The 142,256-nt window shown below is 34.3% G+C and overlaps 13 protein-coding genes, 1 long non-coding RNA gene and 1 pseudogene across 16 annotated transcripts; 8 read left to right on the forward strand and 7 right to left on the reverse strand.

Moving 5' to 3' along the window:
* The first annotated feature begins 1,459 nt into the window (after nt 1–1,459).
* Nucleotides 1,460–7,245, forward strand: LOC124844924 (zinc knuckle (CCHC-type) family protein). The gene is made up of 8 exons (XM_047321941.2): nt 1,460–1,706; nt 1,813–1,868; nt 3,090–3,252; nt 3,756–3,844; nt 4,932–5,064; nt 5,559–5,651; nt 6,509–6,611; nt 6,704–7,245. Exons 1-8 carry the CDS (start codon nt 1,539–1,541, stop codon nt 7,153–7,155), a joined length of 1,257 nt encoding a protein of 418 aa, XP_047177897.1. The 5' UTR covers nt 1,460–1,538; the 3' UTR covers nt 7,156–7,245.
* Nucleotides 7,246–11,885: 4,640 nt separating this feature from the next.
* Nucleotides 11,886–14,607, reverse strand: LOC124844929 (AP2-like ethylene-responsive transcription factor PLT2). The gene is made up of 8 exons (XM_047321947.2): nt 14,381–14,607; nt 13,962–14,044; nt 13,822–13,830; nt 13,637–13,725; nt 13,484–13,557; nt 13,344–13,394; nt 13,179–13,255; nt 11,886–12,534 (listed from the first exon to the last, which is right to left on the reverse strand). The coding sequence occupies exons 1-8, from the start codon at nt 14,605–14,607 to the stop codon at nt 11,930–11,932; spliced, it is 1,215 nt and encodes a 404-aa protein (XP_047177903.1). The 3' UTR covers nt 11,886–11,929.
* A 6,717-nt stretch (nt 14,608–21,324) lies between these two features.
* Nucleotides 21,325–22,190, forward strand: LOC148206165 (uncharacterized). The gene is made up of 2 exons (XM_088106964.1): nt 21,325–21,902; nt 21,989–22,190. The coding sequence occupies exons 1-2, from the start codon at nt 21,325–21,327 to the stop codon at nt 22,188–22,190; spliced, it is 780 nt and encodes a 259-aa protein (XP_087963090.1).
* Nucleotides 22,191–27,603: 5,413 nt separating this feature from the next.
* Nucleotides 27,604–29,419, reverse strand: LOC124844925 (pectate lyase-like). The gene is made up of 2 exons (XM_047321943.2): nt 29,080–29,419; nt 27,604–28,971 (listed from the first exon to the last, which is right to left on the reverse strand). Exons 1-2 carry the CDS (start codon nt 29,298–29,300, stop codon nt 27,846–27,848), a joined length of 1,347 nt encoding a protein of 448 aa, XP_047177899.1. The 5' UTR covers nt 29,301–29,419; the 3' UTR covers nt 27,604–27,845.
* Nucleotides 29,420–38,440: 9,021 nt separating this feature from the next.
* Nucleotides 38,441–57,514, reverse strand: AMY3 (alpha-amylase-like 3). The gene is made up of 13 exons (XM_047320193.2): nt 57,045–57,514; nt 56,487–56,617; nt 56,276–56,330; nt 56,061–56,183; nt 55,790–55,910; nt 54,561–54,916; nt 53,187–53,878; nt 52,703–52,892; nt 50,564–50,670; nt 40,771–41,020; nt 40,252–40,374; nt 39,807–39,974; nt 38,441–38,996 (listed from the first exon to the last, which is right to left on the reverse strand). The coding sequence occupies exons 1-13, from the start codon at nt 57,345–57,347 to the stop codon at nt 38,838–38,840; spliced, it is 2,778 nt and encodes a 925-aa protein (XP_047176149.2). The 5' UTR covers nt 57,348–57,514; the 3' UTR covers nt 38,441–38,837.
* Nucleotides 57,515–65,317: 7,803 nt separating this feature from the next.
* Nucleotides 65,318–67,548, forward strand: LOC124843446 (mitochondrial outer membrane protein porin of 36 kDa-like). Its single transcript, XM_047320194.2, has 6 exons — nt 65,318–65,472; nt 65,600–65,667; nt 65,999–66,109; nt 66,427–66,513; nt 66,660–66,868; nt 66,974–67,548. Exons 1-6 carry the CDS (start codon nt 65,424–65,426, stop codon nt 67,278–67,280), a joined length of 831 nt encoding a protein of 276 aa, XP_047176150.2. The 5' UTR covers nt 65,318–65,423; the 3' UTR covers nt 67,281–67,548.
* An 894-nt stretch (nt 67,549–68,442) lies between these two features.
* LOC124843447 (hypersensitive-induced response protein 1-like) lies at nt 68,443–70,882 on the reverse strand. Its single transcript, XM_047320196.2, has 6 exons — nt 70,736–70,882; nt 70,257–70,463; nt 69,579–69,699; nt 69,404–69,495; nt 69,219–69,315; nt 68,443–69,046 (listed from the first exon to the last, which is right to left on the reverse strand). The coding sequence occupies exons 2-6, from the start codon at nt 70,443–70,445 to the stop codon at nt 68,685–68,687; spliced, it is 861 nt and encodes a 286-aa protein (XP_047176152.1). The 5' UTR covers nt 70,446–70,463; nt 70,736–70,882; the 3' UTR covers nt 68,443–68,684.
* A 3,888-nt stretch (nt 70,883–74,770) lies between these two features.
* LOC124843448 (Mediator complex, subunit Med10) lies at nt 74,771–78,646 on the forward strand. 3 transcript variants are annotated; one of them, XM_047320197.2, is made up of 6 exons: nt 74,771–74,928; nt 76,847–77,089; nt 77,190–77,270; nt 77,370–77,472; nt 77,587–77,676; nt 78,382–78,646. In XM_047320197.2, the coding sequence occupies exons 2-6, from the start codon at nt 76,857–76,859 to the stop codon at nt 78,451–78,453; spliced, it is 579 nt and encodes a 192-aa protein (XP_047176153.1). In that variant the 5' UTR covers nt 74,771–74,928; nt 76,847–76,856; the 3' UTR covers nt 78,454–78,646. The 3 variants fall into 3 exon arrangements, with proteins under 3 accessions (XP_047176153.1, XP_087960246.1, XP_087960247.1); XM_088104120.1 differs by having other exon boundaries at nt 74,777–74,928; nt 76,945–77,089; XM_088104121.1 differs by having other exon boundaries at nt 74,778–74,928; nt 76,954–77,089.
* Nucleotides 78,647–87,719: 9,073 nt separating this feature from the next.
* LOC148206166 (uncharacterized) lies at nt 87,720–88,507 on the forward strand. The gene is made up of 3 exons (XR_015786611.1): nt 87,720–87,945; nt 88,161–88,238; nt 88,471–88,507. It is a non-coding gene; the product is annotated as an uncharacterized LOC148206166 (long non-coding RNA).
* Nucleotides 88,508–92,545: 4,038 nt separating this feature from the next.
* On the reverse strand, nt 92,546–100,342 carry LOC124821155 (heat-inducible transcription repressor). Its single transcript, XM_047293012.2, has 10 exons — nt 99,732–100,342; nt 99,081–99,158; nt 98,415–98,971; nt 96,840–97,472; nt 96,534–96,688; nt 94,452–94,663; nt 94,216–94,349; nt 93,753–94,084; nt 93,566–93,669; nt 92,546–93,062 (listed from the first exon to the last, which is right to left on the reverse strand). Exons 1-10 carry the CDS (start codon nt 100,039–100,041, stop codon nt 92,992–92,994), a joined length of 2,586 nt encoding a protein of 861 aa, XP_047148968.2. The 5' UTR covers nt 100,042–100,342; the 3' UTR covers nt 92,546–92,991.
* Nucleotides 100,343–109,835: 9,493 nt separating this feature from the next.
* LOC148206167 (uncharacterized) lies at nt 109,836–112,797 on the forward strand. The gene is made up of 7 exons (XM_088106972.1): nt 109,836–110,133; nt 110,191–110,679; nt 110,743–110,807; nt 110,891–111,520; nt 111,605–111,828; nt 111,928–112,185; nt 112,284–112,797. The coding sequence occupies exons 1-7, from the start codon at nt 109,836–109,838 to the stop codon at nt 112,795–112,797; spliced, it is 2,478 nt and encodes an 825-aa protein (XP_087963098.1).
* Nucleotides 112,798–113,755: 958 nt separating this feature from the next.
* LOC148206168 (uncharacterized) lies at nt 113,756–114,298 on the reverse strand. Its single transcript, XM_088116637.1, has 2 exons — nt 114,086–114,298; nt 113,756–114,018 (listed from the first exon to the last, which is right to left on the reverse strand). Exons 1-2 carry the CDS (start codon nt 114,296–114,298, stop codon nt 113,758–113,760), a joined length of 474 nt encoding a protein of 157 aa, XP_087972763.1. The 3' UTR covers nt 113,756–113,757.
* A 3,076-nt stretch (nt 114,299–117,374) lies between these two features.
* Nucleotides 117,375–118,115, forward strand: LOC148206169 (uncharacterized). Its single transcript, XM_088114750.1, has 2 exons — nt 117,375–117,766; nt 117,843–118,115. Exons 1-2 carry the CDS (start codon nt 117,575–117,577, stop codon nt 118,113–118,115), a joined length of 465 nt encoding a protein of 154 aa, XP_087970876.1. The 5' UTR covers nt 117,375–117,574.
* Nucleotides 118,116–119,547: 1,432 nt separating this feature from the next.
* LOC148206170 (uncharacterized) lies at nt 119,548–122,579 on the reverse strand. The gene is made up of 5 exons (XM_088106978.1): nt 121,791–122,579; nt 120,597–121,703; nt 120,294–120,517; nt 119,993–120,222; nt 119,548–119,876 (listed from the first exon to the last, which is right to left on the reverse strand). The coding sequence occupies exons 1-5, from the start codon at nt 122,577–122,579 to the stop codon at nt 119,548–119,550; spliced, it is 2,679 nt and encodes an 892-aa protein (XP_087963104.1).
* Nucleotides 122,580–135,591: 13,012 nt separating this feature from the next.
* Nucleotides 135,592–136,347, forward strand: LOC148206171 (uncharacterized; annotated as a pseudogene).
* The last annotated feature ends 5,909 nt before the right edge of the window (nt 136,348–142,256 follow it).

Consider the following 142,256-nt stretch of genomic DNA (forward strand, 5'->3'; position numbering starts at 1 on the left):
ACTTATCATAAAAATATGAAATAATGGAATTTTATAATAATAGTTAAATTTATTCTGTCAGTTAAAAATATAATTAATGTTTCAGATAAAAAAGTCATAGTAAATTATTTAGTATGTTTTTAGTTTTAATTTTAACTGATATAATAAGTCTATCCTAATTTTATGCTTACAAAACTATTAAAATTCTATGCTCTGGTTTATTCTTCTTGTGTTTCAATTTACTATTTAATTTGTGTTTTCATGCTGAGATTAGTGTTCTAATTCATGCTCTAATTAATAAACAAATTATTAACAATTTATTTATCTCCTATGCATTTGCAACTAAGCTTTGAAAATGACTTTAAAACATTAACTAGCATTATGCAGCTTAATGGGAATTACGATGAGTTGGTGCTGATAATAATGTTTTATACTATTACACATATCATAACACAGATTCGACATAATAGGAAATATAATTAATTTTGAGCGACAACAAATTCAATAACAGCATATAAAATAGAATATTCATCTAGTTATTCTTTAGGAAAATCTTTTATGATAATTGTTTAATAGTATAGAAGATAAGTTATAAATAACTTAATGATTTAGAGTTCACAAGGAATATACGTTTAAGATTTTTTTTTCTTATTGTTATGAAGAAAAATAAATGTGATGATGGTTTAACAACTTACGGTTGATATCTTTTTTGTTTGGAATAATGTATCTACTTGTATTACTTTTTGGTTTTGTTGAATAATGTGATTTTTAACCCTTTTATTTTTCTTAGTAAGTTTTATTGACTCTTCGCTTTTGTATTTCTCTTCCCCTTCAATAATATTTCTATAAATATTAAATATTGATTAATAAAAAAGTTTACAGAGCTAACCTAGTTACATTTGCAACTTGTATCTTTATTTTACTTTTAAAAGCAAGAAACTAATAATAAAAAAGTAAACATAATTTATCACCATGAATTTCTAAATTGGTAATAATTTAATGTCTAAAATAATAAAAAATTATGATTTACTTTTTAATGTATAAAAAGTGTGAAAACGATTCAAAGATCAATTTTACACATCATATCAATTTGTCATTAAAAATTATATAAAGTTCAGAACCAAATTGTGATTAAGTTATACACATTCTAAACTAAATAAAAAAATATTCATTTTTTAAAGTCTACAGTGTCATCTGTTACATGCTTAAATTAAAATGATGCTTTATTTAAAAAAAAAACAGAATAATACCCTTTTCTATATAAAAATATATTATCATCATTATATAAAGTTACTCCATTATTAAAATGATGTTTCATGTTTACATTATATGAAAAGGGATTAATAATTATTAATCAGATAATTTGGGAGAATCCAACGAAAGATCACACGGTCTCATATGCGAGTTCCCACTTATCCATCCACCTCACCCTGTCTTTGTAGCCGCACGTTTCAAACGCACAATCGCAAAACACCAATTAACATCATTTCCATAAACACCACAGAGCACACTTCCAATAAGCAAACCAAATCAAACGCACAACCAAACCTTCTTTATTCATGATTTCCAACCAAATCCACGCGTTTCGCTCTGCATTTCGCGTTCTCAGATATCCATGCACAAACTCACCAAACGCGCGTCCTTTGCTTTTGCTTCATCCTAACACACCAACCACCCTTTGTTCTTCACTCACTGACGACTCCTTTTCCACACCAAAACCAAACCAGGCACATTATCTTTTTCTTTTCTTACCTTAAAAAACATAAACAAAACCATTAACTGCCTTTTATTTTAATTATAGTTGGATAATAATATGTTATTGTTCTGTGGCAGTTGGGCTACAATCCTCCAGAGGAACTGTTCGAGCTGGAGGTGGAGCTCAAACCAAGGTCTCAGTTTTTTACTTTACTTTTATTTATTTATTGAAGTATTTTTTTCTCTTGCATTGTCGGAAATCAAAATAAAAGTTTATTACATAACTTGATCGTTAACTTTTTGGGAATTTTTAATTTGGTTCGTAATCTTGAATGCTGTGCTGTCATTATATCATTGATCTTAGACAATTTTTGAATTGATTTTGTGAAGGTTTCAGACAAGAAGACAAATAATAATCTGTGACATTTTCACTAAATCCAGGGAACCCAGTTAAAGAACAGGGAAGATAAAAGATTCAATTATAATTCTTTTTTAGTCCCTTTGAAAAATATTTTATAGTGATGGATTTTATATATAGGAGTTTTCATTGGGCAAGGTTATATATGTATGTGATATCATTATATAAGACATTTGATATCATTTTTAATTAAAACCTTAAGACAATGAGTTTTTAACTCATAATCTTAAGACAATGTGATTGTGGGTTTTTGATCTTATATAGTGTTTAATTTGTCATTTTATACAATGTGGGTCTTTGATTCACATTTGGATTATTCTCAATAGAGAGTAAAAGCAAATGAAACACAAACAAATATTTAGAGGGTCTACAACAAAACAAAAAAGCCCAAAACTGAACAAAATTTTTACAAGACCAAGAATCAGGCAAAGTTTTTTTAGAGATGAAAAACAAAATATGACTATACTTTTAGGAGCCTTTATCTTTTGCTAGCATTGAATTTCTCTTTTATGAGTCAGTTCCTGGATTCTTGCCTGTCTAACTTTTGTTCTTTGCGTGTGTAGTTTCCTTGTAATGCACATATGATGTCTATTAAGGTTTATCTGTTTCTTATGTTCAGTTCACTCAGCATAGAAAATCTTTTGTACTTTTGGTCCTGGGGATTGTGTAAACAAGAGCTAGCTTTAAACAAACAAGGGTATTGAAGTTGTTACTGTTATTTTGTATTAGATTGTACAGGATCACATCAGCCATTATCTTGTACATCTGGAAGTTATTGCCGATGACACTGCTACAATCTGCTATTTCTATCCAATTCTCATCCACCCTTCAAAATGATCTATTTTTGTTCCTGGATTTAGATATTTAAGATGAAAGATTATGCTATGAGATGTAGCTAAGTTTTGAAAATTTGAATGTTGTTATGGTTAATCCACATTTAATATCGTATGAGAAGCTCTAGTGAGTGACCTTCAGCATTATTTTCCTCTTATTTCAGCAAGGGTAAGTCTCATACACCAGAACCAAGGTCCTGGTTTGGTCCAAATGGACAGTATATCAGGGAGCTACCTTGTCCGAGTTGCCGAGCAAGGGGTTATACACCTTGTACAGAGTGTGGAATAGAAAGATCAAGGCCAGACTGTCCAAAATGTTATGGAAAGGTAGCTTCTTTTAGAATTATTGTTGGTTTCTGAGGAAAACACAATTTAAACGTGGTTTTAGGAGAGTTTAATGGCTTGAATCATTTATTCCTTAAATATTCATATTGACTCTGAAAGGTTAGGATCATCAAGTTTCCATATCGTAATTCCATGAAACAACTTGAACTTAAGTCATTTCTGATTTTGAAAGAGAAATTCTTAAGTTGAAATTCACTTGAGGATGAGACACATGAGCTTTTATTTCTCTTCTGTGTACTCACAATGGAAAAATTTAGACATACCTTGAGCCATATAAGTCTGATTTTGCTTATGATGCCATGATGACGAGACACTTATTAAACACACATGTTACTAGGTTAATTTGCATCTTATGTGTTTATAACTTTATTTTCCTAATATTCATAGAAGTTTTGAAACACTAAGATATTGAACATCATATCCGTGCAATGTGCACAATGGCTACTTTGTTTACTTTTTTTCCCATTTGTTCTTCTTGTACTCAGGGTATATTGACTTGCCACCAATGCTCTGGAGATCGTGTTATATGGGAGGAATCAATTGATGAAAAACCATGGGAGAGGGCCCATTCTATGTAATTGTTGAGAAATAAATTTGTCTTTCTTTACTAATCTCATCTTTTGTTAACTCTGACAATGTTGATATGACATTTTTTCATGGTCATATTCAAATTAATATAAATAAGTTTTTTAACACTTATCACTAGCATGGACACAAAGAAAGGAGCTTTGTGTGTACAAATGACTAGTTTTATCAAACACCAGACACTTGTTTGATGTAGCATGCATTTTGCATCCTAATGACACCATGAATTTTTTAGTCACAATATCCTTCTGCATGTCAATGTCCATGCTTAGCTTTAGTTTTCCACCCTCTTCCAAATCATATTGTATGATATAATGGTTCACAAAATACCAAATAGTTAGTTATGTGTAATATTCACATTCAATCTACCAAAAGAAATCAATTATTAGTCCTTAATATGTCGAGCATGAGTATAATCTTCTTGTCTGGATGTTTCTACATTACTTATTATTATGATTTGCTTTCTTTTTTCCCGGTGTGATGTTTTTTTTTCTTGATTTTTCATTTTTAATCTTTTGACCTTCCTTCTCGTAAATAGGAGATTATATCAAAATAGTGTAATCTGGCATTGCTACTCTCCTTCCCTGTACTAGTTCAGAAATTTGATGCTGCATTTTATTGATTATTGATGATAGTGATCTATCAATATAAAATATTATATATTCTTCTGAGTGATAAATATGCTCTTGCAGAAGGAAATTAGTTCAGCTTATATGTTTGGAGCATACTGTATCAGTTTGAGTTGTGGTACTCAGACTAATTTGTGGTTTTTATTTATAACTTTTTTTTTTGTTGCACCTGAGTAGGAAGCTTCTGGTTTTTATTTATGTTGTTTTATTCTTGTCATTGTGTATAACTGACTCAACATCAAATCTATGTGAAATTCTAAGCAGTACGATTTCATGAGATTCCTATGATGGTGGTATATTTTGTAACATAATTGACTAACATAAAAATATAATTTTCTGTCTGTTTATATGCATTTAAATCTTTGAATTATGTAAATATGCTTTGTGTTTGTTTTTGTTTTTTTTTGGTCATACATAAATGTTTCTTTATGGGTTTCACTTTTTCAGTTCCCCACTCAAAGTGAAGGAAGATGATGAAGTTGACAAATTAGACATAAAGCTAGATGTGAAGAAAAAATCCAAGCGTGTTTACCAATCACCACCTCCAGAAGTTGGACTGAAGATTAGTCGTTCATTAAAAGTTAGTTGACTGCTTAACCTTACTTAATATGCTTTGGATACAAATTGTTATTTATGATGCATACGTTTAACGTGAGATGTTGAACCATTAGCTTGTTCCCTTCATTATTTGACATATTTAGTATTACATGCACACTTCAAACACTTACCTACACTCACAAGAGAGAACACATCTATACATAGAATTGAATGACAATAATTTTTGGGTCTTATATAATGAGAGCTAAGTTGATAGGAACATTTCTTATCATGTAGAAGCACCAACCTTCTTCTGGTTAAGAGACTTGAGCATTAACTTGTTCTATATGGACATGTAAGGCTCAAATACATTTAGGAAAGGAAGAAGTTACAATTGTGTAGTGATATAAATTCCATGCACGGTTTTTTCTTTCCTTTTGGTTACTGCTGTAATGATATGATAAATCAAGAAAGAGAATTTGTGGATATTGTTATGGTTGCAAATTTAAATGTATTTGTTTAGTTGAATGATTGCAGAGTCTGAATGCCAAAACTGGTCTGTTTAGCAACCGAATGAAGATTATTCACCAGGATCCCAAGCTTCAGGCACAGCGTGTGGCTGCTATCAAGGTTTTAAATGTTAAGATTTGTATTTCATTTGAAGTCATTTTCTCTTGGTATCAAGGCCTATTCCGATGAGCTTCTCCATAAGCTCCTTCTAGAAGAGAAAAATAAAAGGAAAAAGTGAAATTAACTTCTCCATAGGCTAAAATTAACATGTACACAGGTTAAAAATAAATCTTCAGAATAGTTTATGCATTAGTGAATTTTAGTTTATGGAGAAATTAATCTGAATTTTTCTTCTTATTTTTCTCTCATATAAAGAACTTATGGAGAAATTTGTCCAAGTAAATCCATACTAAATGACTGCTTCCTCATATTAATTTTTGCTGCGCTCTTGTTCAGAAGTTAATAATTGTTTGATGCATTGAAATTTAGGATTCACTTTATCTGATCTACTGGAATATCCCCAAAATAAAATATGGCTTCAATAAGAAATTTTCTGTGCTGTTTATTTTTGTAATATACGTAGTAATCACTCATTTTGATCGACCAACTATATGTGTGAAATCACATTAGTCTTCCATTTATAGGTCATATTAGTCCTCCAAAGATATCTGTAATCAAATATAGATTGGTCCGTAAAATGTTTTCAGAGTAGAACTTCAGACACGAAACTGCTGACCTTAGTCAGCATTGCTTTACGAAGGTTCTTTACTCCTAGCATAGTTAAATTCTCAGATGGTTTTCTAATGCTACCTTCTAATATTCTAAAGTCCTGTCATATACCCTCTGTTTGCATATGTTTTCTGAATTCTGAGTACAGGCACTGGTTGTCTGCATGTAAATTATGCAAGTATTTGAAGCATTAGAATTTTGGCACACTGAAAGTTCTGCACAATGAATATTTGCTTCAATGGATGCAGAAAGCCAAGGGAACTGTTGCAGCAAGGAGACACACTTCCAAAACTATGAAAGCTTTCTTTAGTGATCCAATAAACCGACAGAAAAGGAGCATGGCCATGAAAGGTAATTTTCATACCCCTGCACCTGTGACTTCATTGCTGGTAGACATGGTAGAAATTCATACTCACTTGCTTTCTGACCCTCTTCAAATGCAGGAGTAAAATTCTACTGCCAAAACTGTGGACGTGAAGGGCATAGGAGATACTACTGTCCAGAACTCAAGGATACCTCTATTGATCGGCGATTCACGTGTAGGGTCTGTGGGGAAAAAGGTCACAACAGAAGAACATGCAGAATGATGGTAAGCCATAGCAATGAGAGACTGATAAAACAGCACCAGTGTAGGGTCTGTGGGGAAAAGGGCCACAACAGAAGAACGTGTAGGACGTTAAGGATAAGCCTTAGAAAGGGGAGAGTGATAAAACACCGAAAGTGTAAAGTATGTCACCAATTCGGCCATAACCGCAGAACCTGTCCTGAAGTTGTTCCTAGTAAAAGAAACACGGTCTCTCGAAGGCAATACAAGTGTAGGTTGTGCAAGAAAAAGGGTCATAACAGTAGGACATGTCCAAGTAAGACAGATGTTACTGAACAACCTCAAGATTAATAATCACACAAGCATCTCAAGCTGTCTTGTTGTGGACAATAATCAGAACAGGAAGAACTGTATATATTGTGCTTGCCCTTGTTATCTATCTGCAACAGGACTTTTTGAGTAACGGCAATTAGGCATAACTTTGACAAAAACTAAGCTAGGTGGTTCTAGGATGAGATAAAACAGTAGGACTCATTCACACATTGAAGATGCAGTGCAGGTAATTTTTTAGCTTAACTTTTTGGAGTTTGAAGATACTTAAAATTAAAATTAGAAACGAAAAATGAATTTAAAATTTTTGTTGATGTTATTTTTCATTCATATAAAACTTGTCAAAACTTGTTTTCAACTAATATTAACAAAACTTTTTAGATTGATTTGGTTCAGTTTGTATTCTTTTAATGTTAACAACAATTGTTTAAGTTAATATCAGTTGAGATTATTTTTACGAAGTTATTGGTTGAAATTTTGTTTTTGCTAATGTTTTTCATCGACTTAAAGAAATTCTTCTAGTTGACATTAGTATGAAAAGTTCTAGTTAATGTTGATTGAAACTTTTCCTAGTTAGCATTTGAAAAGTAATCATAACAAAACTATTGATAAAAAATAATATTTGTGCTAATAAGAAAAAAATCATGACAAAAATAAATAAAACAAAACAAATATAGTTCATATTTGCTAAAAAATAATCTTCCCAACATTAGTTGAGAAAACTTCGTCTAATATCGAATGAAAAATAATAGTGGTCTACAACAACAGTAACAAAAATAATATTAATAATTAAAATAAATAAAAATAACTTACTAAAATTAGTAAAAAAAAGTAATGACTCCAATGAAAGAGTAGATATCCCTATAATGTTTTCACATTTGTAAGTGAGTCATATCCAACTAAAATTGAGTTAATAAGAGAATATAAAAAAACACACATAAATTTGAGAATAAATTTTTAAAAAAAATTAAAATTATTTAATTCTTAATAATATAAGTAATATCAAATTATAAGATTTCAATTTCTTTTAAAATTTCTTACTCAACTAACATAGTTTATATAAAATTATTTTAAATTCTTTACATGGATATATATTATTATTATTACTATTATTGTTAAAGTTCTTTTCCTAGATTTTTCTTTTTTAAGTTTTTGAAGTTATTGCTTTTAAAATTCCATATGGCATGTCCCTTTCTTGGAAGAATAAGGAGTTCAGCACATGAAAAGGGTTTCAAAATGGTTTTCGAATATAACTTGTAAAAGACAACCATAAGCTAATAAAAATGTAATAGATGAGGTATTCAAACACTTTAACTACGTACGTTAGTTTGTAAACTGCTCTATCAATCAATAAATTATTACAAGTATTTTAATTACGACTTATATAAGTCGTAGTATTTTAGGTTATTTTAACTAAAGTATTTTAACTAAAGTGAGTATACAAAGTCACTTTAGGTTATACCCTTTTATCTCTTTGAGATAAAAAAACACACCAATATTATTTTCCGTGAAGCCAATTCTAGTTTTCTCAAATATTCTTTAACCACCTACTTATGACTACAACTTATAAGATTACAAGAGAATTTATGAGAAATACTTCATAGAGTGAAGGTTCTATAGAGAAATAACACTCTCTGTTACTTGTATGACGTTTATAAGATCTAACTGCTTAAGTAAATTTGGAATGGATGCATACGCAATATGTTTCATTTAAAATCATTAGTTGGTTGTACATAGAAAACCTTTTATTTATAGGCATCTTGTAAGTGTGCGATTTCATTTGCATGCCAAAGTTATAGGATATATGTTATATCCAACTTGTGTTTTATAGTACCTTTAGTTTTTAACATATTTTCCTTCTAGTGACAATAATACTATTTTAAGCATAAAACTGCAATAGGTCTATTGTGTCAAAACCTGAGAATTTGTGAGTCAACGCTCTAATGGATTCACAAGCTAGTATGATAGATTAAAATATAATCTTCTTCTGGTTATAAAGTTTTGTCTTGTGTTTTATGTCTTCTCTTATACGAGCTTCGCAAAAACATCATTAACATTTAATAATATAGTATAGTCTAAGTTTTTTTAGAAAGACACTTTTCTAAATTTTCTTATTAAACATAGTTTGAAAAAATATATTGTGTAACTAAAAGTGTATATTATTTATTATTAAAACTAACGATGATTTAGACTATATATATGGAGTCTATATTGACGTAGCATAGATGGTCACAATAAGATAGTTAGATCAAATAATCTCATGACTATTGATCATCTAGCTTTAACTATCTATTCTCGAGTACACAATCCTTTTTTCAAGTTTCAAGCTCGGCTGATGCTTTGAGTTTCTTTGAATACTAGAAAAACATATGACTTCTTTTTTATTGGATAAATCCACAATCTCCTAGAGTAATTATTGATAAAAGATACAAAATATTTCCCCCCTAATGATAATAGTGTTGATTCCGATGCATAATAGTTCAATTTTAGTGTGTTTTTTTTTTATAGCCATCTTCAAAAACATTTCATCATACGATGTTTTCTTATTTCATAATTCTCGCAAAAGGGTGAATTAACTTTGTTAAGCCTAATAAGAGATTATGTTTCATAAAGGTTTCCATTTGGTCAAATATCAATATTGTGTATAAATATCATGTTTTACCATATGGTCAAATCTATGATGTCATATCATCATTGTTCTTCAATCCTATATGAATTAATTGTGATTTTCACTAGATTCACTCTCATCCCTTTTAAGATCCCATATTCGATATGGATCTAGCATCGTAGACTGTCTAATTATTCAATGGAAAGTACATTCTTCAAGTCATTCATAAATTGTAATTGTTAAACTGTGTAAACAATATTGTCATATATTTTCAATTTGATAGTATATTTAAGGAAATGTTTCATACATGCTTTATGTCTGTTCTTTCCGCATATACAACAAAGTTGCTAAGATGCAATATAATTTCTGACTCTACCTTAAAAGCTACATCACTAAAAGAAAGTCAAAAGCTTTGAGTAAGAAATCTTTTTTGAAGACGTCTATATAAAATGATTGCATGAAGAGAAGAAAATAACTTTGTTATCAACAAACATATTATTACAATACGCTTACGCTGATCCTTTCTAAGCTCTTTCTCTTAAGACTCATCTTTTAAAAGTTCTTTACAAGTTTTCAGAATATTTTGTATTGACTCAAAATTCTCTCGAAGAGAGTTAAACATTCTATTCTTGTAATCTTTCGAAAACACTTTGTTGTTTTTAGATTTGAAAGTGAATTTAAACATTTGTTAGTTTAATTTTAAGGAGTTAAATGATATAGTCAGGTAGACTAGTGGATACCATAAGTAGTTATACTCGTCTAACTAGTTAGTTAGTTAGTTTGTAAACCAGAAGTGGTGAAACTCATATGTAATCTTCGTAACTAGTGGAACACCTTAAAATAATTTAAGGAAGAATTAGACGGAGTTCAGTTTGGCGCGATCTAGTATAAAAAAAAGTGTGCTTTATTGTTTTTCTTTTTGAAAACTTTCCATTCAATGCTTCTTTATAAACTTAAGTCTAACTATTATGGTATTCTGTAAAATATAATCAAACACTATTTACGAAAAGTTTAAAATACTATTCAAACTTCTTTATAGTGTTTTTCCATGTTTCACTTCTAAAAATTCTTATTTTATATTAGGCTTAATACCCTATTTTGTCCCCAATTTCGCTCGACAATGTCAAATTAGTCCATCTTTTAAAACGTGCGTCAACTACGTCTTTACTTAATAAAATTTATATCAATGAAATCCCTTCCGTTAAATCCGTACAAACGGCGTTAATAGAAGAGAGAGAAAAATAATTAACGTCGTTTGTACGGATTTAACGGAAGGGATTTCATTGATATAAATTTTATTAAGTAAGGATGTAATTGACGTACTTTTTAAAGGATGGACTAATTTGACATTGTCGAGCGAAACTGGGGACAAAATAGGGTATTAAGCCTTTATATTATTTTGTGTTGTTCATGTTTCATTAATCTTATGAGTTAAATTCACGTAAAGTGATAAACATATTTGAGTTTGTTGGTTGTGTCCTAACATTCATTAAAAGATAAATAAATTTAAATACCAAAATTTAAATATCAAATTAGACTCTTATCAATTCTCCAAAAAGAAAGATGACTCGCTAATACAACATTTAAATACCAAAATTTTCGATACAAACAAATTTCGTGAGATGCATTTTTATACTACCACATTTTATATCAAGTAACAAGAATAATTAATTTATTAAGTAACAAAATAATTCCTTTATGATGTGGAAAATCACATTAATGTACAACGCAGCAGAATGATATCTGCAACCAAGTGACTGAGATAGGTACCAGAATAACAAAATATTAACTCTTATCTAACAAAAAAAATGTGAACAAAAGAACAAAACAACTGACAAAAATGGAAGAATAATTTATGATTCTAGTATTTAGAATAATAAATTATCAACTTCATCTGAGTGAAACATCATAAAATGACACATTTTGAAAATAAAGGAAATGTTTAATCTATAATTGCTTAACCAAAGCTCTTAAAGACATAGGTCAGGAACAGCTTAAGAAATAGAGTATGTCACATTCTCTTTCAAAGGCATTACAATAATGTTTATTTGACATTGATGATTTATGAACAGTCAAGGTCGAAGTGCCGGTATGCACATCTTGGCAATTATTTGACTGCCACTAGTATGCTAAGAAGGGAGAGGTTTTAACTCTACTTTTCTTGATAAAAAAAACAAACAAAAGCAATCAATTAGACATGTTGAAAGAACTATTCCATAGGGATTGCACAGTTCCATGATACATAGGCAATGAACTTTCTTCTGGTGACTCCAGGTTTGGTAATCTGTTGATATCAGAAGAGCAAAAGTAAGAGTTACTGGTGTTGTCACTGTAATAAGTCCCTCCATTTCCATCATTTCCTTCTTGTGGGTATTTCAATTCAACTTCTTCACCTTCCTCACTAGAGGAGTTCAGATTTCTCTGCATCAATTCTCTGAACACTGTTGATTTTAGGAGAAGTCCTAATGCTGTTGGGGAAGATGGCTTGTTGCAAGGGCTCAAAGGGTTCATATACTTGGAAAAGTCTTGCTTCTTGGTACTGTCTAATTCAGCTGAGGAGAATGAATGCATGTTAGAGTTGGATACCTCAATGTTCCCTCTTGTTTGCATTGAGTTAGAGGTAGCAAAGGGTTGAGGGTCTGTGCCAGGCTTTTGATCATGTGAAGCAATAGGATGTGTTCCTGGTCTTAGCCATCTGATGTAGGTGCTCAAGTCAAAGTTTGTCACAGCATTTATGCCTCTGTACTCAATTGCTGCAATGTCATATGCACGAGCTGCTTCTTCTTGTGTACCTTCACAGGAACACATGAGCACATGGATGAGGTGACAGCTCTTTATCGATCAAATATTTGGATCAATCAAGGTTTAAAATTGCTGTCACAGTACCAGTTTTATCACAATCTCTGATATTATGAGAACTTACTAACAAATGGGACAAATACAATTATATAACGTCCGCAAACCTTACATTAGAATCGAAATTTGGGTAACCATTTATTAAAACTTTGATATGGATAATGAATCTTCCTAGTTAGCGCATCATCTAAGTTGTAATCTTTTGACCCTTTGTAATAAAAATCTTCGTTAACTAAAAATAAAACAAATTTATAGTATATAAGTAGATCTAAATCTTATTTTTGTAAAATTGAATTAAATTTAAGATTATTTTTTTAAGATTATCAAAGTCATCCAACCTTTATTCTAGTTATATTGTTATACATCTATAGTCTCATCTCCTATCCGTCGTTATCAAATCATTATTGATGTCCAGTCCCTTGTTCAAGATATATATACCTTGGTATGAAGAGGTAGGCTGAGTTGAAAATCTTATTTTGTTTTCCAAAATTCTTCTTATTTTAGACATGGATGAATGGTGAAGTAGCCAAGTGGTGTTCTTTGTGAGAAACATGGGATTATGTTAAGTTTGAAAACTCACTGTAAGTCCCAAGGTATAGGTACTTGTTGCCAAACACTCTCCCAATTCTTGCCTCCCATCTTCCATTGTGATGGTGCCTGTGTTTAGTTTTCATACATAAAACCTTAGCACCATGTATTTTGTTGGACAATAAGGTTTGATTACAAAATTTAGCAAATGTTTCACCTTGCTACTCCTCTATACTTTGATACACCTCTGGAAAAACCACTGCTCCTCCTACAATAAAAACACAAAAACAGGATATAGAGCTTCCCAAAACAAGCCAAAAGATTTAATTGCAGTATTTCTTGAAGAAATGGGAATACCTTCTCAGTGAAGCAAGATATTCTTCTTTGGTTACTGTTTTCATTATCTCAATTTCTTTCTCATAATCAGACACCTGCAAAAATATCAGTATGTGAGAAATTGATATCAGTCAGATACAAAAACTTATGCTTTGTTATGTATGATAAACATACAGGAAAATTTGTGAAAGTTGATGTTCCCCAGTACTTGAGTGCAGCCAAATCATAAGCTCTAGCAGCCGCTTCTTCATCATTATAAGCTCCTGGTTGAAGCATAAATTTACCCAAAAGGTCAGTTTCTCTATGTATCCTTGAATTCAGAGAAAACACTGTTAAAATCATACAGATGACCTACTTACCCAAATACACTGCTCCACATCAAGAAATCAACAAAGCCACATACAAAAACAGAACAACAATGCAATGAGCAATCAAAAATAAATATTAAAAACAACAAATAGCCAACGAAAGTGAAGTGGGGAATGAGTTCAACATCTACCTTGCTTTCCTTTCTTCTTCTGAGTGGGATTCCATGTCCCTTTATCCCATAGATGTGCTTCAAACCTTCCAGTCCACCTGTGTCTGCTCCCCAGAAAGACTATAGTTTTAGCTTGAAATCAGAAAACAATCACTAAAAGAATTGGAAATAGTTAAAAAAACTGAGAATAAGGACCTCTATGATTCTCTTCTCATTTGTTCTATGTTTTAAAAACTACTTTCTAAAACATTTCCACACTACTCAATGATCAATTTTTCATCCAAAATCTACTGTTTCTAAAGTTGTTTCCAAAACAGATATTTTAAAAACCAAAACATAGAAGCACTTGGTGGCAGTACCAAGTTGTTTATGTTCTGCAATAAACTGCTTTTGAAAACAATAAACAAACAAGGTCTGAGATATGTTTACGAAGATCATGCCTGCTAACACCCCTGAACCTTGAACTTCTCTTCACAGTGGTGGCAGTACCAAGTTGTTTATGTTCTTCTAACTTTTCACCTTGTTGTTCATTGCCACCTAACACTGACATAGACGAACCTCTTCGCCTCCTTTTGACACACTTAGCAGCAATAACCTCACTACCATCTATAACAAGCAACCTATGGTTTCTAGGGCTCAGTTCACATTTCACAGGTGCAAGCTCCATTTCACTCTTCTCTTTTCTTTTTCACCAAACAACAATGCTATTACATGGAATGATTCAAGCACTCACTTCTCTGTATATATATATATACTTCAAAAGAAACTTGTCTCATTCTTAACTTGTCATTTTGTTGTTTAAAACTGGATTTTGGAACAAAGACAAAAAAATGTCGATGATAACATTACAATAAAACAAATTCAATTGCTCACAACCCACGAAACCAATAACTTGTAGCTATTTATGAGCATACTCTTATTAAGGTATAAACAAAATTACCCTGTTCATGTAAGACAACGTTTGATTAGTTGATAACCATCTAAAAATGGTGCATTGATTTTATCAAAGCCTACAAGAGTTTATTATGTTATATCTTATCACTTCCATGTGTTACAGAACTGAAACCAAACGAGACTACGTAGGATCGTAGATGGTGAAATTCTTTTGCAAGAATGAGAAAAAAAGAAAATCACTAGAGTAACCATTATATATTTGTTTATGGATTGCACATAATTGGGAATGAACAAAATGGGAAGTGAATACTTGTATAAAATTAATAATTCTAAATAAAATTAATTATACAAAGTTAACTTTGAACTGGTATAATTTTTGTCAAGCTAATAATTAAATTTAGTTTAAATTTTTTTATTTAATGAAAAATTATTTAGAGTTGTTTTAACTCAACCAATTACGAACTAGAATGAATTCTTAATATAAAGTTGTTTTAACTCAAACATAAATGTCTATTTAAAATCTATGAATGAGTATTTTTAATGTAATTCTAGATTATCTAATGTAAATTCAAACACGTCAATATGTAAGAATTCAATAAAGTGATTTGAAATAAGTTGATGATTGGAAATATTTTTTGAAATTTTCTTTTAATTTTTAACTTGTTTCCTTGAAAATTACTTGGTTCAAAAATAAAACTTATACAGAAGTTAATGTACCTTTTAGCTTAATCTTTAGTTTTGCTCTCCATAAGATTACATTAAAGATTAAGATTTTAGGAGAAAAGTAAATATAATGTTACAAAAATGAATAAAGTATTAAGTTATAAGAGAAATGGTTTTGGCATGTTTTGGATAATGAGTTAAAAGAGTGTTTAGTGCAGTTTTTGTTTTTTGGGAAGAGCATGCAGGAGTTGTTCGTGTCGTGATATGATAAAATTTGTCAGTAATGATAGTGGTTTGAGTAAAGGCGTGGCAAATGTCGTCCACTGTGAAATTGTGCAAAAGTTCCGACTAACTTGGTCTCTTACCTAGTACCGGATAAATGACAGAAACAGTTTATTCTCTCTGCGGAGCTTTTCAAGTTGTGATTAATTCCTATGCAAAGCCTTCAAACTATTAATTCCTTTTACTTTGACTCATCCAAAGCTTCACAGTTAACTCTCAAAACATTTCCCACTAAAATTGTTGTGAATTTCTTATCACAATTTATTACAAGCCATTTCATGGATGAAATTTACCAAAATAGTGTACTTTCTTTGTTTTAGAATCACTAATAAGAATATATAGTAATAATTATTACTATATTATCATTTTATTAGGTTTAATTCAGTTTTTATAAATTTTATTACTTTTAAATAAATGTCCTAACTTTTTGTATTTTTTAATAAGTAATTATTGTTTAACTTTGTAGTTATTTGAGATAATCTGATTATTACTTTAGATTGTTATTGATTACATATGTCTTCACGTACGTAATTAAAAACTAATTCGTTCGGTATTCTAATTTTAGAAATCAATTTACAAATTAATTATAACATTTTATTTATAATACTGACTATCTTAGTAATGGTTACATATAGGATAATGATACTTTGATAATATTTTTTTGACAACATTTTAACATCATTTACATGTCATTGTGATCGGTCCAAAATTACTCTACAATCAATAATAATAATCATAAATATCAATATGGACCAATCACAATGAAATTAAAATGTTGTCAAAAAAATGTTGTCAAAGTATCATTATCCTTACATATATTATCTTTATCTTTTTTTTTATTTTTTTTTCTGGTTAATTTGTTATTATTTCTTATTTATATTTTAGGTTTAACTCATATTTATTTTATTATAAATAAAGGATCCAACTTATATATTCATCACAAAAGGAGATTAATCTTATACATAGTTTTTCATTATATTCAATATAGTATCTAGAGTTTGGTTCTTTTGAGGAAAAAACTTTATGTTGTCTTGTTACTACACCCTCTGCTAGCAGCGACAACGTCATCTACCATTACCGGCAGAGTTGTAGTATGTCGCTATCACTACCGGAGTTTCAGTTTTAACCGGGGATCACACAATTTGGACCACCAACGACATCTTTATTGGAGCTTCTATGTGCTCTCAACACCTTTTGAAGTTGTGGATATGATCCATTTTTCGTCATGCTTGGTGGCACGTCTCGTCTTTTCTCAGTTAGCGATTTAGAACATCGAGGTCGCTCTTTTCCCTCTTTGAGGTTCATCGTTTGTGGTCACACATTCAGTCTCTTCTCAGGTAGCTATTCAGAACATCGAGATTGCTCTTTCACCTCTTTTAGGTTCCTTCATGGGATAATCTTTGATTTTTAAGGTTTCTCTCTCCTATTCATCCATGGTGTAGAAATAGATTGGCCAAGTAACCAAGAGGGGCCGAATTGGTTCCCCTTGTAAAAATGTGTCCTTTAAAAATCTTTTCAAAATCTTTTAATCTTTCTTGGAATGCAAGGGATAAAGAATGAATAACAATGCAAGAGTAAAGGGATAGAGAAATTCACACAAAGATATATAAGCCTACATCCAGTCTTCTTTCAATCAACCTGAGATTGAAAGGATTCCACTATATAAATTGAGTTCTACAACAAGACCCCTTTCAATGCACTCTCCTCTCTAACTCCAAATCTACTATAGCAAACAACCTAGAAAGAAAAATCCTCTTTCTGTCAACCCCTTTGAGATACCACACTCAAAGTTCTTCTTCCTGACTAGCAGCAACAGGGAACCACAATCATAAAAGATTGCAAACAATTTTGATCTTCCAATAGAACACCTCATAGTGTAGATTGATCAGACTTTGAAAGTACAACAACTCTTCAAGAATCCTTGATAAGATTTCTTCCAAATGAAATTATTCTTGATTCTTGGAGAACAGACGCTCATGCAATTAAGAACTCAACAAACTTTATCAGATATAAAAGTTATGATTCAAAAAGTTTTTTAATGCAAAGAGCTATGCATCTATTTATAGATATAACAGTATTGACGCAATTTAATCGATTACGTTATTAATGTAATCATTAAAGCAATTAATAGTTCCTTAACAGAATTACGTTTTTCACATTTAACAGATTAAACAATGCATGTAATCGATTAACCAAAACATACATGCCACAGTATTTAAAAGTATGACCGTTGTGGCAATTATGGTTATACTTGAAAACGCTTTTCATATAAAGCACAATTTAACCGATTAAGAAATCAATGTAATCAGTTAAGTCTCAAACTTAAGTAGTTTGAAAACTTTTTCCCTACAAAACACATCAATGCACACAGTAAGCAAGAGTAGGCATAACCACGAGTTTTAATCGATTATACTCATAATGTAATCGGTTAAAACATGTTGTTTTGCCACTATTAAGCATGTACTGATGTTTGATGAATTATAACAGATTATATAAACTGTGTAATCGATTAATTCATACATATATGCAATGTGCAAAGAGTTTTCAACATAAATTCATTTGAAAATAATGAATGCATGTCACTGATAGTTCTGGCACATATACAGATATAAACCATCAACAATTTTGCTATGTGCAAGAAACTATAAAAAATTTTGTTGTCATCATCAAAAACTCATATGTGAGATATGGGTTTAGCTTTCCATATCTCCCCCTATCAACACATGGCTTTTTTCGTTGTTGTCTCTTCTAACCTCCCTTTTTCCACCATTGCGTTTGAACCGTCCATATATGTTTTTTCTCCCATGACAAAGATGATTTTTTGTTAGTTTATTTATAGTCGTGGTGGCTCTTCAACAATGACATCTTTATCCATTGGATGTCAACCATTCATTCCTCAATGACGATTTGCAAGAAGAGATTTACATTGAGCAACTTCCTAGATTTGTTGCTTAGGAGGGGTGTTCTTAGTTGGTATTTCGTCTTTTATGTCATCTTCGCAAATCATTAATAATTTGATGTCACTCAATGCATAAGCAAATATTTTCACTAAGTCTTTGATTATATTAGTAACAAGCTTGGTACATGCGATTTGTATGCACCCGCTTAAAGGTAGTGTTGGATATATTATCTTTATCTTTTATCTTTAGTTACTTTGTTATTATTTCTTATTTGTATTTTGGGCTTAACTTATATTTCTTCTATTATAAATAGAGGACCATATGTGTATATTCAACACAAAGAGAGATTAATCTCATAGATAATTTTTTGCTATATTCAACAGTAACCAATAACTTTTAGTTTCGTAAATTGGTTACTACTATAGTGACTAATTATTTTTTATCACTAAAATTGGTTACCATATAGAGATTTTCTTATAATGTTAAATATATGATTTATGTTTGTCAATATATATTTTTATACTCAACTGAGTTCCTATCTTTTTTAAATGAAATAAAGTTGGTCTTATTTACAAACAACATTAGATTGGTTAATGGAAAAGTCGATTTTTTTTAGCTTTTTTTTCCCTTATTTTCATCTCCTTCTTCTTCTCTAGACATATCGTCGCCTTCATCCCTCCATTTTTTCCCCGTCCAATCATGAGATAGGTCAGAACCTTAACCATCCCATGAAGATTCAACAAACATTGAAGCTCGCCATCAATAAGAAATGGTCATCATCATCCAAGAAAACACCAAAAGATTCAGAACTAATAACCACAACTATAACTCCAAAGTTGAAATGGAAGAAAATCTTCTTTCACATTAAAACCAACTTTAGTATGGTTATTATGACCATATATACTTCAACATACAAATCACAACATTCCAATGATCTGCATATAGGAAATTAAGAATTTGACTCATCACACTTACAGGAGATAAAAAGAATTTGACTCATCAAAATCTAGGAAGTCCATGTGGTAACTTGATAGTAGTTGTTAAAGGCACATGACATGAGATAAAAAGATATTTACAAACTTTTGGAAGAAGGAACAATGTTATGTTACATATGGTGATAACAACAAGGGAAAATTCCTTGGTATAGGAGAGATAGGAAGTGAAGACACCTTGATGATAAAGGATGTACTATTTGCACAAGGATTAAAGCATAATCTACTCAGTATAATCCAACTATGTGACAAAGTTTTCAAGGTAACCTTTGAACCCAATTATTGCACTATCCATGAAAAATATTCTTTTGAAATTGCTTTGAAAGGTATTAGGCATGCAAATATTTATTTAAATGATTTAGGCAATGCATCAAATAAAAACAATTCATGTTTACTAGTAAAAGAAGAAAATTCATGGTTGTGATATAAGGTAGTTGCTCATATTCATATGTAACAATTGAGTAAGCTTATATCTAAAGACTTAGTAATTGGTCTACCAAAACTAAAATTTGTAAAGGACAAATTATGTGTTACATGTCAAAAGGGTAAACAAATTAAATCATCTTTTAATTTGTAAAATAGTTTTTCTAGTGTAAAATCCCTAGAACTCTTGCACATAGATTTATTTGGTTCTTCAAGGATAAAAAGTTTTGAGGGAAATTATTATGCTTTGGTTATAGTTGATGATTATTCAAGATATACATCGACGTTATTTGACGACAACTTTCTTCTATCAATAAGTATAACGACATTGTTTTTGTTTTAACTTGTCTTAAGGCATAATTTGAGAATAAAGAACATTGTAAACATAGATCGAATAGGAAAGATATAATTTTGAAAAGCATAGTACAAAATCATATTTAAAAAATCATAGTTGTCAATTCGTAGAGTGAGTAGCCATTTCAAAGCTTGCTATACTCAAAAGTAGCAAATAGTCTAATACAATGCAAATAATTAAAACTACACATGCATAATAACGCTTTAAAATCATTAGAAAAAATAAACTTCAAAATCTAAAGATTGATTGTAGCAAAAAAGCTGGAAATATACACAAAAAGACCATGAATACTATTAATATTTATGTTTCGTAGTAATTGCTCCTAAGAGCAACATTTAATGTTTTAGGGTTTTTAGTTTTACGTTTTTATGTTTCTGTTATGGGTTGCAACTAACCCATTTTTCTGATTCACTGGAACCCTATATAAACAGGGATTCCAGCATTTTGTTTTATGATGAAGAGAAAAGCATTTGAATCATCAACATATTCATATATTACAGAATACAAGAAACATTCTTTTACTTACCTCCAAGTACAAGCTTTTCTTCTCTTCCTCTTTAATCTTCTCTTGCGTTTCCGTCTGACAACCATTGGAACGAGCTTCGTTGTCACCTCCACTTGTGAATCTCCTTAGAGAGCTTTCGCTCTTTCTTTTCTCTCGTGCATATCCATTCTCAGACTCACCTACCTTTTGACAAAAGAAGCTTATAGGAAAAGTGATATTTTACGTTTCTGGGCTAGAAAATATTGGGCCTCAGCTTTTTTAGTTTGGGCTTATTTTAATATGGTACCAGAGCAGGTCCTGTACCTGTTCTGCCTCTGTTTCCGCTGCATCTATCTTTTATTACTTTGTTAGTGCTTCTGTTCTTGCCATCATGGAAAGCATGGATCAGTCCAACAATCCTTCAAGCCCATTTTATCTCCACCCAGGAGAAAACCCAGGCATTTCTCTTATTTCTCAGATTCTTGATGAATCCAATTACACTTCTTGGAGTAGAAATATGAGAAGAGCTCTTCTCTCCAAGAACAAGCTAAAGTTTATAAATGGAGGGATCAAGAAACCTCAAAGAGAAGATTCCATTTTTTATTCTTGGGAAAGGAGTAACATGATTGTGCTATCTTGGATTATCAAGACTCTTTCACCCCAGATTGCAGAAAGTGTTATATATGTGAAAGATGCTCAAGAATTATGGGAAGAATTAAAGGAAAGATTTTCCAAAGGAGACTATTTTAAATTCTCTGACTTGCTCCAAGAAATTCATTATATTAAGCAAGGAGAAAGGAGCGTGAGTCAGTATTTTACTGACTTGAAGATTCTATGGGAGGAAATGGAATTTCTTAGACCCATCCCACGGTGTAGCTGCAAGATTCCTTGCAGTTGTGATCTTTCTAAGGTCTCTTATAAGTACAGGGAAATGGAACATGTTATCTGCTTTCTAAAGGGCCTGAATGAGTACTACAATACTATGAGAACACAAATTTTGCTAATGGAACCTTTACCCAACATTAACTGTGCCTTTTTTTCTCATAATGCAATAGGAAAGACAGGAGAAACATGGCTCTGGACTCACCAACCAAAATGAAATCAAAGTTCTGGCAAATACCACTGAAAAACAGAGTCATTGGAAGAATGATCAAGGTTGGAAGAGTCATCGACGTGGATTCACACCTCGTGAACAAGGAAGAAGGAAAGGAAGAAATCCTAACTATGGGAAGCAATGTTCCCACTGTCATAAAATGAATCACACAGTAGATGAAAGCTACTCTAAACATGGATATCCACCGTGGTACAAGAAAAGTGACAACAACAACCAAAACAGTATTGGACAGAGTGAATTGGGGTCTGTAAGTGCCTGCACTACTTCTGCTAAAAGATCATAGGCCAACCAGCAAAATAATACTAACATTGTTCAAAGCTCCTTCACCCCAGAACAAATGCAGAAAATACTGCAGATGCTCGAAAAGAGTGATAGCCCTTCTCATACTATCAGTCAAATGCATAAAAACACTGTAGAGGACAGACAAGGTATGTTCTCATGGATTATAGACACAGGGGCCACAGATCATGTGACCCATGACAAAAATTTGTTCATGACATTCAGTAAAATCAAACCCATATCTATTAAATTGCCTAATAACTCCACTGTTACAGCCCATTATGCAGGAACTCTACAATTTTCAAAAGATTTCACAATTTTCAATGTTTTATGCATACCTAATTTTAGTTTCAACCTTATATCTGTTCAAAGTTTAACCAGAGATATAGACTGCACACTAACCTTTTCCTCTAAGATGTGTCAGATCCAGGACAGCTCTACATTGAAGATGATTGGATGTGCTAAGGTGTATAGAGGGCTTTACTACCTACAGGCTGTTGGAAGAGATCTGGCACCTAATTTTGTTTTTTCTTATGAGCATGTAAACATAAATCTATGGTATTATAGGCTGGGCCATCCTGGACATAAAATTGTTGAAAGAATGTGCAAGATTTTCCCTTATATTCAAATTGTTTCTGATAGTGTTTGTGACATCTGCCATTATGCAAAGCAACACATATTACCTTTCCCTAAAACTAATTCTTTGTCAGAAAATTGTTTTGATATTATACATTGTGACATATGGGGTCCTATCTCTATTCCGTCTATACATGGGCATAGATACTTCCTTACTATTGTTGATTATTGCAGTAGACATACCTGGGCTTTTCTTATGCACAACAAGGGTCAAACTAGAGAGCTTCAACAATCCTTTGTCATGAAAATTAAAACCATTAGGACTGACAACGGTCCTGAGTTCAATTGTTCCAACATGTACAATTCTTATGGAATTGAACATCAAACTAGCTGTGTTGAAACTCCACAACAAAATTCTGTTGTGGAGCGCAAACATCAACACATATTGAATGTCACCCGTAGTCTTATTTTTCCATCTAGTATTCCTTATGCTAACTGGTCTTATGCTCTATCCCATGCTATATACCTGATTAATAGACTGCCTTCCCCTGTTATTAATAATAAAACCCCTTATGATGTATTGTATAATGATCCTCCCACTTATCTTAACTTAAAAGTTTTTGGGTGTTTATGTTTTGCTTCTACTTTAGAAAGTAACAGAAATAAATTAGACTCTAGAGCTAGAAAATATATATTTCTAGGATATAAAAGTGGTGTAAAAGGTTACATTGTTCTTGACATCAAGACTAGGGAAATCTCTATTAGCAGAAATGTCATTTTTTATGAAGACATCTTTCCTTACAAGAATGAGCAAGGAAATAGGAATGACTCCAGTAACAGTGAAGGCAACACATCTTTTCTTGATAATTTACCCTTCACCTATGAAGAGGCTTTGGTTGAGGATAGAAGAGGAGACCAAAGACCTGCTGATAACACTGATATCAGTGTTGAGAACACCAATCTCACTGAAGAACAGAGAAACAATCAAAGGAAGTTCAACAGAGTTAAGAGAACCCCTGAATATCTAAAAGACTACATACACCAAGCTGATCAATCCTCATCTACTTCTTTGTGCATCAAAAATAGTATGAAAACTCCTTATCCTATCACTGATTTTTTATCTTATAAGTCTTTATCTAATAGACATCTGAGATACACTCTTGCCATAACTACTAGCAAAGAGCCTAATTCCTATAATGAGGCTAGAAACAACCATGAATGGGTTGATGCTATGCAAAAGGAAATTAAGGCGTTACAAGACAATGGTACTTGGTTTTTGACTCAAATTCCTCCTGGAAAGAAATCCATTGGATGTAGGTGGGTCTACAAAATAAAACACAAAGCTGATGGGAGTGTGGAAAGGTATAAAGCTCGTCTTGTTGCCAAGGGCTATGCCCAACAGGAACGGATAGACTTTTTGGATACTTTCTCTCCGGTTGCTAAACTCACTTCTGTTAGACTATTACTTGCTCTCATTGCCTCAAAGAATTGGTTTCTACATCAACTTGATGTAGATAATGCTTTCTTACATGGGGACCTAAATGAAGATGTCTACATGGATCCTTCACCTGGTTTAAATACTAACACACAGGGACAGGTCTGTAAACTCACTAAATCTCTGTATGGACTGAAACAGACCAACAGACAATGGTTTGACAAACTCTCCACTTTTCTTATTTCTGCAAATTATACTCAATCCAAATCTGATAACTCCTTGTTTATAAAGAAAACCCCCACTGATTTCACAGCTTTATTTGTGTATGTTGATGATATTGTTTTAGCAGAAAATTCTATGAATGAAATCACTGACATAAAGGCTCTCTTACATCACCAATTTCAGATAAAAGACCTTGGGGAACTCAAATATTTTCTGGGTTTTGAGGTTGCTAGATCTAAGAAAGGGATACATCTTTGTCAAAGAAAGTATGCCCTTGATATCCTTAAAGAAGCAGGAATGCTTGGAAGCAAACCATGCGCTACACCTTTTCTTAGTAGCACCAATTTCTTATACAAAACAGAGAATTATATGGATGACCCTAGTGTTTATCGCAGACTAATAGGGAAGCTTTTTTATCTCACTAATACTAGACCTGATTTATGTTTCACTGTTAATCTTTTAAGCCAGTTTATGCAGGAACCTACTAACCATCATTATCAAGCCTTACAACATATCATTAGATATGTCAAGTCCAGCCCTTCTGAAGGACTTTTCTTTGCTACTAATTCTGACATACAGATCAAAGGATTCAGTGACTCGGATTGGGCTACTTGTCTTAACACAAGGAGATCCACTACTGGTTATTGTGTTTTCTTAGGAACCTCTCTAGTCTCATGGAGGCCAAAGAAACAAAGCACTGTTTCAAGGTCCTCTACTGAAGCAGAGTATTGTGCCCTAGCTGCCACTGTCTGTGAAATGCAATGGCTTCACTACCTTCTTGAAGATCTTCAAATTCAACCCATTGCTAATGTCGTTCTCTACTGTGACAACAACTCTACAAGGCATATTGCTCACAATCAAAGCTTTCACGAGCGGACCGAGCATATCGAGTTGGATTGTCACGTGGTACGTGAAAAGATTCAAGCCAAATTTCTACGACTTCTTCCCATTAAATCGGAGGAACAACTTGCCGATGTTTTCACCAAGTTTCCTCACCGCACTCACTTCAAATCCATCATCCCCAAGCTTGGATTAGTGAATATTCACCATCCAGCTTGAAGGGAGGCTATTAATATTTCTGTTTCGTAGTAATTGCTCCTAAGAGCGACATTTAATGTTGTAGGGTTTTTAGTTTTACGTTTTTATGTTTCTGTTATGGGTTGTAACTAACCCATTTTTCTGATTCACTGGAATCCTATATAAACAGGGATTCCAACATTTTGTTTTATGATGAAGAGAAAAGCATTTGAATCATCAGCACATTCATATATTACAGAATACAAGAAACGTTCTTTTACTTACCTCCAAGTACAAGCTTTTCTCCTCTTCCTCTTTAATCTTCTCTTGCGTTTCCGTCTGACAACCATTGGAACGAGCTTCGCTGTCACCTCCGCTTGTGAATCTCCTTAGAGAGCTTTCGCTCTTTCTTTTCTCTCGTGCATATCCATTCTCAGACTCACCTACCTTCTGACAAAAGAAGCTTCTAGGAAAAGTGATATTTTACGTTTCTGGACTAGAGAATATTGGGCCTCAGCTTTTTTAGTTTGGGCTTATTTTAATAAATACAATGCATATTATTTATATTATAGTAAGAGAAATACAAATGATAACAACTTAAAGGCAAACAAACACAACACCACAACTCACAAAAAGCCAAAGTAATCGCATTTTTTACATACAAATAATTGAATCAATTTTTTTCAACATAATCAACAAAGAAGAAACACCCAAAATTCAATAACAGCTTGGGAATGAGGTTCAATGGAAAGAAGAAAAACACAACAAAAAAGAAAAACAAAAAAAATCAATAACCTTCGTCATCTTCAATTAAACCTGTGACTTTTAGTTAGGGATTTCTCTCTTAGGTCCACTTGAAAACGCTGACACATATTTATCGTCTTCTATTAACTTTGATTGCTAATAAGGATTTTTGGTTAGGGCATGAGTTAGGGTTAAGTAGAGCATGATGCGTAGGGGACGATGTTAGGGCACGAGGTTAGGAGTTAACTTGGTTGCGAGTCTAAGCCAATGTAGAGGAGGTGCAAGTGGTGGAGGATAAGGTTTTGACATCATCGATGGATTGATGTTCCTCTATGAGTGGCGGAGAATGAACAGAGAGTGAGTGCGAGAAGAATGAAGATTAGGGTTTTGAGAAAGTTTCTTCTTCTCTTATATGTGAGCTTCTTTTTTTCTTCTTTTTTGAGTGAGTGAGCACAAGACTAAAACTTTTAATAAATAATAGAGGTATTTTTTTAATTAAACATTCTTTATCGATATTACAATAAATAGTGTTTAAATCTAAAAACACTTTCTATTAATCTATCTAAAATTATTTTTTTAAAACATAAAACAAATAGCGTATATCTAATTAAGTGTTGTGTATGTATAATATTTTTATAAAGTTTATTTGATAAAGCGTTATTTGGGATAAAACAAATATAGATAGCGTTATCTAATTAAATACTAGAGGGCAAGTGGTCACCTAATTAATTTATTTAAAGATAAAATAAGAATAAAATAATTAATAATGGAATGAAAATTTAGAACTTCAATTATTTTCAATTTTTTAAAATAGAAAACAATAGTTACTTTGGGATGGGATAGTAGATATGGTTGCACAACAAAACAACAAACCAAAGGGATTGGTTGAAAGATGATATACTGAGTGATTAATGTTATATCTCTCTTGGAACCTAAATAATGGTTCTAATTTAAAAGCTAGCTAATGAGATGAGACATATAATTCCTCTCTGCTTAAAACTTTATGATGATATAAAAAAAAAACAGCTATTATAATATATTATTCACTTGGTTTTTCCTAATTGAATAGTTATATATTGATTTTTCATAATTACTTAAAATATGATTATATTATTATAAAAGTTGTCAATTGATTACATAAAAAAAATACAAAACCATTATTTTCTTTCCTTATTAAATTTTTCTATTTCTGCAATGCCTCTCAAAATTGAAGTTATGTTTGGATGAAAGAAAAATACTCCTGTAAATTTTCAAGCACAGTTGTGATTTCCAGTGGCGCAAATGAAGAAAATATTCCTTTTATAAAATGAAAGGATGTTTAGAATCTCTCAAAGTTAAATACAGGAAAGCACGAAGTAAATGAAAAGAGACAGTATCCAAAGGTAAGTAGGGCAAAAATGAAATGAATAAATTGTGATTTTTCAGCAAAATATATATGGCATAAACGTGTTTATATATATATATATATATATATATATATATACGCAGTGCTTTGTCTGATCAGTAGAAAGAATGGGAAAATGAATTAGCAAGGGAAACCCACTCTGCACTTAAGGCTTCCAGAATAGCGTGTAAGCCTTCCGACGTAACTTCCTGGCTTGGCTTTGATCATGTCTAGCCTTGAGAATGGTCTGTTAACAAGCTCAGGCCCAGATTGCACAAAAAATGCTCCGTTCATGTACTCATCGTTGATTGATCTCCACTGCCATTGTTTCCACACGTTCTCAGGAGAGTATTCTCTCTTTGTGATCTCCTTAGCATATATGTTGTCAGGGCCAATGAATCTGTTACCCTCGCTTATGATCGTGGGGTTCATGCTCCCTCCAATCGCATACATTTCCCAGTGAGTGTAATCGTTGTTGACCACATGGAAGAAACCATGTCTGCATCTGGGCATCCTTTGAATCAATCTCTTCCCAAAGTGGTTGAATGCCAGAGTGATTTGCATGATCTTATCTGCATCGTAGCTGTCGCTGGCACCGAACAGCATCGCCTCGTTGTGGTCTGTGAAATGGCTATTGGAAATCGTAATGGCAGTGGATCCCATGATGGCATCGATAAGTCCATCGTAGCAATTTCTCATGGAAACATGATCGATCCAAATGTTGCTAGAACCAAAGATGGAAATGCCATCTCCATCACTCTGAGTCCTGAGCCCATAATGTGTCTCAGAATCTCTGATCAGCCCACCACCATGAACGGAAATGTCGTAGACCTTAATTCCATGAATGATCACGTTCTTGATGAACTGGATGGTGATGCCAGCACCATTGGAAATGTAGACATCAACGCCTCTTCCATCAATGGTCTTGTTGCTGGTCATGATGAGCTCCTGCTTCAGGTGGATGATCATGTTGCGTTCAAAGATGATCCACAACGGGCCATTACGTGTAACTGCATGGCGGAGAGTTCCTGGCTTTAGGTCAACCATGTTATCGTCTGAAGGGTCTGTTACCACGTAGATCGGACCACCTTTTCCTCCAACGGTGTTTCTTCCAAAGCCCTGAACACAATCTGCAAGCTTCTGCCTGTTGTTGGCCCAGTTGGGGTCACACCTCCAGCACCTGTCAATGGGGTTCGTCGCCATGCATGGCCCCCCGTCACCGTTCTTTCCCTTCAAGCTCCTTCGCGTATCCTTCCCAACTATAAGTCTGTTTTGTCAAAAAAAAAAACACACAACACAATTCAGCAACTGTTACATAAAAATGCATTCTTGTTAAGAAAAAAAATGGAAGGTGTTAAGGTATGAGAAAGCTGACTCGCTGACAGAGGAAGTGAAGTTTCCCGAGACTGAATATGGATCTTCAAAGTATGCTGCTTTATTGTCCTCTGCAGCCTTTTGTGCCCGATCCTTCCAGTATGTATCAAACTCGTTTTCATGGTTCTTCCAATACTGATCATCCTCCAAGGGATTGGCATTCAGGGTAGGGATTAAGACTGCCAAATAAAACAGAACAAAAAAGTTCTTTCCGATTGCCATATTTTTTTTTTTTTTTTTCAATTACGCGGCCAAGGTTTGACTCCTGTGGTGTGGAAGCTAACCTCGGCCACCACAAAAGAAAATAAAGAACCCTTCTTATTTGGAACTGAGTAAAAGTGTTTGATGAAGGTTTCTCATGATATGGAACGTAAAGGAGGGTATTTATATATATATTGAAAACTGCGATTCAAAACCCAAATTAGGGTGTTGTTAGAGATATACAATGCTGAAATAAAGACTGGCCGATTAATAAATTCTTAGGTGTATTTGACTTTCATTTCACTTGCGGCCATGCACAACCCTACTTTTGCACATTCCTATTTTTCATAAAGAGAAAATCAATCATCCATCTTCGTTTGACTCTAAATTGGGCATGGGAAATCAACCTCAATTACACGTTTTATATTAAGCCTATATATTTCAGTAAATTATAATTTTTTTATTTTTTTTAAATAATGTTCGAAATGCATTAACAAATCTTCTTAATTATATCATTTTTATTTTTTTTTATTAAAAAATGGTGTTTAATAAAGAAGTCAGAAATTGTATATTATAGTTAGATTTTCTTTTTATCGAATTAGTTAAGATTTAAGAATACAATTTTGAGCCTGTGTTTAGTGAAAATTGATGGTCACATCATAAAAATTTGTTTTTCACTACTTGTTTTCCTGAGTGCTTTTATAAAATTCTCATTAACTATCACGTTTATATGCACATTTTATCGTTCAAACATTTTATGAATTTTATTTTTTAAATTCTTTTCCAAATATTTTAATAGTAAAAATTTTCACTATTTTGTAAAGTTACCTATTTTTTAAATTTAATGTGGAAAGATGACATGTTATGGAAGAAAATAAAAACATCAAAATAACTTCATTTTGTAAAAACATTACCTTTTTCATATAATTATTTATTTATTTTGATCAACATTATCTCTTTATCAATAAAAAAAATAATCAAACTTCTCAATTTTAAAAAATCAATAATAATTATTTTAAGGTTCACGCAAATCCTTCAAATTTTACAAAGACAGCAGTGTAACTTTTTCTACCTTGAAAGCTCATTGTTAATGTGATAAATTATTAATATGCAATGATTATAAATTCTATTCCGTGTAAATTAAAATGGTTAATATTTGTTTATTAGAGATTTTATTATTAATTATATTGTCGTGTTTTAAAATATTAAGGAATTTGAATGAATATTCTTATTGAGTGTGGTATTAAATTGAATAAAATAAATAAAATTGTGAAATCAAAAAATAATAATAATAATAATAATAATAGCTAAACGACATGTCGCCTTCTTTTGCAAATAATCATTTGGTTAAAAATTTAGCAATAGTATAACTTGTAAAAGTTATAAACTTATTAAAAATAATTCAAAATAAAAAACATATTTAAAAAATATGATTGGTGAAATGATAAAAATTGTAATTAACTTAACTTATTTAACTTCACGTTTTTTCGAAGTATTTATTCTCTAAAAGAATTAAATTACTATACTATTTTATTTAACGTCAAACTTCGATTACAGTTTTTAAAACCAATAGCATTCCAACTTAAATTACACTTTTAAAAACAAATGACATACTCTAATACGCATAAAGTTAACCTTCAACTTTTAAGTAGACACGAAATTTCAAATTGGAAAAATTTATATATACATATTCCAACTTTCCTAAACCCTTCTAATACTTAATAAAAAAAATTAATATTTTTATTTTTCTAATTGATTAATCTAAAATTATTTTATATTTTAAAATAAAAATATTATTTGATTAGTGTTCGATAGATATTAAATAAAAAATGAAGTTTTTATATATCATCACTCTTTCAAATTTGCAATAGTGTATATAAATAAGATTAGTATTTAGCAGTTCGTTGCAAGATATTTATTCTATTAGTGTAATTAATTTGACTTAAAGTATTTATAAAAAAATATAGATCAAGACTATTAGATATGAAAATGGAAGAGATAGACACGCATACATTAAAAGTCAAATATGTTGGAAAAGCTAACAAAATATTATTTTCTGAGGCGTGTAGAGTCACTCTATCCGCGGTGTGTTGCGCAAGTCCAGCAGGATACAACAGGAACTTCTCAGAATGTCTGAGGATCTCAGAACTAGCAAGGAACTCTAAACAGAGTATAAGAATAACCCAGAATAATTTTAGAAGAGAGAAAGAGCTAAAGAAAGAAATTCAGAAAAGAAAAGAATAAGAGAGACTAAATTTTGGTGTGTTTTGGAATGGAGGAGGAGTTCCCTATTTATAGAGCTAGAAAGAATCAAGAAAATAAATGAAATTAAAAAACCATAAATGATTTATTAAAACAAGTTTGCACGTTTGAAAGAAATTGAACGTTGCCACCCAACGTTCCAAACATTAAAGCTCACAATTTAATGTTTTTAAACCACACATTAACTTTTGCAATAATATAATATTAATATATTATAACAATCCCCCACATATTACAAAAGAAGTTGAAAGAAAATAGTCTTTGACTCAAATAGTTCAAACACTAAAAGAGAATAAGAAACTTTTATTCTGGGTATCATAGGATGTAATGCATCAGAGCTGGTATAGCAAGCTATATGAACCAGTCTTAGATTTAGAAACTTAACACACAATGTAGTTGGTATAGCAAGCTATATGAACCAAAGACATATGACGTGTGTTAGAGGTTTATCAATCACAATACACCCCCACAATCCTTGCTGTTATCGTTGTGTTGCGCTTACTAGGCCATGCGCGTGCCCGGTATTCATGAGTGCTTTAGAGATCTCATGCAAGCGGCCCCACTTGACACTCATATAGGTGATTTCATCAAGTGTATACTGCAAATCATACACCACCCATAAGGGATATGAAAATCATTAAAACTTTGTTTAAGACAAAATTCTATCACCGTATAGAATTTTAATGACAAAGTTTAACCTCTCAATAATGCAGTCTCTAGCACTTTCACACACACCATAGGAATGGACATAATTGATTAAAATCAATTTAGTGCTATCAGAACTAACAAGTGACTTGTTTTTACCCATATGAACCTTATTCATGGGATCTCCAATCACAAAGGTTGGGTTACCATCACTTGTTTGTTTGCTAGTGGCTTAAGTCCCATTCCCCTCGATGTTTCTAAGATCATATTTCTTCCCAAGGGTTTTGTCAGAGGATCTGCTAGATTCCGTTCTGACTTCACATAATCAATGGAAATAGTTTCACTCTTTAGCAGCTGCTTCACCAAATTGTGTCTCAATTGAATATGTCTATTCTTTCCATTGTAATTTTTGTTTTTAGCTATAGTTATTGCCGATTGGCAATCACAGTGTATTGACACAGATGGGGTTGGTTTCATTCCTAGTGGAATGTTTGCTAAGAAGTTTTTCAACCACTCAGCCTCACTACCAGCCATCTCAAGAGCGACAAACTCAAATTCCATTGTTGATCTTGCAATAATTGTTTGTTTGGCCGATCTCCATGTAATCGTTCCACCCCCAAGTGTGAATACATAACCACTAGTGGATTTTGTCTCATCTGAATCAGAGATCCAATTAGCATCATTGTACCCTTCTAGTACAGCGGGAAATCCACTATATTCAATGGCATAATCCATTGAACCTCTTAAGTATCTCATAAGCCTAGCAAGTGCATCCCAATGTTCCTGATTTTGACATTGAGTGTACCTACTTAGTCTACCTACTGCATAAGCAATATCAGGTCTAAAAAAACTCATCAAGTGCAGTAAGCTCCCAATTATCTGGGCATATGAGGCTGAGATAATGATTCTCCTCTATTTTTCATTAATTTAGAGTTAGCATCATAAGGGGTACTCACTGGTTTTAAGTCATAAAACCCAAACTTTTTAAGAAGTTTCTCAATGTATTGTTCTTGAGATAGTAATATACTGTCTCCCTTCCTTATGATTCTAATACCTAAAATCACATTGGTTTCACCCATGTATTTCATTTCAAATTTTGATCCTAGAAACAATTTAGTTCAAGCGACAATCTCATTGCATGTACCAAAGATTAACATGTCATCCACATACAAGCATATAATGACACAATCACCATTTTCAGACTTAGAGTACACACATTTATCAGCATCATTAGGTGAAAACCCATCACAAAGCAACACATTATCAAGTTTTTCATGCCATTGTTTTGGTGCTTGTTTCAACCCATATAAGGATTTTAAGAGTTTGCATACTTTCTCCTCTTGACCAGGTACAACACACCCTTCAGGTTGAGTCATATAAATTTCCTCCTCTAAATCACCATTCAAAAAGGCTATTTTAACATCCATCTGATGTATCACTAGTTTATGGATAGCTGCTAGGGCTAACAACACTCGAATAGAGGAAATCCTAGTCACTGGAGCAAAAGTATCAAAGTAATCTATGTTGGGTTTTTGAGTAAAACCTTTTGCTACTAATCTTGCCTTATATTTCTCTATGGATCCATCAGGGTGATACTTTTTCTTAAAGATCCACTTACAACCAATGGGTTTTGCTTCTTTAGGCAAATCTACTAAAGTCCAAGTATTGTTTTTCTGAATTGATTCAATTTCAGTCCTAATGGCCTTGTCCCACTGTTTTGCATCAGGAGCACTAGTAGCTTCTATAAAGCTTATTGGATCATTATCAACAAGATAAGTATAAAAGTCATCTCCAAAGGAAGTTTCCTTTCTCTGCCTTTTTCTTCTTCTCAAATCCTCATTTATGGTATTACTATTATCATTATCATCAACAGGTTGAGACATCTCACTAACCTTTAAGGGAAACACGTGTTCAAAAAATTCAGCATTTTTTGTCTCCATTATAGAATTTCTCTCAAGTATGTTACTTTTAACAACTAGAAACCTATAGCCAGCACTATGTTCAGCATAACCTAAGAACATACAATCAGAGGTTTTAGATCCTATTTTCCTTTTCTTAGGATCAGGTAACATCACCTTAGCTAAGCACCCCCACACCCTTAAATATTTAAGGTTAAGTTGGTAACCTTTCCACAACTCATAAGGAGTTTTACCGGTTTTCTTATGGGGTATTCTATTTTGTAAAAAACATGCAGTAAGCAAGGCTTCTTCCCAAAGGTTATCAGGTGCACCATAACTAACAAGCATAGCATTCATCATTTCCTTAAGGGTTCTATTTTTCCTCTCAGCTACTCCATTAGACTCAGGTGAATATGGTGGGGTCACTTCATGGATTATTCCTTCTTTAACACAATAGTCATTAAAAAGCACATACTCACCACCTCTATCTGATCTAATCCTTTTAATTTTCTTATTCAACTGATTTTCTACTTCTGCCTTATAGGTTAAAAATACATCAAAGGCTTCATCTTTATGTTTGATTAAGTAAACTTTGGTATATCTAGAATAATCATCTATAAAGGTCACAAAATAATTTTTACCTCCTCTAGACATGGTTTGTTTCATATCAGCTAGATCAGTATGAATTAACCCTAATAGCTCAGTTTGGCGTTCTATAGAAAAACATGTTTTCTTTGTTAATTTAGATTCTACACATATATCACATTTTCTACTCTGTTTATCATGCATATTAATCAATCCTAGTCGTAATTTCAAAACATACGAAGAATTCACATGTCCTAATCTAGCATGCCATATATCATACGAGTCAACAATATAAGCAGAAGAACTTGATTCATTAATATTTTCAGAAACATTTAGAATGAAGAGTTCTTGATCACAATATCCCTTCCCCACGAACACATTATTTTTTGTCATGATGATCTTGTCAGACTCAAATGACACTTTAACCCCCACCTTTCCCAATAGTGCTACAGAGATTAAATTAACTCTGATTGATGGCACATGTAGCACATCACTCAAGGCCAGAATCTTTCCAGATGTGAGTTTGAGAAGAACTTTTCCTTTTCCCAGAACAGGAGTGGTCCTGGAATCACCGAGGTAGACGTGTTCTTCTCCATCCCCTACACTAGTGTAAGAGGTAAAAGCACTTCTGTTTGCACAGATATGCCTAGTAGCACCAGAGTCTACTACCCACTTGCTCACATTGGTCATCAGATTCACTTGAGAAACGACCGCAGCAATAATGTCATCTCCTTCGGCTATATTGGCCCTAGGAGGATTGTCGTTTCTCGCTCTACGTCTGCACTGTGGTGCATGATGGCCTGGCTTCCCACATACGATGCAATTTCCTTTCTTTTTAAAGGTGGGTTTAGATTCATGGGGACGAGATTTAAGAAAATTATTTTTCTTTTTGTGATCAGGTTTGTATTCGTACCTTTTTGGAGCAGGTTTTACTTCTACCATATTTGCTTTCGCAGATAAAGCTTTGGCCCTTGTAGTAGCAGACTCCTTCCTGTTGGTATCTTCAATTATTATGTGTGTAATGAGTTCTGGTAGAGACATTTGCTTGTGCCTGTGTTTCAACTGTTGTTTGTAATCTGTCCAGGATGGCGGCAATTTCTCGATCAGAAGTTCTGAAACAAATTCATCCGGTAGTAGAATGTTTTCTGCTTTGATGTGTTCGAGCAACTTGTGGTATTCATTGATTTGAGTTTTTATGTCCTTGTCTTCAATCATTTCCCAACGGTAGTAATTTCCTATGACCAATCTTTGTCTGACGACATCTTCGACAGTGTATTTGAGAATCAACGAGTCCCAAATGTCCTTTGCTTCCTTGTACGAACAATACACATCGAACAAATCATTAGAAAGTGCACTAAGCAGAGTGTGTCCGCATACCTTGTTCGCGTAAGTCCACTCTTCAACTAGTTTTGAGTTTGAAGGAATAGTGGAGTCAGGCTTCGGAGATGAAAGAGCAGCAACAACTCCATACATGTCTAAAAGGGTGGAAACGCGTTCTTGCCAGCGTCGGAAGTTCTGTCCAGAGAAAATCTCGATTTTTGACACGTCCGGAAGCGATTTTGCGAAGACCGTATGGGTTCCGGAAGCAATGGTTTGGCTCTCTGAAGGCATGTTGTTGATGTCAGCCATAAGTCCTTAAGATTGTTGGAAAAGCTGACAAAATATTATTTCCTGAGGCGTGTAGAGTCACTGTCCTTAAGGACTTATCCGCGGTGTGTTGCGCAAGTCCCCCAGGATACAACAGGAACTTCTCAAAATGTTTGAGGATCTCAGAACTAGCAAGGAACTCTAAACAGAGTATAAGAATAACCCAGAATAATTTTAGAAGAGAGAAAGAGCTAAAGAAAGAAATTCAGAAAAGAAAAGAATAAGAGAGACTGAATTTTGATGTGTCTTGGAATGGAGGAGGAGCTCCCTATTTATAGAGCTAGAAAGAATCAAGAAAATAAATGAAATTAAAAAAATCATAAATGATTTAATTAAAACAAATTTGCACGTTTGAAAGAAATTGAACGTTGCCACCCAACGTTCCAAACATTAAAGCTCACAATTTAATATTTTTAAACCACACATTAACTTTTGCAATAATATAATATTAATATATTATAACAAAATATGCATTCAAAATATTACAAAATAATAAATATAAGAGGAGAAAAAGATGAAAATTTTCAATTACTATAGTGAACAAATGAAATCCATAATGTAAAACACTTTATATGAAGAATGGGCATGAACAACATTGCAACCAGGGAAACATAAGGGAATGTGGTACTCTAAGACATGTGTGTTTTTCAAAGAACAAGATGTTGTATCCAACATTTGTTTTTAAATTGTAAGGTGTCTAGCACGACTTGAAACTTATTTCCATCAGTTCTGCATGCTTAGGATGAATAATAATGGAAACATTATCTGAAAAACTATGTGAATGACAATAATGATAAGTATATGGGAACATATAAATAATGTGTTGTTTATGAGTGTCATAATTTATGGAGAGGGAATATTTGGAACGCTAAATTGAAAATCTAGACATGGATTAGAAACAAATCTAAAGAAGCAAACTTCTCATTTTTTTTTACCAGTGCATTTGTCCAATGGCATGCATTATAAGCATACAAAAGTGAAGGGTTGGGTTGATTGCTTGTCAAAGCTTAGGCATGCAATATGAAACTATCTCAGTGAGAAATCACTATACTATTTTTCTATGATATTCCACATATAATTTTACATCATTGTCCACTTCTCAAATTACAAAATCAGTTACATGGTTTACATGGCTACATATGAAGAAATATTGTAAATATATGAGGAACAAATTTTGAATTGGTTGTTGTTGGTCTTTTAAACAATTGTATCATTTGGAACAACACACAAGAAAATAGGATAATAAGCAAGACCAATAGAAATATAAAGAAGAGACAAAGACAATGTTTTAATTTCTAACTCAGTTTTGTGTTTGCTCAGTTTATAAGTACGTTTAATAACTTTGTCTTAGGTTGGCCATTTAGGACTATTTTGAATGAAATACCATCTCTGTCTTTTGTAATATATGGTTTCTTTACACTAATTTTTTATTTATTTAGGTTGATGTCCCCAAGTACATATTCACATTTGTAAATTCTTTTTCTAATAAAAAAACATTATCATTAAAGTCATTATATTTTACTCATGAAATAAAACAATAAATGTGAAAGAAATAGTAAATGATTGTATTAACATCTAGTATCAGTTCATCGTCATTTATGTTTAGGCTGAACTAGTGGACTGAATTAGTGGAAGTTTTTTTTAAAAAAAATACATAGGAATCACATTAAGTAAAACAATATTGAATTATAGCTATAAATACAGAAGCAAAAAACCACCTTTACTTGTGTTCAACTGAGACGCTGAGAAGTTATGGGATTACCCTGTGAATAAAGTCAGGTAAGTCCTTTTAAATTCAAACTACTAACATCGTAATTATATTCTTGTCAAGTTTGCATTGATTGAAAACTTACAATTTAAAACAATGTTAGCCTGATAGAAAAATGATCATATAACTTTCCAAAAAGTAACAAGTTATTACATCATCTTCTGGTCGATATTTTGTAGTATTTAAGAAAATCTGACTAAATAAAAGAAAAACTAAATTCATAAATATAGTTGTAATCTTAGGGCATGTTTGGAAAAAAGATTTTAAAGACAAGGGAAATTAAGGATAAAATTTTCATTTTGAGTAGATATTCCCTAATCCAAGAATTTTGAAATTAAATAAATAAATCGATAAGCTATCATGAAATTATCAACTTATTCATTCATATAAACATTCCCTTTCCTTTTTGTCCAATACATTGCCATCTTGATTCAGGAAGCTGCTCAAAGAATTATGTACCATATATGGCAGTTGCATACATTATTGTCAATAGTAAATATCTAAATATTGTACATTGTGTATAAACAAAGTAATGTATAATATTAAGGCTTTCTGATTCCAGAAGAGTCAGCAGTGGACTGAAATGAACCCTCTGCAATCTTTTCTATATAATATTGCTTCTATACAGCAATTATGGCTTGTCACACCATCATCTATTCTTCTGTCTTTATACTTGCCTCCTAAGAAACATGTACAAAGTGGTGATGATGATTTTCCAAAGGAACATACACTTGAAAGATAAAAAGAGTGATATTACGATGCCTCCCAAATCTTATAGTCCCTTCCCTCCAAAGCTGAGGACCATTTTTGGGATCCACTGGGTGGTTCAAATTGACCAGGTCCAATCTTCATAGCAACTTTTTCATCTATCAAAGCTGCATAAACATCCCTTTCTGCCTTGCAAATTTTAACCTTAAACATAAGAATTATCAAAGCTGCAAAGGTTAGTGTTCCAAAATAATGTCAACGTTTCTACGTTATCTAAAGAAAATATTCAAACTTTTTATTAAGATATAATATGTAAGGATGCTTGTGGGTTCCCGTATCAAACACCAAGAAAAGTAAATGTCACGCTTTTCAAGTTTTAAATCTCAGTAGTAAAGACATTGTTGCAGCGAAAGCTCAGATGCATTCTCAAGGAATGTTGCAAGCAGATATTTTCATTTACTTGTCCAACGTTATTGCAATTGTCATCTATATTACTATGAGTAATTAGTTCATTCTGCTAGCATAAGTTGATAACCAAAACATGTTTTGTGATATAACTCCATCACTGTAAATTAGGAAGTTTAGAAACTTCGGATAGTGAGGATGCTGTGAGAAAGAGGTGTGAAATGAGGATCTGGGCTGCAATAAACTACCTAAAGTGGCCAGCATGAGGGAAAAGTTAGGAGCAAAGCAATGAATTAAAGAAGGGATAGATGGGTAAGTGCTGGAGAGTTATTTTGAAATTAAGGTTTTGAAACAACAACTAACACCATAGAGATTATTGTCATTCTGTATTTTCCTTTTCCGGTTGAAAGAATTATGAATTACGTATTACTTTGCCACATTTTCTGATGCGTTAATTTCAGTGCAGTGGCTGTCAGTACATAATGCAGTGATAGATTTTCAGTTTCTATGACTTTGTTATGGCAAGGAAGAAGTTCCTCGTCATCCACCCCAGAAATTATCCATTTAAACAATTGTATGCAGTACATAATAGAATGTTCTGATACTCACTGTACTCCTGCAGTGGATCTTGTTCCGCTTTCTGATAGAGAGAAGTGTTGATATTTCAGTTTTATATTGAGAAAAAAGATGGTCATAGAATACTGATGGAGTTCCTGGGTGAGTAAGAGTGTAAGCATATCCTTGCATTTCTTTTCCACTGGGAAATCTCCAATGACCCTTCATACAAGAAAATATGAAAGAAAATTTACGATAGTTTATATTTTAGCATAACAAATAAGTATTAAGTATAACCATAATATGAAAGAAACTTTATGATAGTATATATATTCGAAAAGATTCAGAGTGAAATACCTAATTTGAAACGTCCAATCTTACTAATGAAGTCATTCATAATAATAGGTGCGGTCAAAGATAATGAATTATTTCTATCAAAAATTAGCCTTGAAAGAATTTCTAAGAGTATCAGAATATTTTTGAAAGGGGAAGCTCAAACCTGGGTAGAACCAGTATCATGATTTTCTATAAAAGTAACAGCACGAGATGGCCACCATCCAAGAACACCAGGGGGCTTCCCCTTCTGATCTGACAAGCGCCAGTATTCACATCTTTCCAAAGCCTATATGTGCAAGAGAAAAGTATGCTAATTATTCATATTTACCATACAATACATTATAGTCAAGTCATAACATAATTCTCTCCCGTATGAACATCTATTAAATCTCTCCTATGGCAACAAGCAGCTTATTAGCAATGAGATTCGTTCACTAGAAGCAATAATTTAAAACAAAAAAGAAGTCAAAGAAACATAGTAGTTTACTGCCTTCACGAAAAAAAAAAGATTGCAAACAAATTCCAACAAGACAGAAACTAGTAATATTTCAAAACAGATAAATGACTTGGTAAAATTTTCAAGTCCTCCAAGAGCTATGTCCGGTAGATTCAGAAAATCTTACACATGAGATATTTAAAATAAATGAAGCTGAAAGTTGAAACAATCAACTTGAGTGCTTACAGAGTGAAGAATTCCTTTTGTTGTAACATCAAATGCGCCAGCAGTACCACCAGTAGCATTGATCCAGTCAACGATCCTTTGCCTATGTGCATCTTGATTATGATCCATTTCACCATATGTATAACTAAGAGAATCCCAATACTCTCCTACAGCAAAGTATGGCTCACTTGCTTCCAGGTAGTCCTTTACATAACCACCCCAAAATCCTCTGACAAAGTCAAGCCTCCACCCATCATACCCGATTTCTCTCCTGAAAAGTAACAGTGTTAGGTTCCTAATCCTAATTCAAGAACCTAAGGTAAACGCACACTAAACATATCAGAAACTACTGTATAACTCTCGATGTATTATTCACAAGCACGAATACAAGTTCGGGACACAGTTAGAGAGCTTAACCTCCCCCTACAGGATTCGCGCTTCCTGTACAACTCACAAAACAACAGCCCCCTCTCTAATCAATTATTCACTCTCTTATACTACACATCCCGCCTTTCCTAACTGTTATTGCAGTTAGGCTAACTAACTTCTACTTACTTCTCTTTCTCCTCTCATATACACGTAACTTCCTAACATTACCCTCCCCTTCTTCAGCAACCTTGTCCTCAAGGTTGAACTTAAAATCAGGATACTGATCTTGGATAGTCAACACGTCTTCCCACGTAGCTCCTTCGCTGCCACCCTCCTGCCACTGAACCAGGTTCTGTTGTATTTTCTCATTCCCTTGCTGTCGTTGCCTCGTCCCCAACATTCCCACTGGCCAATATGTAGGCCCCTCTGCTTGTAGCTCAGCTGGTAGGTCTTTCTCAACCTTCTTTGGTCCCACCGCTTTCTTGAGTTGACACATGAAAGACTGCATGTATACGTGCATTTTCTGGCATATGTAGTCTGAATGCCACTGGGCCCACCTGCTGTAGCACCTGGAAAGGGCCAAAGTATCGAGCTGCCAGTTTAGGATGTAAACGAACTGGTATAGATGCTTGCTTATGGGGTCTAATTTTAAGATAGACCCAGTCCCCCACTTTAATGTCCACATCTCTTCTCTTCCTATTCGCTTGGTTCACATTAAATCTTGAGCACGACTTAGGTGAAATTTCAGTTGCCTAAAGCCTCGTCTCTTGTCATGAGATCTTGTGCGACTGCCTCTACCACTGACTCCCCCGGCACAAATCTGTTCAACGACGGAGGAGCTCTTCCATAGACCGTTTCAAACGGCGTGCATCTCGCAGCTCCCTGGTAGTTGGTGTTGTACCAGTACTCAGCCCACGGTAACACTGCATGCCAGTTCTTGGGCTGCTCTGAGCAAAAACATCTCAGATATCCCTCCAAAATCCGAATAATTACCTCAGTCTGTCCATCCGTGGCCGGGTGGTAAGCAGTACTCATATTGAGCTGTATCCCCTGCATTCTAAAAAGCTCCCTCCAAAACGTACTCAAGAACAAAGGATCTCGATCACTCACAATTGAGACAGGAACCCCATGTAGCCTGACAACCTCTCGGATAAACACCTCCGCCACCGTTTTAGCCGAATAAGGATGTCTAAGTGCCATAAAGTGTGCGTATTTGCTCAGCCTATCCACCACAACCAATATAGCATCATAACCTTGTGATTTAGGTAGCTTAACAATAAAATCCATGGTGATCTCCTCCCATACTGCTTGCGGTATCGGTAGAGGTTGCAACAACCCTTGGGGGGAAGCTGCCATATACTTGTGCTGCTGACAAATTACGCATCCTGCCACAAAATCGGTGATAGCTTTCTTCATACCCTTCCAATAAAGCGACTGGGCTATCCTTCTATATGTTCTAAATACCCCAGAATGTCCTCCGGTATTCGTTACGTGAAACTCAGCCAAAAGTTTGGGAATCCAGGTCGATGTCTCGGATATTACAAGTCTCCCCTTGTAGTGCAGTCGGTCATTTTCTAGAGTATACGCTGCATGGCAGTCGGGATCCCTTTGAATGTCAGCTATTACCTTTTTTAACGTCTCATCTTCTTCCACCTCCCTTAATACCTCCTGAAAATCCTGCCAGTAGGACCTGGACATCACCCGTAACTCTGGCTCCTCCATTTCTCCTACTTCCTTCCTTGATAAGGCATCAGCCACCGTATTGGAACTCCCCTTCTTATACATGATTTCGAACTCATAGCCCATCAACTTGGCTATCCAGTTTTGTTGGCTGTATGTAGTAATCCTTTGCTCCAACAGATACTTTAAACTGCATTGATCAGTATGCACCACAAACTTCCTCCTAGTAGATAAGGTCTCCAATGTTGGATAGCCAACACCAACGCCATTAACTCTTTTTCGTATACCGATTTGTTCATGGAAGTCTCGGATAGTGCTTTGCTAAAAAATGCAATGGGTTTCTTGCCTTGAGTGAGTACAGCTCCTATTCCCCCTCCTGAAGCATCGCATTCAACGTGGAACTCCTGATTAAAATCAGGCAAAGTTAACACTGGTGCTGTAGTGACCGCCTTCTTCAGTTCTGCCATGGCTTGACTGGCTTGTTCTGACCATAAAAATTTGCCTTTCTTCAACAACTCCGTCAAAGGTTTAGCTATTTTTCCATATCCTCTCACAAATCTCCTGTAATACCCCGTTAAACCCAGGAATCCCCTTAATGCTTTCAGAGTCTTCGGTTCTTTCCATTCTACCACGGCCTTAACTTTGTCCCCATCCATTTCAACTCCTGCTTCTGAAATTTGATGTCCCAAGTACGCTATCTTCTTTTTCCCAAACTCACATTTCTTTTTGTTGGCTATCCAGTCACTTCCTTCTAATACTTCCAACACCAGATTTACATGTCCCAGGTGCTCCTCCCAGCTGGCATTGTAAACTAAAATATCATCGAAGAAGACCAATACAAATTTTCGTAAGTACCTTTGTAACATTTCATTCATCGCATTCTAAATGTCGTTTTGTGTATGTCTTCTTCCCCCATTCTGACCTGGTGATAGCCGCTTTTAAGGTCGATCTTCGAAAAATAAGCAGCCCCTCTCAATTCGTCCAGGAGTTCTTCGATGACAGGGATGGGAAATTTGTTTGGAATAGTCGCTCGGTTTAACGCCCGATAGTGCACGCAAAAGCGCCAGCTTTTGTCTCTCTTCTGTACCAGTATCACCGGACTGGAATACGGACTCGAACTGGGTCGTATTATTCCCGCTTGCAGCATGTCAGCCACTTGCCTCTCGATTTCGCCTTTTAACAGATGTGGGTAACGATAAGGGCGGACGTTCACTGGGTCTTCCCCTTCTTTTAATGGTATCCGGTGCACCAAGTTTCGAGTCGGTGGTAACCCCTGCACTTCTCGAAAAACACGGTAGTGCTTCTGCAGAAGTGTCCCCATCTCTGCCCTCTGTGCTTCTGTCAAATCCACCTCTTCTTCTCGGTCCAGCTCATTCTCCACTCGGCCCAACTCCCAAATAATCAGCCATGACTCAGCATCTATCATTTTCAGCAAAGCGTGTGGCTCCACCAGCTGTCGGGTTAGAGCAGGATCTTCTTGTATCACCACCCTTTTACCCCCGTGCAATACCCCATGGTCATTGCCCTCCAATTTAACACTACTTCACCCAATTTTTCTAACCATTCTACCCCCAATATAGCATCGACTCCGCCTAACTCAAAAAGATGGAACTTCTCTTCAACCTCCGCCTCTCCCAGAACAACGCCGACTCTCTCACAGTAACCCCTCGTTATCTTCCTCTGTCCATCCCCTAGACTTACAGTATACGGGGCCGTTTCTGTAATAGTTAGTTCCAACTCCTCCGCCAACCTTCGATTAATGAAATTGTGGCTGGCCCCGCTATCAATGAGGACCAACACCTCTCGGTCTCCGATCTTCCCCTTCACCTTCATTGTTCGAGGTTGAGTTAAACCCACCGCTGAGCATGCAGATAATTCCATCGGTTTGACTTCTTGGTTGGTTTCATCATCGCCGTCGTCCTCCTCATCTTCCGCCAGCAATAAAACTCTCAAGCTCCCTTCGGCACAACGATGGCCCAGCGCAAAAGGACCCCCACATCGGAAACAACGTCCTTCTTCCCTCCTCTTCAGATATTCGGGGTAAGGTAAGTTGCGCACCGTTCGCGCTCTGTTATCACCCCCTCCAAAGGTACTTCCCCTTACACTACCACTTGTCGTCCCCCCTTCTCGTCTGTTCGCGCCACTGTTCGCCGTCCCCCCTGGTCGATTCACCGACGACCGATCGGCATCTCCTCAAACGACCGCCGACGAAACCCGCGTACTCGTGGTGTTCGGCCTAAAGCCATTCCACACCCCTCCCTGCGCTTTGAACATTGCATCCTCTACGTCCCGCGCAATTCTCACCGCCACCATGAATTCTTGGGGATCTTGGATACGAACCTGTCCCTTAACGTCCTCTCGTAACCCCGCGAGGAAAAACCCCAATACTAACTCTTCCGCCAATCCCTGGGTTTGGCCCAGCAAGATTTCGAAATTTCTGACGTATTCCTCCACTGTCCCCTCCTGCCGTAGCGTCGCCATCTGTTCGAACACGGTTCCTCTGAAACCTCCTCCAAACCGATTCAACAAAGCCAACTTCAACCCAGTCCACGAACGATCTGTTGCCTTATCTTTCCAGACCTTAAACCAATAACTCGCACTACCTTCCATGCTAATGTAGGCAAGTTCCACCTTGTCCTCCTCCGCTACCTTCTGGATGTCGAAGAACCATTCTACCCGATTAATCCAACTGTGTGGCTCCGTTCCCTCAAACGCCGGTAGGTCCACCCGTTTCCGCCAATTCTGTTGGAAGCTACCTTGATCACGTCTCTCTTGATTATCGTTCACTGAATTACTCCTTCCGGCAGACCTTCCATCTTGACTGTTCGCTCCTCCTCCCATGAGCCGCATCATCTGCTGCATGTCCCGTCGTATCGCAGCGGTTTCCGCCTTAATCCCTTCTACCGTAATTTCAAGGGTCTCCAACCTTCCCTCCGTTTTGCTCTCCATCTCCGTCAACCTCTCTCTCAATCCGGCAGGTCAGACCAAATGTTAGGTTCCTAATTCAAGAACCTAAGGTAAACGCACACTAAACATATCAGAAACTACTGTATAACTCTCGTTGTATTATTCACAAGCACGAATACAGGTTTGGGATACAGTTAGAGAGCTTAACCTCCCCCTACAGGATTCACGCTTCCTGTACAACTCACAAAACAACAGCACCCTCTCTAATCAATTATTCACTCTCTTAAACTACACATCCCGCCTTTCCTAACTGTTATTGCAGTTAGGCTAACTAACTTCTACTTACTTCTCTTTCTCCTCTCATATACACGTAACTTCCTAACAAACAGTATTAGAAGAAAAAAAACTACAATTATTGTAATACTTCAAAGCAAAAAAAGATGAGGGAGTGGGGAGGTAAAGAAGTCATTAACAAAGCATCGTAGAAAAATAGTATTTCTTGAAATTTTAGGGAATAGGGATTAAGGTAGAGAGAGAGAGAATAAAACAAACAATGAATCACATTCTCTAACATTTACTAGAAGGATCAAAAAACACAAATTACTTACCCTTGTTTATATTCATATACTAGACTCCTATGTCCAATTAAATTAGATATCAAATCATGAAATACGCATATCACTCTATGAGATCATCTATTATACTTTAAATACTCTTAAATAGAACAATATTACAAAAGGCAAATAATTATGAACGTAGGAAGAAAGGAAAGAATCAACTGAGTGTTTGGATCGCAAGATAAAAAGGCCTGGTTATCAATCCCAACCTAAGTTATGGTACATAGAGGCCTACCTGAAAACCGCTTTAGTGGTTGGCAGGATGGCCATTATATTGAAGATTATAGATACTAGATAAATAATCTATAATCTATAGTATGAACATGTAAATGGTGTAAAAAATATCCAAAATTGAAAATCTTTGCATAATATTTATTATTAATAATAAAAAAGGCATAACATACTTTCACCATTAACTTGAGCTGTAAGATCTAAGTTTTCTTTAGAGATACATTTTAAAATAGATATAGAATAAAGGTTTATAAATGAGTTATCAATATTCATTCTTTATTTCGTTAGAAACTCTACCGCTCTAAAATCTCATCTAAACTCTAGAATTTTGAAGTTTGGAATAATCTGTTTTATAAACAAATTATATCACCGAAGAAATGGCAGCCGGTGGATAAAGATAGACTAATCATAATATTGAACTAGGTAAGTTATTATTTCCTATCATTGGTTCAATACATTTTCTTCTTTTCTTGGGTTTGGAAAGGAAAGGTCATAGTGGTTTGATTAAAGGAAGATGCTGTCAATGTAGGGACTTATGCTTATGGAAGTACAGCCAGGTTTCCAAGAGGCATAAGAAAAAGTTTCTTAGTAAGCACATTATCTTCAGGTAAATAGCATCTATTTAGTATGATATTTATTGAATTGTATATGTTTTGAATGTATTATGTGTCTAATGCAGACCACACACTATATATTTATAACATAACACATAATAAATTATAATAAAAACACCTAATAATTAGAAATCAATTGTCCTAATTTCTTTCTCGGATTATGTAACGCATAATTCTCTAGAAATCTGTGATAGATTATTACATTCTAACACTCCTCCAGAAGCTAGAGCATATATGTCATATGTACCAAGTTTGTTATAAATGATCTGAAGGCCTCTAAGGGACTTGATGAACATAAAACATGTCAGCCAGCTGATTGCTAGAGTTGACAAAAATAAAGTGACTTTTCAATGTGTTTAGTTCTTTCATGGAAAACCGGGTTTGATGTGATGTGAAATGCAGCTTGATTGTTATAAATAAGCTTTGTTTCATGGATGTCTCCTATTTTTAGTTGTAGTAGTAGTTGCCTAAACCACGTAAGTGGACCAAGATAAGTATTTTTCCAGTTGAGCTTTGCAGTGGTAATAGTAGGAGTAATAGATAGAAAGGAAGTCATTCCAATAGGAGAAGCCATTCCGAAAAAGAAAACATGAAAGGAAAATCCTATCTTGAGGGAAAAACCCTAAGTGTAAGTTACGGCCAACGAAACAGAAGGACATGGACAGCAATATGTTCAAGAGGCTTAAGCAAGACAAAAGGTAGCGGCATGGTGTGATTCCGAAGCTAGCCAGAAAACAACAGTGCATGACAGCACGTAAGGTTCTTGAGGCGACAACCACCAGGGATGAGTCACACTTCTTGAGACATACATAACCTTGACTTCGCCAAAGAAGATGCAACGACGGACGGCGGTAGCGAACGGCAAAAGCGAAAGTGCTGATGACAGACAATGAAGATGAAAGGTCTCACTCTTAATACCAAGTTGAAGAACTTGAATTAAGTAAAACAGTGTATTTTTCCTTAATAGATTGTTACAATTTACTACTGTATTTATAGAGTACAAAGGTGCAAAATACAAAAGGTCATGCACCTCCCAAAACCCTAACCTAACAGTTGGGTTCCCATACATAAATAATAATAATAAAGAAACATTACATTTCAACACTCACAAGTGGTTGTTGCCATAGCACGATATTCTAATTTTGCACTAGACCTAGCAACTATATTTTGCTCCTTGCTTCTCCATGAGATAAGGTTTCCTCCGATAAGAACACAGTTCTCAAAAGTGGATGTTCTATCTGATTGTGATCCTGCCTAATCCACATCAAAGTAACAAGTGATCTTAGTAACTATATTTTTTATGTATCAAAGGATACATGTCACAGCATCCCAATGGCTATCACAAGGACCATTTAGAAATTGGCTTACCATACTAACCGCAAAAAGTAATGTCAAGTCTGGTGATAGTGAGATAGTTGAGTCTACCTACCAGGCGACGATATCTTTTCAGATCTTTCAATGTCTCCCCATGACACGGAAGAAGCTTGATATCAAGATCCATAAGAGTATCACAAGGACGACAGTCAACCATGGCAGTTTCAGTAAGAATGTGTAGGACATGCTTACATTGAGTAATGACAATTCCAAAAGCAAATTGAGCAACTTCAATTCCTAAGAAATATTTTAGAGGACCGAGATCTTTAGTATGAAATTGTTATTAAAGGTGCTCTTTGAGTTGTCGAATCCCAGCCTCATCAATACCCATGATGACAATGTCATCAACATAAACAAGGTAAATGCACTTGCCATATAAGGAAAGAAAAGAGAAGACAAAATGATCAACCTCACACCTAGTAATGCCAAGATGTGTCAAGACAGAACTGAAACGACCAAACCAAGCCCGGGCAGATTTCTTCAAACCATAGAGAGACTGTTGAAGCTTACAAATAAGACGAGAATCGCCGGGAGAAAGAAAGCCAAGGGGTTGATCCATATAAAATTTTTGTTATTCACCATGTAGGAATGCATTTTTAATATCTAGTTGATGAAGAGGCCAATGATGAATAGTAGCCATAGCTAGAAAGAGACACCCAAGAGCTATAGTTGCTCATCCTAGTCAATTGTTCACATGGAATCAATAGAACAGTGGTAAAACTAATGGCAAAGGAGGTACTTGAGTGTTAGCTTTCAAAAGCCATGGGAAAAGTACCTGAAATGGGCTAAAAAGGGGGTTGGGGTATAAGGGAGCATGCAGAAGGCCTGGTTAGTTGGGTAGAAGCTCGATCTGCCAATGAGAAGCTTAACCAACAGAGGAGAAGCGCGGTCTTCCAGGGAGAAGCTCAGCCAACAAAGGAGAAGCTCAATCTGTCGGTGAGAAGCTCGGCCAATAGAGGAGAAGCTCGGTCAGCCGAGGAGAAGCTCAATTTTCCAGGGAGAAGCTCGGCCAACAAAGGAGAAGCTCGGTCAATTGGGTGAGACGTATGCGCCAAAAATAGGTGGCGCATGTTGGTGCGTGCGACGGTGGATCGAACCGGTGAATGAAGCGTAGTGGTCACCAAAGGAAGAGGATCTCGATCGCAGTGGTCACCGGAGGAAAAGGACACTCGGTGACAGAGAAAAGGGGCACATAATGGCCGCAGTTACTGTTCACCCAAAAAAAACAAAGAGAAAAAAAAAATAAACCAAGATCGAAACCCTAAACTACTGATACCATATAGAATTGTATAATGTCTGAGTGTATTGTGTGTCTAATGCAAACCACACATTATGTATTTATAGCATAATACATAATCAATTATAATTAAAACACCCAATAATTAGGAATCGATCATCCTAATTCCCAGATTATGCAACGCTTACTTCCCTAGAAATCTGTAACCGCTTATTACATTCTAAAAATATTGTTTAGATGTGTGGATTTTATGGTGATTAAAATGGGATGTAAGCTGAAAAGTGACATTATAAGCATGTGTATAATTGTAAGAATTTTCAAGTATGAGTATAAAAATAACCATACGACATAAACCTTAATTGAAGTTTAGTTGGTATTTTAAAAATTTGTTACACAGTATAATTGTTATAACAAATTTTGAAAATAATGTTAGTGAAATTTGTGTTTGTAGATTAATATTACTATAGTGGTGGACTGCTGCTCAAACAACACCTAAGTGGTGCGTCATCATTGCATGCACCACTTAATGTTGCTCAAGTGCCACCATGGACACTCAAGCAACAGAGCATATTGGTCAAGCTAATTGATTAAGACATTCTGGAGCAGCTTCCAAGAGGAAAGATTATAAAAAGTCTAAAGAAGGTTAGATCTCCAGCATTGCTATTTCAGAAATTTAACTAAGAATGTATCAAGTAACAAACTGGCTGACTATATTCTCATCTGACTAAACATTCTGTGGACATTACATGCAAAAGGCATTGAAAATTAGGATCTAGAATGCAAACCTCAACCACAATAACCATTCTTTAAGATCCTTTCTCACAAATTCCTGCGAGTGATCAATGTTTGGAGCAGCATGAAAATTGTCTCCACTACTCTTGTTGCCCCTCCCCTGCATGGCAGAAAGATTATAATACACATCAGATTCGCTCAGAAAGCTAAATGCTTCATTGTACTACATACTGACAACAAAGGGAACTTTTAAATACGTCACTGTTGTCCAACATTGTTTATAATGAAATACTTGAAATATTAAACGGGTTTCCAAATAAAAAATGTGGCATGCGTGAAGATTAGATTCACGTGATGCGCATGATCATTTGCTTCATATAGTTTAGTCCTTAAACTTATCTATTAACTCCTAAAAAACAAACGATTCTATTTATGCAAGGTACAAAAAGGATCCTGAATGTTTCAATTCAAATCATAGGGTAGAGGAAAGAAAAAGTAATACCATCATAACCAATTCTCCAAAATCTAGGTTACTAAATTGTAATAATCCATTCCATGGTTTCTTGCAAAGTGAACTTTCACTACACCAGAAGTACCAGTTTCATGACTTTACATAAAAGACAATTTCAGTGGCTGCAGACAGAAACATCAAAACTAATAACAATATAGAAATTACTGGAGTTTCGTATTTGTAAGAACACAAATATGAAATAAGCTATTCCCAAAGTGTCTCCTCTCGCAAAATTAATTGGTGTTAATGTCGTAGCAATTTCATAAATGTAAATAAAACAAACCATTTATTTTAGCAAGATCATTCACTCTACAAATGATTGATAATTCTTCTAATCTAGGCTTATGAATATAAAGTTATTTTGTTACCAATTAATGAAATATGCAAACAACCACAAATAATTATGAGATAATCAGAGTAATTTTGAATGAACCATATAATGAATGCTTACATAATTTGATAGGAGTGAGAAGAGTTGGAGAGTTTATGAGAGAAGGAAGAGAGAAATACATAGTTAAGCAACCTAACTGCTTATTACAGTTAGGAAGGGCGGGAATAACGGTTGTATAAATAGTGGAGTGCTTAGTAGGTAAGCACTTTTGGTAGTTTGTTTGTTAACAGGATTAAGCCTGTTGAAGGGGGTTAAGCCCTTGTTTCTGTAAGTGTACAGATAATTCTTTTGTGAATAATATCCAGTTCTGGTTCCATTCTTGTTTTCTTACTGTCCTGAGAGGTGTTTTAGAGGTTCTTGAATAGGTTTCTTAATCAGAAACCTATCATAATTAGAAAAAGAAAAAGAAAATCAATCATTTTCAAATGTACAGCACCATGGGAAATGGTAAACAAAGCACACAATACATCTTCCTTATACATCTTCCTTCCTGAAAGCATGTTATGAGTTTTGATATCAATTATTAATTGTTCTCTGTTAATCTCAATGAGTGAGATTTTATTGAAACTGAACAGATTAAGTTCTGTACATGTATGTGTGTGTGAGAGAGAGAGAGTAGAGACATGTTTAACAAGACTGATTTTATTGAAACAGAACAGATTAAGTTCTGTACATGTATGTATTTATACTACAAGATGTAGAGTATAGCTGTCTAATATGGTCAACTATTGACTATAGTTGACCCTTGACCATAGTATAGTTAACCCCTAACTATTAGATACAAATCAACTATTTAACAGCCCCCCTCAAACTCAAGGTGAAGAGTTATCAACAGAGAAACTCTTGACATTGAGTTTGGCAAGTAGTAAAGCTAACCGAGTGGAGGAAAGGGGTTTAGTTAAAACATCTGCCCATTGATCAAGAGCAGGAATATGACAAATCTTTAGTTGTTTGGCCATGACTTTATCTCTAACAAAATAAAAATCAATCTCCAAATGCTTAGTATGCTTGTGCAAAATTAGATTGTGAGCAATGGCACTCTGATCATCACACAACAGAACAGGAGATGAAATCTGAACATGCAACTCAGAAATTTAACTACCCTATAGTTTGGGGAGAAAGTATGACTGAAAGACATTTATCTACAACCCACAAAAGAAACTAGCTATGTTCTGAGAATATAGAAAAATGTCAAAAATAGATAAGATCTATCCAATTCTTTTAGGATGATATCCAATATTGAGTAAAGAGTAAAGAAAAAATAAATAAATATCCAAAATCCTCGTAAACCTGAAAATGTGGATCATCAGCTACAATTGCACGATCATCCCAGTTGAGACGACCTCCAAATAAGTTCCAAATACCATTCGGATTCTTATAGTGAGCACAGCGGTGATTTAAAACAACATCTCCAAGCACTTTGATTCCAACTTCATGAAAACATTTTACAACATCCTTCAGTTGATCAATAGTTCCATATCTGAAATATTAAAAACATAACTTTTCATGTCAAAGTTCCTTTTCTCAGATATCACACTTATTTTACATCCTGACAGTCTTTTTTCTTTTCATGCAATGCATAAATCAGAGCATAGAATGTTTCCTTCTACTTGAGTCAAGCAGTAAGTATAATATTTGAAGGTGCAGCATACAGCATATGCTTTTGAGGGTAAACAACATGCTTAACAGTGGGCTCTCTGCATAAATATTTAAAGATAACAGCCGTCTAAAACTATGAAACGATTAGCCCTTTAAAAGGATTTTATTCTAGTACCTAGAATTTAAATTATATAAATCCTTTGGCATATATCCTTCAGGAGAAACAGATTCTGTGGGGGGTGGTAACCATATCACAGTAATGCCAAATGATGCCAGTTCTGCAGCTTTCTCTTTAAGCTCCATGTACCATCTTCCAGATTTATGAGATTCCCAATTAAACCCTTGGCATAGTATTTCATACCCTGTGCCTGTTCCGGAGGATATTTGAGGAGGCAATTCAGGAAATATTAGTGTCTTGGATTCGACAGCAGCCTCAGATTCCACAATAGTTTCCTCTGAGAAAGTTGGAACTGAACTTCTGAAGATACTGTAGGCCTCAGCAGCTAGCTTTTCAATTTCTTGAAGAATGGATTCTTGTGCTTCTTTGGATTTTGTCTTTCGGTTCTTCTCAGAGGAAATATCTGTCACCAAATGCCTTATTTCATTGATTATTTCATCGGTAAATGTAGATGCAGATTCCTCTTGACCTGACTCTTCAGTGACTTCCGTCACCTCCCTCTGCACACCCTCAAATTGGTCATCCCTCTTGCCAATAGTTAAGCTACTAGATCTTGGGAGAGGGATATAAAAGTCATCTCCCATGTCATTTATCCAAGTACCGTCATTTAGCTTTAAAACAAAAAGAAATCCAGAAAATTCTTCTCCCAAAGAGTGCTGCAATGAACTTCCCACTCCATTGTCTCTTGACTGCAGAAGATGAGAAGTAAATATATCAAAAGACACAGAATGGCATGCACCTACAATACCGCATTCTGACGGGCATAAACCAAATTTCTAAGTTTTCTAAGAGAAAGAAGAAAAAAGGGGGAAAGGGAATAACTAAAATAAAACTTTAGAATAAAAGGATTATCACATATAACCTTGCATCAGTATTTAGAAGAACTTCAGTAAAATACGAGAATGGGATTGAGGGTAAGATGCACTGGGTTGCAAAAATTATTTAGAAACAAAACTTTGAAGATTAAGTGGATTAAATAGTCAGACAATTACTTATGAGATAAGACAACTTAAAGAAAAGAGCATAGATTTGACTTATGAAAACATCCAACATAACTACATGTAGGACAAGAATACAATATTAATCCTTGAGATATTGACACGACATACAGTCTTAATTTTGGTTGTCCATTAAGAATAGATCACCATTATGAGATTTATTTACTAATTTGTTAAAGTGATGGGAAAATTGGGCTTAAAATCCTATCAAATTACTTTAGTACAGAAACATCTTCCTTGAATATGTGAAAAAAAAAATGGAATAGCATCACCATAGAAGCAATAGTTTGGAAATATATTTCATAACCTAAACAAGTACAAAAGCATTAAAAAAAAAAAAAAAAAAAAAAAAGACAACTAGCCAGAACTATACCTGTAATTTAGTTCTTAATGCTCTGTCCTTAAATGCTATTGTCTCTGGTGGATGAGGGGCAGGTGGAATTTCCCACCACCTCAAATCATCCCTACAAACCCCCCAATGAAGGAGAATATCTCCGGGTATATCTGTTTCTAAATATAAATTATTCTTAGCTGTTTCCGCGCATTTCCTAATGGAGACATTGATAGAGTTATTGACGATAATTTCCTTGGTAATAGGCAGCTCTATATAGAAACCTTCTAGTTGACTATTTTCTACTTGTGTAGTTCGGGATCCAGTGTTGTCATCTTGAACTTTGTCATGCGTTGCATCTGACTTGAGGAGAATATTGGATATCTGCCCCAAGGCCCCTAGGAGAGAAAAAGGCATGAAATGTATCTCAGTTCAAACTTGCCAAAATAGTTGTGTGAAGACACTGCTAAAAGGATTAAAAAATTAAAATGAAAGAAAAAGAGGATCCCCAACACATTATAAGCTCAAATTATGATCATTTCAACATTAAGTAGATAACTGCCTCATTATTGCCAATTTTGTCCTCACAAATATTAGATACAACGTGCCTTTAGGATCTAACCAAGTTTCATTCTTCAGACAAAATATATATATATATATATATATATATATATATATATATGCATACATACATACATACATATATACATACATACATACATATATACATACATACATACATATATACATACATACATACATATATACATACATACATACATATATACATACATACATACATATATACATACATACATACATATATACATACATACATACATATATACATACATACATACATATATACATACATACATACATATATATACATATATATACATATATATACATATATATATATATATATATATATATATATATATATATATTCTTATTTTCCCCTACATTAATGTGGAATGCAAAATTGAAAAACATAGCAAATGGTAAAGATTTTCTATTTTCTTTGGTGCAACATTTTTAATGGCTGTACACTCTATTGTTCATTATATATAACCACCTTAAGAAAAATTTCCTCATTTCTAGAAGTTGAAGGCAACATTACACAAATAGGAACCAGTTGGAACCATGGGCAATAATGTATCATAGAATTATGATTTATATAACACATTTTAAAAGCAATGAACTAGTACCAATTTTAGAAGAGAGAAAAAATAGAAGAAAATAACACAATATATACTATATCAAAATACCTGGCCACAAACTAAAACCTTTTTTGGGTCCAATTATATTAGCATCCTCCTTAAGGTAATTAACCAGAGGAACCTTGAAATCTCTTCCTTTGTGTTGATACCATGCACCAGTTTCCTCATCCTGCAATGCATTAACAAGAGCACCAAAATTGAAAAGAAAGAATTAGTACAGAAAGTAACTAAGGTAGTTCTATAAAAAGGTTCTTTAGGTCAACCACGTATTCAACATTAAGAACTAACATCTCCAACTGCTAGCAGTAAAAATACAAACCTTGAGAACAAAATTAATCGCTGAAATATCAGTGTTGGGTTTAATATCGATCTTGACTTCATGTAAAGCATCTCCTTCCGCAGACGACAATGATTTCAGCATGGGTGTTTCTATTGCATAGTCCTGAAATTTTTGCATCACACTCAGTTTCTGCATGGCAATAATAAACAAGGACCATATGAGAGATCATAAGGGGACATGAAGCCACGGTCTACCTTAATAGGAACAGATCCAGGTGGTATCATATCCCGAGGAGGTTGATCCCATTCACTGCAGAATTAAGGTTACACCATAGTCATATATCTTCACCGAGTCATTAGCATTAAGACTTAGCTCTTACCATGATGCAAAATACAAAGCACAATCACCCCATGTCTCAAAATAAAAATGAAAGCTAATTCAAACACCTTATTTGACATGCCGTACCTTCCAACATCATCCACATGAGAAACTCCCCAATGAAGAATCCATTTCCCTGTTAGATTGCAACCCACTGTAAGCTCCCAATTTCCCAAATCCTTCCCATGATCCAATCTTACATAGATCTTTCCCTCCACCTGCAAATTCCGTTATAATCAATCAACACAAAAATCCCATACATGCCAAACACCACACCACGTCTATTAAATGACAAACGAAAAAGGAAAAGGCCTTTTAAGAACTGGTAATTCTCCTTTTTTTCCTTGCAAATACAAGTAGGAAACTATTTGATACTTTTACAGTATTACCATTCTGTTTGATTGCTCAGAAAACAAGGGGAAAAAATCTCTGACAATCCCAAAAAATTAACATATCAACAAAAATCGAGCTGATCCAAACTTTTCCTGGCGGAACAATAAATGGTACCAAACAAAACTCTAACACCCTTCAACTTCTCCACTAATTTCCTCAGAAAAAATTCACAATTTCTCTTCTGGGTATTCGACAAACTCTCTCTACAAATAAAACACCACTCCAAAAAAAGTGAGAGGACAAAAGAGAGACCAGCTCAGTTCGGTTGATGGGGAACGTCTGGTCGAACAAGACATCAAAAGACTGAAGGGACTCGAGGGTATCAGTGTTTGTAGCAAAAGCCTCAAACTTTGGAGTGTGGAACTTGTGGGGTTTCCAAGAGGCGAAGTTATGGGTACAGTTATTGCTGCTGGAGTTGAAGAGGGTGAGAGTGGAGGAGGAAGTACGAGAGAATAGCTTTGGCTTGGAACTGTGAATGGAGGGTTCTCTTTCTCTGTTGACACAATGATTGAAGCTGAAGAGAGGGTCAAAGGAAAGGGTGGTGGAGATGCTCATGGTAGGGTGGTTCCTTTTGCAAGGAAATGGGAATGAAGAAGAAGCGGTTGCAGAAGGTGATGAATTAAGCAACTTTGTCTGTGTTTGTAAGATTGCACCGAATTGGAGGTGTGGACAGAAATGTTTTTTCGAATTTAAGAATTATTATACAACACTATCTCACGTGTTCTGTGTTCTTTCAATAATTTCCCTCTGGGGATGGGTCAGATCAATTTCTTTTCTTCGTTTCTGAGTAAAGGAAACAAATACACCACCGAAACGAGTTTTAGCGGATATACATTGTTACATTACATACGCATATAACTAATTAAATATAAAAGTGAATTTATTATCTATACTTATACAAATACAAAAACATTATATTCTTTAAATAATCGTTATTCTAAATTAAAATAAGTATACTTTTAATTTTATTTTTCAAATGATTATTAATTTAAAATTTTTATTTATAAATTAAAATTACTATTTTATATTTTTAATAACTTTTTAAAAAATTTAAATAGTTGTTTATAATAATATTTTGTTTAATAATGAAAATTTATACAAATTGTTCTATAATTTAATAATTTTTTGGTAGAATAAAAATATTCATACACATATGTTTCCAATAGTATTAAAAAAAACTTATTTTATTTATTTTATTTTTCTTAGTTGTTTTTTTTTTAATTTAATATTTCATATTTAAAAAATAATATAATTCTTTATATTGTCAAAGCGAGTGAAAAATATTTTTTGTCCTGTTTATAACACACCTGGTTGCTGGTCTTCTTTTCTCCCAAGTTAAAAACTCAATTCCTATGGGTCCATTTTTTTTCAACAATTTCACATTTCTCTATTATCATTTAAGAGTTGCTTTATAATTAAATTTTTTTTTATATTTTTAGTTTTCAATTATCATTTAAGAGTTGCTTTAATTAAATTTTTTTATATTTTTAGTTTTCAATTTTTCATTATTACCTTCACTCATGGTTCATCCTCTATCTAAACAAGGTTTAGGTTTTTACATTATCTTTTAAACTTTCACTTTTTAACACCCATTCAAGTACTAGTTTCAAACTAAACCTATATTTTTTTTTTTCAAGTGTTAAAGATTCCACATTTAATAAGCACCACATTTTATCCTTTACCTTTAAGCTGAGTCTCATTGTCACATGTCTCACCACTTGCTACCTACCTATATATATATATATATATATATATATATATATATATATATATATATATATATATATATATATATATATATATATATATGCTTTAAACAGTGTATTTTGAAATTTCATAAACCTAATTTTAATTTTTTAATAACATGTAATCAAATTGAAAAATGTTAGCAAATATACATTATAATAAAACAATTAAATAATAATAAATTTAATAAAAAAATAATTGATTAAAATTGAAATCATCTTATAAGTTAAAAATTATTGTTATCCAAGATCATTTCTATTATAACTAATTTATAAAAACATTTTAACATATTTATTATTGATTTAGAATCAATAATAAAAAGGAGCTAAAATATTAGTAATTAATATTAAAGAGTAATATTTATTTTAATTTACAAATTAATTATAAATTTTTATCAGTAACAAAAACTATTTTAAATATTAATATTTTTTAATTTATAAAAAAATTAATTTAATTAATATAATAATTAATTATTTTTTAAAATTTAGTTGTCATTTAATAATTATGAGAATTGAGTATTTAAGTTTTAAGAAACTAAATTTTAAATAAAAAATTATAAAAAGGTTTGTTATTTCTGGGTGTTATCTAGAGAGCACGTGAGCATAATTACAACATACACTTGCTTTGCTTCTATTAGTGTAGAAACATACTGCTCTTGACTTAGTTGTTTTGGGCAAAATTAAGAAACATTTTTCTTGTTTTGAAATGAAGAAAGCAAGACTGCCAATTATTATCTGTCACTGTCTCTGTATATCTATAATTCGAGATCCATAAATAAAGATGATAAGTGCTTAGTATGGAATGAAATTTAATATGCTATTTTGCATTGGTATAAATTATGTTACTTCGTTTTAATCTATTTCCTTTGTATAGTATTCTTGTAACTTTGTTATGGTATAAAGTATGTGTGTTTTTAATTTAATTTAGCATATATTAATTATGCAATACATTTTTCCTGGCGTTAACTTCCTATATTGTTTGGTTTGGTTTCTTTAGCTTCTAATTATTGACTAAATTTATAATTTTCGTCCAAATCTAAGTATTTTCCTGTGTAATTATAAGGGATACACATGGTGTCTTGTCATCTCTAGAAGGAATATGTGAAAATTGGCACGTCCACCAATAAACCAGTAAAGAACTTATTATTCAAATGGTTTGAAAAAGAAAAGTTAAGGTTTAATAGCCAATTTGGTCTCTAGTTTGGTTGGAAAATCTTAATTTAGTTCCTTTTTATAAAAATGTTTGAAATTGGTCCTTATTTTTAAATTTTTGAGTCAAAATAATCCCTTCCGTTAAGTATAACCAAACGGAGTTAATGGGTTAATGATGTGGCACTACTTATTCATTACGTGTCAAAAAATGTGCTTACCTGTTAGTTAATTAGGAAATAAATTAGGGAAGAAAGGATTTTATTCAGAAAGGATTTTTTAATTGGGGAAGAAAGGATTTTATTCAGAAATTGGGTTTTTTAATTGAGCAGCCATCTTCTCCCCACTCGCGGCGTCGCACCTCTTTTCTGCCGGCCAAGAGCATCACCGACGACGCCACCTACGTTGGACGCAGCAGGTCGAAACCTTCGTCCCCGCTTTTCGCGCGCGAGAGGAGTCTCGTATATTCCTGCAACGCCAACGACATGAACCAGGATCGCCACCGTCGCGATTCTCCGCCTCGATCCGCTGCATCTCCTCCGGCTGGCTGAGACCCGTGCCGGTTGCAGCAGCCAACCACTCACGCTGACGCCGCCACCAAGAGCACCACCATACTACCCGTCGGACTGTCACCGACGACGTCGCGGTTCAGAACGGAGAAGGAACCAATCTTCTGGGTGAGGGAACTCGCCGCAACAACCTCGACACCGGTAACGCGAATGAACTCACCAATCATCTAATAAGGATCGGTCTCTGTTATCGTTATCGCTGGGGATAGCGGATTTCTTCACTAAAGGGTGCGGATTAGGGTTTGCGTACTAAAAAGGAATTGGGGAAATGGGGAATGAAATCCTAGGTTAAAATTTGATGAAGATGATGGGAGTAGATTCTGCCTCATTTTTTATTAGATTAAGAAAATGAAGCAGATTGAATTTGATTTTTGGGGAGTGTGATGTTTATTGGCTAGTCTTCTCCACTTAATGTTTTTCTTCTCTGGATATTGCTTTGCTTTCTGGGTGCAGGTTAAAGAGATGTTGGTGAATGAAGGTAAGTAAAGATGAAGAGTGTGATGGTTGGTGGCAGCATAAGAAGGGGTATGAAAATGATGATGGTGTTGTGTTGATATGGGTGGCGCAGAGGGGAGAAGAGGATGAAGATAGATTGGAGTTATGGGCCGAGATACAAGAGATATTATTTTTTTTTAGAAAAAAAGAATGAAACAGTTGCAGATTATTTTATTTCCCCAATTAAAAAATCCTTTCTGAATAAAATCCTTTCTTCCCTAATTTATTTCCTAATTAACCAACACGTAAGCACATTTTTTGACACGTAATCAATAAGTAGTGTCACATCATTAACTCATTAACTCTGTTTGGTGATACTTAACGCGGAAGGGACTATTTTGACTTAAAAATTTAAAAATAAGGATCAATTTCAAACATTTTTATAAAGAGGGACTAAATTAAGATTTACCAACCAAACTAGGAACAAAGTCGACTATTAAACCAAAAGTTAAACCTTCATGAGCATTTGTGCTTGTGTTATTTGCTTTTAGATATTCTTAAAAACAGGATACTACAATTATTGTTTCAATACATATACGTAAAGTAACCTTTTATTAAATCAATTGTTTCACGTAAAGCTGATAATAATTGCTTGTTTGAAACATTATCCCTTTTAATACTTGTGATTATCATTTGACACAAGCAAATTTCTAAGAGATAACTATCACAAGCCTTTCCTTTTAATATATGGTGTATTTGTTCAAAGTTTTAGGGAAGAGAAAACAAATCAAACAAAAATAGATTTGTTCTGTCCACAAGATGACTTTATTTAGGTGTAATGTTGGGATAAGGCCTACAGAATGTATTTAATAACAAAAAATTTTATTTTAAGTTTTATAATTAAGAATTGTTGAAAATGTTTGTTAAACATCTTTTATTTAAATTAAATTTTAGGAAAAATATTTAAATATATTTTATTAAATTATAATGTTTGATATTCTATCACAATTGTTTTATATAAAAGTGTATGATTAAATTCAAATGACAAGTTATTTTCACATTACATATCTCTTATATTTTCAAAATATATTTTCATAGCTCAAAATTCTCAAGAATCATTATATTTTATTTATTTTTCATAAATCATTATTTTTTATGATGAAAGTTAAGATTTATGGACGATAAGAATGTAAACATATCTAGAAATATTATATTTATGAGAAGTTGTCAAAGAAAATTGCATTTGATGGCAAAATCAATATGAATAGGATAAAAAAAAAGACAAACAAGAATAAATCAAATGCTTTTTTCCTGTGCTTTACAAATTATCCTAGTCAAAACTATGACTCTAAATCACACAAAGAATTTTGAGATTATTTAGAAGGAGAATATAAAGGAAATAAAAATATTAGAAGCATGAAAGTGTTAAATTTGGATATATGTATGTTTCTGTTTGGATATGTTTTCCTATTTCTTGTTACTATTTTATTCTTGCTTTAGTAAATTTTTAGATATTCAATATTGATGTGTCCTTATTTTTCACAAATGTAACATGTAAAATTAAAAGCGCTAGTTGATTCATTTCTTTTATAGTAATACCTCTTTTGATTACCTTTGTTACCTCTTCTCTTGAGAAAAGTTTTCAATCTTCTTGACAAAAAGATTTAAATTTCCATTGTCATTGATCATAACCACTTCTTCATTTGAATCATCATTCTTTCGAGTGCTTGATTTCAATGCAATGTTCTTTACCTTTTTCTCACAATTCTCTTGTTCATTCAATTTATTCATCTCGATTTCATGCTCTATAAGCTTTCCAAATAGAGAGCCATTGGTCATTGTTTACAAGTCCTTAGATTCAAAGATTGTTGTAACCTTAGGTTGCAACTTTTATCTAGACACTCTAAGACTTTGATGTTAAGCTTTTTTTTGTCAACATCTCCCAAGTCAATGAGATGATTCACAATATGTGTTAACCTCTTTCGAACTTCAGTTATGGTTTCTTTAGGTTGTGTTTTGAACAACTCATTCTCTTGGATCAATGCATGTTTTCTTGCTCTTCTCACATCATTGGTTCCTTTACGTGTGACTTCAAGCGCGTACCACATGTCCTTTGCACAACTACATTGAGATACACTGAAAAACTCATATGAGTTTAATGCAAATGTCAAGATATTTTTGGCAATACAATCATATTGTGCCTTCATTAGAGGTTTCATGACTTATCAACCCCGTTTATTATCAATATGTCAAGGAATGAATGATCCATTCATGACAACACCCTAAATCCCTTGATCAATAGATTCTACAAATATTTTCATACATATTTTCCAAAATTATAAGTTCATACCACGAAACATAGGATGCCTATGAATAAAGGAATTTTCAAGAAAAGAGAGTTTGGTTTCAACCATTTGAAAAATATTTTAAGGATAAAACTGTGTAATTTTAAAGAACCTGCTCTTGATACCAATTGTATGTTGTATTAAAGCTGACAAAATCACGAAAAATATTTCTCGAGGCATATATTTTCATTGTCCTTAAGAACTTATATGTGATGTATTCCGTAAGTCCTCTAGGATACAACCAAAACTTTCCAAAAAATTTGTAGTATCTCAAAAATAAAAAGGATCTCTAAAAAGAGTATAAAATAACCCAAAATATTTTTGAAAAAGGAAAAGAGAAAAGGGATGATACTAAGAAGAAAAAAGAATGAAAGAATATTGATTTTGATGTGATTTTCAAAATGGAGAAAGACCTCTATTTATAGAGCTAGAAACTTGGTCAAAAATAGTTGTTACAAATGAATAATAAAAGATTTAATATCATTATTATAAAAATTCATAATAGATAAAGAAGATGTGGTTAATAGAATAAAAAATACAATAAACAATATCAAATTGAATGAAGATGTGATTTTGCTAAAGAGAAAAAAAATTAGGTTTACAAGCGAGAAAAATGAAAGAAGTTAAGTATTATAATCAAATTTGAAATTTCAAATTCAAATAAACATCGTTAAAACAACGAAGAATGTTATTTTCTTGATATTCTTTATTTAAATTAATTTCTAAAACATCTTTCTAATTTTTAAAAATATATTTTACATAAAAATAAAAATATATTTATTTATTATTTATATTTAAAAATAAAAAAAATATTTTTTAAATATCTGATATTATGCTACATTTTACTATATATTTTCAATTTGTCGTGATATAAAGTTCTCAATATAATTTCAATAAAAATTTAGTTGTGATTTTTTATTTTAAAAATAGTTCAAATTGAATATATATATATATATATATATATATATATATATATATATATATATTATTTTTTTATTTATTTTTTTTACAATTCATAACACAATCTAAATTAAATTATTAACATTATCATAGTTTAACTTCACTTAAGGTTTAAGGTTTACAAAACTCTTAAAATTACAAAGCTCTTAAACTTACAAAGAACAAATCTATATTTCTAAAAGAAAAACTATAAATTCAAGAATGGATACCAGTATCATGTTTTCATGTATTGGTTAACTATAAAAACCGAATAATAATATTATATAAATCTATACAAGTAAACATTGATAATATAATTGTGGAGAACTATAATATTTAGTTATTAAAATGTATTTTATGGTTAAAATGTTTTAGTTTATTAAAGAATAATTTTATTTATATTACCTCCTGTGCTTACACCATCCAATCAATTGTCTTCACCTCCGGTTCATTAATATTTTTTTACATTTTATAAATAATATTTTTTTGTACATTTTAGAAATAATATTTTTAATATGGTTAAAAATTGAGTAAATTTGGAGAAAAAATTATAAATGAAAAAAATGACATTTTTTGAAACGAAATTTTAAAATGTTATTCATTCTTTATTTTTCTATTTTATAATGATTTTTATTGCAATATCATTTTAATTTAAAAATGTTATTAACCTTAATATGCTTTATGTCAATGTTTTAGGAATTACAGTTAATTCAATTCATTCACTGGATAGTTAAAAAAGAAAATAGTTTTAAAAGTGAATTAGAGGTGATGAGTGGGTTGTAAATAAATATAATTCATAATAGGAAGGTGTTGGAATTAATTATCAAGATGAGCTAACGAATTTAATTTTGAGCTTAAATTATCTAAGGAGAATTTGGGACAATTTTATTTATATTCAAGAGGAAATTATTAAATTGAAATTGAATCTTGTGTTTGACTTTAAACTTTATCAATTAAAAATAATAATTAAACCAAAATAGACTTTATTTAATTTATCAGAACATGTTTTTGATAACAATAATCATTAATAAAGTTGATAAATATTGAAATATTTATTTAATAAAAAATATTATCTATTTTTCGAATTTTTATTTTTAAAAAGATATTATTATTCAGTAATAAAACATTTCCTTTTTATGATAAAAGAGTAAAAAATGGTAGAAAGAAAGATGCATGGTTGTTTCTGTAGTTTACACGTAGTACAAGCTGAACAACTCACGAATTGACACCAGAAAAAAGAATCACGAATATGCTCCCAGCTCAACTCTTGTCCCGATTCTCGTGGCAACTCTTCCTCTTCTTCTAAATCAACGCTCACCGTTTCATCTTCCCATCCAACGGTTCTCCTTCATTCTCTCCCTCCCCAATATTAGGGTTTCGTTTTCTTCATCTTCGGACACTTCCCACATTTTCTCCTCTTTTCCCTCCTTCAGTTTTCTCGCAAAAATCATGGTGAAAGGTCCAGGTCTCTACACTGACATCGGCAAGAGAGCTCGAGGTAGCTGGTTTTTCTTTTCAAACCATTCAGTGAATTCAGTTTTCATTTATCTCTCTCTCCCTTTTTCCCCCATTTTCATGCACTAATCTGCTTGAATATCTCACTTATACTGATGATTGCTACTCAGATCTTCTGTTCAAGGATTATCAGAATGACCACAAGTTCACCATCACCACTCACACTTCTACTGGAGTGGTAATAATTGTTTGTCTTTGTGTAGTGATTTTATTGTTTAAACTTGATGGAAAACGTATTGTTTTTGTTTTCGTATATTGGTTACTCTTTAAGTTTCATTGCTTTTTCTACATTTTCATTGGAACCTTGTCTTGTTGGAGTTAGAAGTTTTGCATGTTGTTCTGTCTGATTATTTTGCAATAATTAGCAGTAATTTGAAAATGATTCAAGAAACTAGAGAAGCCTTTTCATTTGAGATTATGTTTTGTTAGCCTGAAATCTGGATTTAATACTCTGTTGTAATAGCTTAGGTCTCGTTGCACTGATTATTTCGCTGGCTTTATGTGTTCAGGAAATTACTTCAACTGGAGTCAGGAAGGGTGAGTTATATTTGGCCGATATCAGCACTAAGCTGAAGAACAAGAACATCACATCTGATATCAAAGTGGACACTAACTCAAGTGTAAGTTGAAATTTATTGGTGAAGTAGATTTGAATTAGAAAACTAGCCATTTCTTTCAGACCAGTTGGATGTAATAAAAAGGTTTTTTAATTGTAGATGGACAATATTTTTGCCTTGTGATTAATAACCGGTTATTCGCTTTATTTATTGTATTATGGGTTTGCAGATTTGTTATTTGCGTAGTTTGTATTACTGTGCTTGATCACTTTACAATTGAATTGACTATTGTACACTCAGAGTGTCATGAAAAAAAAAATCCGATGAGTAGCTGGTTAGAGACATATGATACATTGCTCATCTGACTGAATACTTTTCAGCTACGTACAACCATTACCGTGGATGAACCCGCTCCTGGACTCAAGGCAATTTTTAGCTTTATTTTTCCAGATCAGAAATCTGGCAAGGTAAAAGGCATTTTCCTTTGCTCTATCTTGCGAAGTATTTATGCAATATGGGTTTCTGTTTTCTTAAATTCACTTAATGCAGGCAATAATAATATTTCTAGTTATCCTGGATATTAATATCTGCTGAATTGTCCATGGTTTAACAGGTGGAACTCCAGTACCTGCACGAGTATGCTGGAATCAGCACCAGCATTGGATTGACAGCAAATCCCATTGTTAACTTCTCTGGTGTGGTTGGAAATAATTTGGTCGCTGTGGGGACAGATCTTTCATTTGATACTGCGTCCGGCAACTTTACTAAATACAATGCTGGGCTGAATATTACACATGCTGACCTCATTGCATCTCTAACTCTGTAAGGATCTAATCCCAAGGCCACCAATTTTAGAGAGGGTTATCGATATATTGTTTTCATCTTGAATTGATCTGATGATTCATCTGTTCCTTTTTCTTAATATAGAAATGATAAAGGTGATACCCTCAATGCCTCATATTACCACATTGTAAGCCCGTTGACTAACACTGCCGTTGGCGCGGAGCTTTCACATAACTTTTCCAGCAATGAGAATTCGCTCACCATTGGTACACAACATGCTCTGGACCCGTTAACGCACTTGAAAGCTCGGGTGAACAACTATGGTCTGGCAAGTGCTCTGATTCAGCATGACTGGAATCCAAAAACTCGTTTCTCTCTTGTTGGGGAGGTGGATACTGGGGCCATCGGAAAGAGTGCAAAGGTTGGTCTTGCTGTGGCCTTGAAACCTTAGATTTAGGTTTCACTTGTGGAGGTAATAAGTAATTGTAGGGTTTCGATTTCCCAATGAACCTTTGGTCCTTCATTCTGGAAGCTATATCAATTTCTTGATATATTGGTGGGCTCGAGTGTACAATCAATAAGCACAAACAAAACTTCAATTTGTACTTAACAGATCCACTCGAATTTGATTGATTTGGGGGCACCTTTGCGTAAGTTTTTTCGGCATGGAAGGTGATTAATTTCAATATAATTTGGGGTGTAAATCAAAGGTTTGATTAGATGGCTGGCGCGTGTTTGGTAATATTTAGTTTTCTTGGTTTTATATTTGAAATCATCCAGATTTTTAATGTATCTATTAAGATGCTCATTACACAAAACGACCCGAATGAGTTTTGACAAATAACTTTAATGTCATTTTTACTCGCTTAACTAATTTTTTGAAATATTTTCCTTTTCTTCTAAGATAAATATTTTAATTACCAAATAAAAATTAATTAAAAATTTAAATAAATTAATAAAATAACTTATATATCAAATGATTAAAAGTTAATTTTTAAAGTGCTTGTTAAAAAATTAAAATAAATTTGTTAGTATGTTATTCTTTTTATATTATAATAAATAATATCAAGGTAAGGACTGAACTTAATAAATGGGTCCTTTACAAGTTAGTGCTCACCCGAAACAAAAGAGTTTTGACAAAATAACTTTAATGTCATTTTTACTCAAAGCTTAACCAATTTTTTGAAATATTTTCTTTTTCTTCTAAGATAAAATATTTTAATTACCAAATAGTTCTCTAATTAATATTTCGTTTGTTCTACTCAATTTTTTCTATTTGCTTTCAAAATATCCATTTTTATTCTGCTTGATTCCTTATTTTAGAGGAACTACAAAGAAAAATTAAGACAGTTAAAGGAATTAAGTGGAAAATTGTGATAGGTTGAAAAGACTAAATAATCAAGAAACAAATACTACATTTAACAAACTAATTACTAACGTGGGACTGTTTAGTAAAATAACGAGGGATTAATCTATAATTCTATGAAAACTGTTCAACCATCACCACTTGTCATGGATCTTTTAACGAGTCTGTCTTATTGGAATGATAATTTTTGCTGAAAATATTAACCAGAGATCCCCAAATTGAATCAATAAGAGTCTTCAGTGGGGCATACAAAAGCTCAAGCCATAAGCTAAGCAAGTTTATTTTAGTATCAAAGGGAAAAAGCACAGTACAATGTTCGACTATTCACAACTCAAAAGAAATCATGGATACAGTGGATGTGGAAAGGCTTATTAAAACGTAGAGAACTAGTTCAGACTCAATAGTCATAGACAAAATTAAAATGTATATATGGATAGAGTTTGGAAGAGAGAAGGTTCCTATGGTTCTAGTAATGTGATATTTGTGGCTTCATGACCTAGTCATACTTCCTTGTAGAAGACCATCTCTAAACTGTGAAGCAATATCTCTTACAGCACCTGGTCCGTGTGGAACAAAAACAGAATTGGATTTTGAGGACGCACCAATCTCCTTCAACGTGTCAAAGTATTGGGTCACCAAAACCATGTCCATTACATCCTTAGATGATGTCCCAGGAACATTCTCTGAGAAGGCTAGCACACTGTCCCTCAGACCATCTACTATGGCTTGACGCTGCCGAGCTATTCCAAGCCCTGCTAAATACTTTGATTCTGCCTCTCCTTCAGCCTTTTTAATCTGCAGAATCTTCTCTGCTTCAGCTTTCTCATTTGCAGCCACCCTCATTCTTGCAGCTATTATGGCCAGGGTAAATAAAACTGGTGAATTTGAGAGGACATTGATACTGATGCACTTTTATTCCAAAACTATAAATTTTGTTTAACCTAACCAGGTCAATGGCACTAATTTCCTGTAAATGAATGTTCCTTCTAATTGCATATATACTAAACAAACACATAATCATACCAGCATTTATCTCGTTCATGGCTCTCTTCACACGCTCGTCTGGTTCAATATCCACAATAAGAGTCTGGACTATCTCATATCCGTAAGCAGACATAGCCTTCATATGCATACAGCAAGTTAAAAACCAATGGATGATAACTTCCTTGTCCTCACTCCTTAACATACACACACAAAAAACTAATCACCTTTTCAAGTTCTTCCTCAACAGCTCTTGCAATTTCTTTCTTCTGCTCAAATGAGGCATCCAGATCCATCTTAGGAACACATGCCCGAATGACTGAAAAAGCATAATGGATTTGTCAGTTTTCTGCAATAAACCTAACTTTTATCAAGGAGTTTACTAAGATACAAAACGCGCACCGTCAAAGACATAGGCCTGAATCTGTTCCCTGGTATTGCTAAGCTTGTAAAAAGCATCAACTGCCTTCTCTGCCAGCGGTCGATATTGAATAGACGCAACAACAGTGACGAAAACATTGTCCTGGTATGTAATAAGTTCAGATAAGCAGAGAAAATTATGAAAAAAAAAGTACTTTGTTAAGCTATTCAATTGAGCAAGTATTACATAAGAGTTTCTCATTTATAACTTACTAATAACTTCTACTCAAAATAAGCAAAAGTAATTTATAGGAAGTCACAAAATCAAGAATCTTTAGACTTATACAATCAATTTTTTAAAACACTTACTATGAAAGGAGACAAATTATATGTAGTTTCATGAATATTGTTCTCTAATTGGAATTTTAGTTTGATAACACACATTCATATTTAACAGAATATTTTATTATGAAAATTATTAATGTAGAACATCAAATTTGATTAAAGAACAGTAATAACAAAATCTATAATACAGCTTCTATGTTTTCTCTATTATAAAATTCAACAAACTTACTAGACGTACGATGATGTATGATTAATCGACATTGTAAAAACCCTTTACATCGAAGGTGCATTTCCATTAAATTGGAAGACCAAACACCCCCTAAAGCTAATCAAGTTAATTGTGTTGGCTATACAATCTGGTGATCAAGAAGAAACCTTTGTTTTTGTTTCGCAACAAACATCCAGTTGTTGCAGACGCAAAGAAAGGTAACCAGCTATTTGAGTGCCAAAGAACCAGGGCACACAGTGGAAACCAGGTTCAAGCACATCATCATATTTGCCAAAAACCTCTTTGATAGCTACCGTAGATTGTTCCACTTGAAGACATCCCAGAGCTAGACCCATCTATATTCTTTCGGAACCCTGAAAAACAAATTGTCAAAAAGAAAAAAAAAAGTAACAGAACATGATTGTTATATTATCAAAAGTTTTCACAACAAGCAGAACATGCAAATTGAAGGGTACTAATAGCATGAAAATTTAAAAGGGGAAAGAGTGTAATGGAGTTAGATCTAATCGAAAGAGGAAGAATTCAAAGAAAATAACAATATAGAGAGAATTATAACATAGCATCCATATCCAAATTAGAAGAAAATTAGAACGAAACACCCAAGAAAAGAAGATTTTTTTGTTACCTGAGAGTTAGAGGGAAGGAAAAGGAGTGCCACAAACAGTTTTTTGTGTATGTCTATGTATCAACCCAACATTTGCGGGTTCATGATCCCCTGCTGTTAAGATATGAACAAAAGCACCTTCATTCTTTCTGTTCCCTTTTTTATTTTCAAAGTGAATTTTAAAATATTTTTATTGTATTTAAGTATAACTTTTAAAGTTTAGAGCAAAATTAATTATTTTTTGGTTTAATGTCTCGGTAGGTCCCTATTTTCGGCGTGAATCTCAAATAGGTCCCTTTTCTTTTCGGCGTCTCAATTGGGTCCCCATTTTTGTAAAATTGTAACAATTAGGGGTCTGCCGTCAAATTGGACAAACGGCCGTTTAATTGTTTCTTACGTGTCAGATGGGAATCATGCCACGTGTGATTACTGAAAACACTGTTCATGCCACGTAAGAAACAATTAAACGGCCGTTTGTCCAATTTGACGGCAGACCCTTACAATTTTACAAAAATGGGGACCCAATTGAGACGCCGAAAAGAAAAGGGACCTATTTGAGATTCACGCCGAAAATAGGGACCTACCGAGACATTAAACCTTATTTTTTCTATGGTGGGCAAAACGGACGACGGAATGGTCCTTCTCAATAAAAAAACAAGTAGATCGGATCATGATATTAAACACGTCAATCCGTATTATTGTCATTTTTTTTCTTTTTAAATTTTCACTTATTTTTATTTAGTTTATATTTGCATTTAATATGATGTAGAAATAAATAATAGTAAAATAGAAAGTGTTATAAATATTTCACTGGATCAAGAAAACTTATTATTTTTCTTAATATTTTCAAAAGAACCTTAATGATTTTGGTAGTAAAAAAAAGACAGAAAAAATGCGAGAAAAAAAGAAGGACAAGAATTAAGTGAAAAGATAACTTGTTTGATAAAAATAAAATAAAAATATTTTTTATTCTTATATTATAACAAAAACTAAAAACAAAAAATACATTCAAAAGAGTGTTATATAATTTATTAATGGGTTAAATATGTTTTTAGTCCCTAAACTATTGGTCGTTTTTTGTTTTAGTCCCTCTTTCAAAATAAGGTACAATTTGGTCCTCATTCTTTTCAAAACTTTGGTTTTAGTCCTCTAAAGTAGACTGCCATACGATTTTTTTTTTCAAGTGTTTCTCACCTTTTCTCCCCTTCTCTCTCTTCCTTCCATCTTCCACCCAACTTCATCTTTCACAGCATCCCTGGTTACATCTCTAACGTAACCCAACTTTCTTTCTCATGGAAATGGCAATCCCTTTCTTTGTCTCCTCCATCACCAAAGCAATTTTTTCCCCAATATCATGACACTTAACTTCACAACTCTTCCCTCTCGCAACCTCCACGCATATCCCAACCTCTTCCTCCAACAACTTACAGTTGTAAAACTACTCCGCCGCCGTCGGGCATCCCAGAATAGGCACCGCCTGACTCAGTGATTCCAGCACCGAGTTCCACCCGCAGTGACTCAGAAACACCGAAACTGCAGAATGCCACAAAATCTCCAACTGGGACGCCCAATCGCGAACCACCATTATTAAGCAAATGTTGGCCAGAGCTTATTTTTTCTGCATGATAATGGTGCTTACATAAGCGGTAGAGTTTTAAAATTGTTCCAAATGGAAAGGATAATACAATAAAAATGGTGCTTACACCGGGTCTTTAAATATCGCAATATCTAAATATTCCCTCCTATCTCTGCAAGTTTAAAGCATATCAGCTTTATAAAAATATTATATGTCAGTAGCTGGCCCATCATATTTTGTAAATTCTTTCATAATATAAATTCTTTTATTACATTGTTTTTGTACTCAGTAGCTTGAGTTCATGAACACTTTCTTCCAGCCAGTAAAATTTTGGAGGTTATAATCAAGAAAATTAGTTCTCTATGTCCCAATATCTAGAAATGAAGATACAACATTCTGGGTGGAAGATGGAAGGAAGAGAGAGAAGGGGAGAAAAGGTGAGAAACACTTGAAAAAAAATCGTGTGTCAGTCTACCGTTAGCCACGTTAGCTAATTTTTAACAATGGTAGTTTTAGAGGACTAAAACCAAAGTTTCGAAAAGAATGAGGACCAAATTGTACCTTATTTTGAAAGAGGGACTAAAACAACGACCAATAATTTAGGGACTAAAAACATATTTAACCCTTTTATCAATGGACATATAAAAGGGATTTATTTCTCTCTTATTTCAGTATCATAATAAATATGCATCTTATCTTTATGTGTATTTTTTTACACTTTGGTGTGAAAATTTAGTTTTTCTCATAAGTTTATTTAAATAGCCTTCGTTTTATTTTTTCATATATATCATCCTCTTTTCTATTACCATGTTTCAATCTAATTGTTGAAATATTTTTAAACCTGTATTTTTATTTAACTTTGATGTGAAGTTGAGAGTACAGAATATAGGTTTGCCAGTGGAGTGAGTGGACTTACGCATCTTCCTTTTTTGTTTGATTAAGGTGCATTGAATTGATGCCAAGATATTTTTTTGAAAAGTTTCTAAACTTTTAAAATTAAATAAAATAAGAAGGAATGTAAAGTGAAATAAAATGTATAATTTGTAGTTTTCATTCTTCTGGTATATTTATATTTTTTGCCATTTTAGTTTTTCAATTTTATAAAAAATCATATTTTTAATTTAATCCTTAAATTTGTATATATTTCTAGAGTTTAATAATTAAACTATTTTTTAATGATATACGAATAAAGTATGCTATCCTAGTAAATATAAATGGAATATGTGTTATGTCAGAAAAAATATCTTCCTGTGATATTTAGGAATAAAGTTTCCTATACAAAATTATATTTACTAATTTTTTAAGTGGAAGGACGAATTTTAAGACATTTTAGCATTGGAATGGATTAATTAGTTACATTACATAAATAAAGATATCTATAAATGAGTTATAAATTTTGTTTATATTAGAGTGACTCTCATTATTAGTGTAATTATTTAATAATTTGGAAATGAGAAAGTATAATAGATTATAAGATTTAATTGTGATTTTTCTTTTTACCTTTCAAATTGAGATTTAGTAAATTCCATTGGAAATTGATATAAGAAATATAAATAATATTTTTTTTTATTTTTTGGTGCGAGATCTTTTCAATATTCAAATTAATAAAGATAGGATAATTTTATTTTATGGGAGTAATATGACAAATTATATTTCTAATTGGCTTAAGATGAATATTGATGGTACAATTAGATATTGATGCAAATTTTTATTTATGCTAAATTTATGGGGTCATTTATGTTTTGGAGAATGTTTAGAAGGAGAGTTTTCAAAGACTTATAGTGAAGAGTGATTCTTTTTAAGTGTATCGTAATTTTTTGTTAATGATTTTGATTCATAAAGAACAATATAAGTGGTTTAATAAATTTACCTCACTGGATTTATTTATATTTTTTAAAATAAATATAATTTACCAATACTTTCTGAGATATAATTTTTATTATGGGTTTAGTGTGGTCTCTCCTGTTTTGTATTTTTTTATTTCTTTTTAATAAGTTTTGATGTGATGACAAATGATGGGTGAATTTTAAGATGTTATTATATCTCAATGGTTAAAGTTCACAATAATATATAATATGATCTTATTTAAAATTATGAAACAATAAAAAATAAAATACACATTTAAGGTCTCACTTAATTCATTTAAGAACAAATCTATCATTTTAAACAATTTTTTTTAAAATATAATCTTATACCATAATCAATTTTTTAATTCTTCAAAATAGTAAAATATATTAATTTAACACAATTTGTAACTTTACAATAAATTTATATATTTTAAAAAATCATTTATACAAGTAAACATTTATCACATTTAACCATCAAGTCAAATAAAGTTATTATTTATAATTTAAGATTTATAAAATATACTTTATAATAATTTTTTAAAATAAATATGCTATCCAAAATAAAATAGATAAATAATGAACCGGGTATCATAGAAATAAAAATAAATCTTTAGGCTTTTTTCCACTGCGAATTCAGGGTCAGGCCCATAGGCTTCTTATTATATGAATCTGAATTTAACTTTGGATCTCCGAATTACCATTATCGGAACCAAATCATACACGCCTTAGGCACTTTCAGAGGTAGACCCATCATAGCTTATTCTGCAGCTTTCACACCTTCATCTCTTCAGGTATCATATGTTTTTTCTTCTTCTTTTATGTATGTATATATAATAAAGAGACAAACTCTTCTTTCTTGTTTTCTTGGAGAGGTTTAATTTTCCAAGCTACCTTTCGATGTAACATAGTTACGTAAGTAGGATGTTAAGCATGTCTGTGTTGGAAACTCCAATGGAATGGAAGAATTTGAGTTTTGGCAAAGGGGTATTGTTTTCAAGGCTAAGCGCTAGGATTGAGCGATCTGGGTTTTCAAATTGACCCTGTTGGAGTCTTCCCTAGCCTGTGTTGGAGACACCCCACATGGGTTGGTGGGATAAGATACTTTAAAGCTTCCACCTTGGGATGTTTTTTATCAGAAGTGAATAAGTTGAGAAGAAAAAAGTGAGGCAGTGTATTTGGGTCTCTAGAAAGAACACTCAATGCTTGGTATGGGTAGGCATCATATAGTCACTTCTAAGTTTTAATACTTAACTTTAAACAAAATTGAGATTATTGCATTGCACACCGTTTTGGCCGGTCATTCGTTGAACCAGTGTGATTTGGACTAAAGGGTTTGTGAAATTTTCATCTCATGCAAATTTTAACACTGATTGACTGATTGATTTTAATATATTATTCCAAATTTATAATGTTGGGATTTGTATTTCTTCATGCTTCACTGCACTATCAAGGGCAAGCTGTGAAATAGGATGTAGCAACATTCTCTGGAAATTCTGTAACAAATGCAGAAGGTTACTGTATTATTGTTTTATAAATTAAACCAATTTTGCATCCTCTCGTCATATATGATGAATTTCCATCTTTTGAGTTAAGATCATGTGAATATTTTAATTGTTATATGGCTTCTGCTATTTGGGTAATATATGGTGGATTGTCGGCTATGCAATGTTTATCACCATCAACTAGCACTGGTGCTCACCAAAATCATATTGTTAAATCATCATTTTTTTACAGATAGAACACAAGTATTGTAGATGTATTCATGTCCATATATTCTTGGAATTGCAGCCTGATCTGCTATCATTACCCGCCCCGCCCCCCTATATTTCATAGTTCATATTTTTTATTTACAGTAAGCTCTCAAGGGTGAAGAGGACTTTTAAGTATGTATTTAGTTGTAAAGTCTTCTTCACGTAAGCAAGAATCCATAGATCTCATTTGTACTCTTGTTCATGTTAATCCAACTTATTTCTTTGTGTGCATGTTTCTTATCATTTTGATTTAATTTGAGTTGACATTCTGGGACTAATTCCTATATCTTTGAAAAATTGTTCTTGAATAATTGAATGAAGATTTACATTGTGTCTAGGGTTATCCTATTTATCATGATTATATTGTGTCTAGAGTTACTCTATTTATCAGAATTATATTGTGTCTAAGGTTTATATTGTGTCTAGGGTTACTCTATTTATCATGATTATATTGTGTCTAGGGTTATCCTATTTATCATGATTACATTGTGTATAGGGTTACCCTATTTATCATGATTATATTGTGTCTAGAGTTACCCTAATTATCATGTACTCTCTATCAATTTATTCTTATAAATAGAAGATAGATTATGAGAGGGATCAATTAAGCCCTCTAAAATTATTTTACAGTTTAATTCTCAAGTCCTATGAACTGAATATAACATGTTTTGCTTGAAGATTTAGGATTTTGATATTTTGAAAAGTTTGTGTCTGTTAATTGGAGATTTTATCCAAGATTAAGGTATCATGTCCAACTTTACTACAACATTTTCCTTCAGTTCATGTTGTTGATGATGGTATGATTTGCTAATGGTCTTATTCTTATATTAGAAGAACCTTATGGCATGATTTTAGTTTTTTAAATCTGTGCAGTAACACCATATGATTTACTTTTAAGAAAAATGCTTAATTATTTATTTTGGATCGAAGTTTTTTTTTATAAATATTTTGTTTATAGGAAAATACACATGGATTCATTACAAAGCACAGCTCTGGGGGGAAATGGTGGGAGTGGTGGAAATGGGACATTGATTTCTCAAACTAATGATATGACAGCTTCTGCAGCAGGAGCTGATGATTCTATGCAGAAGCTGAACCAGGTCAGCAATTCAATTCAGAAAACCTTGGGCCTTATTCATCAGCTCTCCCTCACAGTTTCTACCTTCAATGCTGCCTTTCAAATGCCTCTACTCCAGCGCATGTATTTTATTCTGATCCTTTTCCTGTAATGCTTTTTTCTTTCTTTGTTTTGCTTTTGCTTTATGTTCAAAATTGATCATATTTTACTTTAAACATCCCAGTAATGGCCTTGTTGTAGAACTTGACAACATGGTCAAATTGGCAGAGAAATGCAACATTCAGGTTCCCATGGAGGTTGTTAAGTGAGTGATTTACCTTTGTATGTGCTCATATAGTTTTCTTTTGACCTAATATAAGTTATCTTTTTTAATTTTTCTCATGAGTTGAATTTTTGGCTATAGTCTAATTGATGATGGAAAGAATCCAGATGAATTTACCAAAGATGTTATAAACAGCTGTATTGCAAAGAATCAGATCACCAAAGGAAAAACGGATGCCTTAAAGGTCTATTCTTATTCTTTATTTTTGTTACATGTGAATTTCTTTCTTTTTACAGCTTTGTCTCCCTATGTATTTAATAAGCAGCTTTAGTCTGACCTAGCATTTCTGTTTGGACAGAGTTTGCGCAAACATCTTTTAGAGGAATTGGAGCAGAACTTTCCTGATGAGGTTGAAACTTTTAGAGAGAGTCGTGCTGCCGCAGCTGCTGTAAGTATTCCTTATTTGGTTTTGGTTTTTTATTTCATTGAGGAACAGAGATTTAAAATGACATTGCTATGTCATTGGTGTGTTCTAAGTTCATTGTAGGATCTTAGGATATCTTGATTTCTTTATTTTAACTTTACTGCTCTTCTTTCTGTAACTGATAATGGAAATAAACTAGGTTATGTGTTTTATCTTTTCCTTGGCTTTACTAATCTTCTTTCCTTGAATTGCTTTTTGTATTTTAACTTTACTATTATTTTTTTTATGGCTGTTGTTCTACATGCTGGACAAGTTTACTTTTGATGCTCACCTTCTTCAAGTCAAGTATTGTCAAAAATAAAAAATAATACAGTTTGAGAGAGATTTTTTTAGTTTAGGAAGAACTTAATAATACACATTATTTCTGAATGCTTTCTACTCCAAGAAACCAGCTATTATGTTCTTTGACAGTTCTCATCTAATCCTTTTTTGTTCAATTATGATTCTTAAAACTAACCAATCCCACTAAATTTAAAGAATCTTGGGGTTGACTTTGCTGCACATTTTCCACTGTATATTACATGGTTAATTTTATAGGACTATAGTAAATAGAAGCATGAAGAGACTATTTATATTGCTAATTTTTGAAAGTGCTAAGCAGGTTTAGTGAATTCAAGAATTATGTATCTTTGTTTGTTACATAAACCTTGGCCTTATTACATCATGCAGGAGTTGAAACGTCTGGCACAAGCTCAAAGTGCACTGCCAAATGGAGATGTGAGGGTTAAATCAGAGCATTGAGTGATATGTTTCTTGTGCCTTTGCTTGTCTGTAAATGGAACTCAATATTTCTGTTTATTTTCCTATGTTATACGAATGCATTATATAGTGAAGTTCATCTCTGCTTCCCTTTTGTCTGCTCCTTTGTTAAATGTTGTAAATTTGATCACTTTTGCTTACGGTTAGTTAATTGAATATTATTGCTGTCTTTTAACTTGGTGTATAAGTGCTTAAGGTCTATTTTTCACCAAGAAATTAATCAAACTTGTTTTTATCTGTTTGGAAAATACCTGTTAGTAATAATTCTTTCTAGGTCAGATGTGTAAATTTGTGTATTGACTATGTTGTTCATCTTCCTCTTTTCTAAGACCATGTGTTTGATTCTTAGCATGTCATTTTTGCATTCATGTGTCCATGTCTAAACTATATAGGCATGTCAAAATCTCCATTAAAATTATTGAATTTTTTTTAAAAAAAAGTAGAGATTGAGAAACCATTAAACAAAAATATCAATTTTTTTCTATTATGTATCTTAAAATGTATGATACTGATGATTTCTGTGGGAACATATTTCACGAACTGATAAAAAACATGAACTATTCATACCTTCTATATGCTCTAAAAAGACATGTCACAGCATAATAGTTGGTCATATTATAATGATGGACTTGGTGAATTTGTTTTCTGCACAAAATGACCAGTTAGATGATGAAGTATCCAATGTCCTTAAGGATGGAGAGAGACTTTAAAGCTATCAAAATTTTACTCATTAAGGGACGTCCATTTGGATCCCTGGTGTGGCTTTGAGCCAGCATGAGTGGATTTTTTTAGGTCTCTTTAGATCTTCCAATTAAATATTGACTTCCCTACAATTGAAACCAAAGTATTTCTACCAAAGTATTTTTGTGTTGATTTGATTGGATAAACATTCCACTAAGAATGAGTCATATAGTTGATATATCCTAGCTTTTTATGAACCTTAAATATAAATGATAACAAAAACACTATTAGAACAAAAATGAAAAGATAGACCAGAAAAGAAATAAAAAATACCTTTGAGTTAATGAGTTGAGAAATGAATGAATAATGCATAAATTCTTAAGTACTGAAGATAACATTCAAGGACAGAGAGTATTGCATTCTTCTAGTACCCCTCAGGGACTTTTTCAAAATTTAAAATAATTTAATTTAATGTCTAAAGTTGTCTTGTGAAAGTATAAATATTCTTAGTATAGACTTAAACGTAAACATTAAGTGTTTATATAAAAAAAATCTATAATTTTCTCTAAATTGATATCCTAATTTCAAATTCAAACAAAGGAGACTTAAAATTTATCACTAATCCAATTTTTTGTTGCTAATTTCTTCAGAAGGTCCTAATAGCTTTTATATACTTTGATTGTGTGTATTTGATCCTTGTCTTGCAAGTTTGCAAAAGGTTCTAGACCTTTCCTTGAGTGTCAAAATAGTCTTATCATGTTTTTCGTGCCTTGCTTTGTAACATTCTCCTTGATGAAAAATGTCTGTCACAAAAATATAAATTTGATTATATAGGATTAAAATAATTGTAGTTAATATCGTGAGTATTATATAACTCGAATCATGATTCATTTAAAAAAAATTTCTCCGCGATATATATCATTTAATGATTTTTTATATTGTAATTCTAATGAAATGAATATATGTTAAATTGAATGATTATCAATTCAACTCCATTGTTTGTAGTTGGTATATGCTTACGAAACATGTTGATTTAAACACACTATATATTGATAAAGGTATAAAGGATGAAAAACAGAAAGACAAATAAGAAATAAATAAAAAAAAGTATTCTATTAAACTCTCGGAGAAGAGAAACTTTACGGAATAAGTTTTGTGAAAAATAAATACAATAATTGAAGAATAATTGAAGAATTTTACGCTGGATAATTTAGAAGCTCGTGAGTTAGATGCTATGAGCGAAAAATAAGATTAATTAGTCAATATAACTCCTACACAAATAGTAAAACACCTGCATACATTGAACACAAATGTAATAAACACAATACCTATACTCTTTTCTAAGCAGACCCTTTGTATGTTATTTATATATTCTTTTGAATGTCTCAATTGTATTCCCTCCCATGCTCTCTGTTTTGTGCTTACACTTATTGTTTACTATTATATACATATTTGATAGTATATTTTCATGACTCATCTCTATTAACATGAATTGTGTGTATAATTTGAAAGAATTTTGTTACATGTTCTAGTTCTATTCAAACCATGTTCATCTCCATTTCAAATTTCCATTTCCATGTCAAAAATTGATGATGATGTAGCCAAACGGTCAGCACATCACAACGACAACTTTTACAACTATCACTAATAAGAGAAATTTTAAGTATTACACCATGATGCTTTCAGGTATAATAAGGGTATTTCAGTTTCATTTTAATGTATGTATGATTCAACGTGTGTCAATCTACTACTTTATAATCTATTTTCTCTTCATTTTTGCTTTTTACATCCATCTTTTAATTATTAAGGAAAACTTCTTTCACTTTCGTAGTAAATTACTAAACTTACTTCTATTAATATAACTAAAACTATACTTGTAATAATAATTTATACATATAATTTTATAATAAAAATAAATTTACTTTAATATTTTAAATCAATAATTAATAATGATACTAATAATAATAATAATAATAATAATAACAATATAATATTTTAATCAAAATCAATTTTGTTAAGGTTTAATGTCTCCGTAGGTCCCTATTTTGGTCATGAATTTCAAATAGGTCCTCTTCATTTTCGGCGTCTCAATTGAGTCCTTGTTTTTGTAAAATTGAATCAATTACAGGCCTGCCGTTAATTTGGACAAACGCCCGTTACGGTATTGGTTAGGTGGCATGGTTGAGTGCAATAACTAATCAGACGTGGCATTTAAAACGATTTTTGTATTAAATAATTGGTATGCACGTATGATTATTCAGTTTTGGGTAAGGGCATACTAGGAAATTTGAAAAAATTAAAGGCCAAGAGGTTTTAATTGACGAATGCACATGAGATTGGGGAAAGAAATTGAGGGTTTTTAATATTAGGGTTCGCGTGAGAGGCCAAAAATGGGATCCTAAGTTCGATCCAAAAATCAGGTGTATCTTTGTTCGATTCGAAGTGGGAGGGTGCGCGTTCTTTGTTCGATTCGAAGTGGGAGGGTGCGCGTTCTTTGTTGGATTCGAAGTGGAAGGGTGCACGTTCTTTGTTCGATTCGAAGTGGGAGGGTGCGCGTTCTTTGTTCGATTCGAAGTGATGGATAATGAAGTGCAAAAGTCGCATTCTTGTTCATCTTGGACATGCAATGGGTGGCGGAATCAAAACTGTGATGTCGTTTTTCGTGGTGGTGGAGTATCTACCATTGATGGTGTATCACCCCTTTGCCTCTGTGGAGACAAAACAGTGGTAAGAACAGCTAGAACTGCTAAGAACAGAGGGAAGCAATTCTGGAGCTGCCCTAAGTACAAGGTAAGAACGTGTAGAAGTAGGGTTTTGTTTGAGTGGAAAGTGGTTTTAATTTTTATTTTTTTCACAGACTGGACATGAAGGTGGTTGCAATTTCTTCAAATGGTGTTGTGAAGACGGTGATGACAAAAGCTATACGAATGTGAAGTGGGAAGAAAAACATGAGTCTTTGTCAAAGACAAGAGAAATGGGAGGTGGATCGAAGATGATGAGTGATTTGATTAAATCTGTCAACGCTGTGGAGAAATGGATGAAGGTGTTGACAGGATTGGTTATTTTTATTTTTTACTTAATATTATTGTAATTTCAATATGGATCATAAATCCATAATGTAGTAGTGTTGATCGTATTCTTAGGAAGAAATTAGCCGGGTTTTTCGGTTTGTTAGGATGGAACTGTTTATGTATCTGACTAGATGTAGTAGTGTTTATGTATATGACTAGATGTGAAGGAATGAAGTTGTGTTACGGAAGTGATAAACATAATAAATTGAGGTTTTGGTTTAATGTAGGAGGTTTTAAGCCTTTTGAAAATTGTTTAATGTTTATTTTATTCACAACAATGTTACATAATAATTAACGCTCGGTCCGGTCGTCCTACCGTGTGTATCGCTCGTCAAACGAGGTCCCTGTTCCCTAGCGTTCGGTTTAGTCGTCCTCCCTCGTGTACCGCTCGTCCACCTACGTCCGTGCTCAAGACCTTTCGGTGTGGTCGTCCTCCCTTGTCTAGCGCTCGTCCAACTACGTGCGTGCTGAAGAGCGTTCGGTCTGGTCGTCCTCCCTTGTCTAGCGCTTGTCCAACTACGTGCGTGCTGAAGAGCGTTCGGTCTGGTGGTCCTCCCTTGTCTAGCGCTTGTCCAACTACGTCCGTGCTGAGGAGCGTTCGGTCTGGTCGTCTTCCGTTGTCTACCGCTCGTCCAACTACGTCCGTGCTGAAGAGCGTTCGGTCTGGTGGTCCTCCCTTGTCTAGCGCTCGTCCAACTACGTCCGTGTTCAAGACCGTTCGGTCTGGTCGTCCACCCTCGTGCATCGCTCTTCCAACAACCTCCGTGCTGCAGACCATTCGGTCTGGTCGTCCTGTATCGTTGTATATAAGACGTCCAAGAAGGAAATTGTAATATAACCAAAACATTGTAATACATCCAAAACAGTTCCTGGTCATTGACAAAATAGTTCCTGCTCATTGTAATACATCGAAAACATTGTAATACATCCAAAACCATACATAGTTGGTATCATTGTAATACATCCAAAACCATACATAGTTGGCATCATTGTCATTCATTAAATTACATAGCAGTAAAACAATTAACCTTGTTCCTTAGACTATTACATAACCAAAGTTCCTTAAACTTGGCATCATTGTCATTTATACACACATCTATAGTTCAGCTTCCTCATCATTCATACAGACTTCAGATAATTGCGATGATGGCATGATTGGTTCTTGGGTTGCTTTCGGGCAACGACTCCTGTTGTGCCCAACCTCCCTACATATCCCGCATCTCTTCCGCAAACCATAAATGAAAGAAGCAATTTAAATATGATTATTACCTTTTGTTGGTCGGAGACAAAAGTAATTGAAGAACACACTTCTCCACCACCAAGATCATCAATCAAAAGTTCCAAAAACCACATCCATGAATCTTTGTTTTCGACTTCTACCACCGCATATGCAATGGGCAACATTTGATCATTTCCATCCCTCCCAACAGCCGTCAACAGCTCACCACCATACTTCCCTTTCAAAAAGGCTCCATCTAATCCAATTATTGGCCTACAGCAGACAAAACTGTCTTTGCATGCCTTCAGACAACAGTAAAATCTCTTGAAAATTAACTCACCCTCATTATTCTCAACATGGACCTTAACTGTAGATCCTGGATTTCTTTCCAACAACTCATGCGCATAATCATATATCCTCTTATATTGCTCATTAAAGGACCCATCAATTTCATTAGAAGCAATAGCTTTGGCTCTATAAGCCATAGACCTTGATATACCTATGTTCCACTTCCTTTGAACTTTTTCACGAATATCAACACCCTTCATCTTAGGATTTTCCTGAACTGTTTTCACCAACTTTTTGCTCAACCACTTGGCGTCAACTAACTTCAGGTTGAACTCCCTGCTGCATGTATGAATGTCTTTTTTAGTTCTCAGCTGCCATGATTTTACAGCCTCCATATAACCAAAGTATATGGTCCATGGGCATTCTCCTTTTGCACCAAAGCACTTCATCCTCAATCTTCTCTTGTCATTTTTTACAAACTTTATATTCCTCCCATTTTCCAAGGCATACCCTTTTACAGCATCTAAAATATCTTGCTTTTCTGCAAAAAAAGTCCCAACTTCCCATGTAAAGTCTACCATACTTTTTGGCATACAAAAAATACCAAACCTCCCATAACCTTCACTGTCATTAACCTCTTCATCACTATCTGTTGCACTAAGAAATTCCTCAGATTTCCACTCAAAATCTGACAATCCTCTATCGTCATGATCATCACATTCAACACTGACATTATCACGGTCATCATCACTATCATAAAGACTTTCTACTTCTACTTCTACTTCGACATTACAATCTACATCACCATCTATATCACATTCAACACTCACATCTACTAGGCCCTCTAAGCACTCATTAATTCCATGTACATCACCTTCTTCAGTAGATGTACTCCAACTACAAAGATAAACTTCATCCTCCACGACTCCTTCACACACATTCAACTCTTGCTCTTCTTCAACCTCATGCAACTCTTGTACGTGACCATGACCTTCAACCTCTACTTGAACAGCACCACCATCTTCTTCACCCTCGTTCACCTCTTCTAAGTCACCATCAACTACATCATTTACTTCAACACCGTCACCATCTTCTTCACAAACATTCACCTCTTGTAAGTCACCATCACCTTCACCATTTACTTTAACAGAATCACCATCTTCTTCAACCTCTTTTTGTACTGTACCATTACCTTCAACTTCTCCTTCATCATTAGTAATGTCTTCAAGCATATGAATGACTTCGGGATCAGAAACTACATGGACAACGTATAAGTGAACTTCACCATTAAGCCTAGCTAAGTTAGCCATATACATGGCACCTCTGTCATCAATCAATTGTTCCAACCTATTTTCCAACACTAAACCCCCTCCTAAACAGTACCATAAATCTTTAAAATTCTCATATCCTAAACTTTTGACTACACTGACAACCACAAAAAAACTCCATGTGTCAGGGTCAAAGGACAAAGTTGTTGTCTCCCTTTCATACTTTACGGTACTATCATTAATGAACTTTCCTCCATGGTGGAACACACACACAATAGCGTCCTCCATTACGCACAACACAACATAAATATATCTACAGACCTATTATGAAAACATATCACGACAAAAAAAATATATATTAAAACAGGCACAGAGATCAAATAACTTTAAACATACGCACTCAGACAAAGTCAAATAACTTTAAACATACATGGGGGACCACCAAAATGCAATCAAAACCAGAGACCAAACCATACATCAATGGGGGACCACCACCGAATATTGTAGTTTCGATTGAATAAAAACGAATACAATAAAGCACAAACACTTACCTTCCTTTAGATGAACCTCCACTGACCACGTGCTTCAGCTTCTTGCTTCCAACAACAAAAGGACCCACAGACACCGCCCACTGCATGCACTCTGCCGCTTCAGCTCGAACTTACGATCGCGATTTTTGGCCTCTCATGCGAACCCTAATAATAAAAACCCTCAAATTCTTTCCCCAATCTCAGTTGCCCTTTAATTTTTTCAAATTTCCTACTTTGCCCTTACCCAAAACTGAATAAACATACGTGCATACCAATTATTTAATACAATAATCGTTTTAAATGCCACGTCTGCACTCAACCATGCCACCTAACCAATACCGTAATGGGCGTTTGTCCAAATTAACGGCAGGCCTGTAATTGATTCAATTTTACAAAAACAAGGACTCAATTGAGACGCCGAAAATGAAGAGGACCTATTTGAAATTCATGACCAAAATAGGGACCTACGGAGACATTAAACCTTTTGTTAATAACATTCAATTTTAACTTATATTGAACTATTATGAATATTTTAAATTATTATGCTAAAGTTTAAATTTAATAACATACGAATAAAATTTAATTAGTAAGACTAATTGTGAATATTAATATAATTTAATTTGTTAATTTTTTTAAATTCATAAATTATTAGCAACAGTAATATCTATTAGTTAACCAAATATTTGAATAATGCTAACAATATATAATTTATATTTTCTTCCATAATCTTATTAATTAAAAATAAAATGATTTTATTTAATCAATAATTATAATTTTATGTAATTATTTTAAACATACATTTCAAATTAAAATCTGAAAACGTAAAATAAAATTTAAAGACCAGTTTATATTTTGACATTGGGTAGGGAAATTTAGGTTTATTAGAGAGTGGACGTAGGGGATGATAAAGTGTATATAACATTACTTAGTCATGCATTACATTAAAAGGTGCCGTAATTCATTGGTCAAAAACCGAATATGATAACCTTGCTTATTCATTTCAAAATGTACATTCACAACACTCTATCCACTATCCTTGCTTGCTCAACCGTTTACAAATTGGAAAATGATACTCGAACAACCAAATTTGACAACATTTCGACACAGCACACGTGTCAGCGTTTGAGCGGTCCACGTTTTTAATGGAAAAAGCTGCTGCAATCTGAGAATTTCTGATCAAACCTGCTTCAACGCTGACGTGGCGAGGACGGGCACGGGCAGTTTAGGGTGTGCGTTTCAAATTTGAATTTTATTTTCTCACTTCGTAGACAGAGAAGCGGCGCGAACAACCAAAACGACTTGTGTGACCTAGACAGAGAGACGAGAGAGTTGGAGAAAGGAGGGATCACGAGCGACAGAGAGAGACGGAGTCCTTGCCGGAGTGCCGTCGTTCACTGTTGAAGGCCGTGTCGGAGAGATCGAACGTCTCCAGCCCGTTCCGTTTCACGGCGGCACAGGTGCGACGTGGAGCGGTCGACGCGAACACGGCATCGTGTTTCCTCCGTTCCGGCCCAGCGACCTAAGGAGGCGTTGAAGGTGTCGCTTCGTCCCAGGTGATTCCGTCCCTGTCCCGGAGTGCCGCCGGAGTGCCGCGGGAGGTTCGCCGGAGTCTCGTCGAAGTTTGGGCTGTGAGGTGGACCAAAAAGAGGGGTTTTCCGGGTTGTCAGTCCCACCCACACCTTAGGCAATCGTCTCTGTTCCAACCGCCACACGTGGCCTTCACTCAAGGTTGGTTTCTTTTTTGATTTGTCAGTGCAATGAATGTTGAATACATGGATGATGTTGTTTTTGGATTTGATTTGGTTATGTATGAAACGTCTCCCAAGTGGATGTTGTTCTGTTACTCATTTTTATACAAGTTCTTTGGTTAATCTTACATTGTTGCTGTAATTCTGTTCGATTGGTAGTCATGGACCTAGTTGGCCTTGCTGTCAAAAAACTTCAACCCAATAACCCACTTCATTAGGCTTTGGTAGCAGTAATGTTGGTGAACCAAGGGTCCTAGAGAATGTATTTTTATGCGAGACGGATTTGTTAATAAAATGTTAAGAAATTGTTCCCAAATTTTGTTGGATTGGTAATATGTTGTATGTGTATGAGTCCCCTTGTTGGGGCTTTAACTTTAGAGGCTGTAATGATTGGCTTATGGAACTGAATTTTGAGATTTTCTGTTGAATTTATACAGAGCAAAAAGGGTTAGGTTTCCAAAGGGCAAGAAAGTGAAGCCAGGAGATGAAGTTGTGGACAAAGGAAATGTCGAGGAGGGTGAAGTTGACTTAACGAATCCCCAAGTAGCTGCCAAAGCTGCCAAAGAGCGGGCAAATCTAAGAAATCAATCTAGTATTTACTTAACATTGTTCTACTTTTCTTTCAGGTGGAGCATTGCAAAATGATTATGTGTATGATGAATCTTCTGGGTATGGGTCTTCTCTTCCATGTAAATTTTGGGAAATAGTCTGATATACATGACATTATTTATCTTTGTTGTAAATTTCAAAAGCAAAAAAAAATCATTATGGTATTAAGGAGGTGGCAAAAGTTGAGGGTTTGTACCCACTTCTTCTTCTAATGAATTCTGTTACGAAAAAGAGCTATTATAAGCTTGTTCTGACATCAATATTTGATGGTCCAGGTACTATTATAGCAGCAGTTTGGGCTATTATTATGATCCAAATACCGGGCTTTATTGCTCTGCAGCATCAGGACAATGGTACAGCACATTCCTTTATCATCTTTTCGTGTGGTTTGTCAATTTTTATGCTGACATCTTTTAGCCTTTGTTTACAGTAAGTGGTGCCAAACATAGATGTGGATTTGGATGTGTCTTTAGTTGTTTGTTAAAATTTAATCTTGATTTGTGATATTTTTTGTTGGAAACTATATCAAGAGATGTGATATGTGTACGTCAATTTATAGATCTTTGGTGGCATAAAAACATGCAGGGTGATTAGTTGTATAATTAACACCTTTGGCTGAGAGGAGTGATAGGTGTAAATTTTACTTGTTTTTGTTGCTTAAATTGTTGTGCTTTTGAGTAAGTTTTAGTGTTAATTGTCATGAAAAAGTATATAATTGTTGATATAAGTATAATTTTCACTGTTTGAATGTTTTTTATGCTTTTGTTTGTTTATTTCGAAGCAGAATAAGGATTGGGAGCGCATCATTTGGCTGTGGGCATCGAGAAGAGGACGCTCGTCCAGCGCGCAGAGGAGGCTCGTCCAGCGCGCAGAGGACGCTCGTCCAGTGCGCAGAGGACGCTCGTCCTATCCACAAATCAGGATCAAGTGCTTGGGTGTTCCTCAAACCATTTACAGCAGATATGTGGTGTGCTACGACTGTCTCATCTTTTGTGATTGGAATTGTTATATGGATTCTTGAACACCGAGTCAATAGTGACTTTCGTGGTCCTCCTAAGAAGCAAATTGTAATTATGTTAATGTACGCCTTTGTAGCGTCATATGATAACCTTTTACGGCCAGTTTATTGAATTTGGTGCAGCAATAGGTGCCCTAATGTTCATCTTTTGTTTAAGATTCTAAATCCATTTAACGAGTTATTAAGGAAAATTAAATTAATTAAAAGTTGAAAGTTAAAAACAATTGACAAAATTATGAAAACTAAAATCTGAAAGCAGAAAACCGAACGGTTCAAAGCATAGAACGAAAGGTTGAAGTATAAATTGCACGGAAGTAAAAACCGAGCTGTAATAACATTGAGACCGAGCGGTCTCCGAAAACGGATTTGAGCGAACGGTAATTACCGAGCGTCCTAACCGCACGGTTCTTATAACAAGGCCGATCGGTTAAGGCAGTAAATCAGAAATGAGCACAATAAAGCCGAACGGTAAAAGCAGCTTAAACAGTTAATGAAAAGGACGAACGGTATTAGGTGACCGAACGGTATGAAGATAACAGGCAATGGAAAATGATATTGAAAACTAAACCAAACACAAAAACGAACGTTAATGACCGAACGGTACAAGAATATTCATTCATCAAGCTAAAGGTACCAAGACCAGAGCTAAACACCGAACGGTTAAAGCAGCAAGGTAAAGACCGAACGTCCATACTGTGACCGAACGGTAGATGTAAGTATAAATGAAGGAGCCATTCGATCTCTAACAAAGAACGAACGGTCGATAAACAACAAGCACGACCACAGAGACAAGCCGAACGTCACAGAGCAAATAAAAATCAGATGAAAGATGGACGAACGATCTCTAACAGTGACGTTAAAGACCGAACGGTTTGACAGGCAGAAACAGTAAACGTGCAGAATTCAAAACCAGCAGAAACGCAATTGCAGGAACAATAAACTCGCACAATAAAGCTATCAGTACAAACGAACGTAAAAATTAAATTGCAAACAATCAACAACAGTATAAATTAAATGGCAGACACACAACAACACAGATCAGATTTCAGCAGAAATTTAATCGCATCAGTAGAATAAAATTGACAATTCAGTAACAGGAAATTAAATGACATTGTTCATTCAAATTAAAATTCATTACAATCTCACTATGCACCTCACAGCACCTCACGGCACCTCTACTCTCATACAACAATCTCACTACCTTACATTATCTGGAGTTGAAAACTAATCTACTGAACTTGAAGGAGAAAAACCGAGAGCCTCCTCCCAAGCGTAACCTTCTCACTCACGGCCTCTCACTCTTTTAAAGCCAAATTCTCAAGTTTCGTTCTGGTGCTGCCTCGTGCGTTTCCAGCCAGGTTGCCATGCTGTTGTCTCCCATTAGCAACCTTTAATGAATTTCTTCCATCACTCTTTTGCTTCTCTGTCAGATGAAGCCATGTGGGGCCCTCCATTTTGTTTACACTTCTGCATGTTCTGCACACCATCGCTGCCCATGCTGGAATAAACAAGGTCTGTGTCAGCTTTCCACTTCTCTCCCATCTCAACATGTGCATCCAATTCGGCTGGACTTGAAGACGGTGTGTGTTGTCGTTGCTGCTGTTTGATGCAGCTGGACGTGAATGCTTCCAACGTTGCAGCTCCCAAGCTTCTCATGGGCGTGCTGCTTGAACTGCTACACGGATGGGGTGTGAATGAACAGAAAACGGAAACTTAATACATAGTATTCATATTCAAGCACAATGAATTTAATTTAAACTCTCTTTAAGAAATGCCAGATATTTGAACTAGACAGGAGGTGACCAACATGACAGTAATCCCCAAATCAAAATAACACAGAATTCAATGTGTAATAACACTACACCAACACAAAAAATGAAAATACATTACACCAACACAATCAACTAAAACAACAAATTGGAAATCATAACAAACATTGTCAGCATTTGTTAAAACACGACAAAAAATACAACAAAAGTATAATAATCATTTATTAATTCATATAATTCGTGCCACATAAAACATCATTTTCAAACACCCATGCTACAGGAACAGAACTGGTACCTTAGGCAATATAAGTGGGTACCTGGGTGACAGTTTTTGCTCACCACGGCCAACTACGTCCACCACTATGATTTTGGGCTGGCTTGTTTGTTTTCCCTCATTTTATCTACTTCTAAGTAATCTGGGAGCACTCATGTCAACATATTTTCAACATATAATTCGTGCCACATAAAACAACATTTTCAAACACCCATGCTACAGGAACAGAACTGGTACCTTAGGCAATATAAGTGGGTACCTGGGTGACAGTTTTTGCACACCAAGACCACCTACGTCCATCACTCTCATTTTGGGGTGGCTTGTTTGTTTTCCCTCATTTCAGCTACTTCTAAGTAATCTGGGAACAATTTCTTAACATTTTATTAACAAAATCGTCTCCCATAAAAATACATTCTCTAGGACCCTTGGTTCACCAAAATCACTGCTACCAAACCCGAATGAAGTGGGTTATTGGGTTGAAGTTTTTTGACAGCAAGGCCAACTAGGTCCATGACTACCAATCGAACAGAATTACAGCAACAGTGTAATATTAACCACAGAACTTGTATAAAAATGAGTAACAGAACAACACCAAATCCAATCCAAAAACAACATCATCCATGTATTCAACATTCATTCCACTGAAAAATCAAAAAACAAACCAACCTTCAGTGAAGACGACGTGTGGCGGTTGGAACATAGACGGTTGCCTAAGGTGTCGGTGGAACTCACAGTGCGGAAAACCCCTCTTTTTGGTCCACCTCACAGCCCACACTCCGACGAACCTCCCGCGGCACTCCGGTGGCACTCCGGGACAGGGACGGAACCACCTGGGACGAAGCGACACCTTCAACGCCTTCCTAGGTCGCTGGGCCGGAACGGAGGAAACACGATGCCGTGTTCGCGTCGACCGCTCCACGTCGCACCTGTGCCGCCGTGAAACGGAACGGGCTGGAGACGTTCGATCTCTCCGACACGGCCTTCAACAGTGAACGACGGCACTCCGGCAAGGACTCCGTCTCTCTCTGTCGCTCGTGATCCCTCCTTTCTCCAACTCTCTCGTCTCTCTGTCTAGGTCACACAAGTCGTTTTGGTTGTTCGCGCCGCTTCTCTGTCTACGAAGTGAGAAAATAAAATTCAAATTTGAAACGCACACCCTAAACTGCCCGTGCCCGTCCTCGCCACGTCAGCGTTGAAGCAGGTTTGATCAGAAATTCTCAGATTGCAGCAGCTTTTTCCATTAAAAACGTGGACCGCTCAAACGCTGACACGTGTGCTGTGTCGAAATGTTGTCAAATTTGGTTGTTCGAGTATCATTTTCCTTTATTTAATAAATTATAGATTACAGCATACCTTGAAATAAATTACAAGTTAGAAAAAGATTCATTAGCATGGAAGGAACTCTTAGTTATGGTTCACATCCTGAGAGACAAGATTTTTTGTCTATGTCCCGCAACAAAGAGAAAGAAGTGCTAGAGGTTATCCACAAAAAAACATATTTGGTAGTCCAGGAAATAATGTTAAAACATTCCCTATAAATACGCAACGCAATTTCAAAGGCCACTTGACACGATTTAGATGCAATCACATCAAACCATGTGTAATAATTTGTCAAAAATAATATAAAAATAAAAAAATAAAAAAGGTAAAGTCATGAATACAAGGCTTCCAGTGATGATAAACTGAAACGCACTGAATTGCAGCTGCCTACAGCCATGAATGCTTTCAGTCCGAAGAGTCAGAGATAAGTACATCTTCACAAAAAAATCGATCTATCTATAAAGATTACAATCTTCCCCTGAAAGGGGTATGTAACAATCTATTTTAAGCTCGTGGTTTTTACAATACAAAGTGAACCGCTATTTCTGGACAAATTAACACGCTAACTCCATCACAATGCTACGATAACGAAAGGAAGTTACCTTCGTGCCACTGAGAGTATGTTGGAAGAATAATTCTAAATCCAGGCAAACAAATTGTCCATATTTGCTTCCACTGCACTGGATAACATGAATAATGAAATATGCAACCAGCCGGAGTCCATCTTAACTAATCCCCTTGGAAATGCTGGATGTTGCATTTATCTTTAGAGACCGCTCAGGGATGTACGTAACACCTGTTCAGACCATAATGTAAACACGTAAGAACCTGAGCAATATCATAATTTGCATTTTGCATCTCTATTAACACTATATGGAGAACAGGGAAACTTTTTCTCATGAAGAATGAAACAATGCACAAAATCAACCAAACTTCATAACATATACTTGTAGAACATATCTTTGCATCAATAAATACCTAACATGATCATCGAGAAAACCAAGAAATTAATGACTAGTCCCAACCAGAACAAGCAACTTACAAAAAGGACCCAAATGAGCGTCTGGCACAAAAATATCATACCTAGGGGATGCCAAAACAAAATCTTATAAAATGAATGACTAAAATTGTTTGGCCTAAGTTAAAGTTTTTTGTTATGATATTGAGTGGTTCTTCAAAACAATCATGACAGTTAGAGAATTAGCAGACTTTTAGGCAGTTCATCTTCTCATAAATCTAATACATGGTAATTCTTGTTCTGAGTGAAGGATTAAGAAGGGAAAGTCTCGTGATCTGTACCTTTTTCCATGACATCAATTTGCAAAGAGTCAAGTGTAATTATGCCATCTGTCAACGGAAGCAGTTCAAGCTTAATGGTGGCTGTTGACTGAGATGGGATACATCTGAAGTAGCCAATACACGGTTTTATATTAATTAGTGTTAGCTTTAACAAAGTCATAAATAAAAATGAGAGCCGACATATTACCCAAGTGGAACTCTACTGTGCAGCCAAAGATGTGTACAACTTAGGCCAGAACTGGGGATGACATCATCATTCATTGAAACTGACTGAGGTCTGACATCATCTTGTTTGTCGTTTTCTTTTAAAGGAGAAGTAAAGCTCCCCCCCTGAGTGGTACCGACATGTCTTTCAACATTTATCCTTCCTAAAAACTCTGTGAAACCAATAAAAGGACTATTTGGACTAGTGGGTGAACTCAGAGAGACAACTGAAGGGGGTGAAGTGAATGAGGCTGGAGCGAGAACTGTCAACGTTAGATCTTCAGATGTCAAATTCGAAGCTTGAAGAGTTAAAACCTGATAAAAGAGAAACTAGGAAGCTAATCAAACTGTAATTTTAGTAGGATAAATATTCAAAACAAACTAAATACGAGCTCCAAATGCAAGTCCAAACTCAAAGACAGTCAATAGTTAAAACATATATTGACCTGCACAGGAAGTTGAGAATTTCTTTCATATGGTCCAGGAGACTCTCCTGAAATCTCGGATGCAACAGATATTATAATATCCCTTGATGTTCGAGGTCGCCAACTGGTTGCTTGCTTAAAGAATAATCTTGATGCTACGTTAAGCATTAAAACAAGGGGAAAACAACCAATTAACAACTCAGAAAATATTAGATAATAGTAGTACACCAACAAAACGAGAGGGCAAAAAAACTTACTTGTATAATTGCATCGACATGACACCATAATGGCATACTGATTGTCAGTTGACACGATCTTTGTTCTATCAGGACTCTTGGAGGAAAGACTTGATTTTGATTCCGAATTTGGAGATTGCAACTTTGGAAACTGAGAGCCTTCTTCTTGTGTCTTAACATTTTTCCACATAGAAGTTGCAGGTTTAAGGATGAAAGAATGCTCTTCACCTCTCCTATAATCAGAAACTTCTAGTTAGATGGTGATGATCGGAGTTAACTACATAAAGGATATAACAAATTCTGAATTTCTCTAACCATATTTTCTGTTAAGCACCTTCTTTTATTCTTTAACAGTTAATCAGATTGATTTATACTCAACAAGATACAAACTCATATATGTCAGAAGAGGGGAAGCAACGGTAATGAATTGGCAGGATCCAATCGTTTCCTTGTCCAAAAGTTAAAAAAACAGTTCCCCCAAATCTCCACGAGGGAAGGGAACTGTATTCTACGCATAAACATTAAAAGATTTCCCAATATTATCCTCCTCATAGCTCTTTTACTTTCTAACATATTATTTCCATGTCCTCCACTTCACCATTCAGTTGGTCAAATATGAAATAATAAATTCAACTATAGTAGTGGCATACACATTAGTATCAAAATAATAAATAGATATATTGCAGAATTGCTATTACACTTTTTAATAAAATTCAAAGGTCACAGATATGTCACCCTTACTTTCACCATACTGCCAAAAGCAAGATTCTCCTTTCTTTCCAAAGCCAATATGGTACTGAAGAAAATTTAAGGCCTTTTCATCACCATTAACATCAGTGTTCTCAATTGCATATTGAACCCCCACACACAAGTACGGCCTTTTGAAATAACATCTCCCCACGGCCCTGCTCTTTAGCAGGTTGGATTGGGTCACTCAGCACAACCATAGGTAATGTAAATTAATAACCAGGGGCACATTTAGCACGAGTTTCTACAGATTAAGATCTTTTAAATAAAACTCAGGTTACTATGAAATTTTGCATTTCTGCTCTTCAAAAGCAAGATTCTCCTCCCACTCCTAAACCTTCATAGGATTAAGAAAGTTTAAGGCCTTTTCCACATCAATAAGAAACATTCATGATACTAAGGAAAAAGTGGCACGTCTGGCTTCTCTGTATTTTATTAAAAATAAATGAAAATAAAAGGAGCGATAATGTAGTTAAACAATAGTGTGTGGTACATTTAGAAAGTGTAGTTATTGGCAAAGTAGAGCATGAGAGAGTAATTACTAAATAAAAAAATAAGATTTTTTGGGTAACAAATAATCACTGGGGTAATTATAGGGATAAAATAGGATATACAAAATGTGTACACTAAAACATCATATCCCCTTTAAATATAGTTATAGATTATAGATTAAACAACAAAACTGTAAATAATAAAATATCTTAGAGGAATCTAAATGGATATTGTACTCTTTATTTACTGATTATGGACAATTGGATTCAAGGTTTAAACTGAATCCCACAAAAACTGACTTCTAAGGTGAGATTAACACAACATTTTTATATGTTAAATATTTCAGCAATACCAGTAGCTAATGTGAGACTAAATCACAACCCTTGAGGTTGCAATAAGGCAACTTCCAAAGAGGTTGAAACTAAAACTGGCTAGGAATGATGTGATGAAGGTAACTTTCCAACACTGTACCTTACGTCCAAGACTTCCAGCCAAAGCAAGGCAAAAATGAAAGTGGCTGAACAATGGATATAGGAAATATTTTGATTCCATCTTAAGAGTTGTATCTAAGGTATAACTCAATCCTGCAAAATTATTGACTTGCAAAACAAGTTTTCTATTTCTCTTATATATATACTTTATTTTAATCATATTACTAGCTGATGTGGGACTAAACTACCACCATTCCAGATTGCAATTAAGACAATCTGTAAATAGGCTACAACTAGAGGCAATTTAGACGACTTTCACATGCTCATTGATGACTTATGCCACCTGAAATAAAAATATGCAACTGAATCTGGTTGTATACAGCATGTTAACAGATAAGTAACAATACAGAAAAGTAAGAAACTTAAGAAAAACCTGAGGGCTAAATTTGGTAAAGAATGGTCATTTCCAGCTTCAATACACGCAATTGGCAGTGATGATGGTGGTCCACTTTTTGTAGCCTCTTCGAAAACTATTGTTATGGCATCTATAAATATCACAATTTCTGGAACATGTGCAGGAGCAACATTCTGGAGAACAACTTATGAAATGTCAATAAAAACAGAAGCTGAAAATAGTCCATAGTATAAATGCCCCCAAAAAAGAATGAGGGAGTAATATTCAACAAAAATACGGGCAAATATGCCAGATAATTTGATTCAATGACATTATAGTTCAAACCTTTATCCGAACACACAGAAGATCCTCTGAATTGCAGTCAGCTGCAAAGGAATGAATCTCTACAGGTTGTATTATTTCAAATTTCCTTCTCCACCTTCTTCCAGGAGTGTAGATACCTTCTAATCCACAGCAAACTGAAAACCTTTCTCGCTCCAATGAGACACCTCTAAAAGATAAAAGTTCTTCAGCTCCACTTTTTTTCTTCAAAATTTTCTGAGATGAGAATTGATCCCAGTCTTCAATTTCAAAGTTTGGCTTAGAACTAGCTGCTTTTAAAGGAGCTGTTGGTGGAGTTATATTCTGGGGTATTGCTGACATGGACTGACTTCTAAAATGGCCACCAAAGGAAAATAATTGAGAGCCAGATGATGATGAAATAGTGGACCTCTGAGAGGCGCTACTAATTCCTGAACTTGAAGAAAACTGAGGAGATAACGGGTGGGAAGCAGGGGGGAGAGAGTTATCTAAAGGAAGTATCCATTTCAATAGAGCTCCACACGGATCCTGATGTGTGTGAACAGAATTGTCCTGGTTCTCAGAAGACAATATGTTCTCCTGATACTTTTCATATTGGAGAATTTCTATACAAGGGTCTTTAAGAAAGTCAACACCAACATTCACCTGTAAAATAACCTGGATCCTTCCAAACAGGAAAATGGAATCAGATCAGTAAGCTGGGTAAAAGAGAATGGCCAGGCATACTTAAGGAGGATAAATTTTCATAAAGATGAGGTACTATACAGGCAAGGCAAATGCCACTACAATATATCTGAAATTAAACATGCTTAAGTAAAATGAAGATGAGAAACAAAGGTTTTAGCCGGTAGTAGCTAATGAAAGAGTGAAACAATACCTCTACATCACAGAAGATATGTTTCAGAAATCTAAATAATGATGATAATTACACAGATCAATATACTCCGCAACAGCCCAAGTAACTTACACAAGGAAATATTTGTCTCCAAATACCCCATAGAAATAAAAAAAGCAGTTAAGAGAAGAATCATAGCAGATCATTCAACCAATTCAGCACAATACTATCAACATGCAGTAAGATTTTATACACTTTTACTAAATGATTTTTACAAATGATAAGCAATCAAGCACTCAAGAAACCCTCCCCCAAAAGCAAGTTGTTAGGGGGAAGGGGGTGTGGCGGAGAACCAAGTCCCTCTGAAACACTCTGCCAGGCATGCACACTAGATGTGAGACTTAAGCAAACTATAATACCCAAATCCTTATCAACACAAACAAAATAAAATGAATTGGATGGTACCCATAAACTCATAGCTCGACATCGTCCAAATGCGGTAAGATTTAATACATTTTAAAAAATGATGTTACGTGAGTTTACAAACAACATGAACAAATGAATTAGATGCCAAATACATTGTCTTTGTTGCATGCAAGGGAAATGAAAATTGAAGCAATCAAAAGACTATATAAGGCTCAAACCCCAAATTGAACTGAAATGTAGCACTCTTCTGAATGTCAAACTTTATGATCCATAAACAAATTTTAGATAAAAAGAATGAATAATCATATTTATAACCACTGAAATTTTATGACACGTACCACTATATCTCCATTTGGTAGCGCACAACGCTTGACTGAATTTCTTGCCACTCCACTGGAAATAGTTGCATCAAAATTTGCTCTATCAATAACTGCACTAATAGAAGATGCCTTTTTTGCAGTCTCTTTAATATGAAATGATGAGATCCTTTGCCCATTTAGTTCAATGGAGTTGGACTTTTCTGAAGAGCCTCGTTTAGACCAAAGCGGCTCATCAGCCTCAGCAATCCTGGCAAAGAAATGAGAATTCTCAAATTTCTGTAGCAACAATGCAGTTTGTCTTTTGTGAACCTCCATCCTTAAAAGGGATTCACCAGCATAAGCATCCCCCTGGTGATTCGTGTTAACATGTTCCAGGTCTTTCTGCTCTTCTCTAGTAGGGTTCAGTTGCTCTTCTCTAGACACTAAGTCATCTCTGTTTTCAATATTTCCATTTTCTTTGTCATGACTGTGAGACATGCCACTTTTACTCATCACAGCGGCAACTTTAAATGGAGTAATAATCTCCATATCCTGCTTACAAGCAGACAGACATGCTATAATCTGAACTTGTTCACCTGAATTCAAAACATCAATTAGATCCTATCAGCTTCCCATGTCAACTGGCAGACCAAATCAGGCATTTAAACACTCTGATTCATGTACCAAAGAAGTAAAGAATCTTACCCGGAAAGAGAAAGGAACGATCTAGGGAGCGAAAGAACTGCATATCTGACACATGATTCCAATCTTCAGGAAGTTCCTCTATAAAAACAAATTCAAAATCAGACGAACCACATTTCATCACATAAGCAGAACAATCCTACCCATAACATAATCAATTATCATAGACAAAAAAAAAACATGTCCTCCTAACACTTTAAACCGAGTGCTAACAAAAACCATGTTGGGTCGAATTTCACTCATGTCCAAATCTGAGTTGCCACTACGTTAATAACAAAGTGATGATCAATGCAGAAGGAAGTATGTCTAAACAAATATTTTCATAATTTAGTCTAGCTAATGCATAAATGATAAATAACTTTGGATAAGCTAAACGAGGGAATTTCTATAAAAGTCGAAATACAAAGTTGATTTTAACATGTTGGAAAATTCAACACATTTTACTTGTAGTTTTCTTGGTTTAAAAATTTATCCAAACAAGACTTAATCAGTTAAGTTCTACACTACATTCTCCTTGATCTCACTCTTTGAGTAGAACTCAAACACACTCCTTGATCTCACTCTAATTTCCTGTTTCATTAAAATAATGAATCAAACTCTGGCTTAAGTAAGGAAGAAAAAAAGAGGAGTTTGTAGGAGCATTGAAAGACATACTGTAAGGAATAGTGATCCATCCTTCCTCTTCAGAAACATCCAAGTGCTTAGCCAAAACGGAGGCGTCGTTTTTGGAAGTGAAACGGAGAGCACCGTTTTCGCCATCGACCTCTCCGTCGAAGCGGCCGACTTGGAGATAGGGGTCCTCGGCTATGAGACTCTCCAAAGACGACACGCTGTCTGCGCGGGGCTCTGGAGTCGACGGAGTTGGAGTCGGAGTCGGAGTCTTCGTGGGACTTGGGGCTGTGGTGGACGAAGGCTTTTCCCTATCGGAGTAGACGTGCGTGGTGGTACGCATCAGGAAATTCATCGTGTGAGTTTGTCTGGAAATCGGAATCCGAGGGTTTAGGGGTGATTGGTGAATTTGAGAAAGTGAATGAGGGTGGTGGTTGGTTGGTTCAGTGAATCAGTGATGGTAGTGAGAATGGAGTAAGGGAATGAGTGAGTGAAGAAGGAATTGAAGGATCGAAGAAAAGGAGAATTGGTACCTCTGATGAAGGATCCAACAGAGAGAGAGAGAGAGAATTAGAGCTCTCTGAGTAGTGCCAACTGCAATCTCGATCTGTTTCCGTTTCTGTTTATGCTACACTCCTCTTCCACCCTGCCGCAACACAATTTCATTCTTAATAAACCACCCCCTCAAACGCATCGTTTAGATCATGCCATACTCTACCTGTCTAATCCTCCTCACTTGGGGGTAATTACGTCAGATTAGACTTTAATTACGATTTAAGGAAAATTACTGTGTTTTTCTTTTTCTGTTTTTCTTGTTCTTATTGTGATTTTAGTGAGATAGTTTTCTGTTCAAAACTCTATTAATTATTATTTTCCTTGCTAAAGACTTCAGAACTAAGATATTTTCAGAAAATTGAATCCAGTTTCACTCGTATCAATAATATTATAAAAAGTCTTTAATGTCTTTTAATAATTTTAGTCCAACTAAACTAATGAGAAAAAAATGTTTTTTTACTGATTAATCGGTAATTAGTAAAGGAATGACGAAGAAATGCATAGAGGGTAAATTTTTGACATAATGATATGTTTTGTAATTATTCTCCCGCAAAATGAGAAAATGCTTTAGGATTTTGTAGGATCCGAATAATATCTGTAGTTTTAAAAATATTGAAAACATAAATTAAATATAATACTTTTAGTTGCATATCAAACATATTTTTCTAACATATATTTTAATTAAACAAAAGTGAATCAAATAACATCTAACCAATGAGACAAGGTTGTTTGAGCAATGGTAATGTCACTTAAGAAAAACATATATAACTTAGTGAAAAATATACATAGCTTGAGCAGTGTTGAATCTTTTGAAAATATTATGAAGTACCAATAGATATATAAAAATTTTGGATTGTCAAATACATAAAATATACAAAAATTAAAAAATTATTTATAACTAATTTATATATAAATAATTGAGGGATGAAAGCTACCCGCAACTTCTAACCTTCGTCATTGAGCTTGAGTGATAAGATCGTTCCATTAGTTTTGTGGCATATCATTTGATACTCATTTCAATGTTTTAGTAATATCTTGAAGCTAATAGAGTGAAAGCTTAAAGGGAGGAAAGGGAACTAATTTGTCTCTTCCTTTCTTGAGTCTTATCCGACTAACAAAATATTGTGAACTAAGTCTATAAAACTATTAGACCCCTAAAACATATAAGAAAAACTAATTGAGAAAAGTTATTCAAAAGGTAGTAAGAACTTTATTTAGATTTTCTTTTTAGAACTAATGTCACTAGTCCGAGACATTTTCAGGCGAGGCAAAAAGAGGTAACTTTTTTATCTCGGTTCATAATCAAGGCATAAAAGGGTACGATTTTGTCTCGGTTCGAACCTAACCAAAACAGTATGTTATTTGATTTTTTTTATTTTTTTCGCAGGCATTTATGCCTCGATTCAGTATGAACTGAGGCTGTATGGCCGCCTCTACTACCTCGGTTTGAGCTATAACTGAGGTAGTAGGGTCTTTTTTTTATTTTTTTGATACTTCTGCCAGTCTTTACGTCTCGGTTGTGGCTTAAACTGATGCTATAGGGGTTTTCTGTTTCGGTTATGGTCACAACCGAGACATATTCCCCTGTTTTTTTTAAAGAACATGTTTGTTTCTGCAACATTCCCAACTGCAGAAACAGACCTGCATATAATTTCACAGCCAGAACCGTCCAGAAAAATTCAGAAGCATATATTTTGAATAAAAATTATATTAAAACTTAAATACATTCAATGTAATTATAAATCAGCTTCTTAGAAGCATAAATCAATCAAATGTAATCATAAAACAACTTCGAAGCATAAATCAATCTAATGTACAAAGTTAAATTAATAATAATGTACAAAAGCATAAAACAACTAAGAAGCATAAACTTAGAACTTACTGTATCCTAAAATCTACTACATACTATTATATAATTGAATTACATATTTAGTCAATGCTTTCCTCACGAGTTTAAGTGATTTCTCTGGAATTGGAGCAGTCATATTGAATTTTTGCATAAAACACAATGATTTCAATTAGTGTATATGAAATCTAAACTATATAGAAAATAAAATTCAAACCTAAATATTATCCTTTGTTATCCACTGGTGTAATGTGCACGAATAATGGTCATCATCCAAAACATGACGCAGTAACCACATTCATATGACCCCGTTTGTCTATTACACTACAATATATCGTCATAATTATAAAATGTTAAGTAACATCATTGGAATAGAACATAATGTAACAAAGTATGGACTAAAATACCAAACCTTAAGGGGAACCCATGCAAGCTTTTTAGCTGTAGTAGTAGCTCTCCCAGATAACATCATATGTGTTGCAAGGGAACTATTAAAAAAAATTGCTTTAGCATACATTTATATGACAAAGAAATTTGAAACATTGAGGTTCTTACCAATCTATTACATGTCTAAGAGGGTTGGGAAGAGACTTGTGCAATAATGAACAAAACCAAACAATAGTGTTCTTTGGTATGGAGATCACAAGTAGCTGCCAATGACGCCTGAAATTGGTAATAACTTAATTGTCATATACCAAAATTAATAAATGAAACTTTAAAGTTAGCAAACTTCACTTACCCAAGTATATAAGGGAGAAAATATATCTCTTTCCCTATTGCAAAACAGTTGGTGATGTATGTTTGGATATCATCAAATTTATTTATTTCATGAGTCATAAAGGGGTCAATGAACCCATATACATCAATAGGGCTACCATCCCTTACAAATACCCCATTCCGGTTACTGAGAGTTTCACTTGAAAATTTTTCAAGTACTAACTCTGATTCTCACTTGATGCTTTTTTCTTAAGCAATTTTGAGTCATACCATGTACTAAATAAAAATTACAATGTTTTATAATCACACCTTAGAAAATTACAAGTCATGCGATATAATCAATCATTCAAGTTATATAGATTAATTAAAATGAACAAAAGAAAATAGAGTAAATGGCGAGAAACTCTAAAAAAACTTTTAAAGTTTATCTTTAACATAAAAAGAACTACTATTAAGTCACAATTCGGTCAAAGAAAGAAGAATTGGCTAACTTAACAGACAAAAACAAAACGATGACACAAAAAAACACTACCCAATTCATGTATCAAAGTAAGATTAAGCTGAATAATAAATTTGAGTGTTAAACAAGATAAATTTATTTCTTGTAAACAAGACAATTAGTTTTTAAAAATAAAAAATTAACATAACAAATTTAAGGAATAATATTTTAAATTGAGAGGAGAATTATATTTTTCTAACTATATTATGTTTATTATTATTCTTATTATTATTTGAATTATTTTTATTATTATTATTATTTGTATTATTACTATTACTATTGTTATATTAATTAGAATTTAATATGTATTAATATATTTAAGATAGGTTATATGTCACGCCTCATTTATTAAGGTGCTGAGTCACCACTGTGCTTCCATTAATACACCCACGCCCCACGTGCAGTGTCATTAAAACGCACTCACATTCTCTGACTTCCCTCTGACATGTGTCAATTCGGAAGGTTCTGAATGCAGTAGTGGAAGCCAGGTGTCAGCGCAAGAGAGAACGTTCGTTTGACTTGGGAAGAGAATTAATTTTTGAAACACTCTTTCCCTTCTCTGCGTGCACCTTCATCTTCCTCAGAAATTCAAAACCTCCATTTTCTCCTCCTTCTCTCTAGAACCTCTATCTTCTCTCTGCCATAACTCCCTTTCTTCTTCTCCGATCAAATTTCAGAGACCGTAGAAGAGATCCAGACGTCCCGAGCTTTCCATCAAACCGAACGGTTTTGGATTCTGAAACGGGTAAGTTTCACGTCCTTAACTAATCTTCATTATCATCATGCAAGCCTCATTCTGAATTGCATGTACCTTCTCTGAACCAATATTGGTTTTCTGTAATTTTAGTTTAAGAAGTTTTGGGTTGAACGTTAAGGGTAGAAGAGTGTACTGGAATCTGGTTTTCCTTCTGAAGAACGAACGCACAATCCGGGTAAGGGAAGCTTATTAGATTTAATTCATATGATTTTCTGTACCGCATGTGCGTTTATGTGATGTTTGAAGTATGATTTATGATATTGGACTTTTGGTATATGAATATGATTCTGAAATGATGTATGAAATTGATGAAATATGCTATGGTTTGATTAAATTGAAAATGAACTGTATGGTGAGATGATGTATGAGGAGTATGATTTGTACTATGATATGAGTGATTTAATGTATGAAATTATACTGAAAAATAGGGTTACTGTATGTTGAATTTGAACATGAAAATCCTATGAAAATGAACGTTCGTTATCGAAACGGTCTTTAACCGTTCGGTATTCGTAGTAAATTCTTTGAAGTAGTCGAACCCTTTCATTTGGAAAGGATTATCCTTGAGGACGAACGCCATCTTATATATAGTTTACGTTTGAGCGTTCGGCCAGACGTAAACATCATGAGTGTTGTATGAGAATTTGAGAAGCTTGAAAATATCCCTTTGAACTATTAGTCAAATTATTAAAACATAAACTTTAAGTATCTCATCTTATATAAATCCCAATTTTCTATGATTTTGAATCAGCGAATAGCCTCGACCTAAAAGCGTACGTCCTAAGTGGCGCTCGGTCTTATACCGAACGCTCGTCCCAAAGCGTAAGTATAAGTAGCGTTCGGTCTTGTACCGAACGTTCGTTCCTTCAGGTATTTTTAACGAACAGAAATAGCGTTCGTCCTAATTTTCATAGCGTTCGTCCTAACTTTCAGTAAAATTGTGTACCGCGTTCGGTCATTTAATGACAGGCGCTTATTCCAACTAAATTGTACTTAGTACATTTAGTACTCGTATTTTATCTTCATTCAACTGAATTGAATCTGAAATCTTGTCAAGTGAATTATTCTAAGTATAATTTGAATTGTTCTAGGATCAGTTCATTTAACTGATTCAAACTTTTAATAACGTTCGTCATGAAAGAAGAGTCAGCTTTATTCCTTCAGAAAAGAAGTCCTTTCGGTCTCGCTCTTGAAGTTCGTCCTCGTTTTGAAGAGGATTGAACGTTCGTCTTTTTATGCGAGTGGGTCATAGAATGAAAATGTATTTAAGAGGAAGAATTAAGATGTGCGAACACTATAAGAGTTGAAATTGTGATTGTGGTTTTTGAACGAGCGTTCCAGGGTGGAACGACTCATGAATGGAAATTGAGATTTGTAAGTATGAACGTGGTAAGCTTAGATGGTGGTTCATCCTGATATTCCGTGAGTGCTCGTTCTCAAGTAGAGAGGAGTATGTCATGCGTGGGAATGGCAGGAGGTCTAGTCCATAACTGTAACTTGGACAGAACAGACTAACCTCAGGTGGTGACTGATGAGCATTCCAGTTAACTCACCTGTGTGCACGAACGCCTTAGCTACACAGGATTCATACAGTCCGGACAGTCAGTCTAGTATCAGGAAATTGATTGAGTTGATGAATGAATTGGATGTATGTATGGTGAATTAATTGAAGTGTTTGATATGTATGAATTGTATGTTTTACTTGAATTAAATTCAATAAGCTTACCCTTGCATTTTCCATTGTGTTGTTTGTATATGTATATCCGTCTTGTCCTTGCAATGATCATCCGTGTGGATGTGAGCAGAAGGAGATGCTTCACTGGAGCAAACCCTTGAAGAGGAAGTCATAGCTGAGGAGAATCTCGTAGAGGTTGAGGTGAAGGCCGAACAGTGAGGCGTTCGGTTAGTCTAGTATTTGTAGTTAGGAGAGCGAGCGGTTGTGAGCGAGCGCTCCTTTTGACTGTGTAAATATTTGGATGTTCGGTAATGATTTTGTAAACCGTTCGTCCTCATTTATTTTGTGAACGCTCGTTGAATTATATATGTAAGGTCGTTCGGCCATTTATGAACTCTGCTTACTTTACTTTTAAAACTGTTTTGCCATATTGATACATGTGATTATTCTAAGTATATAGTTGATGACTGTATAATTTTGGGATGTTACATTATACACTTTTGTTTAAGTCTAAAATAGTTTATAATCCAATTTAGGAGTGTTAGAAGTTGGTAAAAGTGGTTAAAAAAGGTTATGGGTGGTCTAAAAGTGTTAATTTTTGCAGAATTATGGAGTACAGCTAGGCAAGCAAAATTGGCTAGTTGGGCGAGCCAACTCACTTAACTTAAGTAGTTTGATGTTTTGACTCTAGCTGGGCGAGCAAAATTTGCTGTGTATGGTTTTAAAGGATATACTGATTTGTTGTATGATCTATGGAAATGTGAAGAACTTATGTTTAAATGGAAATAAGATTATGTCTATATCATTATGTATGATATGATGAAGATGATGAGCATGTTATTGATAAAGTAAAATGGTTTCATGTGGGTTATGTTATGATACATAAAGTTGTATGTGTATGTATTTTTATTGAATGGAAAGTTATGTAAATGAGTTCCAAGGAGGAACTTCTAGGTGGTGGTTTTCAAGTATTGTTAGTATAGATGGTCAGAGTTAAGTTGGTGTTTATCCTGACATTCCAATGATCATTCATGTCCAATTAGAGAATAACGAGTCATGTCGTGAGAATAGCAGGAGGTCCTAGCTTGGGGCCTATCTCTAGTTGGCAAAGACATTTAAATGATCAACCTCGTGTGGTAGCTTGGGGTAGTACAGTTGTTCCATAGGTGCAGGAACATCTATAACTCGACATTTCATACAATATCCAGATAGTCAATCTAGGTCCTTGCATGTTAAGATGTTTGGGTTGATGTATATTATATAAATTATTCATGTATGCTATGTTATAAATGTTATATGACTTGTCTTGTATCTAGCTTACCATTGCTTTTGTGATGTCTGCCATTGTGTATGTTTGTCATTTGTGATGATTACTTTGGTGGGGCGTTAGGGAAGAGATATCTCTTTAGTCATTTCAGCGTGGGGAGGAAGATAAAGTATAGATAGGTTCGTTCTTCAAGCGTATAATCTTTTCCTCTAGAAATCTTTTTTAAGTTTTAACTATGTAGCGTTTTATTTCAGTAGTTTATACAATTAAAATGGAATGTTACACAAATAATAATAATAATAAATAATTAAAATAATAATGATAATAATAATAATAAATAATAATAATCAAATTCTGATGTATCTGGTGATAAAAATATATGAAAAACAAAATTAAAATTCAGTTTTGACATATTTTCGTAAAAAGCAATCATAAAAAAAAGACAATGCACGACTTCAAATTTGTATGCCACCAAAAGCACTGGTAATCGATTACAAAACATGTGTAATCGATTACCAGGTTGTTTTGGTGCAAGGCAGAAGAGGACGCTCGTTCAGGAAGAAGCGGACTCTCGTCCAGGCAGAAGAGGACGCTCGTCCAGCCAGGCAGAGAGAACGCTCGTCCAGAAAGCTAAGAGGACGTTCGTCCATCTAGCTAAGAGGACGCTCGTCGAGATGCGCTCAGTGGACGCTCGGCAGGAGAAGTGGACGCTCGTCCATTTTCAGTGAACGCTCGTCCACATACAGATCGTCCGCGCCCGGGCGCGATTTTTCCAGAAAGTTTCACGCAAGAGTGCTTCTTCCAACATAACCCACCTGGTAATCGATTACCAAAATGGCGTCATCGATTACCAGTACGTTTTCTGCCTTCACATTTCCAGTCTTGCAGGGGTCAGGATTTCAACATTGTGTAATCGATTACCAAAAAATGGTAATCGATTACAGGACCCAGAAGTCGTTTTTGGGGTGCACGACTTCAACACTGTTGCTATGAACAGTGTGAAGTCGTGCAGGGGGGCACGACTTCTTCATTTGAAGTCGTTTGGACCCCCCACGACTTCACTTTTAGTTAATTTTTGCCTACTTTGGTAATAAATACCACATTTTTGGCTACTTTGGTAACAAAGCCTAACGAAACAAAAGACAACAATAGTTTCATCATGACGAGTCACTAAAAGGTATAAAAACCATATCTCAACTCACAATGGACGTCCTCTGTAACATTCCTAAGCTCTCCCGGATGGTCCTGAATAAGTTTTTGAACATATTGCAGCATTTGAAAACAATGTTTTCACTGTTTCATATCCTCCAAACAACTCCACAAAATTTAAGGCAGTAAAATAGGATGCCGGCAATGAATATAACAACTCCACAAAATCCTTTCTTCAACCCTACCATGTTAACTACGAGTAGAAGCAGGCCCTAATCCACATACCTATGAGTTGTGCACCTCTGATTTAAACCTGCACCCGCACCTATTGCATTCTTGTATCATCTAAGTCTTAAAAAGAAAAATCAAACCAAAAAATCAAACCTTTACGCAAAAAATCAAACCTTAGCTTGTTTCCAGAAAAACTGTAAATTCCGTTGGATTTCACATAATCTCTTATCCCGGAAACAGGAGATGGATGGAATAGTACTCTTTCGAACCACGACCACATTTTGAATTTGGAAACCCTAAAAGCTGCAATCCATATAACTGCCATACCCACTTACGAAACGAGGCCATTTCCGATTCCACAGCAAACTCCAAAAGCAGCACAACAATCACTTTTGCTTTCCACTGATATGAAAATAAACTTTTAACATATATTATTTTAGGTTTTTAACATATATGAAGTTATAATATTATAGTTAATGGTAAGGTTTAATGTCTCCGTAGGTCCTTATTTTGGTCATGAATTTCAAATAGGTCCTCTTCATTTTCGGCGTATCAATTGAGTCCTTGTTTTTGTAAAATTGAATCAATTACAGGCCTGCCGTTAATTTGGACAAACGGCCGTTACGGTATTGGTTAGGTGGCATGGTTGAGTGCAGACGTGGCATTTAAAACGATTATTGTATTAAATAATTGGTATGCACGTATGTTTATTCAGTTTTGGGTAAGGGCAAAGTAGGAAATTTGAAAAAATTAAAGGGCAACTGAGATTGGGGAAAGAATTTGAGGGTTTTTATTATTAGGGTTCGCGTGAGAGGCCAAAAATCGCGATCGTAAGTTCGAGCTGAAGCGACAGAGTGCATGCAGTGGGCGGTGTCTGTGGGTCCTTTTGTTGTTGGAAGCAAGAAGCTGAAGCACGTGGTCAGTGGAGGTTCATCTAAAGGAAGGTAAGTGTTTGTGCTTTATTGTATTCGTTTTTATTCAATCGAAACTACAATATTCGGTGGTGGTCCCCCATTGATGTATGGTTTGGTCTCTGGTTTTGATTGCATTTTGGTGGTCCCCCATGTATGTTTAAAGTTATTTGACTTTGTCTGAGTGCGTATGTTTAAAGTTATTTGATCTCTGTGCCTGTTTTAATATATATTTTTTTTGTCGTGATATGTTTTCATAATAGGTCTGTAGATATATTTATGTTGTGTTGTGCGTAATGGAGGACGCTATTGTGTGTGTGTTCCACCATGGAGGAAAGTTCATTAATGATAGTACCGTAAAGTATGAAGGGGAGACAACAACTTTGTCCTTTGACCCTGACACGTGGAGTTTTTTTGTGGTTGTCAGTGTAGTCAAAAGTTTAGGATATGAGAATTTTAAAGATTTATGGTACTGTTTAGGAGGGGGTTTAGTGTTGGAAAATAGGTTGGAACAATTGATTGATGACAGAGGTTCCATGCATATGGCTAACTTAGCTAGGCTTAATGGTGAAGTTCACTTATACGTTGTCCATGTAGTTTCTGATCCCGAAGTCATTCATATGCTTGAAGGCATTACTAATGATGAAGGAGAAGTTGAAGGTAATGGTACAGTACAAAAAGAGGTTGAAGAAGATGGTGATTCTGTTAAAGTAAATGGTGAAGGTGATGGTGACTTACAAGAGGTGAATGTTTGTGAAGAAGATGGTGAGGGTGTTGAAGTAAATGGTGTAGTTGATGGTGACTTACAAGAGGTCAATGTTTGTGAAGAAGATGGTGACGGTGTTGAAGTAAATGATGTAGTTGATGGTGACTTACAAGAGGTGAATGTTTGTGAAGAAGATGGTGACGGTGTTGAAGTAAATGATGTAGTTGATGGTGACTTAGAAGAGGTGAACGAGGGTGAAGAAGATGGTGGTGCTGTTGAAGTAGAGGTTGAAGGTCATGGTCACGTACAAGAGTTGCATGAGGTTGAAGAAGAGCAAGAGTTGAATGTGTGTGAAGGAGTCGTGGAGGATGAAGTTTATCTTTGTAGTTGGAGTACATCTACTGAAGAAGGTGATGTACATGGAATTAATGAGTGCTTAGAGGGCCTAGTAGATGTGAGTGTTGAATGTGATATAGATGGTGATGTAGATTGTAATGTCGAAGTAGAAGTAGAAGTAGAAAGTCTTTATGATAGTGATGATGACCGTGATAATGTCAGTGTTGAATGTGATGATCATGACGATAGAGGATTGTCAGATTTTGAGTGGAAATCTGAGGAATTTCTTAGTGCAACAGATAGTGATGAAGAGGTTAATGACAGTGAAGGTTATGGGAGGTTTGGTATTTTTTGTATGCCAAAAAGTATGGTAGACTTTACATGGGAAGTTGGGACTTTTTTTGCAGAAAAGCAAGATATTTTAGATGCTGTAAAAGGGTATGCCTTGGAAAATGGGAGGAATATAAAGTTTGTAAAAAATGACAAGAGAAGATTGAGGATGAAGTGCTTTGGTGCAAAAGGAGAATGCCCATGGACCATATACTTTGGTTATAGGAGGCTGTAAAATCATGGCAGCTGAGAACTAAAAAAGACATTCATACATGCAGCAGGGAGTTCAACCTGAAGTTAGTTGACGCCAAGTGGTTGAGCAAAAAGTTGGTGAAAACAGTTCAGGAAAATCCTAAGATGAAGGGTGTTGATATTCGTGAAAAAGTTCAAAGGAAGTGGAACATAGGTATATCAAGGTCTATGGCTTATAGAGCCAAAGCTATTGCTTCTAATGAAATTGATGGGTCCTTTAATGAGCAATATAAGAGGATATATGATTATGCGCATGAGTTGTTGGAAAGAAATCCAGGATCTACAGTTAAGGTCCATGTTGAGAATAATGAGGGTGAGTTAATTTTCAAGAGATTTTACTGTTGTCTGAAGGCATGCAAAGACAGTTTTGTCTGCTGTAGGCCAATAATTGGATTAGATGGAGCCTTTTTGAAAGGGAAGTATGGTGGTGAGCTGTTGACGGCTGTTGGGAGGGATGGAAATGATCAAATGTTGCCCATTGCATATGCGGTGGTAGAAGTCGAAAACAAAGATTCATGGATGTGGTTTTTGGAACTTTTGATTGATGATCTTGGTGGTGGAGAAGTGTGTTCTTCAATTACTTTTGTCTCCGACCAACAAAAGGTAATAATCATATTTAAATTGCTTCTTTCGTATATTGGTTCATTAATTTGATATGGTGATAAATCATTTATGTTAACACCACAGGGTCTACTACCAGCCATACAACAGTTACTCCCAGGTGTTGACCAGAGATTTTGTGTCAGACACTTATATTCAAACTTTAGGAAAAAGTTTCCTGGTAAAAATCTGAAACAGCTGATGTGGAGGGCAGCTAGTGCCACTCATCCACAAAACTGGGAAAGGGAGATGAGAAACATTAAAGATATAAATGAAGACACATTCAAGCATTTGATTGCCATCCCTCCAAGGTTGACCATTTGTATGAATTATTTTTGCCCTTTGTATATTATTTTATGTTTGTCCATATTAGTTGCAGTTTTAACATGTGTATATATCATCTGTTGTAGATATTGGTCAAGGTCCAGATTCAGTCCAACACCAAAATGTGACACATTGGTCAACAATATCAGTGAGGCTTTCAACAGTGTCTTGGTTCACACCAAGACTAAACCAATCATAACAATGCTGGAAGAAATTAGGGTATACATAATGCAAAGATGGGCAAAAAACAGGTCTAAGATACAATCATTTTCAGGACCAATTTGTCCAAAGATCCAGGCCAGATTTACAAAGGAATCCCAAGCAACCAAGAATTGGATACCTAGGTAACTTTCTTCATAACTTCATAAATGTTTATTCATTCCTTGGTAAACTTTATGTCAGACACTTAAATGTGTTGTTTAAATTTTTTATTTCTTTATAGCTGGTCAGTACACAAACTGTTTGAAGTAAGACACGTCTCCCAAAGTGGAGAAAAATTTGTTGTAAACATAGACGAGTTCTCATGCTCGTGCAGGAGATGGAGCATCACAAGAATTCCATGTTGTCACTCCCTTGCCGCAATGAAGTTTCTTAATATTGATGGCCAGCAGTTCATTCCGGCTTGCTTTCTAAAGTCCACCTATGAAGAAACCTATGCATCAATCGTATATCCCATCAACGGCAACAACATGTGGGACCTAACACCATATCCGGATGTCATGCCTCCTAGGAAAAAGGTTATGCCTGGAAGACCTAAAAGGAAAAGAAGACTGGAGCAGTGGGAGATCAGAAAGGATGATTCACGAGTGAGCAAGGGTGGTTTGCGGAAGAGATGCGGGATATGTAGGGAGGTTGGGCACAACAGGAGTCGTTGCCCGAAAGCAACCCAAGAACCAATCATGCCATCATCGCAATTATCTGAAGTGTGTATGGATGATGAGGAAGCTGAACTATAGATGTGTGTATAAGGAACTTTGGTTATGTAATAGTCTAAGGAACAAGGTTAATTGTTTTACTGCTATGTAATTTAATGAATGACAATGATGCCAACTATGTATGGTTTTGGATGTATTACAATGATGCCAACTATGTATGGTTTTGGATGTATTACAATGTTTTGGATGTATTACAATGAGCAGGAACTATTTTGTCAATGACCAGGAACTGTTTTGGATGTATTACAATGAGCAGGAACTATTTTGTCAATGACCAGGAACTGTTTTGGATGTATTACAATGTTTTGGTTATATTACAATTTCCTTCTTGGACGTCTTATATACAACGATACAGGACGACCAGACCGAACGGTCTGCAGCACGGAGGTTGTTGGAAGAGCGATGCACGAGGGTGGACGACCAGACCGAACGGTCTTGAACACGGACGTAGTTGGACGAGCGCTAGACAAGGGAGGACCACCAAACCGAACGCTCTTCAGCACGGACGTAGTTGGACGAGCGGTAGACAACGGAAGACGACCAGACCGAACGCTCTTCAGCACGGACGTAGTTGGACAAGCGCTAGACAAGGGAGGACGACCAGACCGAACGGTCTTGAGCACGGACGTAGGTGGACGAGCGGTACACGAGGGAGGACGACTAAACCGAACGCTAGGGAACAGGGACCTAGTTTGACGAGCGATACACACGGTAGGACGACCGGACCGAGCGTTAATTATTATGTAACATTGCTGTGAATAAAATAAACATTAAACAATTTTCAAAAGGCTTAAAACCTGCTACATTAAACCAAAACCTCAATTTATTATGTTTATCACTTCAGTAACACAACTTCATTCCTTCACATCTAGTCATATACATAAACACTACTACATCTAGTCATATACATAAACAGTTCCATCCTAACAAACCGAAAAACCCGGCTAATTTCTTCCTAAGAATACGATCAACACTACTACATTATGGATTTATGATCCATATTGAAATTACAATAATATTAAGTAAAAAAATCAAAATAACCAATCCTGTCAACACCTTCATCCATTTCTCCACAACGTTGACAGATTTAATCAAATCACTCATCATCTTCGATCCACCTCCCATTTCTCTTGTCTTTGACAAAGACTCATGCTTTTCTTCCCACTTCACATTCGTATAGCTTTTGTCATCACCGTCTTCACAACACCATTTGAAGAAATTGCAACCACCTTCATGTCCAGTCTGTGAAAAAAATAAAAATTAAAACCACTTTCCACTCAAACAAAACCCTACTTCTACACGCTCTTACCTTGTACTTAGGGCAGCTCCAGAATTGCTTCCCTCTGTTCTTAGCAGTTCTAGCTGTTCTTACCACTGTTTTGTCTCCACAGAGGCAAAGGGGTGATACACCATCAATGGTAGATACTCCACCACCACGAAAAACGACATCACAGTTTTGATTCCGCCACCCATTGCATGTCGAAGATGAACAAGAATGCGACTTTTGCACTTCATTATCCATCACTTCGAATCGAACAAAGAACGCGCACCCTCCCACTTCGAATCCAACAAAGAACGCGCACCCTCCCACTTCGAATCGAACAAAGAACGCGCACCCTCCCACTTCGAATCCAACAAAGATACACCTGATTTTTGGATCGAACTTAGGATCCCATTTTTGGCCTCTCACGCGAACCCTAATATTAAAAACCCTCAATTTCTTTCCCCAATCTCATTTGCATTCGTCAATTAAAACCTCTTGTCCTTTAATTTTTTCAAATTTTCTAGTATGCCCTTACCCAAAACTGAATAATCATACGTGCATACCAATTATTTAATACAAAAATCGTTTTAAATGCCACGTCTGATTAGTTACTGCACTCAACCATGCCACCTAACCAATACCGTAACGGCCGTTTGTCCAAATTAACGGCAGGCCTGTAATTGATTCAATTTTACAAAAACAAGGACTCAATTGATACGCTAAAAATGAAGAGGACCTATTTGAAATTCATGACCAAAATAGGGACCTACGGAGACATTAAACCTAATGGTAACGTTAAATTGATATTCATTATTTCTAAATCGACTTCAATTAATATAATTTCAATTTATAATGAATCTTAAATAAAAATATGTTAGAGGAACAACAATTAAAATTTTCTCGTCAATATTTTACTTCGTTAAACCTATAAAAAATTAATATATAATACCAGATACACTCATAAAAAATTTCAAAATTTTCTATGTATTCAAGATATCTCAAATAAATATGTAAAGTATGAAAAAAGTCATAAAAAATAATACAAAAATAAAAAAAATACTTTTAACATACTAAAAATATAAATATGTGTACCCCTACAAAATAATCCTCTTTATGTATAAGTATTTATATACAAGTATAGACGAAAACATCATGTCTAAAAATTTGACTAATTTTTCGGTAACAACTAATATTAAATAAGTAAATTTTATTATTTTAATTTTGAGAGGAAATATTTCCCAAGATACTTTCACACAATGTTACATGGAGCACTCTTATAACAAAAACTTTAAAAGTTATATTAAAACGAAATGTAAATTAGCTAAAGAATGTTTCCTCATAATTTCTTAGCAGTTTTGCTAGGATTCCGAAAGATTCAAATTCAAAAGTATTTATATTATTATTATTATTATTATTATTATTATAATATACTGATATAATGTATATAATACTTAATATAATGAACTTATTTTCACTTGCTTTTTAAGATGGTAAGAATACAATTCTAAATAGTATAATTAATTAAATTACTTTTTTAAATATTTATGTAATGTAAATAGTACTTACATTATGACGTCCAGAAATAATAATAATAATAATACTAATAATAATAATAATAATAATTATTATTATTATTATTATTATATTACTGAAAATGTCAATTTATTAGACGAGCACAAGTATTTAGTATTTTTCTTTAAAGGAATTATTTAATAGTTAGAATTGTAGGGGCACGTGGGTTGTGATTTCACAGAATATTTAACAGGTAATTGCATTTGAAGAAAGAAAGAATTTGTTTTTCATATATATATTGAATAATGGTCCCTATTGTAAAATCATGACAGGGATAAATAGTGTGGGCATGTGGTTTTTTTTATATATGAATTAATAATAAACATTAAAATAAAAATAGTAAAAGCACTAGTGAAGATATATCAATAATTAAAAATAATATTACATTGCAATATAAATTATTTATCACAACTTTAAGACATAACGTATATATCTCTATGAAATCTTTGTACTTTGTTGTGTTATAAAAAAAAAAGGTTTAATTGATTCGGAGTTCCATATATGTGCAGATTTGCTTCAATTAGATCTTTGTATTTTAAAGTAGCTCAATTGGGTCCCTAGGTCTCTATTTATAAAAAATTGAATCTGTGGACGACGTTAAAAGTGTTGTCTGGTGGCTAAGTAAGGTTGCATTTGATAGGGACATGGTACATAAAGACGTACTTAAATGATTTTTAATTTAAAGAAAGAGTGCGAATAAAGCAATTACTCTTGAAAATTAGATTGGAAAAGACGATGGAAAAGAAAACAGATAGACAAATCGGAAGGGTAGCGTAGAAGAAGGGGATTGTGCAGTTTTGGTTAGGGTTCTGAGGAAAATTTGGAAAAGGAATGAACAGAGAGTTGAAAAGGAGGGAATGAGGTTTATAGTTGGGTTAAGAAACAACATGCATTGCAGACACCATACAACCATTGCGTTTTCTTTCCCTTTCTTTATTTTCTCTTGTTGGTTGGGTTGGTGCAGTACAAAAATTTATCATAAAACCAATTTCTTCTTCTTTTTCTTCTTTTTTGTTTACAAGGCAGAACACTTTTCTATTATCTATCAAAACCTTCAAATCCATTAGATTCAACCTCTGAATTCATCATTCCAATTCCCTAATTTCCTTTTGGTCATGCAAGTCTTGACCCCGCCATCAGAACCTTGGTAGCCACCGCGTAGCACCTCCACCAAAACCTGGAAAACAGAAAAATCAAACCGGCCCCAATCCATTGCAACCATGGCAGAACACGAACCCTAATCGCAGACAATCCCACATCGCCATCTTCCACCATCACCATTCATCTTCAGGGAAGTAACCATCATCCACGAACCAATTGTCGTCGCTCACCACCATCAACAACCATCACCGTCGTTGTTGGCCGAGGGGTTCTTTTCGGTGCGACACGCCATAGCTTCAAGCCTTGAATTTTCCAACCTGGTCATCCAATGAACCATCTTCTGCTTGGATCGTGTTCGGTGCAAATGAGTGGTTCATAGGAGTTGTTTTTAACCCACGAACCCTATTTCCCCCAATTTCGCACACACCCAATATCTGATCCTAATATCTTTTAGGTTTAATCATTCACTAAGTCCCTATTTTCGCATGGAATCTCAATTTCGTCCCTTTCTTTCTGAAAATATCAATTGGGTCCCAATTTTATGAAAATTGCAACAAATCAATCCTTTCCGTTAAATAGTGTCAAACGGCGTTACGGTGTGTTTGACGTGGCACGCTGTTGTGGACGTGTTATCTGACGTGGTTGAAGAGAGCAGGAGCAGTGGGGCACGTGGATATTGAATATTTTATAAGTAAAAAGAAAAGAATTGTTTTATAAGTAAAAAGCACGTGGATATCGAATTAGGGATTCTTCTCAGTACTTCTAGGGTTCGGTTCGTGCAGATCGAATTAGGGATTGAGGTTTCGTGCAGATCGAATTCTTCTGAGTACTTCTACGGTTTAATCGAAGTTGCGGTTGAAGATGCATCCCTGCTCGTCTTCGTCATGCAGCGGGTGGCGGAAGCAAGATAGTAACGTGGTCTGTGGTGGTGCTCGAGGAGTTAAGAACAGCAATGGTAGTCCGTTGTGCTATTGTGGGATGAAATGTGTTATCAGAACTGCAAGAACAGTCAAGAACAGAGGCAAGCAATTTTGGGGCTGCCCTAAGTTCAAGGTAAGGTTTTTTGTTGGGTTTTTCGTTGTTCTTATTTTCAGTTCGAGGGTGCCCTGATTGGTGTTTTGTTGTACAGAATGGTGGTGAAGATGGTGGTTGCAATTATTTCACATGGTGTGCAGATCATGGGGTTATTGAAACGGAAAGTAGTGCAAAGTGTGAAGGCAAGTCTGAGTGTTTGCTGAACAGAGAAGCAATGGAAGGTGGATGGAAGATTATAAGTGATTTGGACTGCTCTGTGAAGAAATTGGGAAATAGGCTTAATGTACTGTTAGGGATTGTCTGTGTTCTTGTTGTGGTGAACATTATTGTACTTACAATAGTGTTTTTTCGTTCACCATCACCATGATTTCATTGTAGTTATGATGGAATGTACTTAGAATGCAATGAACCAAAGTTATTTTGACTATAAAAGTTTGTATTGTTTGTAATTTTTGGTCATATATGTGACGCTTGTTCTTATGATGGAATGTACTTCATGTTGATTTTGCATGTTTTCTCAGTTAGCGAGCGTCCGTATCTAGCGTTCGGTTTTAATCTGGGTTGAATCTTAAAGCGTTCGGTCTGTGTGGTAGTGTTTGTGAGCGTTCGGTTTTGGCGTTTTGTTATACTAGTGATTGTAACGTTCGGCAGACTCGAGTAACTTTTAGGCGTTCGTTCCTTATATGTGATGTTGATTTTGCATGTTTTCTCAGTTAGCGAGCGTCCGTTCGGTTTTAATTTGGGTTGAATCTTAAAGCGTTCGGTCTGTGTGGTAGTGTTTGTGAGCGTTCGGTTTTGGCGTTTTGTTATACTAGTGATTGTAACGTTCGGCAGACTCGAGTAACTTTTAGGCGTTCGTTCCTTATATGTGATGTTGATTTTGCATGTTTTCTCAGTTAGCGAGCGTCCGTTCGGTTTTAATTTGGGTTGAATCTTAAAGCGTTCGGTCTGTGTGGTAGTGTTTGTGAGCGTTCAGTTTTGGCGTTTTGTTATACTAGTGATTGTAACGTTCGGCAGACTCGAGTAACTTTTAGGCGTTCGTTCCTTATATGTGATGTTGATTTTGCATGTTTTCTCAGTTAGCGAGCGTCCGTTCGGTTTTAATTTGGGTTGAATCTTAAAGCGTTCGGTCTGTGTGGTAGTGTTTGTGAGCGTTCGGTTTTGGCGTTTTGTTATACTAGTGATTGTAACGTTCGGCAGACTCGAGTAACTTTTAGGCGTTCGTTCCTTATATGTAATGTTGATTTTGCATGTTTTCTCAGTTAGTGACCATCATCCTTATTGCTGGATACTCCATATTCACACAGGGCCAATATCATCACCTTCATTAATCTGAAGCACTGTATAATAGTAGAATGTGTTGTTTAATATCAACATAACATCAATGCACACAACAGATAAATGGAACCAAATGAAGCATATCTGCTGAAATTTAATTAAGCTGAAGTTCCTACATAAAAGTGCTGTCATACAGACCAGAATATTACATCAGTTATCAACATAAAAGTGCTGTCATACAGTACCAGAAATATTACAAATTTGCATCAGTTAATTCCTACTGTCTACTACGGTTGATTCCCAGAGTGATGTGCTGATGTACTGGGCTGATGTGCTGATGTACAGAATATTTCAGATTGTTGAGTGGATGGAGTTGCTTGGGTTGCTGATGTACTGGGCACAGTTCCTGGTTGGGTTGCTGATGGGCAATGAGTTCTGTTATGGCCATGTTCTCTACATATGCCACATCTCTTTTGCAAGCCAGATTTGGTCATTCTTGATTCATCCTTCCTCATTTCCCATTACTCTAGCCTTCGTTTTCTCTTTGGTCGTCCACGCATTACTCTTTTGTGTGGTGGAGACACATCAGGATATGGAGTAATGTTCCACATGTTGGCTCCATTTAAGGGATATATGATTGTTGAATATGTCTCCTCATATTTGGACTTCATGTAGCAAGACTCAATAAATTGTTCTCCATCAATGTTGAGGAACTTCATTGCAGCCAATGAATGACAACAGGGGATTCCAGTCATCATCCAAGTTCTGCATGTGCATGAGGACTCATCTAGGTTGACTACAAACTTATCTCCATTGTTAGACATGTGACGAACTTCGAATAGCTTGTTGCCTGACCAATTGTGTACAAGAAGACAACAATAATTATTAGGCACAGTAGTAAATTAATATATAACATAGAAGTGATTACAGAAATTTACCTAGGAATCCAATTTTGAGTTAAATGACATTCCTTTCTAAATCTGGATAGAATCTTGGGACAGATGGATCCAGTAAATGATGATAGGCTTGACCTGTTCTTTGCCCATCTTTGCATGAAGTAAAGTCGTATCGTCTCCAACATCGTAATGATGGGTTTACTCCTGGCAGAAACGAGGACACTATTGAAGCCCTCACTCATATTGTTTACTAAGGTGTCAGATTTAGCTCTTTCAGTGAACCTTGATCTTGACCAATACCTACAACAAATAATAGAATTATTATTAACATTATATGAATAAGGAATTATGTTATACTTTTGAAGACTAACCTTGGAGGGATGGCAATCAAATGCTTATAAGCATCTTCGTTTACTGCTCTTATGTTTCGCATTTCCATCTCCCATGTTTGTGGATGTGTGGCTGTAGCTGCCCTCCACATTAAACGCTTCAGGTTTTTACCAGGGTATTTCTTCCTGAAGTTGGCATACATATGCCTCACACAAAACCTTTGATCAACTCCAGGAAGCAATTCATCTATTGCATGAAGTAGACCCTGCAAACAATATACAAGTAATGAATACAGGCAACAAATACTTAACAACCTCAAATTAAAATGTACAAATTAATATTACCTTCTGTTGGTCTGATATAAAGGTAAATGTGGAACAAATTTCAGCCCCTCCAAGGTCATCTACCAACAGTTCCAGGAACCACTTCCATGACTCCTTGTTCTCAACTTCAACAACACAGTATGAAATTGGCAACATCTGCTCATTCCCATCTCGGCCCACAGTTGTTAACAACTCACCACCGTACTTACCTTTCAAAAATGCTCCATCTAAACCAATAATTGGCCTGCATGACATAAAACTGTCTTTGCAAGCCTTTAAACATACATAGAATCTCTTGAAAATGACTTTACCCCCCACATCCTCAACCTTTAGTTTCACTATTGACCCAGGATTTTTGGCCACCAACTCATGGGCATAATCATATAACCTTTTATACTGTTCTTTGAAAGAGCCATCAATTTGCTCTGTTGCTATGTTTTTGGCCCTATAGGCCATACACCTAGAAATACCAATGTTCCATTTCCTTTGAATTTTTTCCCTTATATCCACACCCTTAACTGTAGGATTATCTCTAATAGTTTTGTGTATCTTTTTGCTCAAGCACTTGGCATCAATTAATTTAAGGTTGAACTCCCTGCTACAGGTATGGTTGTCCACCATTGATCTCAACTGCCATGTTTTCACTGCCTTCATATAACCAAAATATAACTTCCAAGGGCATTCACCTTTTGCACCCACACACTTCAACCTGATTCTTTGTTTATCATTCTTAACAAAGTGTATATTTCTTCCATTATCCAACGCATAATCTTTTATAGCCTTCAAAATGTCTCGCTTTTCAGCAAAATATATCCCAACTTCCCACTTAAAGTCAACCATACTTTTTGGCAACACAAATGTTGGAAAACTCCCATAACCCTCTACACTAGAACATGGTCCACTAGAGTCACTTTCTGCTCCACCAATTAATGGTCCACTAGACTCATTTGACATACTTTGGACTTCCACTTCCACATTTCCCTCCAAGTCTGCATGTATATCATCATCTATATCACAACCAACATTGATATCAACAAGCCCCTCCAACCACTCATTATTTCCATCACCACTACCATTCTCAAAAGAGGAATTCCAACTTCGAATTTCCACATTTGCTTCAACTTCATTCTGTTCTACACCTTCATGTTCACCATCACCATCAACCTCTTCCTCCATAACAGCCTCAACTTCCACTTCTTCACCATCCCCACTAACTTCCTGAACTTGTTCAACTCCAACAACCTCTTCCTCCATAACAGCCTCAACTTCAACTTGTTCACCCATCTCTTCCAACACACAACCAACTTGTTCAACTCCAACAACCTCTTCCTCCATAACAGCCTCAACTTCCACTTGTTCACCCATCTCTTCCAACACACAACCAACTTGTTCAACTCCAACAACCTCTTCCTCCATAACAGCCTCAACTTCCACTTGTTCACCCATCTCTTCCAACACACAACCAACTTGTTCAACTCCAACAACCTCTTCCTCCATAACAGCCTCAACTTCCACTTGTTCACCCATATCTTCCAACACACAACCAACTTGTTCAACTCTAACATCCTCTTGCTCCATAACAGCCTCAACTTCCACTTCTTCACCATCACCACCAACTTCCTCAACTTGTTGAAGTCCATCATCCTCTTCCTCCATTACAGCCTCAAATTCCAGCATATGTATGACTTTGGGTTCAGAAACAGGGTGTATCAAAAACACATGGACCTCACCATTCAGCCTAGCTAAATTAACCATATGCATGGCACCAGTGTCATCACACAGACGCTCTAACTTATCATCCAAAATTGAAGCCCCTCCTACAGAGTACCACATATCTTTAAGCCCATCGTATCCCAAAGACTTCACTACACTAACAATCACGAAATAACTCCAAACATCTGGGTCAAACATAAACCTAGATGTCTCCCCCCCTTCATACTTAAGTTTCCCATCGTTAACTAATTTCCCTCCATGGTGAAAGACAACCTCAATATCCTCGTCCATGATGCAAAACACTATATATAAGTATTTGTACACCTATAATATAATCAATTCACGACAAAACATGTATTAAAACCGTAACCAAAACACACTCACACACACAGAAAATTATCACTTTAAACATGGGGGGCATGGGGGGACCACAACATTGCAATAAAAAATGGAACACAATCCGACCAACGGGACCACAACATTGCAATCAAAAATAATACACAATACATAGATGGGGACCACCACCCAACATCGCAAGATAAAGGTTTCTAACAAAACCAAACTTTTACTGACCTGGCCACTCCAAATTGCAACTGAAGAAGGTCCCACAACTCCGATGACGACGACGACAACTGCACACTCTCTGAAGGTCAACCTCGATTCAACCCTAAATACCCAAATTGATACCCCAATTTTCTGAAATGAAATCAACTTTGGACGAACCGAACCCTAGAAGTACTGAGAAGAATCCCTAATTCGATATCCACGTGCTTTTTACTTATAAAACAATTCTTTTCTTTTTACTTATAAAATATTCAATATCCACGTGCCCCATTGCTCCTGCTCTCTTCAACCACGTCAGATAACACGTCCACAACAGCGTGCCACGTCAAACACACCGTAACGCCGTTTGACACTATTTAACGGAAAGGATCGATTTGTTGCAATTTTCATAAAATTGGGACCCAATTGATATTTTCAGAAAGAAAGGGACGAAATTGAGATTCCATGCGAAAATAGGGACTTAGTGAATGATTAAACCTATCTTTTAATTTGATTTCCAGAAATAACATTAACGTTATGTGTTTTTATTATATTTATCATATTTTAAACTTTTTTTAAAATTAAAAATCAATTAAGTCCACATAATGACGTCTTTATATGCCACGTGGTTATGAAATTTAACGCTGTTCACAGAATTTAACGGTATGGATTTTATTGATTCAATTTTACGTAAAAAGGGACTCAATTGAACTCTTTCAAAATACGGAGTGGATTCTCGCGAAAAAGTCGTATGTGCCCTCTAAAAACGACGCGACGTAATCGGTTACAGTATAGTGTAACTGATTAGAGAAGAATAAAAAGTTTTGGCGGGTAGACGTAATCGGTTACGGCATACGTAACCGGTTACGCCCGGTTATGCAATCGCGCGAGGGTCGAACAGCGGAGGCAACTGGAGGCGTCTCGGGCCACAGCTCTCGACGGCAGATTCGGTAGAGGCACGGCGAGGAGAGGCGATAGTATTTCTCTCTCCGCGTGACCAGCGATGGTCCTGGCCTGGTGGCATCGGTCGCGGCTCGCGATGGTCGGCTCCCTCAAGTGGCGAAGACGCAAAAAAGACGAGAGATAGGGAAGGTGGTGGCGCGATGGCCATTTTGGCGCGGTGGCCGGTTTGGTGGCACGCAGGGAAGACGCCCCTTCGTCGGAGTTCTGGGCTGGAAGGTGGCGTGGTGGCTGGATTCGAAGAAGCGCTGGCGACGTGCTGGGCCGAAGGGAAGGGCGCCATTCTTTCTCGCTCTGGGGAAGGGTCTGTGAGAGCAAATGGAGAGGAAGATGCTGAACCTAGGATTCATAAAAAACGAATTGTGCCAAACTCTGAAACAAAAAAAAAGATATATTTTCCTTGCACCCTCAGCTTTCCTTGCACCTCATCTTTCCTTTTCGAAAAAAAAAAACATAATACTTATAATTTTAAAAATCTACGTCTTAATAAAATTGAATATATTATATTTTCTAATTTATTAAAAATAAGTTGATTATTTAATTTTTATAATTTTTAAACATTAATTTTATAAATTATTCATATTTTTTTTTCTTTATAAACATTTTTACAATTAAATATAATATTTATAAACAACATTTTATATTAATTTTATAATTAGGGGCATTTTGGTAATCTTTAATTTCTATCAATTAAACTAATTTTTAAAATCTATCACATCAATCAAATCCTACACTAATTCTCACAAACTTTACTTCCAAATCCACTCTCAATTACTCACAAATCCACTCAAAAAAACAACAAAAAAATTACCCTCAAATCCACTCAAATCCATTCAAATCATCTCCTCCAAATCATCTCCTTCAAATCAATCCAAACGAACACAAACTTAATGACGCAAGACCTCCGAATCAATTAAACCTAAAAGAAAAGTAATTCAAAGGTTGTCTGGTTTAACAAAGTTCCATTCCAATGTATAAAATTGCACCGGTTATACTAATTTTATAAGAAAAATATACTTTGACACATCTAAGTTTTTTTACTTGGCACTACCTTCTTTACTTTTTTCCTTTATTCTTTCTCGAAAAATTAAAAAAGTTAACTTTTTTTAAGACCATTTTATCTTGTGTCAATGTGAGATCTACCTTAACCCATCATCTAGTTGAAAATTGAAATTAGAGATCAATTTAAAGTATGTCGAGAATTGAAACCAAAAGTTCTCAGCCGTTCGTTCTCATAAGTCTACACCTTCAGCCTCACGGACGTTCGACCTAATTGACGTTCGGCTACTTGGACTCAAACCATTCAACCCCAAAGACATTCGGTCGCTCGTCCTCAATTGTTCCGCCATTCATTCTCAATAACGTTTGGACGCTCGTCCTCAATTGTTCAAATATTAGGCCGCTCGCCCTCAGCCGTTCGGCCTTTATTGGCGTTCGTTCAGATGTGCCTACACTTTCTCCTTATGGCCGTTCGACCTTATGTTTTTGGTCCTTTGACTTTAGTCGCTCGGTCATCGATGATCAGCTTTCAACCATTCGACCTCAATGACGTTCGGTCTCTTGCCTTCAAACGTTCGGCTATTTATCCTCATTAACGTTCGGCCACTCTCAGAATCTACTGTTCGCCATCAACTGTGCATGCAACCGTTCGTCCTTTAACTTTGACAAACGTTCGTCCTCCACCATTCGTACTTTGCCGTATTACAACGTTCGTCCATACTCACCTTTGGCACGTTCGGCGATTTTCAGCTTCAACCGTTCGGTCGTTCTCAAGAGTCCACTATTCGACCGTTCGGCCATTCAGATCTTTAGGACGTTCAGTCATACAAAGACTCAACCGTTCGGTCATCATGTTTCAGTGAACGTTCGGTCTTCATGTGAACGTCCAGTCATGTTATGTGAACGTTCGGTCAAGTTATATGTGAACGTTCGGTAATTTTTTGCATAAGTGAACGTTCGGTGTTGAAATTATTGATTCTCAGTTGAACGTTCGGTCGTGTAATGTGTTAGTGAGCGTTCGGTTATATTGTTTAATAAGCGTTCGGTCTTTATTTGAACGCTCGGTCTCAATGACCTTTGTCTTCACCATTCGTACTACTGCTTAATTTCGTCCAGTGTTCAGTTTTAAGCGTTCGACCCGGAAGCAACTAGCGTTCGGCAAAGAGTGTGTTGAGGCGTTCGTCCTAATCACTCCCGTCTTATGCCGCTCGTCCATGTCAAGCCTTCCAACCGTTCGACCGTTCGCACTCAGACGTTCAGATCACTCCTCATCGTCTACCGCTCGTCCAGATCACTTCCACTCTTCAACCGCTTGTCCTCTACACTGTACATCCGTTCGTACTGTACTTTGTTCAACCGTTCGTCCTTTACCTCCACGACTGTTCGTCCTTTACCTTCGAAACTGTTCGGTCGCTCGTCCTCAGACGTTCGGCCATTTAGTCTCATTGATGTTCGGTGTCGCAACCGGAATCACGACGGGACGACGATCCAAAAATAAAAAGAAAAAATGAAACGGAACGGGTTTTGAAAAGAGATTTTGGAGTCGCCACCATAGTTTATTCTGGAAAACTACGGAAAAACCATAAAACAATAAGACACAGTCCACGAAAACCATATTCTGGGTTCGGGAGTCGGTTACGTGTAGGGAAGGTGTTAGCACCCTACAACGTCTGCCCTAAGGCAGTACCTTTAACTAAATGCACGAATATGATGTGGTTTTCAGAATGTTTCACTATCCCTTAAAATAAAATTCTAAATAAACAAAATATTATTTTTTAGTTTTTTGGGCCCGACAAGGATTAACCTTGCTCCTACGTATTCTCATTCAGAATGAGAAATCAGGGTTACGTAGTTCTTTTTAGGAAGATTATTTGTTTAAAATGGATGTTTTTAGTTTTTTTTGAAGATTTTATATTTTTTGGTATTTTTTATAAATAACAGAATAGATATTTAGCACAAGGACGATGCGAGCGATCACACGTGTGCTTAACCTTTAAAACATATTCTTGCAAATTTTTATTTAAGAAAGAGAAAAGGTTTTAGCACAAGGACGATGCGAGCGATCACACTTGTGCTTAAACATTAAAACATATTTTTGCAATTTTTATTTAAGAAAGAGAAAAGGATTTTATAGCACAAGGACGATGCGAACAATCACACGTGTGTTTAATCCTTAAAACATATTTTTTTGCAATTTTTAATAAAGGAAATAGAAAAGGTTTTAGCATAAGTCTAATAGATATAAATAGGTTTAATCCTTTACTACATCCCTATTTATGTACGAATTTCTCAATTGGGTCCTCGTTTTTTAAAGTGTATCAAAATGGTCCCTAATTTTGAAAATTGATATCAATTGAGTCCTTTCCGTTAAGTTGGCTGGACGGCGTTAAAAAAATTGATGAGTGGATGCTGAGATGACGAACGAGCGCTCGTCCACCAGCGAACGAACGCTCGTCCAGCAGCGAACGAACGCTCGTCCACCAGAGAACGAACGGTCGTCCAGTGTGGAACGAACGGTTGTCCAGCAGTAAGAGGTCGACGAGCGTTCGTTCAGTGGTCGCCGAGCGTTCGTTCGCTGCTGGACGAGCGTTCGTTCGGTGGTGGACGAGCGTTCGTTCGTCATCTCAGCATCCCACTCATCAATTTTTTTAACGCCGTCCAGCCAACTTACTCAATTGATATCAATTTTCAAAATTAAGGACCATTTTGATACACTTTAAAAAACGAGGACCCAATTGAGACATTCGTACATAAATAGGGATGTCGAAAAGGATTAAACCATATAAATAAAAACAAGTCTAATAGATATAAATAAAAACAATAAATAGAAAAGGTTTTTATCTTTTTCTTATTTTTTGTAATTTTTATGTAAAAACAATAAAAACAAGTCTAATAGATATAAATAAAGCAAAAGGGGGGTTATCATAATAAAAACCAACTAATAAAAATAAAAGCATGAAAATAAGAGAAAAGCCCAATAGGAGTAGGGGTACATAGATAAAAACCAGGGGTGCGTGCGGAGTAAGACTGGGGCTCCTTTAGTTTGGGCCGAAACCCTCTGGATCTGTCAGGGGTATAAGAATGAAAATGGAGGTGCAATCTGAAATGTGTGTGGGGTCCAATTCTTTTCTTTTTACTGGTAGAAAAACTTAAGCACAAACGAAAAGGAGGTGCACGCATGAAAATCGGGGTGCGCGAAGGAGAAAAATGTTTTTATATCATTTATAATTTTGATTCAATTTTTAAAATTCTCACTGTAATATTTGTTTATTTATTTTATTTTATTTATGTTTAGTTAAAATTATCAAGACATTGTGAATCCACTGGTTCATCATGAGTTTACTTGGATTGAGTTAGAAAAATGTATATTCTAAGATTAAACTAAAACTGATTTACTTAATTATATTTAACGAGTTAAAACCAAAGGTAAATTGACCTTTAACCTATCAATAACAATTTATTTATTTTTTTACCATTTTGTAATAAGTTTTAGGTTGTTATTAACTACTTCTAATATTATAGATTCACAACTTGATTTTTTTAAATACTAGAATAGAATACTTTAATTTATATATATATATATATATATATATATATATATATATATATATATATATATTAATACATTAATCATTAATTAGTATCTTTATAATAATATTTAGAAAATTAGATGAACAATTTGATTCCGATGATATAAATATATTAAGAAAATAAATATTATAAAAATAAGTGAACTACCTCACCCATCTATTAACTCGTGATTAGTCAAACTAAATTACAAAACTTTTTACTTACCAAAAAGTGAATTAGATGAAACTGACTTTTTTTTTTAACTAAATCCATGGTGAACCAACTCATATGATTCAAGTTAGCTCACTTTAACATCTATCCATTACACACTAATTTTGTTTATTTATTTCATTTCATTTATTTTAAGGTCCTTCATGCTAATTTATACTTTTATTATTATATTCATTTATAATATTATAACCCGTATAAAATTATTTTTTTAAAATTCTACTTTGATTCTTACTTTATTTTTGTATTGTTTTAAAACATTATCATTTTATAATTCAAATTAGAATTGAGGTTATCTAAGGTGTAAACAGAAAGTGCTCCTAAAAGATTAAATCCTCAACATGCAACCCTTTTTCAAGTCAAGATCAAGACCATAGTAAAGAATTCAAACTTTTAACTAGGATAAGAAAATTCAAAACCCTAAATGCATATTAAACGGATCCGCTGTCAAATGCGTATGGGCAATCACGAAAAATGACACGAAAAAGCCTTAGATCGTTCAGTAGTATTAGATGTTATTTGAGTTGTAATTGAACGTTCGGTATTAAATTTTGTAAATACCGTTCGCTCCTGACTCTTTTTCATTTCTCTTATATTGTACGTAAAGTTGTACTTAATGTCGTTCGGCTTTTGAGGGTAGTATTAATGTAAAGACTGCACTGATTTATTATGAAATGTAATTAATTCTATGATACAGTGATTACTATATTTTGGGATGTTACAAAATCTAAAAAAAACTGTTGATATTGGAATTTAAAATATAAAAAATTAAAAAAAAAAGCCTTTTTTCAGTAGACCCGTAATAAATTTTCACATATTTGTAATCTATAAGAAGAGTTCATATTATAGGAACAAAATTTGAAGAATGAAGAATTCAACAAATTTAATAGTTTTTAAAAATTAGTAATTTATCATAACATGTAATAATAATATAATGACATAATAATACTAATATAATACTAATAAAAATTAAATAATGATATAAAACAATAAATAAATAATTGATGTAATTAGGTCTTTCTATTAATATTGCACTAAACTGTTAAAGATATGTTACATGTTAGTTAATTTTTTTTTTTGTTTTTTAAATAATTTTTAATTATTTTTATTTTAATTTTTTAAATAAAATTTTGCATATGTCAAACTAATGTCAATATCATATGGTAGTGATAATGTGATGTGGCAGTGACACTTTTCATATTAAGTGTTTTTGTTTTAATTTCAATTTATTTTTTCTATTTCTGTTTTGTTTCAATCTAATCTCAATTTTTTTTTAAAAGTAAAAATTTTATCCCTGAAATTTAATTTTTCTATATATGTTATAGAAATAGTTTTATTAAATATTTTTTACAAAATTATTTAAGTTTATTCATATTTATATTTTACATTAAAATTTATTTAAAATTATTTTTAAATTTTAAGTTAATTTCTTTTAAATGTTATAAACTTATTTAAAATTCCTTTAACAATTTACGTTTAAATTTATAAAAAAATTATTTTTAAATCAATTAAAACATTTGTATAAAAATGATTGAATTTTATACATTTTAAAAATATACAATGATTTAAAAGAATTGAATTTATTTTATTTTATGGAATGCAATTGATAAATAAGTTTAACATATTTTTTAGTTAAAATAAATTTTGATAATAACTTTCTATTAACAACTTTAAAACAATTTTAAATATAATTCAATGTAAAATATAAATATAAATGAATTTAATTTTGTTAAAAATATATAATAAAAATTGATAAGTGTGAAAAATACTTGTTTTCATATTTATTAATTATCTCATTAGCTCAAAGTTGTGATTATTCATGAAATATGTGTTTTTCTCATAGAAAATATGTAATAGTTAGTAGGAAAGTGGTGTAGTTCTTTGTACAAGAATTGTATACATCATTGGAGTGTTATCAACAGTTCTCGCTAAGCCAATCATCATGTGCTCAGCTACAAGGAAGATTATTCACTTAGCGCATCATCGCATTCGCTCAGCGAATGGAGTCAGTTAAGACATCATAAGTTGACTTTTCGCTCAAAGCATGATAGTTGTGCGTTGAATGAAAAACTTTAGAGGAACTCCAAAAGGCTACTTAAAGATATTAAGACATCATTTCTGCAAGAGATTGCTTCAAATATGTATGTTTTAGATGAATAAGTAGAGCTGTCAATTTGACCCATGACCCCGGGGCTAGCCCTAACTCACTCTTGAAAAAGCTCCCTCTTAAGAAGCCCCTCAAATGGGGGCCAAGAAAAAGCCCCAACCCCCAAAAGCCATCTCTTAAGGAGGTTAGGGTCAGGGTCTAAGATGGGTTTAGCCCACTAAAAGATTTTTGGAAACTAAATTTCAACATTCTCATAATAAAAGTACTAAATTTTATATTCATGAAATTGATTTCTTATTTCAAATTATTAAATAAAACTAATTAATTATAGTATAATAGAATATTTAATATTCAAAATAACTACTTTTTCAAATAATTAAAAACAATTGCAAACCACACACTTAATTTTATACAACTAAATAGTATTACAATTTTTTTTTTGCTAAAATATTATAAAGATGTTTTATTTTGTTGTCAATTTTAATACAATTATGTCTTATATTGCAAAAACCAATTATTAAAAAATTATATATAATTAGTAATATCAAAATAACCCCAAAGAGAGATAATAACATGTTAAATTAATTTAATATTTGGACTGCTTTTACAGTTCTTAAAAAGAATCACTCTTTTGTTTCCTCGACTTCTAAAATATCACTCAATCGGTTTTAAATTATTTAAAATTAAAAATAATTCAAAAATTTATTATCTAAAATTTTTGGATCAAAAATAATATTAATATTTTATGTGTAAATTGAACTTATGTTTTATTTTGTTTTTTTCTCTCTGATAATCTTTTCTCAAAATCACCATAAGATATATTATAAAAAGAAAATTAATTTCTGAAAAATTTATAAAACAAAGAAAATTTTAATTAGACATAAAGTACTAAAGAATGACAATATTACAGTGTTTCAATTCTTTAACTAACACATTAAATAATTTATTTTTAACTTTCAATTAGAACACATAACATAAATGTATGTTTATGTTTATCACATTTAAAATATAAACATTTTGAGTGAGTAATACGAGGAGATTGAATCCTATGGACAAATACAACAGTAGCTTGCACAATGTTTATGAGTTTTTTCTTTTTACTTATTATTTATGTTATGAGCATGATTTGTCGAGTATAAAATGAAAAATAAAATCATTTATATTTAATTCTTTTTCAATAGCTTTCTAAGAAAATAAAGAAGCCTTATATTTTTTAAAATTAAGAGCTTCAATTATAGAAAATCTTCTCTTAAATTTCAATTAAGATAATTTCAGATAGAAAGTTAATTTCTAACTTATAACCTAAAAAAAAAGCGAAATTAAATATTTAAATTTTAAATTTATAAAATGATCCTTTAATTATATACTTAGATAATCTAACTCAATAAATATTGTCATTTTGCTTTTGTTTTTTTATTCTAGAACTCTCCTCCTATAAAAATTTCAATTTATTTTCTATAGTAACTATTTTTGTAACAAATTAAGATTAATTATATTTTTTCTTGTATTCAAAATGAACTTTTTTTCTAAAGAAAAGGCCCATGGGTTGGTCCTGACCTACAGGACTTTTAAAGAAATTTTGGCCTTGTGGACTTTTTCTACAAAAGGCTTTTTGGTCCTGTGGATTTTTCTAACCCCAACCCATATGGGTTAGGACCAAACCATGTAAGAGACGTCAAATTGACGTGTCTACTTTTAACGAATGTTGACTTGTTCATAGCTCTTCATTTATACTGTATATATATTAGTTTTGAAATATGCTGTAATTAATGTTTTATCGAAACGTTATATACTATAATTTTAATAGTTTTTATAACTAAATTTACAATTTAGTAACATCATAAAATTCTGTAGTGAGACTGAAAATAAACCCATATTAATCTTATCTTTAACCCCCTTAAAAGGAGATTCTAGGAGTTAAAGACATTTTTTTTACCCCTACTTGGAAGACTTTCTAAAACAAGACTTTTATAAAAGTGAATTAGAATTGAGCCATAAGACATGTGTTAAATTGACACCTTTACTTTTCACTAAGAATCTTCAAAAATACCTCATTTGCATCTTTTTTTTTATGGAATCTTAAATAGGCGTCTTGGCGAGCAAACGTTACCATGCTAGGACTTTCGAATTTAGGATTGTATTTACCATATGATTTTAATATGATATTAACTATTGAAGAAGATTCCAATTATTAAATGAGTAACTGCGTCCTCTGTAGAAACATATAATTATAAAACCGATATGTTGATGGTACAGCGAAAACAGTTCAGAAATATAATGGTACAATATCACATTAAAAAAACTTCAACTTCACATTAGTAGTCATCACCCCTTGATATAACTTCTTTGCATGTTGGTCGGAGTAAGATTGTATGTTCGAATTGTGATACATAACTTCCTTTCACATCACACAGAGGAGGATACGGCTGCATAAAATAACAAAAAGTTACCACTTCACGAAAATAATTTCAAAGTTAGAATCAGGAAAACAACAACATACAAAATCAAAAGACATGTTGCATCAAAGAACAGACACGTGTTGGTGCCGAGGATATTATCATACATGTCCAACATTGTAATTGACAACACTTTTGTTAGACACAGTTCAGAGTTACCAAAATCTCCCTCAGACACGTATTACTTCTTATTGAAGCCATTAAAATATGCATTAAATTTTTAAAAAGTTGCAAAAATATTTATATCTACAAAAGCATACCTGAACAATGCCAGCGTCACACAAATTCTTTAATGCCATTAAGTATTTAGTCTCCCCCAGGCGATCTAAATACCGTCTACAAAAGGCCAAAGTAGAGAAGTTCTTGTTAATATTTGCTAACAGTTGTTTTGCTCTAGGCAATCTCAGCGGGATATGACCAACATCAAAATTTTTCATGTAGTGGCTGCATTCCAGGTCTTCTCGTACATATCCTTTTCCTGAGCATAATATAACATACATAACATTTAAAGAACACTTACGTCCTGTATTGTTCGAAGAGAGTACAATAATCTAAAACCCAAAGAAACCACAATACCCGTTGATGCGAAGGTTTCAATAGCAAAAAATTCACCCTCTTCCATCTTTGTCTGCTCCCCGCCTTTCACAATGGGAACAGATTTTCCAGCATGGATTTGGTAGCGACCAATGCTATGCCCATTCAAATTCCGTATACTCTTCACTGCAATAACATTCCCATTACAATATATATCACTTTCTATACGATAACACAATACTGGTATTATTATATACTATAGAAATATGGAGACAAATATTATAAATTATATGATTGTGAGAAAAATCATCCTTTAGCCATTTTCAAAACTTGACCTACTAATAAATTAAGGCATCAATGAAAGTTAACAATATTGTTTCCAATATATATATATATATATATATATGTATGTATATATTAGATTATTATGAATTATTTAAATTATCAACCAATATTAAATTATTCAACTAATATTGCTAAGACCATCTACCAAATATGATAGAAACTACATATCAAGCACTGGACAGTCTAGCACAGCAAAGAGTCTAGGAACCTTAAGACAATTTTATTGAGCCATTCTTCACAAATAATAATGAAGTGTTAATACATAATGCTTCCATTTCTACAATGCGATGAGAAAGATATGATCCAAATAAAAAGACAATAAAATACATATTACTAAGACCATCTACCAAATATGATAGAAACTATATATCAAACACTGGACACTCTAGCACAGCAAAGAGTCTAGGAACCTTAAGACAATTTTATTGAGCCATTCTTCACAAATAATAATGAAATGTTAATATATAATGCTTCCATTTCTACAATGCGATGAGAAAGATATGATCCAAATAAAAGGACATTACAAGCATCATATACCTTGATACACCTTTCCGTTAATCTCAACCTCATAAGATTCCATGACCTCTTGTATAGCGGCACCAATGTCACAAAGGCGCACATCGATTCCAGCTTCCTAGATGGCAACCATAGCATTCAAAGGAACCAGTAAACCACAAGATTTAATTGGTGCATACCAAAACATCACAACACAGAGCAAACAATAAAATGAATGGTAGAGGGGATAAGGAAGAGAAGTTATTTTTCAGGTTAAGCTTATGAAGCTTTTCCATTAAAGAGTTCTATAGATAGAGAAACCGTGCAAATCACATTTGAGTATTCCTACTCTGATATTTTTTCTTATTGTATATATATATATATATATATATATATATATATATATATATATATATATATTTATTGATATGAGTATGCCATATGAGAAGAAAAAAGTCTTTTGATTAAATTGATTCAGTGTAGATCAGTACAGGAAAACATATATACAGAGAGAACTCTACCCCTGGCATAATGATTACAATGATTTCTAGTATCTTACAATACTCATACATGAATAAATTATTAGCAATGCTTACAATCCCGTTCAAGATGATAGGACCAAACACTAAGGGAGTTAAAATTGAGATTGTGGTTAGGATCTTGAATGGTTCACCAAATCTTAAATCATGAGATTGTAACACGGATCATGGATTTCACTTTCTACAAACAAAATCAATCTCTTGATCAACATTTTGTATGAATGAGGATAAGGGATGTTGTCAGAGAGTGGAGAGTTTATGAGAGGAGAAGGAAGAGTTAATGTCCTAATTGTTTTAACCGTTAGGAGAGGCGAGAAGTTAGGAATTGTATAAATAGAGTTCGGTAATTTGTATAGAGGGGTTGTTGAATATTCTTTGGTAGAGACAGAATGTTTTGTCCTGTGGAGGGAGATTAGGCTCCCGTACTGTGAATGTACATATGTCTTGTTGAATTGAAATACAAAACTCATTCTTTTACAGTGTGAGTTCTTGTTTGTGAGTGTTTTAGATAGGTTTCATACCCAGAAATCAATTGGTTCAACCTGCCGAATCCAAATTGGGAGAGAAAGGCGAAATGGAGGGAAGAGTCGAAGGGCGATTGAACGTAGTCAAAGGACAACTGGAGACCATGGAGATTGCAATGGATGGGTTGAAGGCGGAGACGGGATGCGCCAAGACTTACAAGAAGTCATGTGAATCCTGGGAGGATGAAATCGAAACCAGGAGGGAAACTCGGATGGCAGCCAAGCATCCATCAACGAGAACCGAAGGGGCAAGCGAGAAGAAGATGTTGGAGGGAGAGAAGTCGAACGCCATGATGGGCAACCCAATTGGAGAAAAAGGGTAGATTTCCCAGTCTTTAAGGGTCTCGACCCGTTGAAATGGATTAATCGGGCTGAGAAGTTCTTCGAGCTACAAGGTGTGGTGGAGGAAGAAAAGTTATCATCAGTATGGAAGGTAACGCCAACTATTGGTTCAAGTTCTGGAACGATAAAGCCAAGAATCGTTCTTGGGTAGGCCCGAAGGGAGCAATGATTGTTAGATTCAGAGGCAGGAACAAGGGTACCATCTTTGAAAGGTTGGCAGGGATTAAGCAGACTGGGACCGTGGAAGAGTACGTTCAAGATATCGATATCTTGGTGGGTCAGACAAAGGGAGTGTCGAAAGAGTAGCTATTGGGGTATTTTCTCGAAGGTCTGCAAAAACGCATCTGAAACCAAGTTCAACCACATGATCCGCAAGAATTGATGGCAACTATGAGGATCGCACAAGATGTTGAGGAGGCTCACAGTGGTGTGAAGGCTGGGAGCTGGAGTGTGACCAAGAATCAGCCCTCTTAGGGGCGTACAACAGGAACCGTGAATTCTTGTTTGAGTGTGTTAGTGAGTGTTTTAGATAGGTTTCATACCCAGAAACCCATAAGATGTAAACAGGCCCCTTCTAAATTTCTTAATTGTATATTTAATTGGATTTGGGTGAAAGACATAGCTAGTGCACATTACGTGAAGTACGTTACATGTGTCTTTATTGGGTTTTATTTTAACTACAACAAGGTGAATTTTAATTTCCTTAATTTTTAATTTGGTTTGGGTTTTATTTTAATTTAAACCTCTTCAATCCAATAAAGTGAATAGGTGATGCAGCAGAAAACACACATAATAGGGTTAATTTTTAATTGCATTAATTATTAATTAATTTTAGGTTTTATTGTAACTGAACCCCATTCACCAAAAGATTTGAACCTGTGCAGCAGAAAATACAAAAAAATGTTGATCCACACAATTTAACTACTTGACGATCATGTGTAAGATTTGAATTGAAAATACTACAAGCTCATAGGATTGAACGTTTTAGGATGTAAATATATATTCTAACTATACCGCCAAACAAATAAAGGTAGACCGACACTTTATTAAAGAAATATTAGATAGTGACCTAATCACAACTTCTTATGTCCCTTCTAAACTTAAGCGAGTAGATCTGTCCACAAAAAGTCTTCCACCGAATGATATCATGATCTCACATGCAAGCTAGAAATGATAAATATCTATTCACTTGCTTGAGGGGGAGTGTTGATTACAAGTGTGTTGTTGGAAGATTCTAGAGGTCTCCTTGTAATCATTAATATAGGATTAGAGTTCTATATATAGAGTGATGTCCTGTCTCATTAAATCAATTCAACAAAATTGCTTCTCTTCTATAGTTAATCTCTAGTTTGCGATGTTCTCTAAGCCCTCCTAATAAACCCAAAGGTTGGTATTAAATACCTTGGTGTTAGAGCTTCTCACCAAGTCTTAGAGCTACAAGAGAGTGGTTCATGTGGTTATATTGACATAACTGTCTTGACAAGGGACTAGCCAAGTAGTTGATGCACAACAAGCTCAATGGGCACAAAGGCTACGAAGTGTTTGCCGAATACCAATTGCAAGACACGGAACATGAATTTCACTTGAAATATAAGATTCCAGTCAAATTTCTTTACAAGGGCTATGAGAAAAGTTTGAGTCACACGAATATGACTAGTTAATTTAATTATTTCTTTAGACAAATGGAGTACATTTATCAACATGATATTAACAGTGTTTGTTCTGAACAATTCGACATTATTAATTGACCATGTTAGATATAGATCTACGCAACATAATACTGCTCGTTTGACAGGGTTAAGCATCTTTTCCAGAATGTACCTTAATACCCGTATTAGTTGCTTCCCGAGAGGCTTCAAGCAATGGATCAAACATAGGGTTGAATGCCACAGTAAAAGCACAATCAACTATATATCCTATAGAAAGAATCCATAAAAGGGTTCAACAGGAGTAAAATTAAAAAATACACTAGTTACTAGAGTTATCATAGCTATAGAAGAATTGATAAAAAAAAAATTCCCACGCATTACCATCAACATGGGTGCCAAAATCCAGTTTCATCACATCATCATACTGAAGTATAGTCTTGTCCCCTGAATTTGGGGTCCAGTGAGCAGCAACCCTGGGGGAGTAAGAGAGTTACATTTAAGAAAACAAAATGATGAAAAAACCACAAACAACTGTGAAACTGTGAACATCGTATTGGAACAACAGTTTTTCAACTATCTTTGGCACTTAATTGTAAGTCAGTTACACAACTAACTCTATATGCAGTTAATACAAGTCGCTATAACAAATATACTGATCCAACACATACTTCAGGGTCACGGTTGTCATTGTCAAATTGCAGATCGGCCTACCTGAAAAGTGGATAGCAGGATACTGCAATAACTCTCAACCGTTCAACTGATTTGATATCTAATAAGTTGTCTTAAAACTTCAAGGTACTTTCTTCTTATCATACTCTTAATTATATATTTTTTTATATAGGCAATTTTGTTCAATGGTGCATCAAATCATTTCTAAGACACGTATTTTATCACTTAATTCATTTTAATATTGTTATTTATTTTGATCATGTAGAATATTGTTTCAATGATTTGTTATATAGTTATTTTTGTTTTCAAACTTGTTCTCATAAGTGTAATTTTACTATCACAATTATATAAAAATGTTTCATTTATTATAATATAATAATTTGTTGTCATAAATCTTTTTCATGAGCATCAAACACAGATTGAAGTTCTAAAGATGAAAGATTTATGTTTAAATTCGAATTATTAATTTAATTTTTTTCTCTACGATTTTGATTAAGTGGTGTATTATAATCTTTATTAGTATAAAAAGATATTTCATTATAAAGAAATAAAAAGACATTTGAAATATTTTTAAACTTCATTCTTTGTTTTCTTTTTATAATTTTTTAAAAATAATTTTTAACTTTGTTTCATTTGTCCTTTCCTTTTCTTCATTTGTTTCGTTACCTATGTTAATTTGCATAAAAAATGAAAACCGCAGATCAAGATTTACAGGTACCAACTCAATAAGAAAACATATATGGGCCCGGATCCGGGTATACATATTACCTACTGGAGATATGATGAGGCAAAATTTATACCCGTTGGGTATGAGAATGAATTTTTACTTTGGGAATATGGATGGGATAGTAAAACTCACGCCTGTCTCGTCCCATTACCATCCCTAGCTGCTATTCACTGCCTAGTACAGTGCAACCTTTGATTTGATCAGTGTAAAATGATATCAGATTACTCTTCTTGCTCAAATCTCTTATGGTCACAAATACCAGTGTCCCTCTTCTCATATCAATTATTGCATGTTCCCCTCCATTTAAAAGAATCTAACAAGTGTCAACAAGTTAGCTAAAGAAATTGTATATCTATTGAATTTCATGCCACTCGGTATGATTTCAAATCTTAGGTCACCAATCAAGTGTTGGTGCATAGGTATATAGGTCCTGATGGTCTTTATGTGTATCCACTCCTTCAACTTCAACCCAGATTGGTTCCCATGCATATTTACTTTCCAATTTAATAAAGAACAGCATAAGTAGTTGTACTAAATGTGTCATGCTAGGTTAGGCCATCCTAATAGTTACGGTCATAAGCGTGTTTTATACCAATTTAATTTTCTGCTTTCTAATAAAATGTATCAAATTTTTGTTGTACTAGTTGTATGAGAAAGTCGCAGAGACTTCTCTCCACTTTATCAGAATATATTTACTCTTCACCTTTATAATTAGCTTAATAGGACCCTCCATATTATCTTCACTGATAATTATCACCTTCGTAGATGCTTATTCTCACTTTACTTGGCTATGCAACTTAAACATAATTTAGAAACATTGACTAGTTTTAAAAAAAATTTGACCATGGTTGAACTTCAATTTAACATTAAACTCAAAAAGTTACAAACTCACAAAGGAGGATTATTGAACACAAACAAAGACACGATTTTCCAGTCATGATTATTAATCAACTTTTCTTATTGGTTCTTCCACCTTTCTTCACATTCCAGATCATCCAAGGCACGATTTTGCCATTTTTTTATTAGTAAGTGCCATTACTACATTTTCTCAAGCACATTCATTTCGATTTAATTTTTCTTTAACAATCACTCATCCAGATTGACATTCCCACATCAATAAGGCACTTCACTCGATATTTAGTACAAAAAAGGAGAAACCACAGATACAGAGGAAAGTAGAAAACAAAAATATAAAGGGTTACCAGTTTAAAGAGCATCCTGTGGGGAATGCAATGCCAGCTTGAAGGCCATCCTCTGATATTAGCTTACGGACAGTGTTCTCCAATGTTTCACATATGTCGGTCATTAACATTCCAGGCTTTAAAATGCCTTTCATATATTTGCGAACTGCTTATAGATAAAAAGAGTATACTGAGTTTACATAATCTTGGTGTGAAATCCTATTTCCAGTCAAGGCAGTCAGAGGTGAAATGTAGTTTGGAAAAGCCATATAAAAAATCAGTATGGCAGTATGGCAGGTCACTGCGGCTACTGTGTTAAATACAATATCTGCATACTTTCAAAAAATGAAAACTTGTAAACCCAACCATAATTAGGGTTAGAGATGTTTTTGGCTAGTTCTATAATACCAAATTTTGGTAACTGTTGTTCTTATTTAAAAGTGAAATCTTTTTTTGTTTGTTACTAAACATTGATCTGTTAGGTCTGGACTTTTTACATGTCAAATGGAATGCTAGCAGAAATTTCTTCGGCCAAAAACTTCTGTTGAATAAAATGACACAAGATCTCTCTATGTTTTGTTCACTTATGAAGCACTAGGTTAGTAGCCATGTGACGAGCTGCCTGGTTATCACAATATAACTTCATCAGTTGAATATCACAAAATCTAAACTATTGACAAAGTTGTTTAATCCATATCAATTTACACGTGACTGTGGCCATAACTCTAAACTTCCTTTCTCACTACAAAAGTAACAGCCATATTCAACCATTTTCTCTGGATTTGGATCCATAGGATTGTCAATGACATGTGGTCAGTCATGCTTGTTTTCTCCAAAATTATTAGAGAACTTCCTTTGACTTGTTTCTATCGGTGAGTATTTCAAGCAATCAATATGCTTTGTTTGAAGGCCAATAAATAAATTCTGTTTCAACAGGAAAACTATGGTAGCATCATTCCTTGTAATGACTACATCCAAAGTTGTTAAACTCGAGAGTTTATGTAAACTCGTGAGAGTTCAGTAAACTCGAATCGTAAACTCATAAGAGTTTACTTTACATGAAAAAAATCTAAATTCATAAAAATCTTTTTCATAGAAATATTGTTAGTGTAAAACATAAATTAATATGTTAAAGTCTCTATGTCTAATCCTCTAATAATGATATCATTATTTCCATCATTTTCTCGAAACGTTGAAGATGTACTTGGATTAACTTCTACCTAGTTTGATGGGTTTCCAAACATAGTAAGATAAACTTCTTCACTACAAACACAAAAAATAAAATGTCGAACAACTTAAAATATTGTCTCAGTAAGGGTTGTTCAACAATGCAGTGTGTATCATTTTATTTTTCAAAAATAAAATGAATGGTGTGGTGCTATAAAATGAAACCCATTAATATTGTGCTGTAAAATGCTTTGGTAATAACACATGAAATCAATTTAAACATCACCAACGGTATAGGTGGCAGAGGGTTTACACTTACGCAACCCGTGAGTTCGAAGACGAGATTGACAGCCAGATCAACGGCAAATTGACGCAATGGCAAGATCAACGGCGATGGCAAGATTGACGGCGACGGCACGAACGAAGGCGAGATCAAACGACGACAAGGAAGGCGTGACGGAGGCCGAGATCGACGACGAACGACAGCGCGACAAAGGGAAGATCATACGATGAGATTGACAGCGAGAGCGCGAGAAAGGAGATGAATAGTGAGAACGAAAGCAGTGAGTGAATCAGTTCAACGAAAGCTCTAAAAACCTAATCTGGTGAGCCCTAAAAAGTTTTCTTCTCAAACTCACAAAATCGGAACCCAACTCGTGATTTCAGGCGAGTTTTTAACGAGCCTATCACCAATTCTACCGATCCCACACCAAAAACGAGTTTGCTTACGAGTTAACTCAAAAATACCGAGTGAACTCGTAAACTCAACCAAGTTAATGAGTTAACTCGTGAGTTCGATAACCATGACTACATCATTAACATAAACAACTAAGTAAACATATTTTCCACGAGATTGTGAAATTAGAAAACCAAGTTGTTGGATATTGTTTAAACCTAGAGAGATTAACAAAGTTTGAAAATGAGAATAGACTC

This window comes from Vigna umbellata, chromosome 1 (genome assembly GCF_029865625.1).
Source record: "Vigna umbellata cultivar VRB3 chromosome 1, Vumbellata_1.0, whole genome shotgun sequence".
In the NCBI taxonomy this organism is placed as follows: domain Eukaryota; kingdom Viridiplantae; phylum Streptophyta; class Magnoliopsida; order Fabales; family Fabaceae; genus Vigna; species Vigna umbellata.

Bases quoted from the DNA above. Each gene is read 5' to 3' on its own strand.
- LOC124821155 (XM_047293012.2), bottom strand. From the start codon at position 100,041: ATGAATTTCCTGATGCGTACCACCACGCACGTCTACTCCGATAGGGAA. The intron at 99,159-99,731 runs GTATGTCTTTCA...TTGTTTTTATAG, and splicing joins ATGGATCACTATTCCTTACA to AGGAACTTCCTGAAGATTGG. The intron at 94,085-94,215 runs GTCAATATATGT...CTCTTTTATCAG, and splicing joins ATTCTCAACTTCCTGTGCAG to GTTTTAACTCTTCAAGCTTC.
- LOC148206168 (XM_088116637.1), bottom strand. From the start codon at position 114,298: ATGGATAATGAAGTGCAAAAGTCGCATTCTTGTTCATCTTCGACATGC. The intron at 114,019-114,085 runs GTAAGAGCGTGT...TTTTTTTCACAG, and splicing joins GGAGCTGCCCTAAGTACAAG to ACTGGACATGAAGGTGGTTG.
- LOC148206167 (XM_088106972.1), top strand. From the start codon at position 109,836: ATGGCTAACTTAGCTAGGCTTAATGGTGAAGTTCACTTATACGTTGTC. The intron at 110,134-110,190 runs GTGTTGAAGTAA...ATGTTTGTGAAG, and splicing joins TTGTGAAGAAGATGGTGACG to AAGATGGTGACGGTGTTGAA. The intron at 112,186-112,283 runs GTAACTTTCTTC...ATTTCTTTATAG, and splicing joins ACCAAGAATTGGATACCTAG to CTGGTCAGTACACAAACTGT.
- LOC124843448 (XM_047320197.2), top strand. From the start codon at position 76,857: ATGGATTCATTACAAAGCACAGCTCTGGGGGGAAATGGTGGGAGTGGT. The intron at 77,090-77,189 runs GTATTTTATTCT...TAAACATCCCAG, and splicing joins ATGCCTCTACTCCAGCGCAT to TAATGGCCTTGTTGTAGAAC. The intron at 77,271-77,369 runs GTGAGTGATTTA...TTTTGGCTATAG, and splicing joins GTTCCCATGGAGGTTGTTAA to TCTAATTGATGATGGAAAGA.
- LOC124843447 (XM_047320196.2), bottom strand. From the start codon at position 70,445: ATGGGTCTAGCTCTGGGATGTCTTCAAGTGGAACAATCTACGGTAGCT. The intron at 69,700-70,256 runs GTTTCTTCTTGA...ATTACATACCAG, and splicing joins GTTGCGAAACAAAAACAAAG to GACAATGTTTTCGTCACTGT. The intron at 69,496-69,578 runs GTGCGCGTTTTG...ATGCTTTTTCAG, and splicing joins TCAGGCCTATGTCTTTGACG to TCATTCGGGCATGTGTTCCT.
- AMY3 (XM_047320193.2), bottom strand. From the start codon at position 57,347: ATGAGCATCTCCACCACCCTTTCCTTTGACCCTCTCTTCAGCTTCAAT. The intron at 54,917-55,789 runs GTATTTTGATAT...TTTCTCTCCTAG, and splicing joins AGGTTTTAGTTTGTGGCCAG to GGGCCTTGGGGCAGATATCC. The intron at 38,997-39,806 runs GTGAGTATCAGA...CTTATGTTTAAG, and splicing joins AGATCCACTGCAGGAGTACA to GTTAAAATTTGCAAGGCAGA.
- LOC124844929 (XM_047321947.2), bottom strand. From the start codon at position 14,607: ATGGAGCTTGCACCTGTGAAATGTGAACTGAGCCCTAGAAACCATAGG. The intron at 13,558-13,636 runs GTATGTTTATCA...ATATTTTTGCAG, and splicing joins CAACTTTCACAAATTTTCCT to GTGTCTGATTATGAGAAAGA. The intron at 12,535-13,178 runs GTGAGTTTTCAA...GTTCCTGTGAAG, and splicing joins CCTATACCTTGGGACTTACA to GTACACAAGAAGAAGCAGCT.
- LOC148206170 (XM_088106978.1), bottom strand. From the start codon at position 122,579: ATGGACGAGGATATTGAGGTTGTCTTTCACCATGGAGGGAAATTAGTT. The intron at 121,704-121,790 runs GTTAGTGGGGAT...GGTGTAGAACAG, and splicing joins GAGTTGAACAAGTTCAGGAA to AATGAAGTTGAAGCAAATGT. The intron at 119,877-119,992 runs GTCATTTAACTC...ACAATTGGTCAG, and splicing joins ATCCAGATTTAGAAAGGAAT to GCAACAAGCTATTCGAAGTT.
- LOC124844924 (XM_047321941.2), top strand. From the start codon at position 1,539: ATGATTTCCAACCAAATCCACGCGTTTCGCTCTGCATTTCGCGTTCTC. The intron at 1,707-1,812 runs GCACATTATCTT...GTTCTGTGGCAG, and splicing joins CCACACCAAAACCAAACCAG to TTGGGCTACAATCCTCCAGA. The intron at 5,652-6,508 runs GTTTTAAATGTT...CAATGGATGCAG, and splicing joins AGCGTGTGGCTGCTATCAAG to AAAGCCAAGGGAACTGTTGC.
- LOC148206165 (XM_088106964.1), top strand. From the start codon at position 21,325: ATGGAAAGCATGGATCAGTCCAACAATCCTTCAAGCCCATTTTATCTC. The intron at 21,903-21,988 runs GTACTACAATAC...ATAATGCAATAG, and splicing joins TTTCTAAAGGGCCTGAATGA to GAAAGACAGGAGAAACATGG.
- LOC124843446 (XM_047320194.2), top strand. From the start codon at position 65,424: ATGGTGAAAGGTCCAGGTCTCTACACTGACATCGGCAAGAGAGCTCGA. The intron at 65,473-65,599 runs GTAGCTGGTTTT...ATTGCTACTCAG, and splicing joins CATCGGCAAGAGAGCTCGAG to ATCTTCTGTTCAAGGATTAT. The intron at 66,514-66,659 runs GTAAAAGGCATT...ATGGTTTAACAG, and splicing joins CAGATCAGAAATCTGGCAAG to GTGGAACTCCAGTACCTGCA.
- LOC124844925 (XM_047321943.2), bottom strand. From the start codon at position 29,300: ATGGCAATCGGAAAGAACTTTTTTGTTCTGTTTTATTTGGCAGTCTTA. The intron at 28,972-29,079 runs GTCAGCTTTCTC...TTGACAAAACAG, and splicing joins TTCACTTCCTCTGTCAGCGA to ACTTATAGTTGGGAAGGATA.
- LOC148206169 (XM_088114750.1), top strand. From the start codon at position 117,575: ATGCATCCCTGCTCGTCTTCGTCATGCAGCGGGTGGCGGAAGCAAGAT. The intron at 117,767-117,842 runs GTAAGGTTTTTT...TTTGTTGTACAG, and splicing joins GGGGCTGCCCTAAGTTCAAG to AATGGTGGTGAAGATGGTGG.